Consider the following 144,179-nt stretch of genomic DNA (forward strand, 5'->3'; position numbering starts at 1 on the left):
ATTTATGCTATCATAATCACATTTAATTTCAAGCTCACAATTTCATATACATCATATACTTTCATATATAAAATTCTCCTTGGCCGAATATACATGTATCTATTATCAAAGTGACATTCAATTTCAAAACCATAGTACCATTATATAACTGAATATATACATACTCATAAGTATATACTCTTGAATCAAACTTTAATATCTCATACTTATGCATATCATATGGCCAAATATACTTCACAAATACACATATATTTACACTAGCATAATGTATAATTTGCATCACATATCAAATAACCAACTTACCTTATTTTCGAATAAGTAATCAACTATCTCATACCTGATCACTTTAGCTTGATTTACACATTTGATCACAACTTATCATTGCTCGTTGAACCATTTGAAATTGAATAGGATACTCGGATAATCACACATATCGTACAATGCCAACGTCCCAGATGTGGTCTTACATGCCATCACATATCGATGCAATTGTCCCAGATAGGGCCTTACACGAATCAAATACGATGCCAATGTCCCAGACATGGTCTTACACGTAATCACAAATCGATGCCAACATCCCAGACGTGGTCTTAAACGAGAACACATATTAGAAATCCTATGTCATGACATATTTATCCTAGCTATTCCTAAGGTTCGTACGGGCTTTCGGACGTCGTAACTCGATCAAATCGAACTCGTACACATAGCTTTCAAACATATTCACATTCGGCTACCATATATATATATTTTCACATAAATTATTATAGCATATAAAACTCATATTTATTTAAAACTAACAACATCTATTTGCTTATAAACTTATCTCGGGCAACAATAATCAGAACAGGATGACTAATCGACAACTTTGGTTTTCCCTCGATCCAAATCCGATGTCTTTGGATCTTGATCTAAACATATTCAAATTAAACTCATTCAAACATAATTTCATTCAATTTATTCCAAAAACACATAAATGGGAAAATTACCATTTTACCCTTGACATTTAACACTTTTTACAATTTAGTCCAAATTGCACAAAACACAAAACATGTAAAATTTGCAGACACCATGCTTAGGCTGAATGCTGCCCATGTTCATACAAGTCCATACATTTAATTTATTTCACATTTTAGTCCCTCAATTTATTATTTTTCAATTTAGTCCTAGTTACTCAAAATCATCAAGAATTCCAATACAAAACATATTAATCGAAAACATATCTTTCATAATTCATAAACTAACATCACAAAGCTCAATTATTCATCAATGGCATAACTCAAAATATTCATCAAAATCAGAAATTCAAGCATGGGCTTTGTACATTACACTGCAACGATCTAAAATACATAAAAAAATATCAAAAACCGAGCTAGATACATACCTTAATCAAGCTCAACAATGGCTGAATACAAGCTTTATTTTCTTTCTTTCTTTCTTTCTTTCTTTCTTTCTCAAGTTTCGGCAAAAACAACATAATATGCATGGTTATTTTAATTTTATGTTTTATTATAATACATATTTTACATATTTAACCTTTAAACTAAAATATAAAACTATTATAATATAAGGTCACAATCGTCCATCATATATAATTATGGTTTAATTGCAACTTAAATGCCTCATGCAATAAAAGCAACATCAATTCGGCCCTTTTACAATTGACCATCAAATTTTCATTTTACGTGATTAAGCCCTTTTTATTAAATTGACACTCAAACGGAAAAATTAAAACACGAAAATTTCACAGATATAAATTCATACATAATAAACACAGAAAATAATTTTAAAATATTTTTCTGTCTCGGATTCATGGTCCTGAAACCACCATTCTGAATAGGGTCTAAATCGAGCTGTTACAGAACTGCTCTAAGCACTGCTTGATTCTGTCTTCAAATATCAATTTAAACTTAACAATTTCTTTATAAAAGAATTCTAAAAAGATTTACTTTCTTTAATGAATTAAATTAAAATTAGAGATAAACAATGGCCATTGATGATGAATTCTTATTGTTCTAAAATTTTTCCATCTACAAGATAGTTCAAAGGAAAATGATACATTAAGCCTTATTTCATAAATATATATATAGAAATTGTCTACTCTTGAAACCTTAAAATTCATATTCCTTGATAACTTATAATTATTCATGTTGCAATAAAAAAAATACCAGTGAAGCAACAATTATTTGTAATAAAAACTATATATTGGTCCAAGTTCACAACAATTATTTGTAATAAAAACTATATATTGGTCCAAGTTCACAACAATTATATTATATTATGTTATATTGCATTGCATTATATTATATTATATCATATTGTTTTTTGTTTTCTTTTTCTTTTTCTCATATGTGAGAATAAACTAATAAATCAAAGTTGTTTTCACATCTAGGGGCTTTGGATCCATTGACCGAGCAATAAGGAGAAGGATTAAAGCAATTTTAAGAATTCATGAATGGAAAAGAACATATGATGGCATGGCCTTACAATAAAGCTGAGATTTATATACAGTAAAGTTAAAATTGAAGATCTAGTAAAAAATGTTATACTGATTCATTCAAAGTAGTATTCATAATATCATTTTGAGAATATGCTAATTTTTTTAAAATTATGTAACTGATGCAATCTACCTTGAATTTAATAAAAATAATCACTATCAAAGAATAAAAATATTCTATAAATAAGTTTAGACTGATAATGATATGTTTTTTAAGACTTAATAAAATAATAATTCAAAATAATTATTCTACTAACAAGTGGTTAGCGTAGTAATAAAGTAAATTATATTTTCAAATAAAAAATAAGATTCGAGCTGAAATGATAATCTTAAAAAAAAACTACAAATTTCAAACATAAATAATAAAATAAATAATTAAATGCAAAAAAAAATATCCTCACAATAATAAATTAAGGCAAAATTATTGATTTAAACAGTATAACAACTGTCTGCCAGTTTGCAATAAATTAACGAATTAATTGAATGGAAAGTCTCAATCAGCCCATTTCATTATTTCCTATATATATTTATCTAAGCATTTAAAAACAAGACAATCATGAAAAAGAAAAAGTAACAGCCAAAGTGATACAATATTTGAAGTCACCGATTGGATATTTAACAAATAATTCTGCTTGCCTTTCTTGACTATTACAAATTCAATGAAAATTAATAATTATAGTGGATATAACTCCTATTAAAAATTGAAATAAATTTTGTTCTTAAGCTTAAGCTTCAGTCTATAAATACCATTTTAATTTCACATTTTCCCACACCTCAAAACATTCATTCAATCATCCATTTTTCTTCTTTGCTTCTCTTCCTTTTAAACTTAGAAACAAAACATCTAGTAGCATTAGAATCATGGGTGTTGTGAGTTATGAGTTTGAGGTAACCTCCCCAATTGCTCCAGCCAGGCTTTTCAAGGCTTTTGTTCTTGAGGCTGCCAAGATTTGGCCCACGGCTGCCCCTCATGCAGTCAAGAGTGTTGAGCTCGAAGGTGATGCTAGTCCTGGAAGTATTGTAAAGATCACCTTTGTTGAAGGTTAGTTCTTTAACTTTCACAATCTTTTTTTTTTTTTGAATGTGTTCAACACGAGTATATCGAATAACAAGCATTTTTGCTTAGGCCTTCCATACCAATATATGAAGCACCAGATTGGAGGACATGACGAAAACAATTTTTCATACAGTTACAGTATGATTGAAGGTGGGCCTTTAGGGGACAAGCTTGAGAAAATCAGCTATGAGAACCAGTTTGTGGCAGCTGCAGACGGAGGAAGCATTTGCAAGAGCTCAATAAAATATTACACCGTTGGCGACTATGTAATCACCGAGGATGAAATCAAGACTCTCATTAAAGGGAGTGAGGTAGTTTACAAGGCTATTGAAGCTTATCTTTTGGCTAACCCCGATGCCTGCAACTAAAGATACAGCTTCCTTTGAATTTTCATGCATGCTTTTAAAGGGTGGTGTGGTTTTGATATTTTCTTTTCGTCTTGAACTCTAAACTGTCTTTGGATTATTCCAATAAAAGTGATGGTGATCAGACTTTGGTCATCTTAATTCATTTTTAATATAGGGTTTGAGTTGAAGCATCTTTGGTATAAATAATGAAATAAAATAAGCATATAAACTTGGTTTTAAATGGAATATATTTTGCAAGGATTCTGCAATAGTTTTTTCATATATCGTTTGAGTTAAACAAGGAGTAATAAACTCCAAATCTCTAGTATTTCCAAGACATGAACCTAAAGTAAATTTGACTAAAATTTCCACCTCATAATTTGATATGGGCAGCAAGACCAAGTTCACAACTCTTTGTTTATGTTATTTTTATTAGGGTTGCTAACATTTTATATAAAAGAATTTTAAAATATCTGGTTATGATTCTTTAAATATATAAAATAATTTTAAAATATTAAATGTAGAGGCATTTATAGTCGTGTTAAGTTTTGAATGGACTTGAAATGATATTAAATCATATATGTAAAATTTCAATTTCAGCCTTACTTGAAATATATATCTCAAATTTTAACAACACTTGTACATATTTATAAAAAAAAAGTTAATCAATCCAGTTAAAACTTGTTCATATAATTTTTTAAATTAATAATATGTTATCTTCAATAATTATAGTATTATTATATTTAATTTTTTACATATTATAAATTATATAATATATAAAAAAATTTAACTTTAAAAATGGATAAAACTAAGCTCGAACCTTGCATATTAAAATTCAAGCTCAATTCATATTTTAAAACTAAATTCATTTTTGAACTTAATATTTCTCTTAAAACTCTTTTAAACATGATTTGAATTTTTAGATTTAGACAAATAAGTTAACTCTTGCATAGAGGTTGAAGTACACATGCATTAGATGCATTTTCCGACTTAAATATGCATGTAGTTGATTAATCAAAATAGCTTATTGTTCAGGAGAATATGTCACTACCTTTTTAAAGTCAAAGGTTGAGAAACTTTAATGAACATATATATAAGATAAGGGGAAACTGGAAAGACATTTTTGTTGGTGTTAAAGACTATACATTAATTGGTTATTTATTTGCATTTGAAATTCTTTTAATAAACTATTCCAAATCAAAACAACACGGATTATCTCAAAATGGTAAAATTATCCTAACAATCTATCACATCCCATATTTTTATTGTTATGTTTGCATAATTGTTTCAAATAATGAGTTACTAGTTTGATGGTTAAGAGATAATTAAGAGAGAGAATTTGTCCTTGAGATTTGAATTCAAATTTGTAACAGCCCGATTTAGACCCTATTCGGAATGGTAATTTTGGGACCATGAATCCGAGTCAAAAAAATTTTAAAATTATTTTCTGTATTTATCATATGTGAATTAATATCTGTGAAATTTTTGTGCTTTAATTTTTTCGTTTAAGTGCTCGATTTAATAAAATGGCTTAATCCCGTAAAATAAAAATTTGATGGTTTAATGTGTAAGGGCAGGATTGTGATTGTCTTTATAATTTGAAGTGTTTAAGTTGGAATTTTTCCATGATAGCATGTAATGGACGGTAGTGACCTTATATTATAATGGTTTTATATTTTATTATAAAGATTAAATTTGTAAAATACTAAATAATATATGTTATAATAAGACATAAAATTAAAAGCCATAAGTGTTTATCTTTTTGGTTGACCGAGTATCAAAAATAAAGAAAGAAAAAAAAAGTCTTTAAGGGTTCGGCCAAAGATTAGCTTGATTGAGGTATGTAACTAGCTTGGTTTTTGATAATTTTTACGTTTTTGAGATCATTGCAGTGTAATGTACAAAGCCCATGTTTGAATTTCTGATTTTGATGAATATTTGGAGTTATGTCATTGATGAATAATTGAGCTTTGTGATGTTAGTTGATGAATGATGAAAGATATGCTTTGGATTAATATGTTTTGTATTGGAATTTTTGATGATTTTGAGTTATTAGGGCTAAATTGCAAAAATAATAAATTGAGGGACTAAAATGTAAAATAAATGAAATTTATGGGCTTGTATGAACATGGGTAACATTCAGCCAAAGCATGGTGCGTGCAAATTTTGCATGTTTTGTGTTTTGTGCAATTTGGACTAAATTGTAAAAAGTGTTAAATGTCAGGGGTAAAATGTTAATTTGTCTATTTATGTGTTTTTGGACTAAATTGAATGAAATTATATTTGAATGAGTTTAATTTGAATATGTTTAGATCAAGAACTAAAGAAATCGGATTTGGATCGGGGGAAAACCAAAGTTGTCGAATAGTTGTCCCGTTTCGATTATCGTTGTCCGAGGTAAGTTTATAAGCAAATAGATGTTGTTAATTTTAAATAAATAAGAGTTTTATATGCTGAAATGAACTATGTGAAAGTATATATGCGTTAGCCGAATGTGTATATGCTTGGGAGCTATGTTTACAAATTCGTTTTGACTAAGTTACGATGTCCGAAAGCCCCGTACCAACCTTAGGAATAGCTAGGATACATATGTCATGACATAGGATTTCCAATATGTGTTCTCGTGTAAGACCACACTTGGGACGTTGGCATCAATATGTGATTATGTGTAAGACCATGTCTGGGACATTGGCATCGTATTTGATTCGTGTAAGACCTTGTCTAGAACAGTGGCATTGATATGTAATTGCAAGTAAGATCACGTCTAGGACGTTGGCATTGTATGATATGTGTGATTATCCGAGTATCCTATTCAATTCCAAATGGTTCAATGGGCAATGATAAGTTGTGATCGAATGTGTAAGTTGTGATCGAATGTGTAAATCGAGCTAAAGTGATCAGGTATGTGATATTTGATTATCTATTTGAAAATAAGGTAAGTTGGTTGTTTGATATATGATGCAAATTAAACATGATGCTAATGTAAATTTATGTGTATTAGTGAATTATATTCGGCCACATGTTACGAATAAGTATGTGATATTAAAGTTGGATTCATTAGTATTTGCATACGAGTGTGTTGACATTCGGTTATAAAATGATATTATGGCTTTAAAATTGAATGATACTTTGATAATAGATATATGTATATTCGGCCAAGGTAAAATTTATATATGAAAGTATATGTTGTATATGAAACTTTAAGCTTGAGATTAAATGTGATTATGTTATTATAAATTGGTTTGATTAAAAGAGTTGATTATGTCATTGAGTAATTTATTTGCTTATGACTTACTAAGCTATGATAGCTTGTTGCATGTGTATGTTTGCCTCTGTTTTATAGATTGGGAAAGCTAGTTACGGGCTCGGGGATCGTCAAGGAAGTCCGTCACACTATCGATCGTTATTTCGGTATTTTATAAGTTTGAAACTTTGAACATATGGCATGTATAGGCTTGATATATTAGTTTTGGTTAGTTTTGAGATTGTAAATATATGAGCCATGCGAAAATGACTTGAAATAATGCTTATGTTTATGCATTTTCGGTTGTGTTGTGTTATGAGTTCATGTTGGAAATTATGTTTCATAGTATAAATGTATGATATGCTTGATATATATAAATGTTTTGGCACGAAGTAATTATATATGACTTATGATTAATTCATTTGGAAAGTTTGATATATGTGGTTGTTGAATATGTTTAGGTTATGGATTGTTAATGACTTATCGTTGAGATGCATAACCTAAAATATAGGTGATGGTTATAAGTTATTTGTGATCGGGCAACTGTGTTTAAATCATGTCATTAAGTGTTTACTTATATGTTAATGTTATAATTGTGGTATTGAATATTGTGGACTAAATTAGGCTATGAAAATTTTATTAATGAATGTGGTTTTTGTGTTGGTTTCAAATGGCATGTTTACTTGGATATTTTGGTTTAGAAATGATAAATAATGTGTATATGTATATTTGGCAAAGGTTTCTGATTCATATTGATATGTATGTGATTTGGTATATAGTAAAATTTTATAATTATATTATGTCTTGAATGTTGTCATAAATGACCGAATATGTATTCAATTAATTGGATGGTGGTTGACTAATTAGGTACGAATGGTTAAGACAAATAATGAGTATACTACTTGAATGTTTTGGTCAGTTTATTTGGGTAATTTAATTGGTTAAGTTATTCGGCATATGTTAGGTAGAATATTATATATGTATCCATGTTATGCAATTGTTGTCATTTGGTAAACAAATGTTATAATGATAGGTTAATTAGTTAGTCGAATAAGTAGTGAGATGAAAAGTTAGATATATATGTAAATTGATTTGGTAATTGAATACATTAAGGCTGTGTATGAGTTTAAATATTAGTTGGTGTGAAATGATTTATTTATTTTAGTAAACTTATGTACTGAATAAATAAATGGTACGTTAATATTTGACAGATGAAATAGACATAATGGTACATGTTAGTTATATGAAATGAAATATTGTATGTTTGCAAGTTTTAAAGTATGCGCATATAATTTGTAAAATAATAAGTTATTTTATATTTAGTTTATTCGAATGCCATAAATGATAAGTATACATATATGATTTGAATAGTGAAGTTTTAAAGCATGTGAATTATGACTGTTTTGAAATGTGCTTTGGTCAGTAATGTCTCGTAACCATATTCTGGCGATGGATACGGGTTAGAGGTGTTACAAAATTCTTTCCCTTATGTCATGTTTAATTTTTTGCTATTTTTTCTTTCATCCCCATTTTTGTGCCACCCCTACCTAGATACCCTAGGTATAAATGATAATTTTTTTTCTTTTTTCTGTCAGTTTTTCTCATTTGTTTTTCTCTCAACTCTGTCAATTTTTCTCTCTTTTCTTCAACCTTGTGCCGCCCCATAATCTAGTTTTATCACCATTGATATGTTGCCCCTCTCCTTCTCCATTGGTGGTGCAGTTTTGCTTTGTTTCCTTCTTTCTTTCACCTTTTTTGCTCATTATTTTGCTACTTTTTTTTGCTGCTCATTGCTTCCATTTTTTTCCTCCCATTGCCACACATTTAAGCCCTTTGTTTTTGCCATGTTTTCTTGCATTACCTTCTCTTTATGCCCTTATCTTCTCATATTTTTCTTTAGTTTTGGCTAAATCCCCCTAGGCTATTGTTAGTGTTCTTTTTAATTCTGTGATAACTATTCATCATATATCTAAAACCGGTGAAGCATAAGTGCTAATTTTTAACACAATCCACATCGTTTTCTTCATTTCTTTTTATTCTGTTGTGGTAGAATGTGCTTGTGATTTTGCCGAATTTTACATACTAACTTTCATGTGTTTTAAATGTTGAAGGACTGAATCCAAACGTCTTGAAAACACAATGACATCGGAACTCGTTCGTGTCTTCGTTATTGTCGAAGCCACCCTCCTTTTTTAAAACGATAGACTTTTTATTTTAAGAAAATGAAAAAAATGTGGGAGTCGCCACCAATCCCTTTTTATGAGGTGTGATCGAATCACCTCATAACTTGATCATTTTAATAAAATATTTTGATTTTTTATAACAATGATTTTGGTCTACGAAGTTCGAGAAAAATGGGTTCGGGAGTCGATTACATGCAAGGAAGGATTAGCTCCCTCGTAACTCCCAAAATTGGTACCTAAATTGATTAATTAACATCTTAATGTCGAAAAGATGAAAACCTAAAAATTTTAAATACGATCCCTCATTTTAATGTTAATTTTACTTAAAAACGCTTGAATAAATTGAAACAATTATTAAAGACCCTCTCGTCTCGAGATAACAAAGTGTCATATCTCATAAGTTAGGGCACGACACCTTGAACCTTTGAGAATAAGCTTGTCTTTATTTTTATTTGAAATCTCATGCGTTTTAATTTAGAAGGATATTCAGTTATTTAGATCCAACGAGAAAAATCAAACCCCCATAAGTTAGGGCACAACTTTCTCGAGTTTCTAAACACAGAATATCTCCTTTATTTTTATTTAAAATTCATGTATTTTGAAATTTGAAGGGATATTTGGCTATTTAGGTTTAATGAGAAAATCGAAATCCCGTAAGTTAAGATACAATTTCTCGAATCTCCAAAATGTAAAATATTACCCCTTTTTTGAAAAAAATTTGAATAATGACAGGTGTAGTAATTAAACAAATCTAATTTCTTATTTAAAACGATGATTTGGATAAAATTTTTGTGCTAATAAATAACGATAATATGAATACACTAATAAAAACAATTCACGACGATTACATAACATATGCTACTTAAATACTAATACGAACAATCAAATGAAAAAGGTAACTAACATAGAATAATAACAATAATAACAATAACAACAACAACAACGACAACAACAACAACAACAATAATAATAATAACAAAAAAATCTGAATTTTGAAATACATTAAAAAAATAGTAAGCAATTAAAATAAATAAACACAAAGGTAGAATAAAAGAAAATAAAAAAAATTGTAAAAAATGAAATAAAGGAAATATTAAATGAACAAAATAAATAAACAAGATATTTGATTAACAATTAAGACTAAATAAATAAATAATCAAATAACAAAATAACAACTGAAACAGTTTGTAGATAAAAAGGTTAAATAAACAAGGATGGAATTGAAATCAGAATGAAATTTAGGGGTATAAATTATAAATAAAAAAGTAAATATTGAAAAGGACTAAAATGTGACATGTTAAAAAAGTAATAGGGGCTAAATGTGCAAATAACCCATGCGCTAAAAACACGCGGATCATAGTCAGACCATGGGTCGGCCCAAAACGGCACTGTTTCAGGTGCTTGACCCTTAAAACAGTCCAAGGACCAAATTGGAACAAAAGTGAAATTTTGGGGCAAAATTTAAAAAATAAAAAAAGAAATAGGACTAAATTGAAATGTGCTGGAAAAATGGAGGGACCTATAGTGCAAATAGCCCAAACGTAAAAAAACGCGCAGATCCTCTGGAGTGGGTCAGGTCATCGCGCGGGTCAAGGGGTTAAACGGCGTCGTTTTGGCCTTTACGCACTAGCATGAAAATGACGTCGTTTTATGCGCTCCTAAAAGTTACAAATTTTACAAAAAAATCATTTCAATCTTTAACACCAAAAAAAAATAAATCTAAAAAAACTCTCACACTTTCTCTCAAGGCCCTCTAGTCTAGCCTAGGCTCCGGCGTGGACCACCACCGTTCACGGTGGCCGAAAAAAAAAGGTATTTTTTTGCTTTTTCGACTTTTTGAGCCTAAATGTACCGTTTTTTATCGGAAACGACAAACCTCGGCCACCCACCACGGCGGGTTTCAAAAAATCAGGTTAGTTTTTCAATCCTTCTTCGTATTTTCGCTTTTTTTTAAAAAAAATAGGAGTAAAATCAAACAAGAAAAAATAAAAATAAAAATGAAAATAAAAATAGAATAAAAATGCAACCTTTGGAAATTTCGATTCTATGTTTCGAATACTATTTTTGTATTTTGATTTCTCTGCTTGTGTGTGTGTAAAAAAATTACATTGATGATTCGTGGCTTTTATAGCCGAAAATACATTTTTTTTTGTTATTTGTTTGCCTCTCTACTGTTGTGCTCTCTTTTGTCTTGTTTGTGGGTATGGTGAAGGACAGTCGCTGGCACGCGGTGATGTAGGGAGGCGCTGACGTGGGGGCCCGAGGGGAAGCAATGGAGGTGCGAAGCAAGAGGAAACCCTAGGGTTTCTTAGTTGGCTAAGAATGTTTAAGTTTTGGGGCCATTTGGGCCTTGTAATTTTGGGTCTTAGGGTTTTTGTATTCTGGGCTTGTAAATTGGACTTGATGTTGTAAATAGACTTTGATAATTTGGACTTATTTTATTTGGTTTTATTATTTTTCATTTCTGTATGGGCCCAGGCAAATTGGGCTGATTACAGTTGCCCCTTTTTGCTCGTTGTCGTGTAACGAGAATGGAGCAAAGACTTTTAAGAAGGACCAATTTTGCCCGGTCTTGCCTAATCTTGACTTCTTGGTGCTCATCTTCTTCAAGTAGCCTTGTTCCAACCCACTGTAACTTTAGGGGTATAGGAATTGTTGCTTCAATCTACTCTACTGCAACTTTATGGAGATAAGATCTGTAGCTTTAATCCACTCCACTGCAACTTTAGGGAGATAAGATTCGTGGCTTTAATTCGTTCCACTGTAACTTCAAGGAGATAAGGTTCGTGGCTTTAATATACTCCACTGCAACTTCAGGGAGATAAGATTTGCCATGATAATTTCAATCCGTCCCGTTGCAACTTCAAGGGTATAGGATTCGTAACTTGTATCTTAAATCTGTTCCACTGCAACTTCAGAGAAATAAGATCTGCTATCTTTAGTCTGCTCCACTGTAACTTCAAGGAGATGAGACTTGTAACTTCAACCTGCTCCACTGCAAAGGGAGATAAGGTTTATAACTTTAATCTGTTGTTCTGCAACTTTAGAGAGATAAGATTTTCCATCTTCGATCTACTCCACTGCAACTTCAAGGAGATAAGATCTATAACTTCTATCTACTCCACTGCAACTTCAGGGAGATAAGATTTGCCATGGTAGATTCAATCCGACCTACTGCAACTTAAGAGGTACAAGATTTATGGTTTCTTTGATCCGTTACACCATTTTCTAGAGAACATGACCAGTGGAATCCATTTCATGGGCCTATTTATGCCAAGCAATTAGGATGTCATGATCAAAATGAGTCAAATGCTCCCGTTTGGATGTATACGAATGATATTTGCATGGATGCAGAATGTCATTCTTCGAGAATGATCTCTTTTTAAAGCTTAGGTTGTCATTTCCCGTTGTTCATCAAGATTCTATCACTGATGTTTTACCGCACCTTCTTGTTTAGCCGGTATCTTTGATAGAAGATCTGAAGAAATTGTCTCGATTTGGACTATTCTTTCTCAGATGTTTCCAACTCTTGAATTTAGTTAGTTTTAACTAGTGGTCCTATTTCAGGTCCTTGTACCATTTAGAAACTTTTTAGAGTAATATTCAGAACTTCTTTTATGTGAATATTATCAGCCCTATAATCGTTGTTTCAATGAAAAATGCTTGAAAAATATTATCACAATGGACAAGATGGAATTTTATTAAGAATAACACTCGAAATGGATAAATTAATCAAGATAGAAAATTTTGCTAAGGTACAAAATGAATAAGATGAAAATAGGTGTCCTAGATATCACACCATGAGCTTCTCTATTCAAACTTCTCGAAGACCATTTTGAGTTAGATATGTTTTTAAGAGATCTAAAGTATTTTGTTGATGCCCCAAGATGTAACATTCTTCCTTCTTATTAATTTTGAGAGGACAAGACTATTAAATGCCGCATCTTCGATCAAAATTTGAGTTGCCCTTTTTCGGGTTTTCAACTCAAAACCACTTTGGTCTCAAGACACCCTTTGCGAGTTTTCGCCTTGGCCTCTCCTTTTTTTTAGAAGAGCGCCCTTTGTGGGTTTTCGCATTGGCCTCTCCCCTTTTTAGGTAAAGTACTTCTTGACTGAATCTGAATTTACTAGATTAGGTAAGTTTTTTCCATCCATCTCAGTCAAAATTAGTGCTCCCCCAGAAAAGGGCCTTCTTTACCACATAAGGTCCTTCCCAGTTTGACATTCATTTCCCTTTGAAATCCTTTTGTACGGGAAGGATCTTTTTCAATACCAGGTCCTCCTCATGGAATTTTCTTGGGCAAACCTTTTCATCGTAAGCACACATCATTCGTTTTTGGTACATCTAACCATTACAGATAGCCCTTAGCCTCTTTTCTTCAATCAAGTTCAACTGATCATATCGAGACTGGATCCATTCTGCTTCATCTAACTTTAGCTCTAACAGAACTTGAAGGGAAGGAGTCTCAACTGTAATAGGCAATATCGCCTCCATTTTGTAGACCAAAGAGAAAGGTGTTGCCCCAGTGGAGGTCCTAACATATGTTCAATAAGCATAGAGGGCAAATGATAATTTCTCATACCAATCTTTATAGGTTTTGGTCATTTTCCCCACAATCTTCTTAATGTTCTTATGTGCTGCCTCCACTGCACCATTCATTTTTGGGTAATATGGCAACGAGTTGTGGTGTTTGATCTTGAATTGACTGCAGACCTCCACTATCATGCTATTGTTCAAATTTAGCGTATTGTCAGTTATGAGCCTTTCTGTCATTCCATACTGACATATGATCTTTTTCTTCAAGAATTTACTGACTGCCAACTTTGTGACATTGTCATATGAAGCGTCTTCTACTCACTTGGTAAAGTAATTGATGACCACAAAGATGAATCGATGCCCATTTGAAGCTTTTGCCGATACTAGCCCAATCACATCCATGCCTCACATAGAGAAAGGCCATGGAGAAGTCATAACATGAAGAAGTGAACATGAATTTTGTCTCCATAAAGTTCGCACTTATGACATCTCTTGGCATAATTTATACAATCCTCTTCCATGGAGAACCAATAATACCCGAATCTTATAGTTTGCCTGGTCATTGTAAAACCATTAGCGTGTGTTCCATAAATGCCCTCATGGACTTCTTTCAAGATTTTATTAGCCTCAACAGTGTCCACACACATCTTAATAGCAGTTAATCCTTTCTTTTTTTGTATAGGATCTTTCTATCTAAGACATAGTCACTGGCCAGTCTTCTTAAAATCCTTTTATCATTCTCAGTTGCCTGGTCAGGGTATTCATGACTCTTCACGTATCGCAGTATATCGTGGTTCCAAGGTTGATCATCATTTTCTTCTTCCTCAATGTTGTAACAATGAGCCAGAGCCTCATAAATACTCATCTGGATAGGTTTCACATTCTCTTGTTTGTTTACTTTGATCATGGAAGCTAAAGTAGCCAATACGTCAGCCATCTGGTTTTCATCTCGCGAGAGGTAACTGAAAGATGTCATTAAACTTCTCAATTAACTCCAGAACTATCCTTCGATAATTGATTAATTTGGGGTCTTTTGTCTTCCATTCGCCTTTGAGCTGGTAGATCACTAGTATAGAATCCCCATATACTTTTAGCACTTTGATTTTGCGTTCTATGGCTGCACGGATACCCATAATGCATGCTTCATATTCTGTCATATTATTTGTACAGTCAAGACCAATTTACTAGTAAATGGATAATGATCTCCATTTGGGGATACCAAGACTGGCCTGATTTTGTTACCGACAGCATTTGAGGCTCTGTTAAAATTTAGTTTCCAAGGATAACTTTCTTGAGAGTCTTCTTCGGTGGTTGCAACATACATTAGATTTTTGTTCGAAAAATCAAAGTTCAAAGGCTAATAATCTTCCAGAGCTCTACTGGCTAGAAAATCTGCTATTGCACTCCTTTTAACAGCTTTCTGGTTCACATAGACTATATCAAATTCAGAAAGCAGAATTTGTCATCGGGCCATCCTTTCATTCAAAGCTATCGACTCCATCATGTATTTTAGAGGGTCCAATTTCGAAATGAGCCAAGTGGTGTGATACAACATGTACTGTCTTAGTCTTTGGGTTGTCTAAATTAAGGCACAACACAATTTCTCAATTGGTGAGTACCTTGTTTCATATTCAGTGAACTTTTTACTGAGGTAGTATATTGCTCATTCTTTTCTCACTAATTCATCATGTTGACCGAGTACACATCCCATGGAATTGTCAAATACCGCCAAGGACAGTATCAGTGGCTTATCTGGGTTGGGTGGCATTAGCACTGAGGCATTGGACAAGTAATGTTTGACTTTGTCGAAAGTCTTCTAGTCTTCTTCATCCTATGCACCTAGATTGTGTTTCTTAAGGAGATAGAATATGAGGTCACATTTCTCAATTAGTTGTGAAATGAACCAGACGATGTAATTTAGTCTTCCTAGGAAACCTCAAACTATAATACCCCCAAACCCTGCCTAGACGCTATGGCTGAATCTGGCGGTGTCACATGTGAGTGCTTTTTAGAAAAACCTTAGCATGTTAAAAGTCGTCCAATTTGTTATCTTTACATAAGTCGTGAAATCTTTATTCCAAATATTAAGTGAAAGCATTTCATTAACGTGAAAGCTAAAACATCATTAATTCATAAATCAATAATTTAACAATTTAAAATCCCCAAAATAAACCCAAAATAAATATTTAAATAAAACAGACAAAAAAAAGTATTACCCAAAAATCTGTAAATGTCTACCAGTGGTCACCATCGAGCCCTCTGTCACACCGATCCATCTACTGCTGGATCCTCACAAACAACATGCATACAAATAGATAACAGAATATAGTTATTCGGCCTCAGCCATACAAATATCACATGCATAACAGATTAGATATCAGAAATATCATGCCCACCAACCCTGCACACCGTCTCCGTCCAACCCAACACACCATGTAGGGATAAAATCGACCCACCCATCCCTGCACACAGTAAATGGGGATATAATTGACCCATCCAACCCTACACACCATAAAGTACCGCCTCGCAGCACATATCATAAGTATGCAGCTTAGCTGCCAGATAACAGGCTTATGAAGCCCTTCAGGTACTCCCTTCACTTTGTCAAACCCACCCCGATGCAATGCATCATACAAGCATGGCATGCTATAATGCAGACAAATAGATCATACCTTTATTTACAAAACAGAACAGGTCAGATAATCATGCTCAGTATATCATGCATACCCATACATCACAGAATTAAGAGTCTAGATAAGGCTTACCGACTCTACTACAGGTCACAGTCGACTTGGGCACCCTGTGCAACCTTACAGAACATTTCAGATTAAAGTTGCCTTGCCTGTGTGGGTCACACGACCCAAATTGGCCTTGTCCATGTAGATTACACGGGCTAGGCCAGATTCCTACACGCCTACACACCCGTGTAGCCCATACGGCCCATTTGCCTGAGCCCTGCCTTGCACACGGCCTACAAGCCATCACACGTCTGTGTCTGTTGTACCCGTGTGGCACGCGCATAGTTTGGCTCATTAGTGACACACCCGTGTCTCGCGACGCAGGCTACCACACGGGCAAACCACAGGCTCTTGTAGCATCGGCAGGCCACTTTTCAGCTTTCGCTGGAACTTGTTTTCTGCGTAATCGAGGTACACACCTAGTTTGTTTTCACTGCTAATCCAACCACAAGCACTCCAAAGCCTAAAATCGACAATACCGAGCCCAAAATTAGTCTCTTAAGTCAGATTTTTAAGAATAGGCAAATCCTGAAACGAGAGATCTACTTACCTTCAACGAATAACGGTGATTCCTCGCGGTTAAGAGCTCAATTAATGATCCACATACCCTAGAATATTCCCTAAATAGTAACCAAAATCCCTCTTAAACAATCTCCAAAGAAATCCCTTAACTTTCATTAAAAACTAAACTTACCGAATTGACGAAATCACTGGCAACACGCCACAACTTACCCCTGTGACTGGTAGGGGTTTGAAAGAGAATTTCGACAGCTAGGGTTTGAAAGAGGAAGAATGGTAGAGAAAATATTTTTCCAAAAAGAAGGAAATAAGAAAACCCCTAATTTTTCCTAAAACCCTCAACTTAGAATTTTAATAAAACCCAACACTTTACTGAAACTTACAACAAAAATAATCCCATCGCTACCGCAGAGAATCGAACTCCAGACCCCCAACACACCAACGCACATCTTAACCACTAGACTGGTAGGCCCATTCTGTTAGGCTTTTACCATCAATTCCTTATAAACCCGTTAACCAAAACCTAGGCTTAATTCATATAAAAACCAAAATTTTAGCCCAAGTTAAGGCTCGAACTTAGGGCCTCCTAAACACACCCCAAAGCATATAACCTCTTAAACCACATATATATATATATTCCAAAAAGAATCAAAACAAAAGTTTCAATATTTCCATGCTTAACAACCACTAAAGTCAAAATTACAGAAATTTAGGGCGTCACAACTCTTCCCCCTTAAAAGAAAATTCGTCCTAGAATTTTATCTTATCAGAAAAAGTAAGGATACTGCTATCGCATCGAATCCTCTGGCTTCCAAAAAGCCTCTTCAGTGTTATGATTTCGCCACAGCACCTTCACCAAGGGAATAGGCTTCCTACGTAAGACCTTAACATTGCGATCTAGAATCTGAACAGGCTTTTCCTCGAACTTCAGATCCGGTCTAATCTCAATCTCCTCCTCGGGCATAACGTGCGTAGGATTAGAGCTATAGCGTATCAAAATCGAGACATGGAACACATCATGTATGCGGTCTAACTCTGGATGTAGCTCTAATTGATATGCGACTAGCCCTACTCGCTTTAGAATCCGGTATAGCCCAATAAATCGAGGGCTCAGCTTACCCCTGTCACTGAACCTCGGAACCTTTTTCTATGGTGAGACCCTCAGGAAAACTATGTCCCCCACAGAATACTCGATGTCCTTCCTCTTTAGATCAGCATAGGAATTCTGTCTGTCAGAATCCGCTTTCAGACGTTCTCGAATCAAACAGACTTTATCCTTAGTTTTTGATACCAATTCTGGACCCAAAACACGTCGCTCACCCATTTCAGTCCAGCACAAAGGTGTACAACACTTACGACCATAAAGTGCCTTATACGGTGCCATCTGTATACAAGACTGATAACTGTTACTGTAAGCGAACTCTGCTAGAGGCAAGTGCTTCTCCCAACTACCTCGAAAATCGATAATGCAGCCCCTCAACATGTCCTCTAGTATCTAGATCTCCCTCTTTGACTGACCGTCTGTTTGAGGATGGAAAACAGTACTGAAGTTTAGCCTCGAACCCAAAGCCTCATGAAGCTTTCCCTAGAACTGAGATGTAGAACGAGGATCCCTATCAGAAATGATCAAGACAGGTACCCCATGCAGCCTCACTATCTCAGAAATGTATAGCTTGGCCCACTTCAGTAGAGAGAAGTATGCCCTAACAGGATTGAAATGTGTGGTCTTAGTTAATCGGTCCATAATGACCCAAACAGAATCCTTCTTAGTGGGTGTTAGGGCAACCCACTAACGAAGTCCATCGTTACTTGCTCCCATTTCCACATCGGTATTTTAACTGGCTGTAGCAAACCCGACGGTAACTGATGCTCAGTCTTAACCTGCTGACACATCAAACAGTGAGCAACAAAGTTGGTAACCTCACGTTTCAACCCTGGCCACTAGTACAACTCTCGAAAATCTATATACATCTTGTTTCCACCAGGATGCATAGCATAAGGACTACTATGCGCTTCCTTCAAAATTGACAGCTTCAAATCCTCATTATTAGGTACATAGATCCTACCTCGGAAGCACAATATCCCATCATTATTTAGCCTAAAATTTTTAGTAGTCCCAGTCTCAACCTGACGAAATCGCATCTTAAGAGTCTTATCCTCTAATTGCTTAGCTCTAATCTATTCAATCCATGTCGGCTTCACTTGTAGCTCTGCCAGAAGACTTCCGTCGTCATAAAGACTCAATTGAGAGAACATTGCTCTCAGATCAGTCACAGCCCTACGGCTTAGTGCATCGGCCACCACATTATCCTTTCCAGGGTGATACTCAATACTGCAGTCGCAGTCCTTGAGTAGCTCAACCCATCAACGTTGTCTAGGATTTAACTCCTTTTGAGTGAGGAGATACTTAAGGCTCTTGTGATCAGTGTACATGGTACACTTCTCCCCATACAGATAATGCCTCTAAATCTTTAATGCGAAGACCACTGCACCAACTCCAAATCATGCATTGGATAATTAGCCTCGTGAGTCTTAAGATATCGAGACACATAGGCAACTACCTTATTGCCTTACATCAAGACACAACCTAAACCTACATGTGACACATCACTGTAAACCACAAAGTCCCTACCAGGCTCAGGCTGTATCATAACTGGAGTCTAAGTCAAAATTGTCTTGAGCTTCACGAAGCTCTCCTACTGCGCGTCAGTCCAAACGAAAGGAACTCCTTTTACGCAATAACTTAGTCAACGACGCTGCGATCAACGAGAACCGTTCTACAAAACGTTGGTAATACCCTGCTAGTCCTAGAAAATTGTGAATTTTCGACACACTCTTTGGCTATTTCCAATCCAACACTACCTCAATCTTACGAGGATCCACTCAAATCCCCTCCGCAGAAACTATATGACCCAGAAATGTCACTTTCTGAAGCCAGAACTCATACTTGCTGAACTTCCCATACAACTATTTCTTACGAAGGACAACACACCAAAATGTCATCAATGAACACCACCACAAATTGATCCAAGTAGGGCTGAAACACACGGTTCATCAAGTCCATCAATGTCGCTGGTGCGTTAGTCAACCCAAATGGCATGACTAGAAACTCATAATGCCCATAACAAGTCCTAAATGCCGTCTTATGCACATCGACCTCCTTTACCCTCAACTGTTGATAACCTGACCGCGGATCAATTTTAGAAAACATTGAAGCCCTTCTGAATTGATTGAATAAGTCGTCTATCCTTGGAAGTGGGTACTTATTCTTAATCATCAACTTGTTCAATTGATGGTAGCCGATACACATGCTCATTGTACCGTCCTTCTTCTTTACGAACAGAACAGGTGCTCCTCATGGAGACACACTAGGATGAATAAACCCATGATCCAACAGCTCCTGAATCTGAGCTTTAAGTTTTGTTAGCTTTTTTTGTGCCATTCGGTAAGGGGCGATAGACACTGGAGCTGTACCAAGAATCAACTCAATCACAAATTCTACTTCATGATTCGAAGGTAATCCTAGTAGTTCTTCTGGAAAGACATCTGGAAAGTCCCTCACAGCATGGATGTCCTTAACCGATAAGTCCACAAGATCAGAGACATTGATGTAGGCCAAAAACGCCTCACATCCTTTCCTTAGTAGCTTCTCTGCTACCAACACAGATATCACATTACTCAGATAATTCCGTTGTTCTCCAATCACGACTATCTCATTATCCTCCTCGGTCCTCAAAATAACCCTTTTTTCCAGCACAATGCAGATTTACACGATGCTTTACCAACCAGTCCATACCCAGAATTAAGTCAAACTCCCCAAACAGAAGTTCCATCAGATCAGCTAGAAATATCGTCCCTTGGACTTCCAACGGAACGTCTCTGAACAGTTTACTAACCCTAATAGACTACCCCAATAGACTTACCACTGAAATCTCACTAGAAGCGCTCTCATACGGTATTCCCAAAGTCGTAAACACAGAACATGCAACGTAGGAATGTGTAAAGCCTATGTCCATCAGTGCAACATAAGGTACATTAAGGATTAAGAACGTACCCCTGATGACGTCTGGAGCATCTCCATCCTCATGACGACGTACAACATACACAAGCGCAGGTTGCCTCGCCTCAATTGGCCCAGCACCTCGACCCGGTGCTCTCTGTCCTTGGCCCATACCGTTACCACCCCTAGCCTGACCTCGGCCCCTAGGTGCCTGATGAACTCCCTTCGGTAGCTGTACAGTCTCAGTAGCTGGAGCTTGCATTTAATTAGTCCTTAATGGACAGTCCTTAACACGATGTTCAGATGATCCACATCTAAGACAAACTCCAGTAGACCTCCAACACTCGCACGGATGGCGTCTATTACAAAGCTAACAAATCACCACCCTAGCAGGTGCAATAGTAGGCCCCACTCTCAGGGGCCCATCAGATATAGGCTTTTTCCTAGGCCTCACCCCAGCATTCGAAGACTCTAAGTCCCTCTTAGCCTTCCCTTTGTCATGGTTCTGGCGCTTAACCTCCTTTGCAATCTCGGTCTTCTCGACCAACACGGCAAACTCACGCTCCCTCTGCGAAGCTATCAAAACCCTCAAGTTATCCCTAAGGCCGTACTCAAAACCAACACAGTGCTCATACTCAGTCGGCACCATGCCTCGTGCATAACGGCTCAGCTTTAGAAAGTCGGCAAGTAAGATTTAGGAATTCACGTCGCCTAGCGTTGATGTAACTGGACCCTACATATTTACTCTGGAAAGCCATCTTAAACAAATCCCATGTCAAACTGTCAGGCTGAGTGCCATCCCTAACCGTTAGCCACCATTGATATGCTTCATCGCAAAGCAATGAAATAGCCTCCTTGAGCTTCTGCTCAGTTGTAAAATCCAGATCATCCATAATACGCTCCGTGGCCTCCATCTAGTACTCAGCCACATTAGGGAGCAACTCTAGCGATGCCCCTAAATACCTCAAACCCATTGGACCGAAGTCGTTCTGTAACCGACCCACGGCCTCTAGATCCAGCATTAACCCCAGTGATCCTCTTCAAGGTTTGCAGCATGGCTTGGGACAATGCGTCGTCCCTAGCTGCACGGTCTTAAGACTCAGCACCAGTCTCAGTAACAGGTGACACCGGCATCTCGCTAGTGTCCAGATTAGGGATCGTCTCAAATGCAAAGAACTCAGTTTGAATCCCTCTACGGCCTCTACCTCGGCCTCTAGTACCCCGTCCACGAATACCACATGTGCTCACTGTAATTTTGAATTAGTCTATATTAAAAATTTTATGCAAGTCAGTTTACAGTTTTAATAGTTGTTATTGGGTATTTTATGCAGAAGAGTTATCAAAGTACTCAAAGTCTGTTATCGCAAATCGTAATTTACTACGGTTTTCAATTTACACTACCTAAAGTGTTTCAAAAAGCATACTACCTACAGTAGTTTCACAGGAAACATTAGTATTTTCAAATAGGAATTCAGTATATTCTAAGCATGCTTTCAAACAATTTCATACAAAGTTTCAGAAACTTAGGATCAGCGCCGGAGATTCAGTGAACCACATACTTAATTAGATTATTTGAAAACATTCGAATGTGTTTCTCTAAAACCAATTTTGAAACCCAAAATTCATAGCCGAGTTTTAAACTTGGCTTTGATACCACTAAATATAATACCCCAAACCCGACCTAGATGCTATAGCCAAATCTGGCGGTGTCACATGTGAGTGCTTTTTAGAAAACCTTAGCAAGTTAAAAGTCATCCAATTTGTTATGTTTACTTAAGTCATGAAATCTCTATTCCAAATATTAAGTGAAAACATTTTATTAACGCAGAAGCTAAAACATCATTAATTCATATATCAATAATTTAGCAATTTAAAATCCCTACAATAAATATTTAAATAAAGCTGACAAAATAAAGTGTTACTCAAAAATCCATAAATGTCTACTAGTGGTCACCATTGAACCCTACGCCACACCGATCCATCTACTACTGGGGATTACCTGAACAAATAAATAAATAAAGGGGTGAGTTTTCCAAACTCAGTGTGTATATCCCCACGAACAACATGCATACAAACAGATAATAGAATACAGTTATTCGGCCTCAGCCATACATATATCACATGCATAACAGATCGGATATCAGAAATATCATGCCCACCAACCCTGCACACCATCTCCGTACAACCCAACACACCATGTGGGGATAAAATTGACCCATCCATCCCTGCACACCGTATATGGGGATATAATCAACCTATCCAATCCTACACACCATTGATGTGATGTGAATCGTGATTAGTTTTATAATTTATGAATGTCCGTTCTTAAAAACTAACTATTATCACAACAAAGGCAAACGTACCTTATCAAACAGTAGTATAGCTTATGGCAAGACCAGGATGTCGAACCCAAAGGAACTAAAAGGACTAGTATTAACTTTCTTTTTATTATCTAGCCTAAAAATAAAAGGGGTTTGTTTTATCTAAAGTAATTACTAAGCTAAGAATGCACAGAAAGTAACACGCACGTGCCTCTCACACGGTCTACAAGCCATCACACACCCATGTCCGTTGCGCCTATGTGGCGCACGCACAGCCTGGCTCGTCAGTGACATGCCTGTGTCTCGAGACGCAGGCTACTACACGGGCAGACCAGATGCCTATGTGGCGTCGACAGGCCACTTTTTGGCTTTCACTGAAACTCATTTTCTACGTAATCGAAGTACACACCTAGTTTGTTTTCACTGCTAATTCAACCACGAGCACTCCAAAGCCTAAAATTGATAATACCAAGCCTAAAATCAGTCTCTTAAGTTAGATTATTAAGAATAGGCAAATCCCGAAATGAGAGATCTACTTACCTTCAACAAGTAGCAGTGATTCCTCATTGTTAAGAGCTCGATTAATGATCCACATACCCTAAAATATTCCCTAAACAGCAACCAAAATCCCATTTAAACAATCTCCAAGGAAATCCCTTCACTTTTATTAAAAACCAAACTTACCGAACCAACGAAATCACTAGTAACATGCCAAAACTAATCAAAAAAGAAGAAAATGAAGGATAAGAAAAACGGAGAAGAAGGTAAAAAGAAGAAGAGAAGTTCGGCAGCTAGGGTTTGGAAGAGGAAGAATGGTAGAAAAATATTTTTCCAAAAAGAAGGAAATAAGAAAACCCCTAATTTTTCCTAAAACCCTCAACTTAGAATTTTAATAAAACCCAAAAATTTACAGAAACTTGCAGCAAAAATAATTCCATAGCTACCGTAGGGAATCGAACTCCAGACATCCAACACACCAGCACGCATCTTAACCACTAGACCAGCAGGCTCATTCTGTTAGGTTTTTACCATCAATTCCTTATAAATCCGTTAACCAAAACCCAGGCTTAATTCTTATAAAAACCAAAATTTTAGCCCAAGTTAAGTCTCGAACTTAGGGCCTCCCTAACACAACCCAAAGCACATAACCTGTTAAACCACATATATATATACCAAAAAGAATCAAAAGAAAAGTTTCAATATTTCCATGCTCAACAACCACAAAAGCCAAAATTACAGAAATTTGGGGCGTTACACAAACTTTTTTTGAGTACGTGGCAGAGGCAGCTCTTGTGTGGCCTTGACTTTGTTTGGGTCGATCTCAATCCCTTTTTCACTAGCTACAAATCCTAACAGCTTTTCGGATTTAGCTCCGAAGGTACATTTTGTTGGATTGAGTTTTAGTTGGAACTTTCTCAACCTTAAGAACAATTTCCTCAGGACTTGAACATGCTTCTTCTTTGTTTGGGACTTTGTGATCATATCATCAACATACTTCAATTTCTTTGTGCATCATATCATGGAACAGGGTTACCATGGCTCTTTGGTACATTGCTCCTGCATTTTTCAGCCCAAATGGCACCACCTTATAACAAAATGTTCCTCACACGGTTATGAATGTGGTCTTCCCCATGTCTTCCGGATGCATCTTAATCTGGTTGTATCAGGAGAAACCGTCCATGAAAGAGAGCAGTGAGTAACCTGCTATGTTTTCCACTAAAGTGTCAATATGAGGCAAACGAAAATTGTATTTTGGGCTGGCTTTATTCCAATCCCTGTAGTCTACACACATCCGTACTTTTCCATCTTTTTTAGGGATGGGGATGATATTGGCTACCCATTCTGAGTATTTAACCACTTGTAACAATCCAGCATCAAACCGCTTCTTGACCTCTTCTTTTATTTTCAGCAAAACATCAGGTTTTATCCTTCGAAACTTTTGTTGAACTGGCTTAGACTCTTCTTTTATGGGGAGTTGGTGTAGCACAATATCATTACTTAACCCGGGCAGGTCTTGATATGACCATGCGAAGACATCTTTGAATTCTTGGAGTAACTCAATGAGGTATCACTTTGTCTCTACGGTGATACAAGCTCCGATCTTCACCTCTTTTCCTTTTCCTAAACTCACAATTTCTACTAACTTTTTGTGAGGTAGGATTTATTTCTCATCTTGCCCTACCATCCTCAGCAAATCAGGAGATAGGTCACAATCTCGATCATCTTCAAAATCCTGAGAATCTTCTATAAACATATCTTGCTCAAAAGGAAACTCTGAGTCATTAGCAGCGTCGCTCATATCATTGATATCTGGAGACTTGTTATAGGGATGAAGGAATATCAAAAAGACAAAAGAATCTAAGAATAATTATTTGTATGGTATGATCATGAATGAAGAATAAAATAATATTTGCTCAAAATGATAGCAAGGATGCATTTTATTGAAATAAAGATTTTGGACATAAGCCTATTTCACAAAAGGATTCTTATTACTCCTAGGGTTAGAGCAATAAGTGTGTTTTGAACATTACTCTAAATTATCTCTAAAAATTACAGGAATCTCTTCCTCAGTCTAAGTGTTTATAACACTGCCAGGTACTTAAGGGCTGATGCCCAATAAATTCCCTTATCTAGTTCCTTCTTCGGATATGGCATTGATGTTCAGATTTCCCAACATTTCTTCCGCAATTTCCTTCCTTGACATCCTTCGTTTAGGGTGAATAGTTCCTACTGATACAAAAGTTCTGGATATGTGGGAGAATGTCATTGGTTCCCATTTGATCTCCTCCCCGCTCAAACGTGCTCTACTCCTATCTTGCTTCTTTTCTAACTCCTTCTTTTTTTGTCTCACATCTGGCTTGAATCCTAAGTCAAAGCAGTCACGTTTGTCTTTCACCATTGGTATCTCCCGAGTCCTTTCCTCGGTAAGGCCTTTTTCCCGACTATTATATATACAAAAAATTGAATTCATTTAAACATTATATATATTGTATATCACAACATTCATTCTATTAAGCACCAAACAAACACACTTATCAAAACTTATGGGAATATCATATAAACTTCAAAAAACATATTATATACATTCTCAAAATGCCATTTCAAATTACCAATGCATGATTCAATCCATCTACTGTAACACCCCAAAACCCGAGTTAAAAATTTCAACCAGATTCTGGAGGTCACATTGGCCACCGAAATGGCCCTAATCCAAACATTGGAAACTTGCACAAAATTTACCCAAAAACCACATTTAAATGAAACCATAATTGAACATTGTTTACATTTTGCAAACGTGAAATTTAATTATTGCTTCAAATCAGTTTGAACTCAAGTTCACATTTTATATATTAATTTTGTAACTAAAACAGAGTAGTAATTTGTAAAAACTGAAACATCAAAAAAATTGAAACGTAAAGATCAAACCTTTTACCTTGCTAGAAAACCCATAATTGTTACTTAAAACACATGCATGGCCTCACAAATTTTATTCGAAAACCAAAAACCCAAAGTTTAGCGAAAGTCCAAAATCAAACTTACCCCACAGTTTATAAAACTTCATTAGAATCCAACTGAAATTAATTTATAGAAACTTAGGAATATATTTATTAAACCAAACCAAAATGTCACCCTAAGACCTCCAGTTCACCGAGTCTAACTCCTAATCTTAAGGGTTACATGAAAAGGAGGAAACTAAGAAAGAGAGCTACGAAAGCTCAGTGTGAATCTAAAATGAATGCAAACAGGCGGTGACAGAACAAGGCAACAAAGCAATAACAATTAACCAAACAATCATACAAAGGTAAACTTTTGAATCATACCAAATATTATATCAGAGTAAGCATCAAATCTTTATGTCTCTTACAGATATGCAAGGCGTATTCAAATGAAGTATGGTACATAATCCCACAAAATTTGAATCACATTCAGATATCATAACAGAACAAAGCATCATAGAACTTTTCACTAATAGATGTGCAATAGCATATTCGAATGTAGTATGGTGAACAATCCACCTATCCAACCGCTACACACCATCTCCATAAATCTTACACACACAACAATAAGGGTATACTAGACCCTTTCCAACCTCTACACACCAATATTGGGTTATGGTGGACCCATCCAACCAAATCACACCTTGGAGTGGTTGTATGCCACTTGTATTATTGTGGTTTTACTGCTAATTATAGTATGCAATTTAACTGCCAAATCAGACTTCCTTCTCTTCATAATCATATCCCAACCATAAATGCAATGCAAATAGTTTAAATGCATACAAATATATAAAGTCAATATATTCATTTACAGTTACCAACAACTCTTATACATATTTGTACCAAAATCAATAAATCGCATCATTAATATATATAAATTCAGACTACACTTCCTAACAATCTTACATCGCAAATTATTACGATAAGCCATAATATCTACTTACCAAACAACATAATTATACACATATTTACAAATGTATAAACATGACCAACAAACATACACTCACCATAGTCAACCAATAATCAATATTCATGTTTCAACCACAAGCAAGAAATCACTCGAAAGTTAAAACAAAACAATTTGCGAAATAGAAGAAAATTTCCAAAAATAGGACCATATGGTCGTGTGGCCTGGCCGTGTGACAGGGGTACATGACCTTGTGGTTGAGGGACACGCTTGTGTGGCCAAACTGTGTAACTAAGGCACACGATCGTTTGACTGAGTTACACGTCCATGTGCGATCGGTAAATTTTCCCAATAGGGGTTACACGGCTGTGTGTCTAGCATGTGTGACCCACTCCAGATTGTGTGACAAGAAATTACCCTAACTTTTAAAATGGCATATGACCGTGTAGATTGGCCATGTGGATTGCCCTCATGGTTTTTCGTGTGGTCCAAAAACCATACCAAAATCTATTGCAAACCACAAAATTACAATCAAAATGACCCTAATTACAAATGTTGAAGAAACACACCTGAAAAACGCAACTCCAACACCAAAGAACGATTGAATCACCTCTACAAGACTGATCTGAAACTCAATATCACATGTGTACAAAGCCTATAAGAACTTACACTTTACAATACCAAAAAGGAACCAAGATAAAATTGACATAAAACTCTAGCAAAACCACACTTACCTGATTCACACTTGGTTGAAAAAGGAACGACTTTGAGAAGCAACATCTAACGATAACAATGTTGAAATCAAAAGGAAAAATTTAAGAACAAAAGGAAGAAGTTGTGGACATTGAGAAAAAAATACAGATACCAAAAGAGTCAAAACCAAATTTGCACAACAAAAGAATAAGAGAGAAAATGAGGTGAGTAGAAGTAGGAGACGTGAATAGAAATTTTAGGAGTATTTTTTTCAAAAATTTAAATATAAAATAATAATAAAAAATTTAATAACACACTAACTTATTAAAATTTTCAAAGTTGATTATCAAAAATAAATTCATCTAAGCGCACACAAGGGAATTCAAACATGAGACCTAAGGCAAGCTCTTACCACTGAACTAGTAGGCTCATTCTGTTCCTAAAATGAAAAAACTAACTTAACAGCCCATCTAAAGCACTGACCCAACCAATAGACCTTAATACTTCTAGCCCCAATTTTGGGGTGTTACATCTACTAAATGCACATGTTTTCCACCTAAACATATTTTTGGCTATAATCAGAGCAACAAGAATTTCAAATCATATCATAATACAAGTAAATCAAAATGACTTCTATGCACATGCCACACATATTTGAGCCTTAATATGGTTAAAAGACTACCAAATCAATATCAGGATAGTGTGAGCTTCTCAACAATCCGTCTGACATGTTCCGCAAGTTAGCAATCTACAAGGAAAGGGAAAAACAAATGAGATAAGCGTATATAATGCTTAGTAAATTCACGGGTATTAAACCAAGTAACTTACATCAGATTATAAATATACACTACATGCTACTTAGCTTGGTAAATTTTGTCTATCATAGCAAATCAAATATGAAAAAGGCGAGTTCAACATTTATCATACCATATAGTAACTCAATCATATAACATTTGAATTCACTTAGTTCAACATTTCAACATCTCAAAGTTTAACAAAACTTGCGCACATTTATAAATAAAAAAAGTTAATCGATCCGGTTGAAACTTGTTCATATTTTTTAAAATTAACAATTTATTATTCTTCAATAATTATAGTATTATTATTATATTTAATTTTTTTACATATTATAAATTATATAATATATAAAAATAAAAAAATTAAAATTAAAATTCAAAATTAAATCAAGCTAAGCTCAAGTCTTGTAAATTAAAATTTAAACATGATTCATATTTTAAAATAAAATTTATTTTCGAACTTAATATTTCTATTAAAACTCTGTTAAACATGATATGAATTATTAGATTTAGACAAATAAAGCAACTCTTGCTCAGAGGTTGTAGTACGCATGTAGTTGATTAATATGCATATAGTTGATTAATTAAAATAGCTTATTGTTTAGGAGAACATATCTCGACTTTTTTGAAGTCAAAGGTTGAGAAACTTTCATGAACATATAGGATAAAGGGAAATTGGATAGACATTTTTGTTGGTGTTAAAAGAGTATAAATTAACCAACTATCTTTTTCATCTGAAATTCTTTTAATAAACTATTCTAAAAAAAAAACAAACACAGTTATTATCCCAAGATGATAAAACTGCCCTCCAATCCATACTTCAAATTGTGTTTTAGTCCCTATGTTTAAAAAATGTTTAACTATTTCGGATACTTCAGATAAATAAATAAAATAGATTTTTAAATAAAATTATTATATTAAATATTTATTTTGATATTTTATACATAAGGTGTAATAACAAATGCAGCTCTCAACAAACTTAAAAAATATATATATTAAATATATATTTATGTATTTTGATCTCTACTCTTTTATTCGGAGCAAACTTAAAAAATTTAGAAGAAATATATTGGAAATTAAAAAAAATTAAAATTATAAAAAATATAAAATATTGACAACATTTTCATGGAATGTCAAGCCAATCTTTCCCATGGTTTTTCCGTAGTATTGATTCTCTCGTAGACTCCAGACCTCGAACTAGCAATGCCAACTCCAGGGACAAGTCCACTACCACGCAATGGATGATTGACCTCATCTACACCCAAAGCTCATTCATCATTACAGCCCTTCTCCCTTATCCAACCATCCAAATTAAAGACCAATAAGATCAAGTCAACTCCAACTTGTCCTTCATCTTTGATATGAATTATCGCTAGATCAATCCGCGTGCAATTATCAACATCGATCTGAACCAACCAGCTTTCCCTAAAATCTTAAGAAACTTATCTTTCCATATGTTGGCCGTTCAACCAGAAAATAAAAAAATTATTAATTACAACGATTGCTTCAGCGAGTGAATATAATTGATTGTGAAATCATCGATCATAAAAAATCAACGATCCTAATAAACAAGTATCATAAAATTTTCATTTTATTTGGCAAAAACAAATCACTGCTATGCAAAAACCACATGTAAGCTAACTTTGGAACTCAAACCAAATGTGCGTTATGAGGTGAACACCATGGCCAATAAGCCAACTTTGTTGTTCAGTGTTTTCAAACTTAAGTTCAATTTACTCTTTTTCATCAATATGCAAATGCAGTTGCTCATGGTCTTGCAAGAGCGGATCTTAGCAGCAATTTACTCTTTATCTTGTACGTTTAGAAAAAGCACTTTTGAAGTCATTAGGTAAATGATGTTTTTTTTTCTTATTTATAATCTAACGTATTTTTAAATAAATAAATTTATTTTATATATAATTATTTATTGTTGAAATTTATTTCAAATATATAACATTATATATGAATTTGTAATAATAATAATAGTTGAATATTTAAAAAATAGTTTATATATTTAAATTAAAGCCAATCTAATATCTCAATTTAAATATCATTTATTGAATTTACATAATTATTGTAACATCCCAAACTCGATTTAGATGTTATAGTCGGATTGTGAGGATTACATTATACGTGACAACAATAATGTTTAACTTTTATGAAAAACTCATTTTAACTTGAGGAAAAACAAAATTGATTAACACATTGAAAACACATCTATTCCGAAAAACCCGTAAGTACTTTGATGAAAACCACGTTTAGCTTTATTAAAACCAATCCATTTTACTTAAATTGTTTGTCTGTAATAAAATGTTATAACAACTTAGTCAAAAACTTTGCAGCAGAAAAACAATATACAATTCGGTCTTATACAACTTTAGTTTATCGTTAGTCATGTTGTTTTGATTAAAGTACCGCTTAAAACTAAGATTTTTGCAAATCAAATACCAAAATAAATTTTTAAAGTCGCATACAGAATTAAATGTCCAAAAGCCTGAAAAGCCCATAAAAGGTCCAAAACATACTTAAACACAATGTGCAAACCGAGCTTCAGAGTCATTGTCCAATCCTAATCTTGAGGATCACCCAAAATGGAACAAAACAAACGAGTGAGCTAGAAGCCCAGTGTGTGACTTGGCCCACAAACAAAATTCATTTACGAAATTTCCATGTACAAGTAATCAGATCGAAATATTCATATTTCAAGAACATATATTATTATTCATAATTTTAGATCATATAGCATGACAAAGCATATCCTACATACCATCTCCATCCATCTAATCACACCAATATGTGGCAGTAAGCCACTCATAAATGTGCAGCTAAGCTACTAGACATAATTTGCAATTTAACCACTAGGTTTGCAGCAAAACTGCCATATACGCTTCCTCCAACATATCAAAACCCACCCCAATGCAGATGAATAATTATATTAACATATGAATGTATCACATTTCTTGCATGGAGTACATAACTAAACATATGTCAATAAAGCATACATATCACATAATTTTATACATAGCGAAACACATATAACATGCTTTCTAAGCTTATTCACTTATAATGTACCAAATCTTTTGCTTTTAAAAGCCTACCAAAGTGCCCATGGATCCAATTTTTTAGTTCCTAAATCGGCCCATAACCAGGCCTTCCGAATGGGCCAAAAATCCCCAAACGACTGTGTGGCCTACACGACCTAATAAGCTAGCCCGTGTGGTCGACACGGACTACCTGTTTAGGCCGTGTTGTACACATGGTCTATCACACAACCTACCACATAGCCGTGTGACGCTAGGTAGTTTCGAAAGTAGCCCATGTTATCTAATTTTTCTGAGTTTCAGTCGAGTATTATGGGTTAGTTCATACACTCGATGATAATTTTGATATCCCACATAGACATCGTACTCCAAATCCTACATATGGCACCTAAATGCATTAATTATAATCTCAGTTAAACCCAAAATTTCACTTAAAAATAGTTCCAACATTCAACATACGAGCACTTACCATATAAATAACAGCAACTTACACCATTCACAAGAACTAATTTGCTAGAGGTTCGTCTAACACCACACGTTCTTTTCCAAAGAGCATAAGGCCAAACAAAACCAACATTAATCTCAAGAGGAACTAGCAACGAACTTTTAACTCTTCCTAACGAAACATTCCAACCTCAGAAAACAAAATTTTAAAATAACTTACCGAACCCGACACAAATCCACCACAAAGAAAGGGAAACAAAAGGCGAAGCGGCAAAGTCACAATTGAGATAAAGAAAGCTTTCGTGTAATAAAAGAAGAATCTTGGAGAAGAAGAAAAGAAGAAAGGAAAAACGACAGTAAAAGGAAAAATAGAAAAAACAGAGAAACAACAAAAAAAAGTAAAGAGAGTGGGGGCTTGGACAGTTTATTGGGAGAAAACTTAGGGAAATTGAAACTAGCAACGAACTTTTAACTCTTCCTAACGAAACTTTCCAACCTCAGAAAATTAATCTTCAAAATAACTTATCGAACCTGACACAAATCCACCACGAAGAAAGGGAAACAAAAAGCGAAGCAGAAAAGTCACAATTGAGATAAAGAAAGCTTCAAAAGAAGAATTTTGGAGAAGAAGAAAAGAAGAAAGGAAAAACGACAGTAGAAGGAAAAATAGAAAAAAGCAGAGAAACAACAAAAAAAAGTAAAGAGAGTAGGGGCTTGGACGGTTTGTTGGGAGAAAACTTAGAGAAATTGAAAATTTAATTCAAAAGCAAAATAATATTATGATATTATCCCAATACAACCAAGCAGATTATTTAAAGTTCCAATTTAACACACCTACTAACTACAATTTCCACTTTGCACACACAAAGATTTGAACACAGGACTAAAGGGTAAGTTGACACCTTACCACTAAACCAACAGGCTCATACTTTTATAAATTCCATGGAAATAAGATTTAAGTCAAAAGACTAAGGATAGGAATTGAGCTAAAAATTAACAAAATTTCAAAGGAATGACTCGAACTCAAAACCTCACGCACACAACCACAACACTCAACCAATGAACCAAATTAAAATATTTGTCATAATTTAACATTTCATACAAAAGAAAATTTGGGGCATTACAACTCTCCCTTCTTTCAAGAAATTTTGGCCTCAAAATTTACCTGACTCAATAAGATATGGACACTGCTGACGAATCGAGTCCTCAAGCACCCAAGTGGCCTCCTCTAAACCGTGATTCCACCACAACACCTTAATTAATGGAATGGTCTTCCTCCTCAAGACCTTAACTTCACGATCCAAAATTTGTACCAGCTCCTCCTTAAAAGACAAGTGTAACAACCCGTTGTTAGTGGTGTAGAAAACGGTGGTTTCGGTGCCATAAATCTGGTGAGTAAGCCCGTAAATATTATTATATAATATTCACGTGCTAAATATAGTATTATAATAAATTTTAATTTGATGATTTACGTTATTTGAACGAATAGTTAAGTTCAAGTGGTTTATCCTGAAGTCAGTAGTTTTGAAAATGGGGTTTTGGGACCTTGTTTCTATAAACAGAGCCCGAAATATATATTAAATATTTATGGAGTTACTATATAGGTATATTAAAGTTTGGCCTAAAAATTTTAATGATTTGATTGTTAATTAAGAAAAAAATGGCTAAATCATAAAATTCATAAAAGTCATTCGCTATTGAATTTTATAGTTAAAAAAGTTTAAATAGGAAATGGTTAAGGATTTGAATGGAAATTTATCCAATTTTAATTAGGTTGGACGATCAATGGCTTTTAAATTGTAATATTTTAAATTTATCCAATTATGATTGAAAGTTGGTTAGGTATTGAAAGTTTTCGAGTCTACAGAGGATTTTCCTAAGAAATTGTTGGATCTATTGCCAAAGCGAGAAAATAAGTTTGCCATAAAATTTATGTCAGGAAATTCTCCAATCTCAATTGTTCTATATAGAACGTCTCCAATAGAATAAAAAGAATCAAAAGTTCAGTTGCAAGGATTAATCGACAGAGGTTTTTATTCGACTAAGTGTATCACTTTAGGACATACTTGTACTATATTATGAAAAAGAAAGAAAGGTTGATTAGATTGTATTTAGATCCTAGTAGTTGAATAAAGTCACGACGGAGAATAAACATCGGTTACTTTGTATTAAAGACCTATTGATCAATTGAAAAGTGCTTCAGTGTTGTTGAAGTCAAATTACTGATTTGATTATTATCAGTTGTAAGTTACAAATATAGATATGCTAAAAACAACTTTTGGAATCTGTTATGGATATTATGAATTTTAGCAAAGCTCTTCGAATTAACTAATACTCGTGCAGTGTTTATGAATCTAATTATCTGGGTTTTTCGGTCATGTCTCAACAAATGATTCATTAAGAATTTTTCTTCAATAATTGTATTGCCGATGTTGAAACTATTACAGGAAAATATCCAATTTTTTTAGTTAAGTCAGTTAACTACTTCAACCTAAACCTAGGGAAGAATTCATTGCTTACCGTAATGCTTCACTTAGATGATCTTCAATTATATTGGTTTGAATATTTTGGAGTTGAGGGTTAAACCGTTAGTTCTTTAGAGAATTTGTAAGATGCAAAGAAAATACTTGAATTTGTTAGTTCTTTAGATTCAGAATGATTAGATCACAAGTTTCAGTTTGGATGAAGATAATAGTCTATATTTTAGAAAGCGAATATGTGTGCTGAACAATTCTGAAATTATACAAGACATTTACATAAGGTTCCTAGCAGTATCTATTGTTTTAAATCAAGTAGCGATAAAATGTGAATGACTAGAGTTGGAATTCGTAACAGTTGAAAATAAAACGTGAAATGTCAAAGTTTATACCGAGATACCTAGTATGCCAATAGGTCAAAGTCTAATATCAAGTTTTGTCTGGGTTATTATGACTTATTTTGATTTTTGATTGAATATGAGGATGACTCGTGATGAACTTCGTAACTCGATTATCTTTTACGTTGAGAAAGAAAGACCCTATCTAGATTATTATTGATAGATTGACGAGGTTGGTGCATTTTATTCTGGTGAGAATGGATTACTTGCTTAAAAAGCTAGTTGAGTTGCATGTATCATGTATTTTAGATTTACCTTTAGATTCACAAAATTATGGCACAAATAGACGGACCATCAGATCGGATAATTTAGATTCTAGAAGAGTACAAGGGTAATTTGGGAAATATTCACTGTTGGTTGAATTTGTTTATAATAACAGCTATTAGTCTTGTAGTAAAAATGATAACATTTGAAGCTTTCCATGGACAGAAATGTAGAATCCCATTATATTGATTAGAATGAAGGGAGGACAAGTTAGTTGAGACTGATTTCATTTGGCCAATTGAAGAGTCTTCCAGAACATAGCAACCAAACCATTTTTAGGTCAAATATTTAGAGGACAAAATTTTCTTAAGGGGGAGAGTTATAACAACACGTTTTTCTGTGGTGTTGGAAATGGTGGTTTTGGGGCCACAAATCTGACGAGTGAGTTCATAAAAATTATTATTTAATATTTACTAGTCATATATAGTATTATAATAAATTTTAATTTGATTGTTTGCGTTATTTGAACAAATAGTTAAGTTCAAGTGGTTTGTTTCTAAAGTCAAGTGGTTTTGCAAAATGAGGTTTTGGGATCTCATTTCTACAAATCGAACTCGTAAATATATATAGGTATATTGAAGTTTGGTCTAGAAATTTTAATGATTTGATTGTTAAATAAGTAAAAAAGACTAAATTGTAAAATTTGTAAAAGTCAATCGCTATTGAATTTTATAATTAATAAGGTTTAAATAGGAAATGGTTAAGGATTTGAATGGAAATTTATCCAATTTTAATTAGGTTGGACAATTGACGGCTTTTAAATCGTAATATTTTAAGATATAGTTAATTAATAAGTTATAATAATAAACATAATATAACTTAAAATAAAAAGAGATGAAAAGCATTTTTGTTTCTTATCTTCTTCAACCTTACGAATAGGAGAAGAAAAAAGCGGTTTGAGTTTCCAAATTGTTCAACCTTGCATGATCAAGATATGTAACAACTGGACTTGAATTGTGGAAAAGCTCAAGTCTCAGATTAGTTCTCGATTTAGTTTTTACAACCGTTGCAGTTGAGGTAAGTTAGTATTTCATTTTAGAATATTACAATTAATTGATATCTTTATACGTGTATCTATGTATTGAGATTTAAGATTTTCTTGATTTGAATTGTAAAGGAAAGGACTGTGATTGAAATACATCATGGTATTAAACTCGAAAAGGAAAAGCCCATGGTTGAAAGATGCTATGGCATTACATTCGGTATTTCCAAATCAATGAAGAGGTTGAAAAGGATGTTATCTGAAAAGGATATCAAATGAAGAGGTTGAAAAGGATGTTATCCAAAAAGGGTATCAAATGAAAAGGTTGAAAATGACATTATCCAAAAGAGACAACAAATGAAAAAGGTCAGTATCTCATACTTCAACCATTCACTATTCAGATAACATGTTTTAGGTGAGATATGTATCATAAGTATGAATATGAGATGAATGTTTTAATTAGTATAGCTTGATAATGAGTATTAATACCTTGGTGTAATTATATGTTTCATATGTCTATAAATATGTTATCTAGTTATGTTTGTGGTGTGTTTAGAGAATTAAATTGTTATTTGAGTATTTTCCTGAGTATATGATGATATTCTATTTGATTCAACGGGTAACTAAAGCTGTAAAGTGTATGTGATTACATGAAATGAACTATGATTTTTTGAGTAATGATATAGATATTGATGAAAGGTGTAATTGAAAGGAAAAGATGGTTTAGTGTATGTGTATGAGTGAATTATTAAAGTGAAATGTTAGATATGTTTTATTTCATTCTTTGATTGGATTTATATATGCAATGCTACACCAACTAACCTTGTGACGTGGTGTGTATAGGAAAGGAAAGTTGGCTCATGACATAATGAAATTATGCTTGGTTGTTTAACTTAAAATGTTCGGTAAGATTAAGTTTCCTTTATACGAGCTTACTAGGCATTAGTTGCTTATAAAGTTATTTTTCTTTGTCTTGTAGATCATTGAAAGCTCGATCGGTTGGAATCACATTAGAGTACAATCACACTATCCTTTCATCATATTAGTAGTTTTTCTTGTTTTGGTTAACAGTTATAAATGACATGTAATAGGAGTTTTTATGTTATTTATCAATGCTATGTGGTTTACATTTAATTGCCTATATGCTTTGATGTTGGTTTAAAAATGTAAAAATGTAAGTATATGTTTTGGTCACTTGTGAATGTTTTGATATTTAGATGGCTTTTGGTTCATTCAAGTGTGAATGAAGTGATTAAATGGTTGATGTGTGATGTAAGTTAACGTATGAATTTATGGCATTGGATATGAATTGATTTGGATGTTAAATTGTGGTACCAATGAGGGTATATTGGATAGACATTTAGATAAAATGGTAGGTGTATGTTTGGGCATAAAATAATGCTTGAATGTTGATTTGATAACTTGGTCTGTTTTGAGTTTGTGCCAAGCTTATTTGTGTCTTAATGTCCTTAGTTGATAGTTTGCAGATGAAAGTGTAAATATATGGTATGTGACATTCATGTATACTCATATGAAAGCAGGTAAAATATGGTTGAATGGTGTGCTTAGAAATTGTTATTTGATATGTATGATTTATGCTTAACGAATGAATTTGAAATGTTGAATTGAGTCAAATTAATGTGTTGAATTGTGGTGTCAACTAATAGCATATTAGTTAAGCACTTAAGTTGATTTATTTCAGTGTGTTTTTGGCATGTTTAAAAGTGTTTTGGTCATGTGAAAATGATTGGAATGGTATGGTTAGTTAAGCAAGAAAAGGTTAATGCTTTGGTTTATTTTAGGGTCATTTTGAGAAGCACAAAGCTTGGGACACGGGCTATCATATGGCCAACCCACACGGTCGTGTGTCGTTATTGTTTTAGGTTTAGGTTTCACAAGGTCTGAGACACAGCCCGTGACACAATCGTGTGTCTCAAATTAGTATGTAACACGGTCTAGTACACGACCTACGACACGACTGTGTGACCCAACATCAATGCACTTGCAGTTTGGCACACGGCTTGCGACACGACTATGTGGCCCTATTTTAAATACCCATACGGGCGGACACACGGGCTAGGACACGGCCATGGGTCCAAACTTCGAATTTCCACATGATTTTGGCTAAATCACACGGCCGTGTGACCCTTGTTTCCCAAATTTTCATGTTTTTCCAAAAATTTATGTTTTGTTTCAAATTGATCCCTGATTGTTCTCAAGTTGTTTTTAGGGCCCGAAGGTGTATTTTTTCTATGATTATATTGTGTTGTTAGATGTTGAAATTAAATTGCATATTTTTTTTCTATTTTGAAGTTAAACATTCTGATTTGTACAGTAATGTTCCGTAACCCTAATTCGGTGACAGAGACAAGTTAGAGGTGATACAACAAGTTTGGCCTTAACTCACTTTCGCCCACTAGAACCATATAGGAAGGATTAGCTTGATAATGCCTCAACATGGACACCTGAAAGATGTCATGGATACGATCCAACTCTGGGGGCAACTTCGTCCTGCCAATCACACCAAATACGACCATAAGAGTCCATCCATCCAATCACACCAATATGTGCCGGTATACCACTCATAAATGTACAGCTAAGATGCTAGACAGAATTTGTAGTTTAATCGTTATATTTGCAATAAAACTACTCTATACGCTTCCAATGCCGATGCATAATTATATTAACATATTAACTAAACATATGCCAACCAAGTATACATATCACATAATTTTATACATAGCGAAACACATATAACATGCTTCCTAAGCTTACTACTTATAACTTACTGATTTTTTTCCTTTTACAGGGCTACCAAAGTGCCCATGAATCCAATTTTTTAGTCTCTAAATTGGTCCTTAATCAGGCCTTCAAGATTGGCCAAAAAACCCCACACAGTTCAATAAGCCTGCCCGTGTGGTCGGCAAAACCTACCTATTCAGGCTGTACACGGCCTGCCACAAGATTGTGTGACACTGGGCAATTTCAAAAACAGACCCTGTTTTTGATTTTTTTTTTTGAGTTTCAATTGAGTTTTTCGGGTTAGTTCATGCATCTGATGATAATTCTGATATCATTCACAAAAATCGCACTCTGAATCCTACATATGGAACCTAAACACATCAATTATAATCTCAATTAAACCCAAAATTTCACTTAAAAATAGTTCCAACATTCAATGTACGAGCACTCACCACGAAAATAACAACAACTTACATTGTTCAAAAGAATTAATTTGTTGGAGGTTTGTCCAACACCACACGTTCTTCTCCTAAGAGCACAAAGGCAAAGAAAACCAACATTAATCTCAAAAGAAACTAGCAAGGAACTTCTAACTATTCATAATGAAACTTTCCAACCTTAGAAAATCAATCTTCAATACAACTTACCAAACTCGACTGGATCGACGGAAATGTGCAAGTGTACACAATTGCAACAAGTAATAAAGTGACAAGTTGTCCAGTACAATTTAATATAAAATTAATCAAAATTTATTATAAAATTAATTAAAATTCAACAAGAATTTTACCAAAATAGCATGAATTTGAGCTAAAACTGGCATGAAAAAGTGTGTATATTTTTGTGTTTCCACACCCCTAAACTTAATTCATTGCTCATCCCGAGTAATGCACAAATTGAAAAGAATTTTTTCAAAAACACCTTTAAAAATTTCCTTCAAAATAACGTTCTTCCCAGAATTATGAATTTGGTATACTTATGCTTAAAAACAAGAAGTTTGAGATTTACGCTACTTAAGTATACATATCATTCAACTTAATCTCAATTATTCTTATGATAGAAAAAATAGACTAAATGCTCCCTAATAAAGACATGTTAAATCCCTACCAATTTTATTTTATTCCCTTATTCAAGGTTAAGCTGTAATCATTAATGGCACGTTTGATTCACTTGAATGGAATAGGACTGTAATGGAATAGGGCTATAATGGAATGAAGTTGTAATGGAATAGAGCTATAATAGAATAGGGTTGTAATCAGTAATTCAATTGTTTGGTTGAATTTAATGGAATAGAATTGTAATAGTATTATTGTGTTTGGTTGAATGGAATATATATGTAATAGCATAAAGAAAAAAACTAAAATGACCATAATACCCTTAGCAGAATTTTTTTTAGATATGGGTATCAAATTTTAATAAGATTATTATTAAATATAATTTAATAAAAATAAATATTTTAATGATATTTTAATATAATTATTATTAAATATAATTTAATAACATTCTTAATATAATTATTTTTATATTAAATTATACTAAAATGTTTTTTTTATTTTTATATTTAATTATATTAAAACATTTAAAAATTTTATTTACTGGATTTTAAAATAGTACACAATTATTTGAATGCATTGCTTCTCAATTTATCTCAATTTTATGATTTCAACTAAAATTTCATTTGTTATTTACATAATTTTTATATAAAACTTTTTAGCTGTGTTATAATCTAAAATTAATTAATTGTATTAAACACAAAATTTTTATTAGAAATAAAAGAAAAAGTCACAAAGCATCCAAAAGAAAAGTAGTATCTTTTTATTTTTCCTTTTTCAACTAAAAGAAACAAAAAATGTTTGTTTATCTACATTATAAAATTGGAAAATGTGATGTTAATGAGAAAGTTTTGCATTAATGATTGCCTTAAAGGAAATGATTAAACAAATTATACCAAATGATATAACCTCAAAATACTCAAGATTTGGCAATTTAAGTTTCCCAGGAATTGCCAATTTATCTGCTTAGTTACTTTGTCCACCAAATCCCAATGCTCCATAACAATACTCCCTCAACAGCTTTGCCAACCGGTTCAATATCGAAGAGATAAATTCAATTTATTCTAGTTGTTGAAGAAAATAATACAAAATTCATTCAACTCTACACATCATCAGTAATGGGAAGATTATTATACCACAACAATACCTTTGAAAAACTCAACACCAAGGTTTTCTGCAACAAAATTGAGGTCTCTCAAAACTGTGAACTTGTTCATCTTGTTGAGCCAACACGCTTTTAGTATAAGAACTAAGCTACTCCAGGTAAGCCAAAAGTATCCACAAGGAATATCAATGGGATATTGATAGGCATATAACTTAAGTTTGACACAAAACTAGAATACAAGAAAGTGAAGTTGAAATAAAACTGACACTAGCATAAGGATACTTCTTTACTTTTCCACTCGCTCACCAAAAATGGAAAACCTAAGGCTTTGCTTGCATGCAGAAATCTAAAAGAAAACAATAAACAAGACCATGTTTCCAACAAAGCACATCATTATTTTCATTTGACACTAGTATCCCTTGAATGCAAAAACGAAGATTAACCCATTAAGATAATACGGCACCTAAAAAATGCCAGGCTACCTATTTTTCCTCCAGAATAACTTCCGTGCAATAAAAAAGTGATGACAACCCTCCTTGCTTTGCCAAAACAAAGCCCTGCCATTTGATTCTACCAAATTTGTCAAGCAGGAAAATGTACCTTCAAACAAGTGAAAAAGCATCTTCTCAGACTAACAAAACAGAACTGTATGAATATTAGTTATGTTATTGATTAGGATATAAGAAACTTTTGATTACCCAGTTGGAAGGTCCAGAATCTTAAGTTCCTTTCTGAAGTAATAATGATAACCAAATGAATAACCAATATGCCTCTGAAGAGCATCCTTTGCTCCATCACTAGATTTCCTCACAAATCAAAGAAGCAGTCGTTTAATGGGATTCAAGCATAAGACCCAAGAGTCTATAAAAGATACCTGATAATAGCAAATATATTATAATTTAGCAACACATAATAATTTCCAAACACGATTATTTCAACAAATAAATTATATAAAACATAAAATCAGCTGCCAAGAATTTTCATTCAAATACAGTAAATAAACGGAGAACTGCATTATTAATTATAGGCTGATCTGATGAGCTAGAAGCTCAACTAGGATGGTCATAACTCATAAGTCATACCAGCATGGTTATCTTCTATTCTTGTTTGCTGTTTTATTTGTTTGTTTTTATTATTAACTACAGATGCATGTAACTATAAGTTCTTTCTAGCAACAGAAAACTGAGAATCGTTGATCCACCACACATGCCAAAAAAGAATGAAAAGTTAAATAGAAAAAACATAGAACCTCATATAGCTGCATGCTCTTGGACCCACTAAAGGGCGTCATAAAAAGGCTTGCTTCAAGAATCGACCATAGCCTGACAAGGAAAAGGAGTTAAAATGCATCATCAACAATAATAACCAGAAACAAGAGAAAAGAAAAGTTAGCAACCAACAACATCTTTTGTTTCTCATGTTTTTGTTGTTTTCATGATTGTAATTTAGTGCTAACCCCTCAATTGCCATAGAGTCGCTGATATGCCCCTTATCACAATTTTAAAGCAATGCACTATCTATTCAACATTCTCTTATCATGATAAAAATGGAAGATTTATAACATCATTAAGAAATACATAAATTTAATCCAAAACAAACATAGAAAAAGGAAACCATACCTGAGAGTTTGCTCTAAATGATAGATAAACTAAAGATCCTTCAAGGACATCGAACTTGCTAGCATCAACGCCACTTGCATAAAAAAAATTGGCAACTTTGATTTTCTACCATCAGAATATATAATATCCATGGCAGGAAACTTCCTTGCTGCAATTCTAGGAATTAGAATCTTATTTGCCAGTGCAATTTGCAAGAAAAGAAAAGAAAACTAACAATTAAAATGTTTACAGAAAGTAACATTAATTTTACTCATAAATCAGTTGCAATTTAACAAATTTGAACAGATTTGCAAATGGTATAGCCTATATGTATATAAAAAGAACAAATTAGTTAATACCTTACCACTGTGTTGTTTTAGCTCAGACATATCATCAAAATATCCTTTATTCAATTCATCAGCACTGCCCTAAATCAAATTAAAACAATTATTTATATTAAATTTCATGGAAAAAGGAGCACGTAACAAAATTTCAATAAACAAACAAAGCTTAAACTTACAGTCTTGCTCGTTCTTTCTCCATTTTTTCTTTCTCCATTTTTTCCTTGCTTGTAAGCTGCACATACAAGACAAAAAGTTAAAAAGAACTATAACTTAAAAAATCAAATATTTTAAAGTTAAAAAGGGGGAGATGGAGGAATATCCTTGTAAATATCGAAGAAGCAAATGGATGATTTTGAAGCAAAATGTTGAGGAGGTGAAGGGGAAATCTTTGGGTCATGACTTAGGAGGTATTGACAATTTGAAATCGAAGCTCGTGCCCAATTTATCACTTCGTTTACCGTCAACATTTTTGGTTTTCGATTTCGATTTCAATTTCAATTCCCCCTCTAAGAACCCTTTTTCTCTTTCCAACAATCGATGGAATTTTATAGATGAAGAAAAAGAAATGGAAGAGAGGAAAAAAAATTCTTGTAACATCCCGAAAAAGGGCCTAGTTAGAATAATGGTTTCGGGACCGTAAATCTGACATCAAAATATTTATTTTATGATTATTATGAGGCCTAGAATATGAGTGTATGAATGTGTTAAATTTTCATGAAGAAATTCTTTGAGTAAGGTGTTCAATTGTAAATTAGGGACTAAATTGAATAAATTGCAAAACTTGGATTCTAGAAGCAATTTGTATGAAATTTCCTTAGATTATGAATTAGAAGGTCTTGGAGATTAATTTTCCCAAATTCTAAATTTTTGGACAAAAATAGGCTTGCATGGTTAAAATTTTAAAGAAAGGACATGAGGGCATTTTGGTCATTAGGCATTTTAATGAAATAAAAAGGGAAAAATGGAGCAAAAATATGCTCATCATCTTCCCATAGCTGGCGAAATTTGGAGGACACCATAGCTAGGGTTTCTTCAATTTTCAAGCTCAATAGTAAGTGCTCCCAAGCCCCGTTTTTCATGTTCTTTATATTTTTTAAATCCTCGTAGCTTGCTCTCTCTATTTCTACCCATATTTCATGCTAGGGTTCATGTTAAAAAATTTACCCATGCATGTGTTATTGATATTTTGAAGGATTATGGAGGAATATGAACGATTAATGTGTGTTAAACTCCTTTTCCTAGTTGATTTTCATGAGAAACCCTTATAGGGACTATTTTGCAAAAGATGTAAATGTGTGGTAGAAATGGGGAAAATATTGAAAAATATGGAATTCCATAAGAGAAAAATGTTCGGTTAGGCTTGGGTAAGATAGAAATTGTATGTGTTTCATTATACGAGCTTAGGGACTAAATCATAAAAATGTCAAAGGTTAGGGCCAAAACGGTCATTTGGACCGGGGTAGATATTAAACTTGAAATGTATAATGTGGGGTATTAATGAGTTAATTTTTTTGATATATACGCCGAGGAACAAATTCCGGAGGTTGATCGTGGTAAACGCAAGGTTTCGGAATAACTGAAACATATCTCTGAAACGAATACCAAGTAAGTTCAGATAACTTAAAGTAAACCCCTAATATGCATAATTGTATGAATTATGAATGCATGATATTTGGATTTATCGATGGTATGAAAATGCATGAAATCCACCTTTGGTAATGACTTGATGTCAACTAACTCGGTTGAGGATAAAAAGGGGATTCGATGGATAAACCATGTTTAACATGTGAATTGAGATCCTACATGTGTTGCAGTAAGGATTTAGCCCGGACGGGTATTCCGTGATCTCAGGTATGGAAAGGAATCTAGCCCGGACGGGTGTTCCTTGAATGATCGAGCCTCCTAAAAGAATATATGTGCATTGAGGATTTAGCTCGAACGGGTAATACTATTAAGGTCTAAATTTAGCCTGGACTAGTAATTCAGATCTGAGCTCATTAAGGGTGTTTGTCACTATAAGGGATTTAGCCTGGACTGGTAATCCCGACATCACCTTATGAGTTTATGATATGGGGGATTTAGCCTGGACTGGTAATCCTGCCATATGATGTGAGGTTCGCGGGAGTGCATATATGGAATGATCATTTGTAAGAATTGACAGATAATGGGTATTCCATCGAGATTTCCTAGAAACTCTACGAGATTAACATGGGATATACATATATGGATAAAATGTTGAATGATGAGCTCATCTAGTTAAATTACATGATACATGATTATGTGACTAACTCATTGATTGAGTGCATGTAATAGGAAATCATTTCATAATGGATGATTTCATGAATTAAGTATGGATGTATGCTAATTACTCGGTAAGTTTACTTTTCGGTTATTCGAGCTTACTAAGCATGAAAATGCTTACCCCCTCTCTTTTCCCTGTTTTACAGAGCTCGACGACTCATAAGGACTGGAAGACAATTGGAGAGTCAACACACTATCAACTAAGTAAGCTTTGGTATAAAGACTCTGTTTATTTTGTTCAATGTCATGTATAGTATTTTTGAGTATTTTGTTATATGTGTCATTTGATTTGCCAAGTACATATTCTTTTGCACATCTATTTTCTTTCAAGTACATATGCTCTTTCTTCTTTTCTTTTATTTCACGAGCATTTTGTTGTATGTACTACAATTTTTTGAGCTCTTGATAGTTCTTTTCAACTCCCCCAAACTTATTTTCAAAGAATATTTTGAATAGTACAGAGTCTAGTGTTTTGGAAAATTTAAAGATAATTAAGAGAAAAAGTGCTGGCTAAATAGTGCATGCGTTCAAATAAAATTAGGCCATATGGTCTCAAAGTTAGGTTTCAAAGGATAAAAATTCATCAAGGTTGGCTTGAAAGGCTCAAACAATCCAAACAAAAGTTGCCTAAATGATTTTCAACATTCCATGCTTCCTTGGATTTTGCCTTAAGAAACTACTAAGTCAATTCTAGAGACTTGAACTTTCATGCATGCCTAACTTTCCTAAGGAACCAAAAAATTTTATGGTATGATTTGCATGCTTTAATAAAAATACATTTATTTCATAATTCAGCTAACATAACAATTATTGAAATAATCAAATTTTATTTATACTGAAGTTTAGCATACTAAACAAAATTTCAAATTTTTGAACAAAAAAATATCCTAATCATAATTAAAAGAAAATTTTATTTTAAGAGAAAATAATTTCAATTTTTCAGTCCCCCTACTTAAGATGAACAATGTCCTCATTGTTAAAAGTGAATAGATACTATACACCGAGTAGGATTCTAGAAAAGATGAGGTGAGTCAATTTGACTTCTTAACTACCAAGCTCTCTCTAGATCTAATCCTAGACATGTATATATCTATTGCTACATTTTGTACTTTGCAACTTGTTCATTTTATTTATCTTGTTTTATTATGAAAAAAATAAAAATTCCTAATAAAACTTAATCCTAAAATATTAAATAACCTAAGAATGGAAATAAAATAAAGTCAAGAACCCCATTTTTATTTATTTCTAGATCCCTTTAAATTCGACTCAACTTTTGCTACACTGTCTTTGTTTTTGCATGAATCACTTCGCTCCCTCTTTGATAGTGGACTCCATGGTTCAAATATGAAATCTGGAAACTTTGGCATAAAAATAAATGGGTCATTGAATATTTTCGTAAGAGCGCTTCTCATTGAGTCATCCTGTATTTTTGAATATCTCCAGTAAGCTTGTTATTTGCCACTGTATATGTTGCATTATATCCATCAACTTTGACAGCTCATCTCGAAGATCTGGGCGAGGTGATTGAGTCCTAAACATTGAAGTTTGGTTCTGCCTTATTAGGGATTTTAGCTGGCTGCATTAGTTCAATCTCTGTGGGATCTTCTTCTTCTTCTTCTTCGGGATCCTCACTTTCTTCAACTCGTTGTTGTAGAACAAAGTCTATGGCTATTTGATAGAGGTTCCCAATTTGTGATTGTGCCTGACTATAACCAGTCTTCTTTATGTTTGCAAGAATTTTAACTTTCAAGCACAAAATTGTTATCCTAAAGGGAAAGTAAGCTGGGCCAGAATGTCTAGTGGCACAATTCTGCATTTCTCACAGGATGATTTTGTAACATCCCTAACCCGTATCCGTCACCTAATTAGGGTCATAAGGCATTATAGAATAAAAGCACAATTCTGAACAATTATATATATACACATGAACAAGTCCCTAAAATCAGTCAAAATTTATTTCATAATTAACACAACTCTTAAACTTGAAACATTTCAAATCATACTTATACATATATAGTAATATCAATCATATACAACAATATGAAATATATCATTCAAAATATTAAAGCATATACTGATTTTAACAGAGATAAGAATAAACCTATATGATTATTCAACTATTATTATACATAGCATACATTGATTTTTATATTAACTAATGATATTATCACTCAACTCAAACTCAAACATCATTTAAATATCTAATATTAATTAAATTCATACTTAAAACCACATAACGATACATTATACAAACTAATATCTTTATTAATATTTACAGAGTGATTAATCAAATCACCACGGAATATCAAAATCAAAACAACTACATAAGTCACATAATAATGCCGAACACTTATGTATGCTAATACCATGTAATAGCTCACTTATGAAACTAACTTTTATGACATAAACGAGTGTTTTGTCATGGTAACCGTATACTTACAACCAAACACATATATTTCATACTTACCAACGAACACAGACCACATCCAAATTCTGAATCACCTTATTCCAATCATTTTGTCTTATAACATATAATTTAACCAATACATCAAACCAATTCAATATATGCGTATATTCATAAGTGCCAAATCACAAGTGGCTCATAAATATAATTCATGTCATCCATCTCATAACCAAATGCCATTACCTTAATCACATTCGAACACAGCCATTTATCATTTAACGCCAGTTTATATATTATTACCTATATCAAACACAACAGCCAATTCATATATGTTTCACCTATACAAAACCTTAGCCAAACCGATTAAACATGCTATGAAAATGTATACACACAATGATCATTACATTAACCATTTCCAAATTCACCAACCATTATCAAGATAATACCAAAACATATGACATCTATCACATAAACAATTCATGCTTAGTATATAGCATTATAACCAAAAGTGAGCTCATATCATAATCAAAACATAATCGAATTTAACATGAAAATTAAGCCATTTTCACATGGCTCAAATTATACAAAACCAAATCCAACATTTCAAAACACGTTCCAGCCTATACATGCCATAATTCGAGTTTAACTTATAAAGGTACCAAAATAGTAGATAGTGTGATGAACTTTGCTGACAGTCCTCGAGCTCGTAGCTTGACTCCAAAATTTATAAAACCGAGTAAACATGAACACACAGAATAAGCTATCATAGCTTAGTAAGTTATAACCAAATAAACAATCCAATGGTATAATCTACTCATTTAAAACTAAACCAAATTACATTAACATTACCCTGCTTAGTCTCAAGCATACAAATTTCTTAAATAATACCCTTTCATACATAATTCCAACCTTAGCCAAATGCCCATATAATCAATTTAAGTAATTATCATTCCAGTTTCAAAGCCAATATGTCTTTAGACAACCAAATATACATACACTCTTAGACACAAGCTCAAGTATCATAATATGACATCATGTACACATATTACTTAAATGGTCAAATATACATGGTCACATATATACACATATCCATGAATCAATTCCATAATTTACATACCATTTGTTCAAAAGCCGAATACACTTACCAAATTCATATAATTATATATATCCTTCTTTTACATCGCACATAATTTGTAACAACTATCAAGTACATACTTACCTTATTACTAGTAGCCAACAAGCTAACTCATACCTGGCCATTTCACTCGTTTTACACATCCAATCAAGATTTACCTTTTCCCGATGAACCATTCAGAATTTGATAGGACACTCGAATAATCACACATATATCGTACAATGCCAGCATCCTAGATGTGGTCTTACATGTAATCACATATCGATGCCACTGTCCCAGACAGGGTCTTACTCGCACTTATATATCGGAGTCACATATTGATGCCATGGTCTTACTTGCACATAACATATAGGAATCCTATGTCATGACATATGCATCCTAACTATTCCAAAGGTTCATACGGGGCTTTCGAACGTTGTAACTCGATCGAAACGAAGTCGTAAACATAGTTACCAAGCTTAACAACATTCGGCTATTACATATATAAATTCATATATTTCATTTCAGCATATATACTTTACATTTAATTAAAATTAAGTACATCTATTTGCTTATGAACTTACCTCGAACGGTATAAAATATAATGGGACAGCTAGTCGAAAACTTTCATTTTCCCCCGATCCAAATCCGATTTCTTTGGTTCTTGATCTAAAGATATTCAAATTAAGCTCATTCAAATATATTTTCATTCAATTTAGTCCAAAAACACATAAATGGGCAAATTACTATTTTACCCCTAACATTTACACTTTTTACAATTTAGTCCCTATTGCACAAAACACAAAATATGCAAAATTTCAACACACCCATGTTAGGCCGAATCTTACCCATATTCATACAAGTCCATATATTTCATTTATTTCACATTTTAGTCCCTCAAATTATTATTTTTGCAATTTAGACCTAATTACTCAAAATCATCAAAAACTCCAATACAAAACATGTTAATCTAAAACATATATTTCTTATTTCATCATCAAACAACAAAAATCACAAGCTCTCAACAATGGCATAACTTAAAATATTCCCCAAAATAAAAAATTCAAGCATGGGTTTACTAGTACTCGAAGCAACAATCTAAAAAACGTAAAAATTATTAAAAACTGACTAAGAACGAACCTTGAATCAAGCTTGCAAGGATAGCCAAACCTAGGTTTCTTTTTTCTTTCTTTTGTTTCTTATTTTCAGTGGATGAACATAATAAAATAAAATGAATATGATAACTTTGTTTTAGTTATTATATGTTTATTAACCAAATTACTTATTTAACCTTTATAATATCATTAAATCATTATATTCCTTGGCCATTACCGTCCAGTTATTCATTAAATGGGATAATTGCAACATATTTCCATTTGAAAAGCCAAATGCAATTCCGCCCCTTTTACAAGTAACCACCAAATTTTCATTTTACGCGATTAAGTCCTTTAATTTAATCGGACACCTAAACGACAAAATGAAATCACGAAAATTTCACAGACATAAATTCACACAAAATAAACACAGAACATAATTTTTAAATATTTTTCTGACTCGGATTCGTGGTCTCGAAACCACCGTTCCAACTAGGGTCTAAATCGGGCTATTACAGATTCTTTCCATATAAATTCTTTCCAGTAAATCGAGTATAATAAGACCATTCGCTCTAATGAAATTGTAGTCCCATGTGAAATAGGAATAACGTTGAATCGAATGAAGTAGAACCATACCTTTGTTAGTGGTGTTAAATATTCTTTGCGACAAGTATGAATTCCTTGCTTTGACACAATCCACTTAGAAATTGGAACTGTAAGTTCCTCCAAAATTTCTTGTAGATTTTCAGACTCAATATTTCTCATCAAGGAAGAATATTCTTCATCTTCAAAATCAGGTAATTTAAAGAATTCACTAATAGTGTTTGAGGTTATTTGTACCTTGATTCCTTGAACAAAATCTTCCATGAATTCATTTGAGGTCAAATTTGCATAAAATTCACGAACTAACTCCTCATTTGCACTAGGGCTTTTCTCCCAAAATAACTCCCACTTGAGAGCTTCAGCAATTTGTCGAATACGCCCATGAAATCTATATAGTTGCTTTCTTTCAGCGTGAAGACTTTTTTAGGTGCATCTGTTGATTCTTGAAAATGCCTTTGTATCTCCTTTTGGCTTATTCACAGGGGAATTTGTTTTGTGATTCATCAATTTGGACAGAGGCACGAGTTCTCTTACGAGGCATGATTAACTTGAACATAGGATGGAAACAAATATTTTCTTAAAAATTTAATTAGTATAAAATATTAATAATTTAATAAATTGAAAAATTAAATAATTAAAATTTAAGAGAGGAATTTTTCTTACCACCTTTGAATAAAAATTAAGAACTCAAAGAAAAATAAATATAAATAAAAAAGGTCAATTTCAGGATGGTTGGAGGGTTATCGGCTACGTGTGGGGTGTTGGTGCGAGTACCAAGGCTAGTGTACTGCATGGATACTGCGAAGCTACTGGACGTGAGGGTAGATGTACGAGAGAGTAGCAGGGCCTAGCGTGAGCAGCTGGATGGGCAGCAAGTAGCAACGTTACTGAGCAACAGCGTTGGCGTACATGAGCTGGAGCTAGGAGCGGCACGATGCGCGCAGAGCAGGACGTGTAAGGTAGCAGTAGTGCGTGATGGAGGTAGTTGCGTGCGGGGTGAGCTGCTGGCCGAATAAGGCTGTTGGGCGGTGCTACTACTGGTGGTTTTTGAATGCTAGGATTGGTGGTGGAATGGGTGAATGAAGGTTGGTTTGATGAGTGATGAATGATGGAGAAGGTTGGTGGAATTTATAGGGAAAAGGTAAGAGTTTAATTAGAATTCTTAGAACAATTTGATAGTTAAAATATTCTCAATTCTAATTCTACACAAAGTTAACAACAGTTAATAATTAATATAATGCATAGTAAATTATTATTTGCTATTAATTTATTAAAATAAAAACTATTAAGTTAAATATGATCAAATTTAAACTAACCTTAATTCTATATAAAGTTGATAATAATTAATATATAATATAATAAATATAATTATATACTAGTTATTATCATCTTATTTATTAAATTAATTAAAAACATTTATTCTAAATGCCTTTTGAAAATATTTATAAAAAGAGACATCTAATTTTTAATATTTACTAAAAAGCAACCAAATTTTGAAAATAATTCAATTAAGTACCTAGACTAAAAGAAAATTTGAAATTGAGTTGCAATTAAGACTTGGATCAAAATTTACCCTTTTATTTGAAAAACTAAAAATTTATTTTGCCATTTAAGGAATAATTTCTCAAAAGATTATGTTAAAATCAATTCCTAGGAAAGATTGGATGGGTCACAAGCGGTCCCACTTAAATTACAATCTCCTAAATAGAATTTATTTAAACAGAATAATCCCAAAAATATACCCTAAACCATTTATTTAAAAAGAAAAAAAGGAAAATTAAATATCTAATAAAATGAACGAGATTTGATTCTGTTCCATTTTATCCCCCCAGTAATGTTTTAAGTGTTGAGCATTGACTCGAAAATTACCTCCCTTACTTTGAAGTTCGACAACTCCGTATGGATAAACTTGGTGAATCGTAAATGGATCGGACCAACATGATTTTAACTTGGGAAAAACCTTAATTTGGAATTCAATAAAAAGATTTGCTCTCGAACTCAAATGTGCTTCTGGAACTCGAATGTGCTTGTCATGCCATCTCTTAAATCTTTCCTTGAGTAATTTGTATGACAGGCTTTCCCAAAGACCAACCTATAGGGTGACATCCCTAAAGTTGTTTTGTATGCTGTCCTGTAGGCTCATAAAACATTGTCTAGCCTTTTGGACCAATCTTGTTAGTTCAAGCACACTACCTTCTTGAGTATGCCTTTGATCTCTTTGTTTGCCAGTTCAACTTGCCCATTGTTCTGTGTATGGTAAGCTGCGGCAACCTTGTGCTTTACTCCATTTTTGTTGAGTAACCATTTCAACCATTTGTTCACAAAATGGGACCCTTCATCACTGATGATAGCTCTTTAGGTTCCAAGCCTTGAGAACACATGCTTCTGAAAAAACTTCATCACAACCTTAGCATCATTCGTCAGATATGACTTGGCCTTAACCCGTTTAAACATGTAGTCTATATCTACCAATATGTACTTGTAACCAAAAGATGGAGGGAAAGGATCGAGAAAGTCAATACCCCAAACATTGAATAATTCTACCTCAATGATGTTTTTTCGGGGCATCTCATTTCTGCTGGTGACATTTCCAAACCTTTGACATTGATCACAACTCTTTACGTAAGCATATGTGTCTTTGAATACTGTTGGCCAAAAGAATCCGGCTTGCAATACCTTGGCCACAGTATATGTACCTCTAAAGTTTCCCCCACTTGAAGCTAAGTGGCAATCTTATGTACTTCATCTTCTACCATGCATCTCCTGATCATTTGATCTGCACACTTTTTAAACAAGTATGGTTCTCCCTAGAAATAACACTTCACATCATGAAGAAATTTTTTCTTTTGATAATACGTCTTATCAATCGACATCAAACCATAAGCTAAATAGTTAGCAATATCAGCAAACCAAGGGGTATTATGGACATGATTTACCGTCAGTATGTGTTCATCTGGGAATGTCTCCTGACTAGGTGTAAGTGGAGAATTCCCTTCTTGTGGCTCCAATCTGGACAAGTGGTCTGCTACTTGGTTTTCTATTCCCTTTCGATCTTGAATTTCTAGATTAAACTCTTGAAGTAGAAGTATCTATCGGATCAATATTGGCTTAGCGTCTTTCTTGGCAAGTAAATACTTAATTGTCGAATGGTTCGTATAGATAATCACTTTGGTAGCTACAAGATAAATCAAAACTTATCAAAAGCCAACACAATAACAAGTAACTCTTTCACTGTTACCATATAATTCAACCGAGCTCCTATTAGTGTCCGACTTGCATAGTAGATGGGATGGAAAAATGTGTTCCTTCACTGGCCCATAACAGCTCTTATCGTGAAATCACTTGTGTCACAGAACAATTCAAATGGGAAATCACAATCTAGTGTGACAATTATGGGCGTTGAAACTAATTGACTTTTCAAATAATTGAAAGCTCTTAAGCACTCCTCATCAAATTTGAACATTGTGTCTTTCTCCAATAATTTACATAAAGGTTTAGCAATTTTGGAGAAGTCCTTGATAAATCTTCGATAGAAACCAGCATGGCCCAAAAAGCTCCTAACACACTTTACAGATGTTGAAGGTGGGAGCTTCTTAATAACATCTACCTTTGCTTTATCCACCTCCATGTCTCGTTATCTGATGCCCTAGAACAATACCTTTTCATACCATGAAATGACACTTTTCCCAGTTGAGTACGAGGTTTGTTTCTTCACATTGCCTTAGTACCTTGGTTAGATTGGCTAAGAAATCATCATAAGTGTCTCCAAACAATGAAAAATCATCCATAAAGACTTCTAAGTATTTCTCAACCATGTCAGTAAATATAGACATCATACATCTTTGAAATGTAACAGGTGCATTACACAAACCATTACACAAACCAAATGGTATGTGTCTAAATGCAAATGTATCGTATAGGCATGTGAACATTGTTTTGTGTTGATCTTTTAGTGCTATTATAATCTGATTATACCCCCGAGTATACATCAAGAAAATAGTAATAGTCTTGCCCCACGAGTGTATCCAGCATCTGGTCTAAGAACGGTAAAAGAAAATGATCCTTCCTTGTCGCATTGTTCAGCTTTTAGTAATCAATGCAAATTCTCCATCCCGTAATTGTTATGGTTGGTATTAGCTCATTGTTTTCATTCTCTATGACTGTAATACCTACTTTTTTTGGCATGCACTGGACCAGACTTACCCACAAACTATCTGAGATGGGGTATATTATACGCGCATCTAACCACTTGATGATTTCTTTCTTTACCACCTCCTTCATGATAGGGTTCAATCTTTGTTGTCCATCAATTGTCCCTTTCTCACCATCTTGCAGGATAATCTTGTGCATACATACAAAAGGACTAATGCTGCGAATATCAGCTATGGTCTATCCGATAGCCTTCTTGAATTGTTTTAATAATTGGATGAGTTTCTCTTTTTGCTCTACGGTTAATTTTGCTGAAACAATCACAGGAAAAGTAGAAGCATTACCTAAATAAACATATTTTAAATGTGAGGGAAGTACCTTCAGTTTTAATTTAGGTGGCTCCTCGATTGACACTTTTGGTTAGGCATAATCCCTTTTCTCTAACTCTAAAGATTCAAAGTGGGATTGCAGATTAAATCCCCTTTGATTAGCTTCTAGCAAAGCTAAGTATTCATCCTCCTCTTTATCACTTGAAGGGTCTGATGTCAAAATTTGCTTCAATGGGTCCTCAACATAGTTGAGTTCCTTTTCTATGATTAATTCCTCTAAATCAAACATTGCAGAACAATTATCAATTGTTTCAGGAAATCGCATAGACTTAAAAACATTAAATGTTACCTAGTCGTCCTGGACACGCATAGTAAGCTCGCCCTTCTGCACGTCAATAAAAGTTCTTCCAGTTGCTAGGTAAAGCCTTCCTAGGATGATTGACACCTCTTTATCTACTTCAAATTCTAGAATAATAAAGCCAGTAGGAAAAATAAATTTGTCTACACGTACTTATACATCCTCGATTTTTCCTTCGAGATCTGTTAATGATCGATCTACTAATTGAAGTGTAACCGTAATAGGTCTAACTTCACCTATCCCTAACTTCCTAAATATTAACATGAGTATCAAGTTGATACTCACACCCAAATAACTTAGCGCCTTACCACAATATGTTGCTCCAATATTGCAAGGTATGGTAAAACATCTAGGATCTTTCAATTCCATGGATAGTTTGTCTTGAAGATATGCACCACATTCTTTTGTTAGGGTTACCATCTCAAATTCTCCTAGTCTTCATTTTTTAGACAGGATATCCTTCATGAATTTGACGTAGTTCTACATTTTTTCAAGTGCTTCAATCAATGGGATGTTGATATGAAGTTGCTTGATTTCTTCTAGGAACTTCTTAAACTGGACATCCTATTTCTGCTTCTGAAGTCTTTGAGGGTAAGGTGGTGGAGGATTATTTACTAGAACTGGTTGATTCATCTTCTGTAGCAATTTTGCATCTAAAGAAATTGTTAGTTTATCATAATTAACTAGTTCAGAAGTTACCTTACTGGATTTTGCAGATTCTAGTTCCAGTGAAATTGGAATTTCAATACTTGGTTGAACTTCCATTGAGTCTTGAGCATTAGTTGGCTCCTCTTCAACTTTGATGGTATTGGGCTCTAATGTCTTTCCACTCCTCAATGTTAATTCTTTACAATGCTCCTTCCTTGGATTCCTCGAATTCTTCGTATCACTAAGTAAAACACCTTGTGGATGGTTCTTAAGTTTAGTAGCAAGTTGACCTACCTGATTCTTCAAATTCCTAAGAGTGGCATCTTTTTTTCCTTGCCTTAAATAGGTTCTCTAAGCTATTGGAAGGTTTAGCTTGAGTTGGTTTCTGAACATTTTGGGGGAAAATAGGTGGCTGGGTTGGTCTGGGTTGTGCATAAGTGTTACTAGTTCCAGCCCCTTGGTTACTCCAGGAAAAATTTGGGTGGTTTTGCCACGATGTGTTATAGAAATTGGATTACAATCATTGCCTTCCTTGATTTTGGTTCTGGTAACCCATGTAACACAGATTCTGGGTTTGATGGACATTCTTCGAACATATGTCCTTCCCCATGATAGACATAGTGTAACAAACCGTTTTTAGGGTTAATCAAAACAGTAGTTTCGGGACCACAAATCTAATGTCAAAAAATTTAATTTATTATTATTTTAATATCTTACAGCATGATATTAGGGTTGTGTGAAAATTTCGTGAAGAAATTTTACCATTTGAGTGGTTAATTCGGTAAAAAGGACTAAATTGCTTAAAGCGCAAAAGTTTAGTTCTATTAGCTAAAGGTGTCTAATAGCTATATAATATTAAATTAAAGGTCTTTCTATTGATATTAGACCATTGACATATTGAGTGGACATTAATAGGCATGAAATGGATGTTTAACATGTTTATTAATTAAGGATAATATAGTAATTTAGGAAATTAATAAGTTTAATAATAAAACAAACATTTGTATCATCTTTCTCCTTCAATTCTCCACCAAAAATGAAAAGTTTGAGTAGCCATGGAAGATTGAGTATTCGGCCAAGATTGGAAGTTAATTCGGTGAGTGGTTTTTGCTTGATTTTTAATGATTTTTACGTTTTTGAGATCTTTGCTTCGTAATCTAGCTAGCCCGTACCTCTGATTTCAGAACTGTTAAAGTATTTGACTGTTTCCTGATAAACCATAATTTATACATATTTTTACCCCATGTTTAGCACATTTTATGGATGATTTTCTATTAGAATTGGTGAATTCGATGCTCCTAATGCTTTAATTTCATGTTTTATACTTAGGAAAGCATAAGAGAGCGAAAGGAACGAGAAACGGGCCAAAAACTGAAAAAATGGGCCAAAGTACGAAATCAACACGGGCTTGACCTCCTCACATGGGCAGACCACACGACCGTGTCAATTTGGCAAGCTCGAGCACGGCCTGAAGTAATCGCACATGGGCGTGTCCCTGCCGAGCCCAAGTTGAGTCCAATTCGGAAAAGGCTAATTTTGAGGGCTCTTAGGCATTTCAAAGCCTATAAATACACCCTAGAGGATGAAGAAAGAGAGTGACACAGAATAGAAGTAAGGAATTACTCTAAGGAAGCCAATTGATCCATCTTAGAAGCTGGATTCACCATCAAGACTGAAGATCTCTCATCAATTTCCTCTTCAGGAGTTTTGGGTTTTCTTTATGTTTTGTATTCCTTATTATTCTATGTTTTCTTATTTAGTTATGAACTAAAACCCCTAAATACCAAAGGGGAATGAAACCTAAGATGAATCTTGTTATTATTTTTTGAATTGTATGATAAATATTTAACTTGTTCTTAATTATGTGTTCTTAATTCTTGTTTTGATATCCCTGGATACTGATTCAAGATAAGCTCTTATTCAGAGGAGGAGTAGACCCTGTCTAAGAGTACATTTGTCATAATTAAGCGGAGTTGTTTGCGCGCCTAGACATAGGGTGACAAGATTTTTCCGGATTAGGGTCAAACCTAATAAGGGGATCCATAGATCGAGTTAATGCAACCCTAGGTTGTTAATTAGAGAAAGGTCTCAATTATTCAATCTAGGGATTAGACGTTATTAGTCTTGAATAGGGATAATAACATAACTTAGGGATCTCTATGGAACAAGTTAAATGAATAAATCGTTCGATTCGGAGCCAGAATAACAAGTACAGTCTAGGTGGATTTTTCCTTAGGTATTGTCTTAATTTAATCGATTTTCCCAAAAGCAATTCCCCAATTCTATTCTCTGTGAATTCTTAGTTTAGATAATTAGTTAGTTAAAATAGAAACCGCTTCATTCTTAGGCTAGATAATAAAAAGACAGTCATTACTAGTACTTTTAGTTCCTTTGGGTTTGACAATTTGGCCTTTCTAAAACTATACTACTGCTCGATAGGTACACTTGCCTACATCGCGATAATAGTTAGTTTCAAGAGCGATTAATTATAAATATTTAAAACCTATCACGAAATTACGTTATCAAGTTTTTGGCGCCGTTGCCGGGGAACTAAGATATTAGGAATGCTCAATTTTTATTACTTTAGCCATTTATTTTTCTTGCAATTTAATTTAATTTAATTTTTTATTATTATTACTTATTAATTTACTTTTTCTTGGCAAGTTTTCATAGTTTATGACTAGAAGAATCCCGTCAGGACCACTACTCTTTGATGAAGAAATCGATCGCATAGTTCGTAGAAACTAAAGAGAAATAAGACGAAGCTCAAGATACCCAAAAATGAGCAAGAAGACGATACTCAACCCCCAACCGAAGAGATGGATGAAAACCAAGACAATCAGCTACCTCCTGTAATTGTGGTTAATCAAAATCCTGCTTCACGCACTATGTATGATTATACTAAACCTTTTTTAACAGGAATTGAATTGAGCATTGTTAGACCTGCTGTAGTTGCAAATACTTTTGAACTAAAACCTAACACAATTCAAATGATACAGCAATTTGTTCAGTTTGATGGTTTGCAGGATGAGGATCCCAATGCTCACTTAGCAAACTTGTTAGAACTATGTGATACATTTAAAAAATTAATGGTGTTTCTAATGATGCCATTCATCTTTGGTTATTCCCTTTTTCATTGAGAAATAAAGCTAAACAGTGGTTGGACTCATTAGCACGAGGGTCAATCACTACTTGGGAATAAACGACCGAAAAATTTCTATTAAAATATTTTTCACCGACTAAAACGGCTAAATTACGTAATGATATCTTTTCGTTTGTGCAGATGGACTTAGAAACTCTTTACGATGCATGGGAGAGATACAAAGACTTACTGAGAAGGTGCCCTCACCATGGGTTACCGCTTTGGCTACAGGTTCAAACATTCCATAATGGCCTGAACCTTCGACTCGACAAATGGTTGACACAGCTGCTGGCGGAACCATCAATAATAAAACACCTGAATATGCCTATGAGTTTATAGAGGAGATGTCACTGAATAACTATCAATGGCAAGTCATGAGGACTAAGCCAACTAAAACAGAAAGCCTTTATAACATTGATTCAGTTACTATGCTATCAAATCAGATAGAACTTCTAAATAAAAAGATTGATGGTTTACTTGGTTCTACTCAGGTACATCCAGTAATGTGGTGCGAGATGAATGGAAGAGGAGCATGCACAAAGTATCAACCTTACAACCCTAGCATCGAGTAGGAACAAGTTCAATATATGGGTAACAATTACTCTCGATCCCAAAATAACCCATACAGTAACACTTACAATGCTGGTTAGAGGAACCACCCCAATTTCTCATGGGGCGGTCAAGGAAATCAAAGACCACAACATCCTCCGGGTTTTCAACAACCACCCTATAAACAGGAAAAGAAGCCGAACCTTAAAGAGATACTCTCAAAGTTTATATCAGTGTCAGAAACCCGTTTTCAGAACACTGAGCCAACACTTAAAAATCAACAAGCGTCAATCTAAGGGCTCGAAACTCAGATGGGCCAGCTTTCCAAACTAATCTCCAAACGACCACAAGGTAGCTTGCCAAGTAATACTGAACCCAACCCAAGGGAACAGCCCAACGCAATTAATATTCAAGATGACGAAGGAGTCGTTGAGCCTGAACCAGAACTGAGGCAAGAAACTGTGGTAAGCAAAGGTCAAGGTGAGGTAGGTTATAATAAAAACAAATCAGTGAATGTCGAATATAAACCTCGTGCCCCATACCCCAACACGACAAGGAAAGAACACTTTGATGAACAATTTGGTAAATTCCTTAAACTCATAAAAAAATTACACATTAACTTACCTTTTATTGAAGCTCTGTCGCAGATGCCAAACGCAATGAAATTTTTAAAGGAGCTTTTAGCAAATAAACGGAAGTTGGACGAGGCGTCACATGTGGAGCTAAACGCAGTGTGCTTAACTATTCTGTAAAAAAAGCTACCGAACAAATTAAAAGATCTAGGGAGTTTTACGATTCCTTGCTTAATTGGTAGTTTAGATGTTAATAATGCATTAGCTGATTTAGGGGCTAGTATCAATGTCATGCCTTACAAAATGTTTAAGCAACTAGGTCTCTGGAAACCCAAACAGACTAGGATGAGCATTCAATTAGCAGATAAAATTATAAGATTCCCTAGGGGTATTATTGAAGATGTGCTAGTTAAAATCGATAAATTTATATTTCCCATTGACTTCATTGTTCTAGACATAGAGGAGGATAGTAACACTCCTTTAATTCTAGGAAGGCCCTTTTTAGCAACTACTAAAACAATTATTGATGTTGGTATAGGTGAACTCACACTCCGTGTGGGAGACGAAAGAATCACCCTTCAAGCTCGCAATTCCGGCAACACATTGGAAATTGAAGGCGATCGTCTAAACCATTCTACTAAAACTGACAATATGGTGCAACCTTCTTTGCAGGAAATGAGTCTGAAGGTACTACATGAGCCATTCTCAAGCAAAAGTAGAGAACCTATTCATGAAGATCGAAGGCTACAAATCGAGGAGCTAGATGAATGGCAAACGCATAAACAGAGAACACCCGATAAATCGAATCTATGACAGAACAAGCTCAATACCTTTCCAAATCAACTTAAGTTTGGAGATAGAGTCATATTAGATGCCGTAGATCCCCACATTATCGCTACCACACTGAATGAAGAAATCCCTTTTACGGTACTCAGCATTTTTCCATTCAGTACGGTCGAGGTGAGTCATCCCAGGTTTGGCACTTTTAAAGTAAACAACACCCGTTTAAAACCTTATTTTGATGAGATTGATAGCAGGAATAAGGAATATTGTAACATCCTGATTTTCGGGTTTTTTGCGATTCTCGATATTTTGGTAAGGTTTTTAAAATTTGGTATTTGGTTGTGGAATTCAAAATTTGAGTAGGTAAATGGGCTTATGGAAGGCCCATGTGTTGGAAAAAACCCGGTGGAATTTTTGAATTTTAGTCTTAAGAAGTTAGGGGCCTTGGATAGGTGGTATTATTAAAATTTGTGGGTAAAATGTAACACAAATGAGCCTTTGGTAAAGTGGCTAAGTGACACCACTAGGGAGCTATAAAGGTGGCGTGTAAGTGGTTAGGGGAAGACCTGGGATTGATTCCCTGTAATGGCAATTATGATTCTAATTTTTATGCTTTGTGCATGCAAGAGTTTAAAGCCGAATGGAACTCTATGGGAGAGAGTTTGAAACAGTCAAATGCATGGATTAATGAGGGATAAGGGGAGAGATTTTAGGGATTTGAGAGGGGGATAGAGCTTAGCCGAATTGAGGGGATTGGGAAGGAGATTTTGGCAGAGGGGTTTTAGGGTAGCATTTTCGGCAATAGGAATTAGGATATGTCGTTTTCTCCTTTTTGTTGTAGTCTTTTTCTCTCTTTTATTTTCCAGCCAAATCTACCTTCCTTCCATTCATCTTTTCTTCTTTTTCCTTCTCCAAAACCATCCCACTACTCCCCTTCGTTCACCTATTGTTTTCTTACCACCATTACTGTCGAAATACCGCAAAAGCCGAAATCTGTGAAGTTATATGGTGCTAATTTCTTGTTGACCAGCAAACCTCTTTTTCTTTTCACTTTTTGGTGGCCAATCCCTTTATCTTTTAAGCATAAATGGATTCAAGAAGAGAGACTGTGGTAAGTGCTCGAACTCTAAACGATTCCTATAGTAACTATTGCCAAAAGCCAAAACCCCTATAGTTTAGGAGATGGCCGAATGTGGGTATAAGCTCTATTGGGTTTTCTTTTAATCTTTTTATGGTCTGTTTAGTGGAGGAGCAGTAAGGCGTAGGGTCGACTTGGATTAGTTTGGATCATCGGAGTGGCTAGAGCTAGTCATCAATTTCGGCAAAGGTAAGGTTCCTAAGGCCATTTTGGAGGGTGGCCGAATGTGTAAGTGTTGATATTAGATGGTTCTCGATTTGGTTTAATTATTGTGAGCTGATCTATTAACAGTTGATTATAGGAGAAATCGTGTAGGAGATCTCGTTGAGGAATATCGCAAAACAGGTGTGTAACGAACCCTTCTTCATAGCTTAAAACGATAAATGCCGAAAAGCCGAAATGCCGAAATTCTGGCATTTCGAGGACTTGTGAGCAAGCGAATGCTTATTGGTTAGTTAGATTCACTAATTTGATGATCGGGATCATTGGAACAGGTAAGAGCACGATTTTTGGCATTACGGTAAGTTGGGCCTCGAGGGGCTGAAGTTGGGCCCAATAGGCTTTCGGGCCCATTTGGGAAAAATTGGTAGAAAATGAAAACTTGTTAAATTGCGCATTAAGACTAGTAACAACATTATGGAATATAGGCTAAATGGGCCTAGATGACAAAATCGACTAAGTAGGGCCCATTAGGGGTTTTTGGCCCAATAACTCGTTTTCGCTAAGAATGGGCCAGAGTAGCTGTTTAAAACATGTGAATTGTTTGTAACTAATAATGAACATGGAAAACCCTAATATTTGGCAAAATTACGAGATTACCCTTATAGTATGAAAATGACTGTTTTGCCCCTAGGTAAAAATGACTATTATACCCCTAGGGTTTAATTATAAATTTGATACGTGGGCTATGATATACATGATTGATATGGTATGCACATGATATGTATGAAATGCACATGATGTATTCATAAATGCATTGGGATGGGTTTTTATATGGATGGAGGAAGTGAAAAAGGGCTTATGCCCCAGTTTATTGAAAAGGGCTTATGCCCCAGTTTACCGAAAAGGGCTTATGCCCCAGTTTATTGAAAAGGGCTTATGCCCCAGATTACTGAAAGGGCTTTGCCCCAGTTATTAAAAGAGGCTAGGCCTCCAGTTATATGATAAAGCAGCTATGCTGCCAGTGGTGTGTTGGTTGGGTGGGTTGAGTCATTCCCCACATAGTGTGTTGGTTGGTACGGGTGGAGAGTAGCGGATGGTGGGTTGAGTAGTATCCCTAAATGGGTTTGCATTCATTCTTTCATTAATATTGCTTGTGATATTGAAATGGGCCAATGGGCCATACCATTTACAGTAAAGGCTTCGGCCCAGTGTTATGCAATATGAAATATGAAAAGGCTTTGGCCTAGTATATTTTGAGATTGGTTTTGGGCTTAGGCCCAGTAAGCTGATATTGTTTTGGGCTCTGAAAGGGGCTTGTTGCACACTGAGTTTCCAAACTCAACCCCTTCCCTTAACCTTGCAGGTGAGCCTTGATTTGGGAACTTGGAGCCGGAGGGGATTCAAAGTGGCCACAGGGATTGTTTTTGGGCTTGAAACAAGTGACTGGTTTTCTTTAAGTTATCTTATTTACTATTTTATTTTCTCTGGGATTATTTTATTTTTAATAACTTTAATCTATTTGATAATAAATGGGCTAGACTTAGGATGTGTTTTCAAAATGATAAGTGTTTTCAAAATAACACCACGCCACGATTATCACAGATTTCAACTTAAATAAATTACAACTCGATTTAGCCAAGTGTGGCAATGGTTGTGGGCATGTCTAGGATTGGATCCAACCGCAGAGCTTGGTACTTAATCAGCCTTCATGGCTCACCTCTTCTGTTACGGATTCCTACCCGGTGCCCAGCTTCCATTCACTTGGTGTGCTTAACAAAAGCCAGTATTTAAAGCACTAAAATGAAACATGGCTTTTTATTTCAATGTGGCACGTCAAATTCGGCCATAACGTCTGAGCCGGGTTTGGGGTGTTACAAATATAAACTCCTCAAACCACCATGATCATTCAACGGAGAGGTAAGTCGAGCTTAGACTATAAATAAGTGCTTCCTGGGAGGCAACTCGAGCACTAACTGTATTAACTTCTTAATATCAGTTTATAACACATAACTTACTAACGAAGCTCTTGAAAACAGGTTTTCCACAGAGACACAGTCAAGAACACGGGCGTACTTAGGACCGTGTGGAAACAGGGCAAAAATATTTCCAAAACATGGGCTGCGACAAATCGTCATGGCCGTGCGACATGGCCGTGGCTGAGCCTGCCAAAACAACACGGGCGTGTGACATGCCTGTGCCTTAGGACCGTGGTTGAAATTGAGAAACTAGCACGGGCGTGCGAGACGCCCGTGTCTAACACCTATGGTCGAACCTGTCAAATTAACACGGGCGTGGGGCTTGCATGCACGGGCTTGGGAGAAGCGAATGAAGCTAGACACGGTCGTGTGACACGGCCGTGGGCACCCACACCCCCAAGGTACACGGGCGTGAGACGAATTTTAGACACGCCCAAATAGGAAAAACGTGAAACACACAGGCAAAAATTAGGGAACACGGGCGTGTGCCCTAGCCGTGTGGCCCAAAATCTATAAATACCCTACAATATTCACTTTTTTCCCAATTCAAAAACCCTAACCCTAGCCGTTGGAAGTCCACACGGCCTTCCTGCCACGCCCGTGCGCCGCCTCCAACTCTATTTTTGACGCCCGATTTCTCTCCCTTAGCGTTTGTTTACTCTTTTCACCTCTATTCTACTTACTTTTAATGTTTATTTTTAAAATAATCTTTATTTTTCTCTTACTATTTCCATTTTGTTCATTATCTCTGCATTATTAGATTATTTATCTTACATTTCATGTTAAATCTAGTTGTTAGGAAAGCCTCACTCTTTTGTCATACACATGCCATTACTATGCCCATTCTCATGCCATTACAATGATAATGTGACGAAATTATGCTATCAATTTATGTTGGTTATGTTTGGTTAATATTAGTAGTTGTGGCTGAAATTCTGATTTTTATTTGAAATTTTTCTTCATTTTACTTTGATCATTCATCAAGATGAATTAATGGTTTTGATTGCAGGTACCATGTCGTCTTCACGAGGAAAGAAAACCGTCGTACTTACTTCGAAGAAGTGGAAGGGAGCGTCATCTTTCGCGGGTCCAACCACGAAAATTCTCACCCTCTCCTGTAGTTCCCCCAAGGGCCCCAAGAAGAACTTTTCCAAATACTTCTGGCCTGACCTTTAATTGCGGGCCACTGCATTGACTGGGCTACCATAGAACAAGTTCAGTTGGCTAATTCGATTTGAGACCTCCTAACTACCGACCCTTGGGAGCTATTCTTTGGGATCATCAGGCCAACATACCTCGAGCTCACGATGGAACTATGCTCAATGTTCCATCTTCAAACCGTAATGACGAACTATGATGATCCCGACACGGTCCAATTTTGCCTAGGCAGATTAATCCGTCAGCTAAGCATCCCAGAGTTCGGTGCTGCATTGGGCTTATATACGGAGAAGTTCAAGGAGGAGAATGAACTACATACTCTCACTCGCCACATACACTTCTCTCCCTTGAAGTGCTAGCACACTTTTGCCCCTGGCGCTGCCTCTTACAATCCGAGCCGTTCCAAGGCATCAGTTCTCCCACCATCCCTGTGGTACTTACATGCCATTTTGGCTCACACGATAACGGGGAGGCAAGAGAGCACTGGCATCGTCAATATCCACGACGCCTACTTTTTATGGTGTATGTCGTACGAGCACGTCATTGACCTTGCCTATTTCATCGCCCTCGCGATTCAGCACCAGACGGAGCGGCATAGGAAGGGGTTATCTCCATTGGCCCCTATGTTACTCGGTTGGCTCAACAAGGCATCTCGAGCTGGTTAGCATGAGGATGATCAAAAAGCACCGAGGAACCTACCCTCCTCAATATCGTCTCGCCCAATCTACCGAGGAGGAAGGTACGAGGACATTTCTGATGATGTCCTTCCACAGCATGAGGACCGACCGACTCAAAAACCACCACCCGCTCGTCTAGTTCATGCGGTGGCTTCATATGATGATATCTCTGAGCGCCTCACTCGATTCGAGCAACAATGTTTTCAATGATTTGATAACATTGATACTATTCTACAGTAGATTTGTCAGCACCTCCACATCTCATCGCCAGTCCCACCTCGCTAACCATCCAGCGATGAAGATGTTTAAAAACATTTATTCATTATTTTATGTTTTTTTATTAAAACTACTCTTTATTTTTATTAGATTTTAGAATTTTACCTTATAATTATTAATTTCAGTTATTTCTTTAAGAGTAATTATTCTTATCTATATCCCCTAAAAAAAAGTTTCTGATTCTATTACAATTATATAGAGCTCCTAAGCTCATCATCGCATAGGAAATACAAAATCCACCGGGAAAGGTTCTCCATGACTGCGATGTCCTGCTCGACCACGACCATAGCTACCACTAGATATAATATTCTTTTGGCGTAGGACTTATGGACTAATGAACCTCTACCACCGTCGGAGTATCCTCCTCCACTCTCTCACCGATTACTCTCCAAAACTCCAGTTCGAGGAATTCATCATATAGGAAGTATCACTTCTCTCCCTATCTTATTTTTATATTCTAATATCTATCTTTGTACATTAAGGGCAATGTACATCTTAAGTGTGGGGGGTATTTATTTCATTATCAGAAAAATCCCTGAATGACTGCCTTGTTCTCTTGAAAAGCTCTCATATCGTATTTAGGATAAATTTTGATTGATTTATGACGTTGATTGATATATCTTGAATTAAAACATAGGCATTTATGCATTGATTGTTTAAACCCCAAGACATTAGAGAATCAAGCATGATAAGTTGATTTTTAAGAATTTAAAATCTTAGGTTGTTTCCCCAAAGTTTAGGTATTACTTTGAGTTGGAATTCACAAGTTTTAAACATCAAAAAGCCATAATTTTTGTGAGATTTTTTAGCCTTTTGAGCATCTATTAATTCTTTCATGCTCATTTTTATTATTGCTTTGAGTGCGTCAGTATTGAATTGTTATTCTAAAACTTGCTTGATTATGCATGTCGAGACCACACCATTTGGTTTGATATGTCAAAATGATTAAGGCACTTAGGATTAACCCACTCATGCCATGAAAAGCCTACCTCCACGATTAACCCCTAGTATACCCCCTTGAGCCTAATAAGCCATTTCTTGTATTACCCTTAATATTAACCATTAACCCATTATTGTTGAAATCCCCTAAATTAATCCTTATTTTTGTCGAGATTTTAGTTGAATAATTTGCTTAGCTATGTCTTGTTCTTAATAGTTAGTCTATGTTATTTAACTTGTTCTTTAAAAAAAATGTATACATATTAGTAGTGATCTTCTGTTTGTAAGCTTCAGTATTTAAATTCCAGAGTTTGAGAAAAGCTCTGTTGTACGCAATTGATGACTAGCTATTTTTCTAGTTAAGTAATTTTTCAACTCAATCTCGATTCTAACCCTTTATTTTAGCTTGTGACCACACCCCCTAACCAAGCCTCATTACAACCCTCTAAAGACCTTTTGATTGATGTATCATCTTAAATTATAGTGGTGGAGATATGATTTTCATACAAGCCTATGGTAATGACTTTTCATTATTGACTATTGAGTGTTTCATTTACTATCTTTAAACACTCGAGTGATTTGAGTGAATCTTTAGTGAGGATGTGAAACTCTGTGATATTCTGAATCAAAGGTAATTACTTAGATGAGGGGAGTCAACTATGTTTGCATGATTAAATGCTCAACTTGGAATGTTTGAAACTTTTATGTTCTTTTAGTTGAATTCTTAATGTATGATTACCTATGGATTAGTTTGAGATATTATCGATAGAAATTATAAGTTGAAAAGAATTTATTTTGATTGTGAGTTGAGAATTTTTCTTGAGGACAAGCAAATGCTTAACTGTGGGGGTATTTGATAAACCGTAATTTATACATATTTTTACCCCATGTTTAACGCATTTTATGGATGATTTCCTATTAGAATTGGTGAATTTGATGCTCCTAATGCTTTAATTTCATGTTTTATACTTAGGAGAGTATAGGAGAGCGAAAGGAACGACAAACGGGCCAAAAACGAAGAAAATGGACCAAAATACGAAATCAACACGGCCTCGACCTCCTCACACAGGCAAACCACACGACCGTGTTTGTTTGGCAGGCTCAAGCACAGCCCAAAGTAATCGCACACGGGCATGTTACACGGGCGTGTCCCTGCCGAGCCCAAGTTGAGTCTAATTTGGAAAAGGTTAATTTTGAGGACTCTTAGGCATTTCAAAGCCTATAAATACACCCTAGAGGAGGAAGAAAGAGAGAGACACAGAATACAGAGTAAGGAATTACTCCAAGGAAGCCGATTGACCCATCTCAGAAGCTAGATTCACCATCAAGACTGAAGATCTCTCCTCAATTTCCCCTTCAAGAGTTTTGGGTTTTCTTTATGTTTTGTATTCCTTATTATTCTGAGATGTTTTCTTATTTAGTTATGAACTAAAACCCCTAAATACCTAAGGGAAATGAAACCTAAGACGAATCTTGTTATTATTTTCTTAATTGTATGATAAATATTTAACTTGGTCTTAGTTATATATTCTTAATTATTGTTTTGATATCCCTGGATATTGATTCAAGATAAGCTCTTATTCAGAGGAGGAATAGACCCTGTCTAAGAGTACATTTGTCATAATTAAGTGGAGTTGTTTGCGCGCCTAGACATAGGGTGACAAGATTTTGCCAGATTAGGGTCAAACCTAATAAGGGGATCCATAGATCGAGTTAATGCAACCCTAGGTTGTTAATTAGAGAAAGGTCTCAATTATTCATTCTATGGATTAGACATTATTAGTCGTGAATAGGGATAATAACATAACTTAGGGATCTCTACGGAATAAGTTAAATGAATAAATCATTCGATTCGGAGCCAGAATAACAAGTACAGTCTAGGTAGATTTTTCCTTAGGTATTGTCTTAATTCAATCGATTTTCCCAAAAGCAATTCCCCAATTCTATTCTCTGTAAATTCTTAGTTTAGATAATTAGTTAGTTAAAACAAAAACCTCTTCATTCTTAAGCTAGATAATAAAAAGACAGTCATTACTAGTACTTTTAGTTCTTTTGGGTTCGACAATCCGGTCTTGCTAAATCTATACTACTGTTCGATAGGTACACTTGCATACATCGCGATAATAGATAGTTTCAAGAACGATTAATTATAAATATTTAAAACCTATCCCGAAATCACGCGATCATTGCCTTTGTTGAATGCATGAGTATTTTGATATTTGATGATGGAAAATAAATTCTTGTTGTTGGATATACATGTTTTGTAAAGTGAATTTTGGTAAAAATATCAATTTTGGATTAAATTGTGAATTATTGAAATTATGTGGTTGAAAGTGTGATTATTTGGAAAATATGGGCTGCTATGGCAATAAGAAAAATTCGGCTAAGCATGGGTAGGATGAAATTGCATGGAATTTGTGATTTTATGTGATAAGGACTAGATTGCAAAAATATGAAATAATAGGGGAAAAAGTATAATTTTGACAAAATGTGTAAATTGTGTTAAATTGATTGAATTAATGATTAAATAAGTAAATTTTTTTATTATATAGATTGAGAAAAATGAGATTCAGATCTAGAATGGGGGAAAACAAAGTATCGGATTAGTCAACCTAATTCGTCATTACAACGAACGAGGTAAGTTTGTATGCTAATAAACGTATTTAAATTGTGTTACAAATGCTTATTTATCATTGAATTGAATTGAATTGAATTATATATTTTTCATTATTATTGAATTCCCATGAATGTTGAACGAGCAAATTTGAGCAAGAATTGACGAAGTTATGACATCCGAAAGTCCCATACGAACCTTAGGAATAATATAGGATACAAATGTTATGACATTAGGATTACCGAAATGTGATTATATGTAAGACCGTGTATGGGACATTGGCATTGTATTGTGATTACATGTAAGACCATGTCTGGGACATTGGCATTATTATATGATTTCGTGTAAGAATCTGTCTGAGATAGTGGCATCGATATATGATAACATATAAGACCATATCTAGGATATGGCATTATATAAGCTTTATGTGATTTTCGAGTATCCTTAACGATTTCAAATGGTTCAATGGGCATAGTCAAGATGAGAAGAAAAGTACAATTGAATTAAGTGATACAGGTTCATACAGAACTTATATGAGAATCAAATGAAGGTAATTTGGTAAATTTTTAGTGTATCATGTATATGAAATTAGAAAGATTTATGTATAAGTATGTTCCATGCCAAAATGTGTTTATTTGGCTATAATCAGGTATGAATTGAAAGATATGTGATATATGGGTTATATTTCTTTTAACTAAATATATATATGGCACATAGTGTGCAAAACACTGTTATTTGATGATATTTCACATAATTCAATTGGCTAAGAAAAGGTGATGAATATTGAATTGAATAGAGTTTATATATAATTGCTTGTGCATATAAAAATGTGAATGAATTGATAAGAAGTATTCAAACCATACGTGTTTTGAATGAATAAACTCATGAAAATCTTGATCATCTATGTGCATGAATTCGAGATTGAATGGTGAAATCATATGAATTATATCATGTTTTGAGTAATTTTTTAAAATGCAGTTATTTAATAATATGAGTTTTTTACCATACGAACTTACTAAGTTTTATAGCTTACTTTGTTTTCTTTTCTATGATTATAGTGTTTGGAGGCTCGCTCAGATTGGAAGTCAGCAGAGATCTCATCACACTATCCAGCTATCATTTTGGTACTTAAAAGCTTTGTGATTTTGGTTATGTGGCATGTATAGGCTAGTGTCATTATGGTATATTTTTTGTTATGGAATTATAGCCATATGATTTGGCTAGTATATGGTAAAGTTGTAAGATGTGAATTTTGCTTATAGAATATGTTTATATATGCTATGTGATGTGAATAGTATGCCTTGTGAAATTGGTCAAGTTTTTATAGTTTTTTTGATGGTTGGATAAATAGGTGGAATGGATGAAGTTGGCATATGAAATCAATATGATTGGTGTAGTAAATGTGTATTGAATTGGCTAGTGCTTATATGGTATGAAATGTGCATGAGTTGATGATGTTTTGGATGCCTATAAATGCATTGAAATGGTATAAAATGTCTTGTTGTAGGAAAGCATGAGGAGGGTGACAAATGTGGCTTTAACCAAGCCTATTTTCACTCCACACAGCCAAGCACACTGGAATGTGGCTTGACCGTGTGTGACACATGGCCTTGGTATACGGCCGTATGTCCCCTAGGGTAACCTTTCGAATTAAGTCAGTATACCCTACAGGTTTGGCATAGTCTAGACACAAGGGCGTGTCTACTGGCTTTGTGTGGCACACGGGTTGGCAGATGGGCGTGTGGCCGGCCGTGTGACCCAAGTTAGTAAGCCCTCTAGTTTTCCCATGGCCATGGCACACGGGCTTGTCTCTGGTCGTGTGGTGTAAGTCAGAATGTGTATCCTGTTTTCACACGGCCTGTGACAGGGGTGTGTCTGGTAGCCTTGTGAGGCACACGGCCTGTTCACACGGGCATGTGACCCCTGAATGCTTGAAAATTTTAAGTCATTCCTAAAGTTTGCAAATGTGATCGGTTTAGTCGTGAACCTTCTCTAAAGCATGTTTAAGGTTTTGTAGACATATTTAAGGGACATTGTGTATGTGAATGAATGTTATTAAATAATGAATGTTTATTGAGTTATGAAATCTTAGTTAAATATTGTGTTTGATTGGTAATACCTCTCAACCCTAATCTGACGACGGACACGGGTTAGGGGTGTTACACATAGGCTGTATTTTCAAATTGGTTCAGTGGCTGAGCTGCAAAGTTATTAAACCCATTAGTGGCAAAAATTTTAAGCATTGAGGATATTGAGGATACTTGAGATACAAGTGAAGTGATAGTGTTCACTTCATGTACTCTAGCGACTCATCTTCCTAACGCTGCTCGATTGGTTGGCTATTGATAATTATTACTGGCAATCCTCCCGATGATTTCATAAGCCTTGTAATAAGACTTAGAAAGGAGAGTACAGTTAGTAGAAGTGTCCACTACCATCATCATGTGGGCATTGAGACCGTTATAGAACGTCTCAAGTTGGATGTAATGAGGGTATTTCTGTAATAATTCTTTATACCTTTCCCATGCCTCATACAAGGACTCACCATCCATTTGTTGGAAAACAGTGATCTCGTTCCTCAACTTAGCAGTCTTGCTAGGAGGGAAATACTTCATGAGAAATCTTTCTGCTAACTCTTGCTATGTGGAAATTAAATTTGGTGTAATGAGTTCAATCAGGCTCAAGCTCTGTCCCTTAGCGAATATGGGAACAGCTTTAATCATAGTGCATCTTCAGGTACTCCGACTAACTTGAAAGAATTGCTCACCTCCATAAATAGTCTTAAGTGAATATGAGGATCTTCGGTGGGCATCCCACTAAATTGGCCCACTATCTGAGGAATCTAGAGCATGGCTGGCTTTAGCTCAAACTATTGTGCCTTGATATTGGGTCTCCTGATACCTGGATTAAGATCATGAAACACTGGTACCACACACTATCTTAGAACTTTATCCCTATCATCAGCAATAAAGATAGGATTTTGAGCAAGATTTGCTCTGTTTTCTTGATTTCGATTTTCGAAGTATATCTCTTTGGTCCTTGTCCGACTTGCTTGTCTTCTTCACTATCGAATAGTTCTTTCAATCTCAGGGTTTATAGGGAGTAAATCGATGATTCGATCAACACTCATAAAAACATGCAACAAACACAGAAAAATTAATTAAGTTAAAATTGAACAGAAGAATAAATAAACCAAAATGTAAAATTCACAAATTCACAAATAATGAATTTTTAAAATAGTCCCCAGCAATAGTGCCAAAAAACTTGGAACGACGGAAATGTGCAAGTGTACAGAATCGCAACAAGTAATAAAGTGACACGTAAATGTCGAGTTATCATACCCACAGGGGCCGTGAAAAGAATTATTTATGAATGCAATTTTAAAAACACTTTGGTGAAGAAAATATTTTGATTTGATGAGGTGATTAAAAACTAGGATTTTAACTACATAAAATTAAATAAAAATTCCAATGCATGATTTGAAAAGATGATTTTAATCGAGATGACATAATTGTGCTAGATTAATTACATTTCTTAACTTAGAATTATTAAACACTTGTTTATGTTTTTACGAATAAATTCAAGGAAACTTGGTAATTTGCTAACTTATAAACATACTTACTTACCAAAATCCATTTATCTCTTGACTATATCTCTGTGTCAATTCAACCGATTAAACAAATTTTAATAAGCAAATGTGTTAATGCACATACATAATTATGAAATTAAAATAATCTCTTGTACATATCTCTATGCCAATTCAAACAATTAATTCAATCTCATAAGTACATAAAAGATTACGTGAGGTAACAATGTATTTCTACCTTAAAACAGTTTAATCATAATAATCTTGCAAGTTATGCAAGGCTAATGTATCGTTAGATATCATTACTAATTTAACCCTCAGCTATCTTAGATGATTAAACATGAACTAATTAAGTATCGTGTCAATTAATTATAATTTCAATTCGTTTAAATAATTAATTCATTAGTTACCTTAAAATTGTAATGCAAGAATAACTAAGTCATGGTTTTACTTAATCAAACATCTTACCGAGGCCTATAACAACACACACAATTTTAATAACTCAAGTAGACGAAATGCAATCAACCTAACACGAATTAAATTTAATCCTTATTAATTAAATTAAACATATCAACATCAAAAATATTCAATAGACATGTTCATAATAACAACAATAAAATTAAAAGGGTAAGGAATAAGAATCAAATCCGATGTTTCTTCGAGGCTTGACTAGTTTGCTCCACTCTTCCTTCTCCACTTGTTCTTGTTGAATCGAGGGTTCCACAAACACTTGAATGTTGCTGCAAATGGTGGTTGAAGAACTCTTTTTCAAGAGGTGAAATTGGCAAGGAAATGAGGAGGAAAATAAGAATAATGAAGAGAGAACAGTGGTAGAGAAGTGAAGAATGAATGTTTTTGAGATGTGTTTGAAGTGACCAGCCAAAGGGGTATTCATAGGTTGAAGGTATTTATAGGTTGACAAGGCTGCTAAAAATAGAAAAAATCAGTAGCCATAGATTCCCCCCATGATCGGCTACACATGTGGCAAGTTTGAAGGTTTCAAACTTGCTATTTTAAAGGAAGGACAAATCTAGAAAGGCATAAATAGTGGAGGGAGTTGAATACAAATTGAAGGAGTCTTCAAGGGTATTTTTCAAGCCAAATAATTAGCCAAACAAGCTAATTGGGTTAGCATGTGGGACGATTTTGGACTACCCAATGCTCGGTTGGATCGGTTTTCTCGGTTCAGCTCAATGGGGCCCCTTTTCATAATTATTTAACAATAATTTAAATAATTTATTTAACCCAAATTAAATTGGATTAAAATTAAAATTAATTATATTATGAATTAATATTCATAATTTGGACCGTCTTCAGCTAAAAAATTAATTCGCCTCAATGCTTCAAAATCGCTTCTTGGTTTTGTGCTTCTAGCAGTGTCTGCCGAGCCCTTTTTTTTCCTTTGTGCGAATCCATCAAAAATGATCAAAATTTATTATATAATTAATTAAAATTCAACATGTTAATAATTTAAGTACAATTTAATTATTTTATAATTATTATATATTTTTTGACAAGAATTTTACCGAAATTGAATGAATTTACGTTAAAAAGCGCATAAAAAATTGTGTATTCCACCGACGCAAATCCACCACGAAGAAAGGGAAACAGTAGGCAAAGCGAAAAAGTCACAATTGAGATAAAGAAAGCTTCCATGTAACAAAAGAAGAATTGTGGAGAAGAAAAAATGAAGAAAGAAAAACGACACTAAAGGGGAAAATAGAAAAAGGGGATAAACAACAAAAAAAAACATGAGGAGAGTGGGGGCTTGGACAGTTTGTTGGGAGCAAAATTAGGGAAATTGAAAACTTAGCTCAAAAGAAAATTAATACACCACACGTTCTTATCCTAAGAGCACAAGGGCAAACAAAACCAACATTAATCTCAAGAGAAACTAGCAATGAACTTTTTAGCTCTTCATAATGAAACTCCAACCTCAAAAAATCAATCTTCAAAACAACTTACTGAACTCGACGCAAATCCACCACGAAGAAAGGGAAACAGTAGGCGAAGCAGCAAAGTCACAACTAAGATAAAGAAAGCTTCCGTGTAATAAAAAAAGAATTTTGGAGAAGAAGAAAAGAAGAAAGGAAAAACAATAATAAAAAGAAAAAGAAAAAAAGGGGAGAAACAACGAAAAAACAACATGAGGAGAGTGGGGGTTTGGACGGTTTGTTGAGAGCAAAATTAGGGAAATTAAAAATTTAATTCAAAAGCAAAAATAATATTTTGATATTATTTAGTGTTCCAATTTAACAAAACTACTAACCTATGGCCAAGTAACAAAAACAAAAAAAAGTTCTCACTTTTCACACACAAAGATTCAAACACAAGATTAAAGGGTAAACTAACACTTTACCACTAAACCAATATACTCATTCTATCATAACTTTTATGGAAATAAAATTTAAGTCAAAAGACTAATGATAAGAATTGAGCTACAAATTAATAAAATTTCAAGGAAAAGACTCGAACTCAAAACTTCATACAACCATAACACTTAACCACTAAATCAAAATAAATTATTTCTCATAATTTAACATTTTATACTATAGAAAATTTGGGGCTTTACAATTATTGTATTGAGATAACTTATGCTAATCCAAGTGTAGTGAGGTAAAATATGCTATTGGTTGAATTTACACAACTGATGTTATACGATAGCAGTTGTTAATCCATTTAATGTAATGCGGAAACAATTGTTAATCCAATTTGATCATAATGATTACAATATTTTAAACTAAATTTCTATAAACTAAATGTTATTCGTATTTATAATTGTAGAATTTGATTTAAGAAGTATTCGTTTAACTTGGTGGACTGATGTAATTGAAAAAATAATTTCCAATTTGTTTTTGTTATTCTTGGATTCTAAAAATATTATGATTTTCATTTTTGTATATATAATTCTGTAGTAGATATGTGAGGTTGATTCAATCATAAATAATTCCACTCTTCATCCTTAGTTGTCAATATATATAATAAGATCTATTAATTTATTTAGTACACTTTTAAGTTAAGATCGATCCAAATTAAATATTACTTATATTAATAACTTCTAATAAATTTTTATATAAAATATTTGATATAAATTAAATTGAATTTATTAGTTTATTTTAATCAAATTAAATTTATACTAATCTAAACAATTAATTAAATTCCAATTCACATTTAAAATAAGTATATTTTACTTTATTCTTGCGCCCTGTTAGAATTATGTGACCCAAATTCTAAGAGATTGCTTGCAAGTCAAGTTAAACAAAAATATATTTTCTTTCTAGAAGATTTAGTATTTATTAGTATAATATATTTAGCATTTATTAGTATAGTTTATTTGACTTACTAATTTAGCCTATAAATAGGCTCCTTTACAACCTTAGAATTAAGAGACACCTATTAGATTAGAACTCATAACACATTCAGAGAATTTTGTGTTTACGTTTGAGGGTTCTTTGTTTTTCGGGTTTTCGGGGTTTAGTTTTTATCTCCATCTTTTGTACTCTTCATTCTTTAGCCATTATAGTAAAATTATCATTGCCCGTGGTTTTTATCCTCTTTTGAGGGGTTTTTCCACGTTAAATTTGTGTGTTCATCTTCTCAATTTCTTCTACTATTTTTACTTGTTTGTTGCTTATTCGGGACGATCCTAACAAGTGGTATCAGAGCTAGTTTAACTTTCATAGATCAGCCCGGTCAGAGATGGCAGAAACAAGGTTTGAAATTGAGAAGTTCGATGGTGAGACAAATTTCAATCTGTGGCAAGTTCGGATGATGGCAATTCTAGTTCAAAATGGCTTGAAAAAGGTTGTTACAGGGAAAAAGCCTGAGAATCTAAATCAAACAGAATGGGAAGAGCTTGATGAAAAGGCCTTGTCTGCAATCCAGTTGTGCCTCGTGAATACAGTATTGCAGGAGGTATTGATGGAGAAGACCTCATTCGCCTTGCGGAAAAGGTTAGAAACTCTTTATGCGACTAAGTCTCTGGCTAACCGTTTAGTGTTGAAACAACGTCTATTTACGTTTCGCATGAACGAAGGTGAGCTTCTTAAAGATCACATCAGTCAATTATTACTCTTTTAAATGATTTATGGAACGTTGAGGTTCATATTGACGATGAAGATCAAGCTATGCTATTATTGTGCTCTTTACCCTCTTCATACAAGTCTTTCAGGGAGACCCTGATTTATGGCAGAGACAAACTCTCGTTCGAAGATGTGAAGGGTCATTTGTTGAGTAGAGACAAACTCGAAAATGAGTTTGATTTGAATAGCAAAGCAGATAGACAAGCTTCCGTTTTGGTAGCATCAAAGAAACGAGACAAAAGGTGTCGCTATTGCAAAAAGTTAGGTCACGTCAAAGCAGATTGTTATAAACTGCGAAATAAAAGAGCTGCTGAGAGTAACGAGGAAGATGTAGCTGGTGCTAATTTGGTCGATGAAGGCGGTGATGATTTCTTGTTAGTGTCAACGAGCGATAACTCCAAGCTTACGTCTGAGTGGATCCTAGATTCAGGATGTTCTTTCCACATGTGTCCCAATAGAGAATGGTTCTCCACATACAGTTCAGTTGAAGGTGGAGTTGTGCACATGGGAAATGATTCATCTAGTAAAATAATCGGTATTGGTACTGTTAAAATTAGGATACACGATGGGACGATTAGGACACTCTCAGATGTCAGGTATGTACCTGATTTACGAAAGAATCTCATCTCCTTGAGTATTTTAGACTTGAAAGGATGCAGAATCAACATCGAGTCGAGCGACATTAAAGTATCTCGTGGAGCTCTCGTTTTGTTAAAAGGTAAAAGAACCGACAGTCTTTATATTCTGGAAGGTTCTCCAGTGACCGGTGGAATCGGACGTCCCTCGTCCGTTACGGAGTCAAAGTCAACTCATTTGAAGCGGAGACAACTTGGTCATAGGAGGGAAAAAGGTATGACCGTTTCGTTGAAGAGAGGTTCTCTTTTGGATGCAGGTTTTGAAAAGTTAGGGCACTGTATTCGTAAAAATCAGACCCGGGTTAGTTTTGATTTGGCAGTGCACAAGTCGAAGGCTAGAAGTCTTCCAGCTTCTAAGCATAGATTCGACTCAGTTAATTCCCTGCATAGTTCAAGATAGGCCTGTGGCGGGTTTTGGCAAAGATGGCATTGAAAGAATTCGTGTCAAGGTGGAGATTGTTAGAATTATGTGACCCAAATTCTAAGAGATTGCTTGCAAGTCAAGTTAAACAAAAATATAATTTCTTTCTAGAAGATTTAGTATTTATTAGTATAATATATTTAGCATTTATTAGTATAGTTTATTTGACTTACTAATTTAGCCTATAAATAGGCTCCTTTACAATCTTAGAATTAAGAGACACCCATTAGATTAGAACTCATAACACATTCAGAGAATTTTGTGTTTACGTTTGAGGGTTCTTTGTTTTTCGGGTTTTCGGGGTTTAGTTTTTATCTCCATCTTTTGTACTCTTCATTCTTTTGCCATTATAGTAAAATTATCTTTGCCCGTGGTTTTTTATCCTCTTTTGAGGGGTTTTTCCACGTTAAATTTGTGTGTTCATCTTCTCAATTTCTTCTAATATTTTTACTTGTTCGTTGCTTATTCGGGACGATCCTAACACGCCCCCCATAGTCTCTTTATTGGTAAGCCTAGTATCAATCTTGATGAATCTTTCAAGTTTACTTCTCTTTTAAAAGAAATTTCGATATTAGCGCCTCTCAAAATTTTAAATATGCGTCAGTCTCAAGTTAAAAGTTTTTAAATAAATAAATTTTTATAGCAATTTTTTTAAATAAATATGTTATTTTTTTATAATTTATTGCATGAACATATGAATAAGTTATATTCATATTTATTGTCATAATTATTTTTAAAAATAAGTATATTATAATACTTTTGGTATTTTATAACATGTAATTTTTTTATAATATAGTTTTTTGTCATAATTTTAGATTTTTTAGATTTTAAATAATATAGTTTTTTTTACAACTTTATAAAATACATAAAAATATTTTTTTAATAGAATTTTTTGATATTTATATTATAACTTTAAAAAATTTTCACCATAACCATCTCAAACAACTATACATATTCATGCTTATAATATATTTTTATACCTTAAATTTCTATAAAAATATTAATTTCTTAAAATTAAATCATGTATAAGTGTTTGGAAAATCATAGTGTCACATCCCAAAACTGAGTTAGTAGGAATTGGGTCGGTGAGCTAAGGGTGGTCATGTTTTGTTTTTGGGATAAACATTGTGAAATTATGATAAGAAATTTGATTTGGTGTAGTGGTTAATTGTTTTAGTCATATGTTTGAGGTCCTGTGTTCAAATCTCTTCCCTTAGGTTTTATATGTTTTATCCCTATATATGGTTAGTCGCATTTAGCTTATCTTTAATTTTTGTTAGATTGTTAGCAAAAATGAATCCGCTAGTTCAATGGTAAGACTTTAGCATATTTCATTGTCTCATGTTTCAATCCTGTGGTGTGCAAAAGAAGAGTTCTTTTTACCTCTCCTTACTATGCTGTCCAAGCTGTCAAAATTTCAATTAAAGTCAAACTTGGAGAAAATCTGAGAGGGTAGTTGTTAGTGGGATATAGGTAGTTTTACTTTTTGAAATTTTTTTCCCAAAATCTCTCCACTTATAATACCCTATACCCGGCCTGGTCGCCAAGCCTGAATATCAAGATATCACACCACCATCTCATGTCATACTCATAATAAATTGTCACATTATTAAGAAATCACCTTATTTATCGGTGATCTTATAAATTTTTAGTCAAAGATATATCAATCATCATTAGAACATGTCAAACATACTTTAAATAAACTTATAATAATAATCAAACATGCATTAGGACCACTTTGTAAATTTTTCAAGACAATCATGTAGATATCGTTACTAGAACATGGGTATCGATATTTTCTTTGCAAGGTATCGATACCGAATGGAAAATCGAAACCAATTTAGCATTTTGTTTCTCATCTAAAATCAAAACACAAGAAAATATCAGTACAATTGAAAAAGTATCGATAAAATTACCCCGAGTATCAATACGCGTGATATGGTATCGATACGAATTTACGATTCTGACTTCATGCACATTTTAAAATCATAGAGGTGTCATTTTTACAACATGAATATTGATACCTCTACTTCAGACAAAAAAAAATACAAGATTTTTAAGCATATAAGTTATTTCAACTTATACCAATCCATCATGCTATAATACCATCATCAAATAAACGTCTAATCGACCGTAATAACAGTCTCAAACATCAAAAGTAAGTTTGAGTAATAATCAACATAATACGAAACGAATCTCATAAACTTAGGAACAAATAATCTATAGAGGCATCCAAAACATAATGGCAAATATCAGTAAAAGTCTACCACATTGCCTTATTCGCAAAACATAAATGAATAACCAATAAACACCTACGAAAAGGAAAATAGACTTGCTTGGATCACCCTTTGGAACCACATTGCTTACACCAACACTTAACTACTCTGCAAGAGTTTTAAGAAAGGAGTGGGTGAGCTTAACAAGCTCAGTGAATGCTCAGAATAATCACTATGTACACACAATATCAAAGGTTAAACAAGAGCATACTACAACACGCTCACAACCATATTCTAATCAAGTCAAAATATTATATTCACGTTTCATTAAATCATAAAACTAACATTTACTCCTACATGCAATTACACTCAACTCGCTTATATATAATTCATTTAACAATAATTCATCAACACTAACAACGTACACATGCTTTAGTAGCCCACAAGTCTATTTGATATATTCACATGAATTCATAAGTTAAATGGAAATGATCCAAACCATAATTACATACACAATTTATTATAAAAACATACTAACATTTCCATAAAACTTAAATCGACTCATTTAGCATATTATACACAAGTTTAAATGTCCATCTCATATCATATTACCACAATAAATAACATCACATTTAAACGATAATGTGCATAGCAACAACATACTCATTTAAGCATACATCACATTACACATATATACATTTTAAGATAATTTAACACTTGAGGCTATGAAACATAAAAGTGGGCTCTATCACCACTCATCGGAGATCTCCAATATATACCATCAAACATTGGTGTCACATACATGTAGCATAACTATATCAATCTCAACTTAATTGATACATTTCACTCTTCATGCATATTTGATAGTGCATTTACAAGGTCAACAAAAACACTTACAAGTATACATCATTATAACACACCCAAAATTGGGCCTAAAAGTTTTGAGGGTATTTTAGGAATTTTAGCTTACATGTGCTCGAGATTTTGTAAGGTTGGTAATCAATAATGTTTTCAACAATGGCTATCAGGAAATTAAGTCAAATTCTAAAAATGAGTTTTAAATACCTTTAATTTTGAAAAGGGACTGAGTTATAAATGAGTCAAAATTGAGAGTTTTATGAAGTAGTTTAACCCAATTTTTAAATTGAAACTAAAAACCCCCCATCGACAGGATGTTTCATGTTATTTCTCTCCTCTTTGCTAGTTGTATCGTCCCTTTGATCTCCCATCTCTCCCATCGATTTATACTTCCAAATCCTAATTACTCTTGATTTTCAATATACTTTGAACTATAAATCTCCATTAAAACCAATTGATATTACTAGAAAGAACATATGTTTTCTCCCTACTTATTGGTTATTTTGTCCCCATTTAGTTATCTTTAGCACATATTTTAGCATTTTCAGTTCAGTAAATTGCATTTTATAACTCAATAGATCTTAGCCTATTTATCTTTAAGGTTGTCATGTTTTGGCACTGATTTTGCTAAATAAGTATTTCCAGATTGCGCCCAGAATTGTTGCCACACCTGATAGCTATCCAGATAAGAACAAAAATGTGTGAGTTGTCCAGTCTGGTACAACTAACTTGTACGTCTATTTGGATAAATATTAATATTCACATGAAAAGGAAAAAAGAAGAAAAATGAGGCTTTTTGAAGGATTATCTTCTTTAACCTATCTTTAGAAGCTTTTCGACGATGGTGGCTTAAACCTCCTACGGATAAACCAAAGTGAAAGGGATGCAGATTAGCTCTTGACGAGGAGCCCTAAGTGTGACATAAGAGGGAGTTGAGAGATCAAGATGAGATTTTCTAGGAATAGTACTCTTCACTTGTTTCTTTTATATTTCTTTTCTAAAGGATTGTGATTTCTTTCGATTTCATGTCTGTACGGAAGTATACAAGATTTCTGGGTTAAATGTTATTTTATTCAATATTGCTTCTACTGTTTAATCTTTGGTTTTGAATATTTTTAGCATGGAATTGTTATTGCGGCCACTAACACTAAAAGGTGTAGCGATAGTTCAAGCTAACAAGCATGACAACGAAAGTTGCTTAAGGAATAAAGGAATTTAATCCACTTGTTCTTAATAGTGTTCCATTGCCATCATCAAAAGGTGTGGCTAATATGCATGTTTAAGTCTTAAATTAAATATAGAATTTAAGCTTGGTAAGATATTCATTGCAATTTAATGCATAGACAATCACGTATCCTTTTATACCTTGTGAGCACTTAGTATTCTGTTGAATATCCATGTTGGGGATCCCAGATTATCATTATCATATTTTATCTTCCTATTTTCAAGTTATTGCTTCGACAACTACTCTCACAATTTATCTCATTTCTATCTAATTATTGCATTGAAATTGACAGACAAAAGATAACCATCCTCGTGGGATCGAAATCCAACAAACTCATATCTATCTACTATACTTGCATCGATAGTGTATGCCTGTGATGTTAAATAGCTGATCACTAATAAAAAACTCAAAAATCTTATTAATTCATCATCTTCTTCAATAGTGGGTTTTTCCCAGATTTGTGTCAAAGCTTATTTTTCTTGCATGCAAGGTTACCATTTGTCTTTCTAATAGTTCTAAATGTTATTTAGTTCTTTAAATTGAATTATTAGCCATTAAAATGCATGTTTTAAATAAAACCTAAAAATTTGGTTGTTAATGGTAAATTTCGGGATTGTGGATTAAAATATGGTTTCAAAGTGTTTATCAACTTGTTTTAATATTATTATAAGGTTTCTAAAGCTACTTTGAAGTTTCATTAAGAATTTCTTAAGTTTTAATGAATTTTCGTCAAAATGGCCAAAACTTGTCAAAAATGTTGATACCTTAAAACATATAGTTTTGTGTAGTTTAAAGGTTGGGAATTAGTCGTAGATGAATATGTAGATGAATGAAATTCATTTTGTGTGAAAAAGATTAAGTGTAGGTTGAGATATTTGTATTTAAAGTTTTCTATGTCGAAGGTTTCAATTAATAGTAAACATAGCTTAGGCTATTGTTTTTTATTGTTTAAGGTGAGTTGGTGACTAATTGTTGATTGTATGTTTGTGTGGTTTGTCTTGTTGAAGTGTCGGAGTCAATAGGACCTTCAACGAGTAGAGACAAAAGCAAAGAAAAGCTTGTCTAAGCTTTCTATTTTTCGAAGAAACTATAGTTTTGGTGATTGTTTTGGAATAGCTGCTTGTAGATGATTCATTGTGTAATTGAGAATTTAGAGGTAGCCTAAAACCTTACCCTAAATTTCGAGAGTAAGTTTTCTCACTCTTATGATAAAATGTGATATACATATGCTTATGAAATTGTGAAATTGTGAAATTATGAACATATGTGGGATGCTATGACATATGCTATAAGCTTATGATGACTGATGTGAAAGTGAATATAAGGGTGTTATTCATGCCATGTGACAGTAAATATGTGGATATGTTATTCATGTCATGTGACAATGATTATATTGTGCTACTAATGTGAATATACAGTGAATATGTGCAGAAAATCGGTAAGTAAATATATGATAATAATATGGATAATTTGGCCTTGTGATATTATGAGATCATTGGATATAGTTGGCATGCCACAAGATTGTGAATACTCACATTTGTGTTATGATATATGGGGCGTTGAGGCCCAAGGATAGTTTTCGGAGAGATAAGGAAATATGAGCTAAGCTCCATGCACCGACATATGTGTGTTTGGTGTGTTGGAGAGTGTTAGCTATATGCTTCACTTATGGGAAATGTTTGACTCTTTGAGTCATTTTGGTGTGTTGGAGATCCTTGTATCTGATGTGTAGTGATAGAGTCTACATTATGTTTCATATCCTCAAGAGCCAAACTATCATAAAAAGTGACTAAATGTGACTAATTGTAATTAATATGTGGTGTAATATATGCTTAGATTTTCATGTGATTAATGTGTAAATATTCATGGAAGATGATTAAATGTGTAAAACATGAAATAGGAGTAGAAGATGTTATGATTATGTTGCATGTCTACTTTGTTGATGCATAAAGAATTGTCTGCATAGTGGTTGTTATGAGCATTCACTGAGCTTGTTAAGCTCACCCAATGCTTTCTAGCCATTGTAGATAAGTAGTGTCGGTGTGAGTGGTGTGGTCTCGAAGGTTGATCCAAGCCAGAGTTTTAGTTGCTATTAGTAGGTGGACTTAAACTATGATGTAGATTTTATATCGGTTTTTATATGGTTTTTAGTTGATTGCATGCCCATTAAGCTTAATCATTTGTGGACTTAAACTATGATGTTTATGACTACTACATGGAACATTTTGGTGTTTATTTTATGAGGTAATTGATGCATGTCGTTTACAACTATTTTGATATGATTTATATTTCGATATATGATGTGTTTTTAAGGCCTGAAGCAAAGGTATCGATATTCAGGTTTTAAAAATTGATATTCGGGTTTTAAAAATGATACATTTGAAATTTTTGAAGTGCTGGAATTCAGTTTTGCTAGATGGTATCGATACCTTTTCTAGTACCATATTTTTTGATTGTTGGGTTTTTAAAATGAGAAACAAAAAGATAGTTTGGTATCAATGCCACTTGAGAGATTTATCGAAACCTCTTTTTCAATATTGATACCAACACAAAATCCATTGTAATTCTATCCCATTTCCATTCAGGAATCATCACAGGTTGTAGTAATCCCGATGGTACTTGATGTTCAACATTGACTTGCTAACAAATCAAACATTTAGAAACAAACTCTGAGATATCTCGTTTCATGCCTTGCCACCAGTAAAACTATTTCAAATCGTTATACATTTTTGTACTTCCCAGATGAATAGATAAGTAGCTATGGTGTGCTTCGTGAAAAATCTTCTGAATGAGTTATGAATTTCTCGGTATGAAAATTCTATTTCGGAACCTTAAATAATCATCGATTCCAATCTGAAACTCTAAATCAGGGATATGCTTCTATTGAATTCGTTTAGTTTGCAATTCGCGGTCAACTTTTCGAACTTCATAGATTTGTTGAAGAAATACCAGTTTAGCTTTTAATTCAGCTGAAATTGACCCATCATCACAAATCATCAACTGGGTGTTCCTTGCTTGTAATGCAAACAAAGATTTTTGGCTCAGGGCATTAGCAACAACATTAGCTTTTCCTCGGTGATAATCAATTACAAAGTCATAATCTTTTAATAACTCAAGCCATCTTCGTTGTCGCAAGTTCAAATCTTTCTGTGACATCAGATATTTTAAGCTTTTGTGATCCGTATAAATGTGGCATTTCTCACCATATAAGTAGTGTCACCAAATTTCAATGCAAATACAATTACAGCCAACTCTAGGTCATGTGTCGGATAATTTTTTTCATGCGGCTTCAATTGTCGAGAAGTATAAGCTTTAACCTTTCCTTCTTACATCAAAACACATCCCAAACCATTTAATGATGCGTCGCTATAAATCACAAACTCTTTCCTCGTTTCAGGTTAAACCAAAACTGGTGCTTCAATTAACAGTACTTTCAACTATTCGAAACTCTGCTGACATTTTTTCGACCCTTCAAACTTTACATCTTTTTGAAGTAGTCGAGTCATCGGTGTCACAATCATCGAGAATCCTTTTATGAATCTTCAGTAGTAACCCACTAAGCCCAGAAAATTACGGACTTCAAACACGTTTCTCTGATGTTTCCAATCAACAATAGCAGAAGTTTTATTCGAGTCAACTCTAATACCATCAACTGAAACAATATGCCCCAAAAATCCAACCTCACGGAGCCAAAACTCGCAGTTGTTGAACTTTGCAAATAATTGCTTATCACATAGAGTTTGTAACACAACTCTCAAATGCTCAATATGTTTCGATTCATCTCGTGAATAGATCACAATGTCGTCAATGAATACAACAACAAATCTGTCTAAATACGGTCTGAATATCCATTTCGTCAAATCCATAAAAACTATAGGAGAATTAGTTAATCCAAAAGGCATAACCCGAAATTCATAATGTCTGTACCTTGTTTTGAACGCAGTTTTCAGCACATCTGACTCTTTAACTTGCAACTGCTAATAACCTGATCTCAAATCAATTTTTGAAATTACTATAGCCCCTTTCAACTGGTCAAATAAATCATCAATCTATGGCAGAGGGTATTTGTTCTTTATAGTCACTTTATTCATCTATTTGTAGTCGATACACATTCTCATTGTGTCGTCTTTCTTTTTCATAAACAATACCGGCGGACCCTAAGGAGAATAACTAGGTTACATAAAACCTCTGTCTATTAATTCTTGCAACAGAGCTTTCAACTCTTTTAATTCTGTTGGAGCCATTCTGTACAGAGCTATCGATATCAGTGTTGTTCCCGATACTAATTCAATACCAAATTCAACTTCTCTAATCGGTGATAAACTCAGTAATTCTTCTGGAAATACATCCGAAAACTCACAAATAATAGGTACAAATTTAATCTTTGATTTAGACACCATTGTATCCAATACGTATGCAAGATATGCATCATAGCCCTTTCTCATATATTTTTGAGCTAACATAGACGATATCACAGTAGGTAATTCACTCGAATCATCAGACTCAATCTGAAGAATTTCACCGTTTTGACAGTTCAATTCAATAATCTTTCGTCTACAATTCACAACTGCATCATATATAGTCAACCAATCCATACCAAGAATCACATCAAACTCATCAAACGGTAGAAGCATCAAGTCAGCCCGAAAATAGTAACCCCGGGTCATCAAAGAACAATTCTTACAAATTTTATCAACTAAAACAAACTAAGGGGTTCGATACTTTAATTACAAGCTCTGTGGATTCAAAACGTAAACTCTTTTTAAATACTAAACTCATATAGATATATGAATGGGTTGATCCAGGATTTATCAACGCAACTATATCAGTATCAAAAAAAGAAAAAGTATTGGTAATAACATCTGGAAATGATGTCTCCTCCCGTGCACGGATAGCATAAGCTCTGGCAGGTGCTCGTGCCTCAGATCTCACAGTCAAATCTCTCATAACACCTCGGTTACCACTCATATTTCCAGTATTTCGGGATGGTCTTCTTCTAGTAGTCGTGTTACTTATTTTTGCCGGTTGTTCTCTTTTAGCTGTAAACTTTTCTAGACAGTTTCAGAGATAATGATAAGGAGATCCACATTTGAAGCAAGCTCTGCTCACTAATCTACATTCACCGTAACGTCACTTACTGCACTGTTTACATTCAGGTCCAGCATTTCTATCACTTCCCACACTGGCAACTGATGTCATTTGAGGTTTAGAACTAAAATGTCTCCATCTCTGTCTCTAATTGAAATTCCTGCAGAAGTCATAAAACAAGGATAATATTCTCTAGATTTCTTTGATGCTGACTGATGTGATTTTTCCGCAAATCTCTTTCTAGAATCCCTAGCCTCAGAATCGGCTTTTCTTTTCTCTTTGCAAAGCTCTTCAGCTTTACAAGCTCTGTGAAACAGAACAACAAACTCTTTCAGATCAAGAATTCCAACTAACAATTTGATTTCTTCATTCAATCCATCCTCGAATCTTTTACACATTATAACTTCAGAAGAAACGCATTCACGAGCATATTTGTTGCGTCGTACAAACTCTCCTTCATATTCAGTTACCGACATACGACCCTGTTTTAATTCAAGAAATTCTTTTCTTTTCTGATCAATAAACTTTTGGCTGATGTATTTCTTTCTAAATTCAACTTGAAAGAACTCCCAAGTAACTCTTTCTTATGGAACTATGGATATCAAGGTATTCCACCACTGATATGCAGTGTCTCTTAACAGTGATACAACACACTTTAAGCATTCCTCAGACGCGTATGGCAGTTTATCGAATACCCGAATCGTGTTCTCAAGCCAAAACTCAGCTCTCTCAGGGTCATCATTAACAATGGCTCTGAATTCCCTAGCTCCGTGTTTTCGTATTTTATCCACAAGTGGTTTATTTAATTGGAAAGGATCCAAACCTTGAGGAACTATAGGGATCGGTTGGAGAACAGGTGGGGGTGGAGGTTGTTGAACAGCCGAGTTCATACGAATGTATTGTGTGAACCACTCATTCAATATCTAAAAGAAGGCTTTTTTAGCCTCACCTCTGTGACTACTCGTCACAGGTCTAGATTCAGAATGCGCTATCCCCTGAGCGGGAGCTGGCACATTACTCTCTACGTCATCCGCTACAACTCGTTCAGGATCTATTACTATGTAAAAACACATTTGAAATCATCAAGAGTCATCACACGATCATAATTTCATATATGGCATGTATTGCTAGACTCATATACGTTACGTTAGTCCTAGAATCGACTAAGCCGTAGCTCTAATACTAACAAATGTAACACCCCCTAACCCATATCCATCTTTGAACTAGAGTTACGAGGTATTACTGATCAATACACATCATTTAACACACATAACTCATACATTTATGTATTCATAATCAAATACCATTCAGTACAATCATATTGTCCCTTATAAGGACTTTACGAGTCCTTAAACATGCTTTAAGAATGATTCGAGACTAAACCAATAACATATGAAAATTTTGGATACTTAGAAAAAATTTAGCATTTCAAATGTCACACGCCCATGTGAACAGGCTGTGTAGACACGCACATGTAATAGACCGTGTGGAAACAGGGCATACATACTGACTTGCATCACACGACCGAAGACACACCCGTGTACCAGGCCATGAGAAAACTAGAGAGTATACTGACTTGGGTCACACGACCAACCACACGCTCGTGTGTCTAGCCCGTGTGCCCTTTAGGGGTATACAGATCTGTAACGTCGAAGCATCAAAACATGAAAAACGTTGTGAATCTTTTCGAGATCAGGGGGTAAAATCAATCTATATGCCACTGGACCAACTCGTTCGGATATTTCATACGGCCCTATGAACCTCGGACTCAGTTTGCCCTTACGGCCAAATCTGAGTATCTTTTTCCAAGGTGAAACTTTAAGAAACACTTTGTCTCCCACCTGATACTCAATATCTCTTCGTTTTAAATCCGCGTACGACTTCTGACGATCTGATGCTGCCTTCAGACTTTCACGAATTATCTTTACTTTCTGCTCAGCATCTTTAATCAAATCAACTCCAAAAATTTTACTTTCACCGAGCTCGGTCCAAAACAATGGTGTACGGCATTTACGACCGTACAAAGCCTCGTAAGGTGCCATCTTAAGACTTGATTGAAAACTATTTTTGTAAGCGAATTCAATCAAAGGATGCAACATCTCAACATATCCTCGAGTATCTGAATTATCCGCTCGGATTGACCATCAGTCTGTGGATGAAATGCGGTGCTAAAATGCAACTTGGTACCCAAAGCTTCTTGTAATTTCTTCCAAAATCGCGATGTGAATCTCGGATCTCTATCTGACACAATAGAAATAGGTACTCCATGTAACCTTACAATCTGAGATACATGCATTTCAGCTAGCTTGTCAAGGGAATAATCCGTACGTACAGGAATAAAATGAGCTGACTTTGTCAGTCTATCAACAACAACCCAAATCGCGTCTTTCTTACTTGCCGACAATGGCAACCCAGATAAAAAATCCATCGTGACTCGATCCCATTTCCATTCAGGTATCATGATCGGCTGAAGTAAACCTGTAGGCACTTGATGTTCCGCTTTCACTTGTTGACATATTAAACACTTCGAAACAAAATCAGAAATGTCTCGTTTCATACCATGCCACCAAAACTGACGTCTCAGATCGTTGTACATTTTTGTACTCCCCGGGTGAATCGACATTTGGCTACAATGAGCTTCGTTCAGAATCATCGAAATAAGTTCTGAATTTCTTGGAACACACAAACAACTTCTGAACCTCAAACAATCGTCATCATCAACTTGAAACTCTGATTCCATATTCGAAACACATTCAGCCTGTTTTGCAACCAATTCATCATCGACTTCCTGAGCTTCACGAATTTGATGAATCAACAATGGTTTGGCCTTTAATTCTGTTACTAACACATTGTTGGATAGAACAGACAAGTGTACGTTCATCGCTCGTAAAGCAAATAGTGATTTACGACTTAAAGCATCCGCAACCACATTAGCCTTTCCCGGGTGATAGTCAATGACAAGCTCATAGTCTTTCAACAACTCGAGCCAACGTCTTCGTCGCAAATTCAAATCTCTTTGAGTGATGAAATATTTGAGACTTTTGTGATCCGAAAATACATGGCACTTCTCACCAAATAAGTAATGTCTCCATATTTTTAAAGCGAATACGATGGCAGCTAATTTGAGATCATGGGTTGGATAATTTTTCTCATGTGGCTTCAATTGCCTCGACGCATACACTACAACTCGACCTTCTTGTATCAATACACAACCCAACCTAAATAAGGATGCGTCACTGTAAATGACAAACTCTTTGCCTAATTCAGGCTGCACTAGCACTGGAGCTTCAGTCAAGTAAGTTTTTAGTTGATCGAAACTTTTCTGACATTTTTCTGACCATTCGAACTTAACATCTTTCTGAAGTAGCTTCGTCATTGGTGTGGCTATCATCGAGAAACCCTTTACAAACCGTCTGTAGTAACCGGCAAGTCCCAAAAAGCTCTGAACCTCAGTAATATTTCTCGGGGGCTTCTAGTTAAGTATGGCTGAAATTTTGCCCGGATCAACTCGAATACCCGATGCAGATACCATATGACCCAAGAAGCTCACCTCTCTTAACCAGAACTCACACTTACTGAATTTAGCATATAACTGCTTATCCCGTAAAATCTGCAACACTAACCCCAGGTGTTCAGCATGATCGGTTTCATTTCTCGAATAGACCAAAATATCATCGATAAACACAACTACAAACCGATCCAAAAACGGTCTGAAGATCCGATTCATCAAATCCATAAATACCGCAGGGGCATTAGTGAGCCCAAACGGCATCACTAAGAACTCGTAGTGACCGTATCTCGTTCTAAAAGCAGTTTTGGGTATATCCGAATCCCAAATTCGCAACTGATAATAGCCCGATCTCAAATCTATCTTTGAAAACACTGAGGCTCCCTTTAGTTGATCAAACAAATCATCAATACGCGGTAACGGATATTTATTCTTTATTGTCACTTTATTCAGCTGACGATAGTTGATGCACAACCTCATGGTTTCGTCCTTCTTTTTCACAAACAATACTGGTGCACCCCACGGTGAGAAACTTGGTCGAGCGAAGCCTCTACAACTGAGCTTTCAATTCCTTTAATTCCGTTGGTGCCATACGATACGGAGCTATCGAAATCGGTGTAGTCCCAGGTACAAGTTTGATGCCAAACTCTACCTCCCGAACAGGTGGTAACCCTGGTAATTCTTCAGGAAAAACATCCGGATATTCACAAACCACTGGTACCGACTCAAGTTTCTTTCCTGATTTTTCATTATCAAGTACGTATGCAAGATACGCTTCACACCCCTTTCTCACATATTTTTGAGCTAACATCGAGGATATTATTGTTGGCAATCCATTCAAGACAGTAGACTCAACTCGGATTATCTCATTATTTGCACACCTCAAATCAATAGTCTTGCTTTTGCAATTCACAACCGCATCATGCACGGTCAACCAATCCAAACCGAGAATAACATCAAATTCATCAAACGGTAAAAGCATCAAGTTCACCGGAAAACAGGAACCTTGAATTACTAGGGGACATTTCTTACACACCTTATCAACAAGCACACAATGACCCAAGGGATTCGACACTCTAATAACGAACTCAGTAGACTCAACAGGTAAAGTCTTACTGGATGCTAAAGTCTCACACATATAAGAATGAGTAGAACCAGGGTCAATCAATGCAATCACATTAGTATCAAAGAGAGTGAATGTACCGGTAATAACATCAAGCGAAGAATCATCCTTGCGTGCACGTATAGCATAAGCTCTGGCAGGAGCACGAGCCTCAAATCTGGTGGTAACGTCTCTAGATCCTCTCTGACCGCCACTAGCATTCCCCGCATTTTTAGATGGTCTACCTCGAGCAGTAGTAGCACTCAGTTTCCCACTCTGATTTACATTCTGTTCAGACAATCTCGGGCAATCTTTAATAAAGTGGTCAGCTGATCCACACTTATAACAGGAGCGGTCATGGAATCTACAACTCCCCAAATGTCATTTACCACAATACTGGCACTCTGTCCTGTCCCGACGATCATTTCCAACACTGGCAACCGAAGTGACTCGCGTACTCACAGGAGGTCAATCGCGATCTCGTCTAGAAAAGCCCGAAGTGCCTTTAGACCGGCCTAAATCATCTCTAACTTTCTTCGAAGACTGTTGGAAGGGTTTTCCCGAAGATCTCTTACGAAACTCCTTTGCTCCCATATCAGCTTTTTTTTTCTCCTTACTGAGCTCTTCGGCTTTGCAATCTCGCTCGACAAGTACCACAAATTCTCTGATTTCTAAAATGCCAACATACAGTTTTATATCATCGTTCAGTCCATCTTCGAAACGTTTACACATTACAGCTTCTGAAGAAATGCATTCTCGAGCGTACCGGCTAAGCCTTACAAACTTTCGTTCATTAGCAGTAACCGACATGGAACCTTGTTTAAGTTCAAGAAATTCTTTCCGTTTTTGATCAATGAATCTCTGGCTGATATACTTTTTTCGAAACTCGGTTTGGAAAAACTCCCAAGTTACTTGCTCTCTGGGCACAACTGAAATCAACGTATTCCACCAATAGTAGGCAGAATCACGTAGCAAGGAGATAGTACACTTTAGGCATTCATCGGGTGTGCAAGATAGTTCATCAAGTACCCGAATAGAGTTGTCCAACCAAAATTCAGCTTGCTCGGCATCATCGCTGTCTGTAGCCTTAAATTCAGTAGCCCCGTGTTTTCAGATTCTATCAACTGGGGGCTTATTTAACCTTATCTGGTCAGTTATCGGAGGTATCGTAGGTGCCGGGGTTGTATTGGTCGGGAATGGGGGTTGTGGAACAGTCGTATTAGTTCGAATGTACTGATTGAACCACTCATTCATTACGCTGTAAAAAGCCTATCTAGCATCATCATTCTGATTACTAGCAATAGGTTGAGAGTCCGCCGGCGCTATCCCTTGCGCGGGAGCAGGTGCTACACTCTCAACATCATCAGCTACCGCTCGGTTGGGATCGAGATCCATTACTATAAGTAAACACATTTTAACTGTCAGAAATCACCACACTATCAACAAACACATAATGGCATGTATAGCTAAACCCGAACGTATTACGGTAGTCCTAGAATCGACTAAACTGTGGCTCTAATACCAATAAAATTGTAGCGCCCCATACCCGAGTCCGTTTCCGGAGTCGAACACGAGGTGTTAACGGACTTAATTCATTTACTTACACAGTTCATTTTAAAATTTCCAGACAAGCTGGCTAACTGCATCACAGTTACTTTAAAAATCATATCTCGACTTCCAAAACTCGAAAACCAATTCTATAAATTTTTCCTGAAACTAGGCTCATATTTCCATCTACAAAGTTTTTTCTAGAATTTGTGGTCGAGCCAATTAGTACAGTTTATTAGTTAAAGTGTCCCCTGTTTCAGGGTTCGACTACTCTGACCTTCATGCATTACGACTTAGATATCTCCCTGTACAGAGCTTCAATACTTATGTTGTTTGTTTCTAATGAAACTAGACTCAAAAAGGAATCTATACATATAGAGCATGACTTCTAATTATCTCTGTTTAATTTATGGTAAATTTTCAAAATCAGAACAGGGGATCCAGAAAACGCTCTGGCCCTGTTTCACGAAAACTTAAACATCTCATAAAATACGGCTCATATGGTCGTTTCGTTTCTTTCATATGAAAATAGACTCATCAAGATTCAATTACATAATTTATTCACTATTTAATTCCATTCCTACTATTTTTAGTGATTTTTCCAACTTACATCACTGCTGCTGTTAGCATCTATTTTAAGGTAAATTTTATCTATTTCATAATTTTCCATGAATCAAATAGCAAATTGACATACATTATTATCAAGGGTAATCCCAATTAGCCATGACGTACGTAGCACCAATAGGACCATGATTGGCCATTCCAATGGCTAGTCATTACCAAACATTTCCACACCACTTAATAACCATATCACAAGACCATAATGTTATACTTCGAAATATACGAGCCATTTTCGCATGGCTATACGAATACACATTACCAAATGGTACTTAATTAACAACAAGGGTCAGCCCTATACATGCCATTTTCAAAATTGAACTAAAAGAGTACCAAAAAGTGGCTTAGATAGTGTGGATGACTTCGACTTTGACACTTCCAAGTCCGGTAGCTGACGAACAAAATCTATAAAACAGAGAATCAAAGTAACAGAGTAAGCATTTTAATGCTTAGTAAGTTCAAGTAATGAAATTATTTACGACTAAAGTATAGCGTTCATATGACTAAATGAATAGCTGCATATACGCATATTCCTAAAATCATACTTACTTCACACTTCAACCAGTATACTCATACACAGGGGATCAAACCGAACTAAAGGCCGGAAGTTGTTAATCAATAGAGCGAATACTAGCTAAAAAGGAATTAACTTTTCCGATGCATATACGAAACATACCTTATCGTTTGGATTTTATGAGAGTATTAATTGAAATTATTACAGCAATATCGCTCAATTCCAAACCCAAGTACCTTCGAGATTTAGCCGGATATAGCAACTCGCACAAATGCCTTCGGGTCTTAGCCCGGATATAGTCAATAGCACAAAAGCCTTCAGGACTTAGCCCGGATATAGTCACTAGCACAAATGCCTTCGGGACTTAGCCCGGATATAGTCAATAGCACAAATGCCTTCGGGACTTAGCCCGGATATAGTCACTAGCACAAAAGCCTTCGGGACTTAGCCCGGATATCATTCGAATAATCATGCACATATATCAATAAATCATGACACATCCATATTTCATTTTCATTACTAAAGCTCAAACACAAGACACTTATCAAACCTTACCAATTTCGGCTCAATAGCCACATACAAAGAGCATGATTTTGATTGGCTTTATAACATGATCTCTATACACATTCGGCTACCCGTCACAAGTATAAACTAATCACCTCAATATATAATTCAAGTAGAATCATTATATCACCGTTTATTTGTTATGCTTATATGTCATGACTTAATCAAATCATAAACTAAGTTCCATTACTCAAAGACTTACCTCGGATATTTGGTACAGTTGCGGAGTGGCTACTCGGTTACTTTCTCTTTTCCCTTATCTGAAATTGCCCCCTATGCTCTTGAGCTTAAGTTCAACAAATTTTAACTAGTCATTAATTGACTATTCAAGTATTACTTTCAAAATATAATACATATGGATTCAACTTTCACACATATAGATTATAGTAAGCTTTATAAAAATCAAAAAATAATTCATTAGCAAATTTTCATTAATGTTTACAATATAATTACAATTTCCCTATAAGCTGACTTCCTGATCAACAGTTACTAAAGTTTTTATAACTGGAGCTACGAAACTCCAAATTAATTACCGTAAATTTTTCTTGACAGAAGAATCATTTATCTATTATCCATAAAATTTTCAAAATTTTTAGTTTAGCCCAACAATACCATATTTTTCTTAAATTTCACCTTGTTTCACTGTTTGACTAAACTGACTACTCTTAACTACGAATCAAATTTCTCATTGTAAAGAATTCAAAATATGTTCTCGTTTATTACATTTGAAACTAGACTCATTAAGGAGTCTAACCATATAAATTTTATCTTAGGGCCATTTTTGTACAATTTATACTGATTTTATAAAAACAGAACAGGGAATCTAGTAGTCATTTTGACTCAGCCCCACAATACTTCAAATATCTCAAGATCGGTAACTCTTTTGTTTTTATAGTTTCTTTTCTAAGAAACTAGACTCTTCAAGCTTTAATGACATAATTTATTCAGCTTCTAACTCAACTCCTACAATTTATGGCGATTTTCCAAAATCACCTTACTGCTGCTGTCCCCAAGCAGATTTTTACCAAATCACTCTTTCACACATTCTATGTATACATTTTATTTAAGCATGTATATCTACAATCGAATTCATCATATAAATATCTATAAATTCATTCAAACCATTATTCAAGTTCAAAACTCGGCTAATACACATATATACACTAGCAATCAAATACTAACATTTGCACTTCACCTTAATAGCTAGCTTAGCAAACCTTAATTTAACATATAATTGTTCATAACACAATTAAAGCATCCTCTCCATTCCATCAATTCAAAACACATACATTGCCCAATAATATCCAAAATCATATTCGGCCTTATTACACAACTTGTTAGTCGATTTTTCTCCATCTAGCAACTAATGCACATATGTGCTCATTTGTTAGACTCTACTTCACCTAACTACCAATTTTTTTCATCCAAATAACATGAACAACAACCATTTCTTGAACATTTTCTCTTAACTGATTACTCATGTTACCAACAAGATTCAAAATTTGGACATGGAGTAACTAAGGGACTTAGTATCTAGCTTAATACATTCAACAATTTCAAAAGCTACCATGAATTGCATACCTTATTCAAGACTAGAAGGAGTGGCCGAATGTTTGTTTCCCCTTCCCCTTTCTTCTTAGAATTTTCGACCAAAGATGTTAGAAGATGAACACTTTATTTCTTTTCTTTGTTTTATTCACTTAATTAGTTTAACACCCTTTTTCTTTTTCTTTTTTCATAAATTATGCCATTAATACATTATTTTATTATTATTACCCATTACATATTGCTTATCCTCATTGTCATGGCCGGCCACTACTATCAAAGTGGGGAAATTGACATGCAAGTCCACCCTTTTGATTACATTCATTATTGAACCACTTCTAGGATTACCTATCCCATTTCACATTTGTCTCACATAAGTCCTATTAAAAAGATTCACATTCAAATGAATAAATTAAAGATTGAAATTTTCACACATGCATGTTCATGCACAATAAACATAGAAAATAACGGTTCTTTATTTTTATAACTCAGTTTTGTGGTCCCGAAACCACTTTCCGACTAGGGTCAATTTAGGGATGTCACAGGACAAAAGTTCTATCTTATTAGCTAAAGGTCTCAAATAGCTAGAGAACTAAAATTAAGGGTCTTTAAAGGGAAAATAGGCCTTCATTAATGGCATGGCCGGCCATAGGGAAAAAGAAAATCAAAAAGTCATAATTAGGTGAGATTTGATGACCAATTTGAAAAGAATAAAATAAACTAAGGAAAAGCTATCATCTTTTTTTATTTCTTCTCTTCTCCACCGATTTTCTTCAGGAAAGAGGGTCATGGAAGCTTGAAATTTTCAACAACTTAGACTCTTGCAAGTAAGTGATTTTGATGGCCTTTCTTGATAATTTTTGTACTTTTGGGACCCTTATAACATAATCTAGCCAATAAGGGGACTATTTTGCAAAATGGTTGAGAGTCTAGGGTTTTTCCAAGAGAGTATTCATGTTTTTTGCTGAATTTTTATGGAAGAAAATGAATCTTGATTGTTAAGTAAACAACTTTTGTAAAGTAGTTTTCATGAAAACTATAACTAAGAACCATTTTGCATAAGTTATAAATTATGTGGTAAATGTACGAAATAATTGAAATTGTGAGATGATATAGGCTTAAAGTAGTTTTGGCTAATCTTTCTTAATGAGGGAATTCGATAAAAAATGATTTACGAGCCTTGGGGTAAAATCGTAATTTTGTGAAAATTTTAGGGGCAAAATGGTTATTTTGCCAAAATATGAATTATGAAATGCATTGATTATTATGATGATTAAATTAGTGAATTTTTATCATCTTAGATCAAGAAATACAAAATTCGGGCCTAGACCGGGAGAAAGCCAAGCAAGTAGATTAAATCCAACTAGTCGCCCACTTTTTGTATACCGAGGTAAGCTGTAAGTAAGTAAGGCAACTTTATTGATATTATGTGTTGAATGATCGATTTTGCATAATATGTTTGAATATGATTATGAGTAATGCATGACAAAATTAATGTGGTAAATTCTCGGTTAAGCCTAGGAATAGATTGGATATCCATACCATCACATTTGGGTGATATGTGTGCTAGTGTAAGACCATGTCTGGGACATGGCATCGACCACATTATGAGAGCCAGTTTAAGATCATGTATGAGACATGGCATCGGCGTTGAGACGAGAGCTAGTGTAAGACCATGCTTAGGACATGGCATCCGCCTCGACATGTGAGCCAGTGTAACACCATGTTTCGAACATGGCATCAGCAATTCACCCTCTTGTGTAAATCTTGTCAGATATCCTCTAGTATTCCAAATTTCACGGGTTATTTTAAAGCTTATGAAAATGATATGGAATGATATAATCATGTTGTAAGTGGTACAGGTTCTTATTCAAAACTTATGAGATATGATCTAGTTATGATGTCTTAATGGTAAGAATCAAAGGAGTAAGTTCTATCTATGAAAATAATTTTGAAATCTTTGGTTTATATTTTTGATGTATAAGTATGTGGAGATATCTACCTTTGTGCACTTAAGAATGTTGTGTTGATTTATTATATGCTATGTGTTATAAATATTTGTGGTTGACGTTGTTATTTATTTACATGCAACTTACTAAGCTTTATGCTTACCCCCTTTCCTTTCCATTTTCTTATAGTGCCGCCAAGCTAGTATCGGGGATTAAGGGACATTAGAGGCATCAATCACACTATCACCTGAAGCTTTGGTATAGCTAGTTTAATATTTTGATTGTGGAATTATAGGGACTTGAATCTTTTGTTCAGTGTCTTGTTAGTTTAGCCACAAGTGTTGGCTCATATGATGGATGTGATATTCATTTTGTATAGGTCATTAATGTTGGCTAATATTGATTATTACTAAATGCATTTGATGCAAATTTCTCATGGTTGTGGTTGTTTTGGTTATATCTGTTATGCTTGGATTGATTTTGGTTGATGTTGTGTAGGTTGGTGCAAGTAAGTGTGGAAAAAAGGCTTGGTAAATAGCCTTGTTTTTGTCCACACGGGCAGACACACGGGCGTGTGTCTAGACCATGTGTGACACACAGCTTGCCCCATAGGCGTGTGGTAAGGTCGTGTGTCCCTTGCACCTAATGTTGGAAAAATAGAATGCCTAGTAGTAACCACACGTGCAGAGACACGGCCGTGTGTCCCAACCGTGTAGAGGACACGGCCTAGTACACGGGCATGTACCATGGCCATGTGCCCTTAAGGGGTTGCTGACGTCAAAAACAGAATGTTAAGGTTTTTGCACGCAGGCTGAGACACGGCCGTGTCATGGCCGTGTGGGAGACACAGGTCATAGACATGGGCATGTGCCAAGCCGTGTGAAAACCCCTGTAGGTTCGAATCAAAAAATAAATTTGCTCGGGCTAGGGACACAGGCGTGTCTCGAAAATTTCAGGCTGTGTGAGCCAAACGGGCCTTCAACATGGCCATGTTAAGAAGACACACGGGCGTGTTACCCTCCCACACGAGCGTGTGTCCCTGTCTACTTGAATATTACCAGGTTTTCTAGAGTGCACAGATTTGTCCCAAATCAACTCCAAAGTGTGTCCAGGGCCTCTTAGGCCTATAGTAGGGACATTAGGGTATTGTTAAAAGTTTTAAATTGGAGCGAAATTTCATAACTAGTAAATGTACGTTTATATGTGTTGAAGTCTGGTAACACCTTGTATCTTGTTCTGGTGTTGAACTCAGGTAAGGGGTGTTACAGGTCACACGCCCGTGTATGAGGCTGTGTAGAGCATACTGACTTTAATTTAATTTCAACATCAAGGGACACACAACCGTATAATATGATCGTGTGTCACACATGGCTGAGACACACACCCGTGTCCCTGCCCGTGTGGGCAAAAATAGGCTATTAGCAAAGCCATTTTGCCACCCTATATACACAATATACACAAACATAAATGACAACATTTCATAACCCAATTGGCAACCATTCCATAACATTTCATACATATAATATACCAATTCCATTTAGTACTCAATCATCTAATTAATATCATGCATTACCCATTCATATGCCAACTATATTTCAAAACATCATTTGCATATTTTCATTTCATCTATTTTTGCCAAAACATATATCATAATTGAACACTTACACACAACCAAAACATGATACCAAAATAAGCCAAATGACATGGCTTAACTTATATACAAAAAGTACCAAATCCATATTCTCAAGTAACCATAATTATCACCATTAAAACTAGCCTATACATGCCATATTTACAATTATCCACAAGTTCAAAAATACCAATCGGTAATTGGATAGTGTGATGTGAAACTCCGACTTTTCCGAAACGAGTGAACTATCAAACCTCTATAAAACATAAAAAAAGAAACAGAGTAAGCTTTATAGCTTAGTAAGCCCGTATAATTCAAAATTAAACTTACCATTTATACCAAATCAAGTTAAATAAATAATGTAAACTCATTACAATTTCCAAATGCCTAACACAAGCATTCATCAATAGGTTAGTCATATAAATACATGAAATTATCCATTATCTCAATATATATACATATCATACCAAATTCACATAAGATGGACATCATATTCAACATTTCATTCTCAATCATATAATTAATAATTCATTCAATAACAGTATTCATCAGTATACATAGTATTTATGCCCGTTGAACCAATTAGAACTTCAAAGGTTACTCGGGTGATACACATCATTAATCCATCAATTCATTATCATTTCCGTTCTTTTGAGCCATGATCGGTAAGTCCTCCTGAGCTGATGAACGGTAAGCTCTGTTGAGTTGAAACAGTAAGCTCTGATGAGTTGAACAGTAAACTCATACGAGCTGAGAACAGTAAGCTCATACAAGTTGATATATCGGTAAGCTCAAATGAGCTGTGGTGAGTCTGCAACAAATGTAGGAGCTTGACCAAAATGGTAACCCTAGTGACATGTCACTCGTATTCGAAAAATTCATACGATTCAAACAAGACTTGGTAACAAATACATTATATCGATAAGGCATCCATATTTCAAGTATATCAATTATTCAAATATACACATTCATTACAAATATATACAAGTATTTAAAAGTTCAATTCTAATTATACGAACTTACCTTGTTTCGCTTGGATGAAAATTATCGTCTATTTGCCAACATTTCTTTTTCCCCGATCTAGTTCCGGTATTTTCTTATCTTGATCTATATTATAACAAATTTAACCCATTCAATAATTATTCAATTCAACTAAGCCAATATTTCCTCATTTTGGAAAATTACACATTTGCCCTTATACTTTTCACATTTTTACAATTTAGTCCTTATCACATAAAATTGTAAATTCATGCAATTTAGTACCAACCCAAGCCTAGCTAAATTTCATAAGGACTCCTAACAGCCCATATCTTTCATTATTTCACACTTTTAACCACCACATTTTACATTTTCTCAATTTAATCCCTTTTTAACATTTTTGTCAAAAATTTCTTCACAAAAATTATTAATCTAACATCAAACCTTCCAAAACTATCATTAATCATCTCAACAACCAAGCATTTAACAATGGAATCATTAAAAATCTATAAAAATTTCGAAATCTAAGGTACAGGCTAGCTAGACTATGAAGCAACGATCTCAAAAATGTAAAAATCATTAAAAACCAATCCAAAAAAATATATTAATCTAGCCATCAAAGTAGCCGAAAGTTCAAACTTGTTTAATAGCTTTCCCAAGTTTTAGTTTCGGAGGAAAAGATGAACATTTGCATGCATTTTCATGTTTTGTTTTAGTTAATTAATCATAATAGCCATTTTACCATTATAACCTTTGTAATTAAACATAAAAATCATGCAATTTAAGTCCATTACTGTCCACTCATGTTATTAGTGGGATAATTTGAAACCAAGTACTCATACGTTTTAATTCTATATCTATTTAATACATTTCAACAATAGAACTCAACTTTTACGCATTACGCGATTTAGTCCTTTTTACCGAATTAAGCATTTAAACGGTAAAATTTCTTAACGAAATTTTCACATAATAACCCTATCATGCTATAAACATCAATAAAATAATAAAATAAATATTTTGACCTCGAATTTGTGATCCTAAAATCACTCTTTTGATTTGACTAAAAAACAGGCTGTTACAGTATGGGCCAAAATTTCAAAACATTTCCCTAGGATCGTAGACGTCGTCCCAATTGACTGTGGGCCTTTCGTGGGGTCGATATGTGTTCAAATAAGCTATTAAGCATGAAATATAATAGCCTGATAGTGTAAAACATGATGTAAATTACGTCTAACATGTATGATCTGTTATGTACCATGTTTTGTTTTTGTTATACAAGTATGTATGTTATGTAAATTCGGAAATCTATTATGCACTGTATATGTTTGATTATGGGGTGGGATATATATTATGTGGAGGAATTGTTCTGTGTGAGGTGATATCTCACCATTATACTAGCAGCATTGCTACAATTATTCTGAAAAGTGTCGTATAAACACTAAGCGGTGTGCAGGGCTAGGTAGGTGTTTTATATCCCACATAGTGTGATGAGATGGATGGAGCTAGTGTGTAGAGGATGGGGGTAAGATTCTATATACATATATGTTTCTGTATTACTCTAATCTGATTCAGATTTTGGAATGAAATAAGTCTGTATCTGTAACACCCCTTACCCGTATCCGTCACTGGACTAGGGTTAAGAGGCATTATCGGACATATCAGAACATTTCGTATACATTTAATAATCAACATAGCATCATAGTCAAACATCAACATGAAGTCTCTTTCATAGATCAACAAGACTTTAAACATGCATTAGAAAAAGGTCGGGACTAAACCAAACACATACGAAATTTTCTAAAACTTAAACATTTTTCAAAGTTATAAAGGTCACACGCCCATGTGAGCAGACCGTCTGCCGCACACGGCATTAGACACGCCTGTGTGTCTAGGCCGTGGCAAAATAGGGCATACATACTGACTTGTCCCACACAGCAAAGAGACAAGCCCATGTGCCAGGCTGTGTGAAAATTTGGGAGGCTATTGACATGGGTCACACGGCCGACCACACACCAATGTGCCAGCCCATGTTCCACACGACCGATAGACACGCCTGTGTGTCTAGGCCGTGTCAAAACTGTAGGGTATACTGACTTTAAATCGTAGAGTACACCAGGTGACACACAGTCGTGTAACATAACCGTGTGTCACACATGGCTGAAACACACGCCCGTGTCTCTGCCCGTGTAGACAAAAATAGGCTATTTGCAAAGCCAAATTGCCACCCAATTTGGGTCATCCCTACAAATATAAAACCAAGCACAATTCATACCAATTTCCAACCAATTCATACACCAAAACATACATCATTCATGCCATATCATAAACAACCAAATTCATAATTATAATCATACCTAAATCATGCTAAATCATAAATCAAAGTCATACTAAAACTTATGTTTCATAACCTTAATTTACTTTATTCAATCTCATGCCATAAACTTACCAATTACTCAAATAAGCACATACCAAAACTTACCGAAGTTGACCATTTCATTTGGTCACTCAAGAGTGCATCAAATCATACCATTTTTTAACACAAAGCATATACCAAAATCCATTCATAATCACATCCATAACCAAGCCATATCACATGGCTAGATATACACATTACAAAACATATTCACACCTTCTAGCCTATACATGCCATACTTCAATATATACATTTTCAAAAGGTACCAAAATAGAGTTCGATAATGTGGTTATGATCCTAGTAGCTTCGATATCTATAAAACAGTTGAAAACACACACAAAGTTAGCTTTCAAAAACTTAGTAAGTAATATACAAATAAACTTATCACAAATCATAACTATAAACAAATCATTTGTATGAATCATGACACAACTCAATGTCAAGTTCATATTTCTCATTTAGCTAAATACTCATAACCATTTGCTCATATGTACATCACATTTCCACATAATACAAACATATTTCATATGCTCACACATATATGCATATGTTTACCATTCATTCTCAATCTTAATATACTTTTCAAACGTACCTGAATCGGATACATGTTCACATAGTCATTCATTTTTTTAGAATGCCCGTTGAACCTTTCAGAATCAATAAGAATACTCGGATAGCTCGAAAAGCTCGTACAATGCCAACGTCCCAGACGTGGTCTTAGATGTAATCAAATATCGATGCCACTATCCCAAACAGGGTCTTACACGAAATCAAATACGATGCAAATGTCCCAAACATGGTCTTACACGTAAATCATAAGTCGATGCCAACTTCCCAGACGTGGACTTACACGAAAACACATATCGGATCCTATGTCATGACATGTGCATCCTAACTATTCCTATGGTTCGTAAGGGGCTTTTCGAACGTCGATACTTTGTCGATACATTTTCAGATATTTCATACTCAAATCATATAATCATTCATCATTGTTCAAGAGCATATAGAAAATAATAATTCAATTCAAAGCACATTTATTTATATATTGACTGACCTCGTACGGATTTGAATGAACGGAATCGACTACTCGACGACTTTCAACTTTTCCCGTTCTAATTTTGTTTTCTTTGCTTCTTGATCTAAACATATTCAAATTTAACTCTTTTATTGACCAAATCATTCAATTCAATCGATATATACATATTTAGGGTGTTTTACAAATTAGGCCTCACATTTTCACATTTTAACAATTTAGTCTGTAATTCATAAAATCACTAAATACGCAAAATTTCCTTATACAATTGCCTAGCCGAATTTTACCCTAGCTCATATAAGCCCACACCTTTCATTTATTTCACATTTTAGCCCCTCAATTTCTTATTTTCACAATTTAGCCCAAATTACTCTAATTCATCAAAAATTCAAAGACAAGACATGTTAACCCAACATCAAGCTTCCATATACTATCATCAAACTTCATAAAACTCATAATTTCATCAATGGCTCAACTCAAAATCATCAACAATTTCAAAAATTGAGACATGGGATAGATAGAATACAGGCAACGATCACAAAAACATAGAACTTATCAAAAACCGAGTCAAAACCATACCTTAATAACCAAATCTCTTAACTGAAACCTAAAAGCTTTTATTCCTTCTTATTCTTTGATATATTCGGCCATATGATGAATAATGGACCAAATTTTAAGCTTTTGTTTTATTTTAATTATCATATTAACCAAATACCAATTTATAAAACCATTTAATCAATAAACATAAGGCCATTTATGTCCATCCATTAAGCTAATGGTTTAATAACAATATAAGGACCCCATATTTAATAAAACATAGCAATATGGCATATTAACAAATAGAAGGCCACTTTTACATTTTACGCGATTAGGTCCTTTTATCAAATTAAGCACACAAATGATCCAATTTTCATACGGAACTTTCAAACATGCTTAAACACATACTGTAAACATGGAAAATAATATTAAAATATTTTTCTAACTCGAATTTGTGGTCCCGAAACCACTATTCCTACTAGGGTCTAAACTAGGCTGTTACAACTCTCCCCCTTTAAGGATTTTCGTCCCTGAAAATCTTACCGTTGAACAGATTCGGATATTGCTGTCTCATAGCATCTTCAGGCTCACAATTAGCCTCTTCCATACCATGTCAATGCGAAATTACTTTAACTAACAGAATTTTCTTGTTTCGCAATTCTTTAACCTCATAAGCTAATATACGGATCGGTTCTTCATCGTAGGTCATATCAGACTGAATTTAAAATTCAGATAGAGAAATCACATGTGAGGGATCAAATCTGTATTGTTGAAGCATCGATACATGAAATACATTATGAATCTTTTCTAATTCAAGTGGCAACAACAATCGATAAGCAACCGGCTCGATTCGCTCGATAATTTCATACGGCCCGATGATCCTCAGACTCAATTTGTCGTTTCTGCCAAATCGAAGTACTTTCTTACACAGAGATACTTTTAGAAAGACTTTTTCATCGATCTCAAATTCAATATCTTTATGTTTTAAATCTGCATATGATTTCTGAAGATCAGAAGCTACTTTTAGAATTTCACGAATCACTTTCACCTTCTGTTCCGTTTCTTTTATCAAGTCAACCCCGTGAATCTTATTCTCACTGACCTCAGTCCAATACAATGGTGTACGACATTTCCTACCATATAAGGCTTCGTACGGTGCCATTTTAATGCTTGATTGAAAACTATTATTATAGTCGAATTCAATCAATGGCAAATATTGTTCCCACATACCTTGAAATTCAAGAATGCAACATCTTAACATATCCTCGAGTATCTAAATAATCCGTTCAGATTGACCATCGGTCTGCGGGTGAAAAGAAGTACTGAAATGCAATTTCGTACCTAATGCCTCTTGTAGTTTCTTCCAAAATCGTGAAGTAAATCTCTGATCTCTATCTGACACAATAGATAATGGCACATCGTGCAATCTTACGATATCGAAAATGTATAATTCAACTAACTTATCAATTGAGTAATCAGATCGTACCTAAACAAAATAAGCTGATTTTCTCAATCGTTCTGATAACATCTTTCTTTTGCGAAGATAAGGGCAAACTTGAAACAAAATCTATCGTCATTTTTTCTCATTTCCACTTGGGAATCATAATCAGTTGTAACAAACCAGATGGCACCTGATGTTCAGCTTTAACATGCTGACAGATCAAACATTTCAAAATAAATTCAGAGATATCTCTTTTCATTCTAGACCACTAGTAATGTTGTTTCAGATCATTATTCATATTTGTACTACATGGATGTACAAATAACCATTATGAGCTTCGTTCAAAATCATCTGAATTAACTCTAAATTTCTCGAAACACAAATCCGATCTCAAAATCTCAAACAATCATCATTATCAATTCGATATTTAGAATCAAAATATAGATCATACTGGGCTCATTTTGCTAAAATCTCATTATCAACCTTCTGAGCTTCAATAATCTGCTGTAAGAACAAAGGTCTCGCTTTCAATTCAGCTAAAACTGAACCACCATCAGACAAAGCTAAATGAACATTCATGGCACGTAATGCACACAGTGATTTCTGACTTAAAGCATCAGCAACAACATTTGCTTTTCTCGGATGATAATCGATAACAAGCTTGTAGCCTTTTAGCAATTCTAGCCATCTTCTCTGTCGCAGGTTCAAATCTTTCTGAGTCATAAGATATTTCAAACTCTTATAATTAGAATATACGTGGCATTTCACACCAAACAGGTAGTGGCACAAATATTGAAAGTAAGCACAATAGCTGTCAATTCTAGATCGTGCGTCGGATAGTTCTTTTCATGCAGCTTTAACTGTCTCGAAGCATAGGCTATAACTTTGCCTTCTTGCATCAAAACGTAACCCAGACCGTTCAACAAAGTGTCACTATAAATCACAAATTCTTTACTCGACTCTAGTTGTACTAACACTGGAGCTTCAGTTAATAGAACTTTTAAATGATCAGAACTTTTCTGACACCTTTCAAACCATTCAAATTTCACATCTTTCCGAAGCAATTTCGTCAACGGAGTCGCGATAAAAGAAAATCCTTTCACAAATTGTCGATAGTAACCAGTAAGTCCCAGAAAACTACAGACTTCAGAAACATTTCTCAGAGGCTTTTAATCCAGAATAACTGAAATCTTACTCGGATCAACTCAGATACATGATGCTGACATAATAGGGCCCAGAAAACAAACTTCGTGCAACCAGAATTCACATTTGAGAAACTTCGCATACAACTGCTTATCACGCAAAATCTGTAATATTATTCTCAGATGTTCAGCATGCTCATTTTCATCACGCGAATAAATCAAAATGTCATCAATAAATACAACGACAAATTGATCTAAATACAGTCTAAAAATTTTGTTCATCAAATCCATAAAAATAACAGGTGCATTCGTTAATCCGAAAGGCATAACTAAAAACTCATAGTGTCCATACCTCATTCGAAAAGTAGTTTTCGAAATGTCTGAATCTTTTACTTTCAACTGATAATAGCCCGATCTTAGATCTATCTTTGAAAACACGGTTACTCTTTTCAACTGATCAAACAAATCATCAATTCGGGGTAGGGGATATTTGTTCTTGATAGTTACTTTGTTCAACTGACGATAATCAATGTACATTCTCATAGTACCATGTTTCTTTTTCACAAACAGAACAGGAGCACTCCAAGGTGAGAAACTCGGTCTTGCAAATCCTCTATCAGTCAATTCTTGCAACTGAGACTTTAATTCTTTTAACTCAATCGGAGCCATTCTATACGGAGCTATCAAAATCAGAGTAGTTCCCGGTACTAACATAATGCCAAATTCAACTTCTCGAATCAGAGGTAATCCCTGAAGTTCTTCAGAAAACACATCAGGGAATTCACAGATAACAGGCACTGATTCCACTTTCTTTTCTGTTACTTTCGAATCAATCACATAAGCAAAGTAAGCTTCACACCCTTTTCTCACAATACTCAAAGATCACACCCTTTTCTCATAATACTCAAAGCTTTCATTGACGAAATCGTAGCTGGTAATCCATTCAAATCACTAGATTCAATTCGGACTATTTCATCATTCTTGCATCTCAAATCAATAGTCTCTCGTTTGCAATTCACAATAGCATCATGCAAAGTTAACCAATCCATACTCAGAATTATATAAAATTCATCAAAGGGTAATAACATCAGATCAGCTGGAAAAAAATTGTCTTGAAAAATTAACAGACAATTCTTACACACTTTTTCAACTAAAACACTTTTACCTAGAGGGTTCGATACTCTAATCATGAATTCAGTAGGCTCTACAGGCAAAGTCTTACTGTTCACTAAGTTCATGAATATGTAAGAATACGTTGATCCAGGATCTATCAATGCAATCACAGAAGTATCGTAAAGATTAAATGTACCTATTATAACATCGGGAGACGAAGCTTCCTCACGAGCTCGGATGGCGTAGGCTTTGGCAAGTGCACGAGCTTTAGATCGAAAAGTTGTGTCTTTAGTCGTTCTTTGACTACCACTCACATTGCCTGTATTTCTGAGAGGTCTACCTCTAGCTGAAGTGTTACTCGATCTCAAATTTTGCACAATCTTTTGCTCAAAAGACTCAAGAAAATCACGGATAAAATGATCTAAAGATCCACATTTGAAACAAGCTCGATCATATAGTCTACAATTGTCGGGATGTCTTTTACCACAGTGTTTACACTTAGGTTGATCAGATAGGACATTTCCAACACTTGCAACAGAAGTAGCTAGAGCTCAAAAGCTTGAATGCAATCTAGCACGATCTCTACTCCAATGCCCCACATTAGCCTTTGAATAGTTATAATCGTCTCGAAACTTCTTTAGCACAGACTGAAATGATTTACATGCAAATCTCTTTCTCACATCTCTAGCTTCTGAATCAACTTTTCTTTTCTCTTTCTCGAGCTCTTTAGCTTTACATGCTCGTTCCACAAGCACAAAAAATTCTTTTATTTCTAAAATCCCGACTAAAAAAAAGATATTGTAATATCCCGAATTAGGGCCTAATCGGAATAGTGGTTTGGTGACCACAAATCTGAGATAGAAATAATTATTTTATAATTATTTTGAGGTTTATGATATGAATGCATAATTGTGTGAAGATTTCGTGAAGAAATTTTGGGCATAACGAGTTTAATTTAAAGTTAGGGACTAAATTGAATAAGTTGCAAAATTTGCATTCTAGAAGTTTTTAGTATGAAATTACTTTGAAATATTAATTAGGAGGTCTTAAATAGCAATTTTACCAATTTTAAGTTCATGGACAAAATTAGGACATGGAAGAAATTTTTGGAAAGTTTAGTAGTAAGGGTATTTTGGTCATTTAGTTATTAAAATGAAATGTATGCTTTGTGGTTAATTTCAAATAATATGTAAATTATGTGAACTACTTGTTAAATATAATTGTTACCGAGTATTGATTTCGGCATTCTACAGAAGACGGCAAGGATAAGTGTTTGAGGAAAAAGCCCGTTTGAACCTTAGGAATAGATTAGGATACAAGTGATATGTCACTAGGATGGTTGAGCATCCGAACTCGTTGAGTTGAGTCCGAGTTTGTGAGATGTAACTAGGCATCCGAGCTCGTTGAGTTGAGTCCGAGTTCACTTATGGATGCGAACGCCCGAGCTCGTTGAGTTGAGTCCGAGTTCGCTTATGGGCAGGTTACATGATTGCTTGATTGCATATATGGCACTTATGTGCAAGTTATCCATGTATCCGAATTATATTCCGATGTGTTCAACGGGTAAAGCTCTACTCAAATGGAGGAATATTTGAGATGTAAAGAGACGTATTGGTAAGTGATGTGAAATGGATATTTTGAACAGGTATGTATTTAACCCTCGGGTTGAGTATTGATACAACCACGATAAGGTAATAAGATGATGAAAAATGATTAGAAATGTGACATGTGTTTTAGTGATGCATGCTAATGTTGATTGGTATGACTGTTTGTTATGTTACTTATTATTTGCATATGAACTTACTAAGCATTTATGCTTACTCCCTCCTTCTTACTCATTGTAGTTTTGGCCAAGCCAGCTCAGGAGTCGGGATAGGTCAAAGGCTCAGTCACACTATCCGGAAGACTTTTGGTAAAGGCTTGTAAATTTAAGTATGGCATGTATAGCAATATATCTATTTTGTGTAAATCATCTTATGGTATGGTAATGGAATGGTTGAGGAAATGTTTGATAATGATAAATTATGAAAATGGTTAGTTTAGATTATGTTTGATGATAAGGAAAATTAATAAGATACTTAGTGTATAAAAACTCATCAAAAGGGATGAAATTTGCCATAAACAGGATACTGCAGCAACACTGACGCGAGTTTAAAATTTACTAAAAATCATAGAAATTGAAATTGGTGATGGACTACATATAAAATTGAATCTTATTATGTCTAGTTTCACATGAAATAAATGAAATAAGAAAATAAATTATATGTTAGAAGATATTAGAATTTTAGTGAAACAGGGTCATAGCAGTTTCTGAATCCCCTGTTCCAACTTTATAAATTCACCATAAATTATAAAGATATAATTAGGTAGTGTATTTTATATTATAAGAATCCTTATTGAGTCTAGTTTCAGGAGAAATAAACCTCATATTCATATGAATTTTGTACAGAGATAAATGTGGTTCGTAGTAAACAGAGGTCAGACTAGTCAAGTCCTGAAACAGGGGTAACTTTAACTAATAAACTGTACTAAATGGCCCAACCAAAAATTATAGAAAAAAATTAGTAGATAGGTATATGAGTCTAGATTCAGGAAAAATTTACAGATCTTGATTTTGAGTTTCGTAACTCGAGATATGATTTTTCTTGTGACTGTGATGCAAGTAGCTTAAAAGCTGCGAATGTAGAAATAAATAATCCAAAGTTCTAAATATGTTAAATTAAGCTTAGTAACACCTCCTACTCGACTCCGACGACAGTCTCGGGCGTGGGGGCATTACATTTAGTGGTATCAGAGTAGGTTTAGTCGGTTCTCGGACTACGTGTTGTATGTACGGATTTTGCTATACATGCCATATGTATAAATTGTGATAGTGTGACGACTTCTGACCTTTTTAAATGATTTTTTTATAGTAAATGGATCCCGGTCCAGTTGTGGCAGATGAAGTAGAGAGTAATGCGCCAGCTCCGGCTGAAGGAGCAGCGCCGACTGAAAATCCACCTCCTATTATTGGTCAGGGAGGAGGAGAAAGGGATCGAGATGCCTTTCTCCAAATGATGAGTGCATGGTACACTGAGTTCGTTCGTACGAACCCAAATGTACGACCTCCCCCACCTCCCCCAATTCCTCAACCTGTACCCCCTGATGCCTCAAGGTATGGGTCTGATGAAATTTCACAGAACTCCAGTTGATAGAATTCGCAAGCAAGGGGCCGAAGAATTTAAAGCAAATATTGATGATAATGCCGAGAAAGCAGAGTTCTGGCTTGAGAATTCTATCCGAGTATTTGATGAATTATCTTGTACACCTGAAGAATGTTTAAAATGCGCTATATCTTTGTTGAGGGATTCAGCTTATAATTGGTGGAAGACTTTGATTTCGGTGGTTCCGAAAGAGAAAATAACTTGGGAATTTTTTTAAGAAGAGTTTCGGAAGAAATATATTAGTGAAAGATTTATTGATCAGAAGCGTAAAGAATTTCTTGAGCTGAAGCAAGGTAATATGACGGTTACAGAGTATGAAAGAGAGTTTGTTCGATTAAGTAAGTATGCCAGAGAGTATGTTCCTACAGAGGCCAAGATGTGCGACGATTTAAAGACGGGCACAACGAAGACATCAAGGTATTTGTTGGAATTCTTGAATTAAAAGAAATGGTAGTATTGGTTGATCGAGCTTGTAAGGCCGAAGAATTACTTAAAGAAAAGAAAAAGGTAGAGGCTGAAACTAGAAATTGGAAGAAAAGACCGATGAGTAGTTCATTTTCACAGCAACCTGGAAAGTCAAGGAATATGAATCCTCGTTCCCAAGCTTCAGCTGGGCAATCATATGGGAATTATAAGAAGCAAAATGTGGGTCCTAAATCCCAGACTACTTCGGCAGCCAGTGTAGGGAACTCGAGATTTGTTAAACCTGAGTGCCAGCGGTGTGGTAGAAATCATTTTGGTCCGTGTAGAGCAAATGAATGTTTTCGATGTGGTTCTCCGGATCATTTTATTAGAGACTGCCCAGAGAGAGCTGAAAAAGAAAAATTTCAGAATACAAAAACAAGTGGGATGGATTCGAGAGGAAGATATCCAAGAAAAGCTGGGAGCGAAGCAATCAGTAAGAATGTAGCCAGGGATGCACCGGTTAGACCTGAAGGAAGGGCTCCGGCTAGAACTTATACTATTAAAGCGCGTGAAGATGCTTCCTCACCTGATGTGATTACTGGTACATTTTCTCTCTATAATGTTAATGTTATTGCTTTGATTGATCCCGGTTCTACTCATTCATATGTGTGCATGAAATTGGTGTCTAGTATGAATATACCTGTTGAGAATACAGAATTTATGATTAGAGTGTCGAATCAATTAGGCAAATGTGTGACTGTTGATAAAGTATGTAAGAAATGTCCTTTAATGATTCGGGATCATTACTTTCCGGCCGACTTGATGTTGTTGCCGTTTGATGAGTTTGATGTTATTTTGGGTATGGATTGGTTGACATTACATGATGCTAAAATAAATTGCAAAGAAAAGGTTATAGAATTAAAGTGTGAAAATGGTGAAACTCTGCGGGTTGAATCAGATAAATCAGAGGCATTGCCTAGTGTGATTTCTTCAATGTCGGCTCAAAGATATCTGAGAAAGGGTTATGAAGCTTATTTGGCATATGTAATTAATACAAAAGAAGTTGAAAAGAAAGTTGAATCAGTGCCGGTTGTGTGTGAATTTGCGGACGTATTTCCAGAAGAATTACTGGGTTTGCCTCCAGTCAGGGTGGTATTGATTTGATACCGGGAACAACTTCGATTTCGATTGCTCTGTATAGAATGGCACCAGCAGAGTTGAAGGAATTAAAGTCGCAGTTGCAAGAGTTGACTGATAAAGGTTTTGTGAGACCAAGTTTTTCACCTTGGGGTGCTCCCGTGTTATTTGTGAAAAAGAAGGATGGTTCTATGAGGTTGTATGTTGATTATCGCCAATTAAACAAGGTGACAATCAAAAACAAGTATCCGTTGCCAAGAAATGATGATTTGTTTGATCAGCTAAAAGGAGCGACATGGTTTTCAAAGATTGACTTGAGATCTGGGTATTACCAACTGCGGGTAAAGGAGTCGGATGTACCTAAAACTGCTTTTAGAACAAGGTATGGTCATTATGAATTTTTAGTTATGCCATTCGGGTTGACAAATGCTCCTACTGTGTTTATGGATTTAATGAATCGCATATTTCGGCCATATTTGGACAAATTTGTTGTGGTGTTTATAGATGATATTTTAATTTATTCAAAAGATGATACAGAGCATGCTGAGCATTTGAGGATAGTTTTGCAAACTTTGAGAGATAAACAGCTGTATGCTAAGTTTAGTAAAAGTGAATTTTGGCTACGGGAAGTTGGATTTTTGGGTCATATTGTTTCAGGTGATGGTATACGGGTTGATCCTAGTAAAATTTCAGCTATTGTTGATTGGAAACCACCGAAAAATGTAACTGAAGTTAGAAGTTTCTTGGGGCTAGCTGGGTATTATCGGCGGTTTGTAAATGGATTTTCTATAATTGCGGCTCCTATGACTAGACTACTCCGAAAGGATGTTAAATTTGAATGGACGGAAGAATGTCAACAGAGTTTCGAAGAATTGAAAAAGTTATTAACTGAAGCACCAGTGTTGATACAACCCGAATCAGGTAAAGAATTTGTGGTGTATAGTGATGCTTCTCTAAATGGTTTGGGATGTGTGCTCATGCAAGAAGGAAAAGTGGTGGCATATGCTTCGAGGCAGTTAAAACCCCATGAGAGGAATTATCCTACTCACGATTTGGAATTGGCTGCGGTGGTGTTTGCTTTGAAAATTTGGTGACATTATTTTTATGGTGAAAAGTGCCGGGTATATACCGATCATAAAAGTCTTAAGTACCTGATGTCACAAAAAGACTTGAATTTAAGACAGCGAAGATGGTTGGAGTTATTGAAAGATTACGAGCTTGTTATTGATTATCATCCGGGAAAAGCGAATGTGGTTGCTGAGGCTTTGAGCAGAAAGTTGTTGTTTGCTTTGAGAGTTATGAACACTCAGTTGAAAGTGTCAAATGATGGTTCGATTCTAGCAGAGCTAAGAGTAAAACCGAAGTTTTTACAAGAGATTTCTGAAGCTCAGAAAGATGATCAAGATTTGCAAGCCAAGAGAAAGCAGTGTGAAGTTGATACAGAGTCAGATTTCAAAATTGGTTCTGCTGGGTGTTTAATGTTTAAAAATCGGATTTGTGTACCGAAGAATGAGGAACTGATTCAAAAGATCTTACAGGAAGCACATAGTGGTTATTTCTCGATTCATCCGGGTAGTACGAAAATGTATAATGACTTGAAGAAAATGTATTGGTGGAATGGAATGAAAAGAGATATATCAGAGTTTGTGTCCAAATGCTTAATCTGTCAACAGGTGAAAGCTGAACACCAAGTTCCTTTGGGATTACTTCAGCCTATTATGGTTCCTGAATGGAAATGGGATCGGATTACTATGGATTTTGTTTCAGGATTGCCATTGACTCCGGGAAAGAAAGATGCCATCTGGGTAATAGTTGACAGATTAACTAAGTCGGCTCATTTTATCCCGGTACGTACGAATTATTCTCTTAACAAGTTGGCTGAACTGTATATTAAAGAAATTGTTAGATTACACGGAATACCATTATCGATTATTTCAGATAGAGATCCAAGGTTTACCTCGCGGTTTTGGCAAAAGTTGCAAGACACGTTAGGTACGAAGTTAAACTTCAGTACTGCTTTTCATCCACAAACTGATGGACAATCAGAAAGAATAATTCAGATTCTTGAAGATATGCTTAGATGTTGTGTATTGGAATTTCAAGGAAGTTGGGAAAGATACTTACCGTTGGTGGAATTTGCTTACAATAATAGTTATCAGACGAGCTTGAAAATGGCACCTTATGAAGCATTATATGGTCGTAAGTGTTGAACGCCATTGTATTGGACTGAACTCAAGGAAAATCAGATTTATGGAGTTGATCTAATAAAAGAAACTGAAGAAAAAGTGAAAATAATTCGAGATTGTTTGAAAGCTGCTTCAGATAGACAGAAATCTTATGCAGATCTAAAACGAAAGGACATTGAATTTCAAGTTGGTGATAAAGTATTTTTAAAGGTGTCTCCGTGGAAGAAAGTCCTTAGATTTGGACGGAAGGGCAAATTAAGTCCGCGTTTTGTTGGGCCGTATGAAGTAATTGAAAAAGTTGGACCTGTAGCATATCAGCTAGCATTACCACCTGAATTAGAGAAGATTCATGATGTGTTCCACGTATCTATGTTACGTCGGTATCGTTCGGATCCTTCACATGTAGTTTCACCGACAGAAATTGAACTACAACCAGATATGACCTACAAAGAAGAACCGATTAAGATTTTAGCTCGAGAGGTCAAACAACTAAGGAATAAAAATGTTGCACTTGTGAAGGTGTTGTGGCAAAGGCATGGAGTAGAAGAAGCTACATGGGAATCCGAAGAAACTATGAGAAATCAATACCCACATCTGTTTACCGGTAAGATTTTCGAGGACGAAAATCCTTAAAGGGGGGAGAGTTGTAATATCCCGAATTAGGGCCTAATCAGAATAGTGGTTTCGTGACCACAAATCCAAGATAGAAATAATTATTTTATAATTATTTTGAGGTTTATGATATGAATGCATAATTGTGTGAAGATTTCGTGAAGAAATTTTGGGCATAACGAGTTTAATTTAAAGTTAGGGACTAAATTGAATAAGTTGCAAAATTTGCATTCTAGAAGTTTTTAGTATGAAATTACTTTGAAATATTAATTAGGAGGTCTTAAATAGCAGTTTTACCAATTTTAAGTTCATGGACAAAATTAGGACATGGAAGGAATTTTTGGAAAGTTTAGTAGTAAGGGTATTTTGGTCATTTAGTTATTAAAATGAATTAAAAACAAAATTAAAAGCCAATTTTTGTCCATCTTCTTCATTAGGCCGAAATTTCAAGGGTTCTCCATAGCTAGGGTTTGTTTCAAGCTTCCTAGCTCCATAATCAAGAAAGACGTGGAATCGACCTCAATCGAGAAAAGAAAAGATTGTGGACTAGATTGCAAAATCCTTGTATTTTGGTACCAAGGTAAGTTCATGTGTAAATAATGTAGCATAATGGTTATTTTTAAATTATTGATGTTAATTATATGTTATGCTGAATTTTATTATGAAATGTATGCTTTGTGGTTAATTTCAAATAATATGTAAATTATGTGAACTACTTGTTAAATATAATTGTTACCGAGTATTGATTTCGGCATTCTACAGAAGACGGCAAGGACAAGTGTTCGAGGAAAAAGCCCGTTTGAACCTTAGGAATAGATTAGGATACAAGTGACATGTCACTAGGATGGTTGAGCATCCGAACTCGTTGAGTTGAGTCCGAGTTCACTTATGGATGCGAATGTCCGAACTCGTTGAGTTGAGTCCGAGTTCATGAGATGTAACTAGGCATCCGAGCTCGTTGAGTTGAGTCCGAGTTCACTTATGGATGCGAACGCCCGAGCTCATTGAGTTGAGTCCGAGTTCGCTTATGGGCGGGTTACATGATTGCTTGATTGCATATATGGCACTTATGTGCAAGTTATCCATGTATCCGAATTATATTCCGATGTGTTCAACGGGTAAAGCTCTACTCAAATGGAGGAATATTTGAGATGTAAAGAGACGTATTGGTAAGTGATGTGAAATGGATATTTTGAACAGGTATGTATTTAACCCTCGAGTTGAGTATTGATACAACCACGATAAGGTAATAAGATGATGAAAAATGATTAGAAATGTGACATGTGTTTTAGTGATGCAAGCTAATGTTGATTGGTATGACTGTTTGTTATGTTACTTATTATTTGCATATGAACTTACTAAGCATTTATGCTTACTCCCTTCTTCTTACTCATTGTAGTTTTGGCCAAGCCAGCTCAGGAGTCGGGATAGGTCGAAGGCTCAGTCACACTATCCGGAAGACTTTTGGTAAAGGCTTGTAAATTTAAGTATGGCATGTATAGCAATATATCTATTTTGTGTAAATGATCTTATGGTATGGTAATGGAATGGTTGAGGAAATGTTTGATAATGATAAATTATGAAAATGGTTAGTTTAGATTATGTTTGATGATAAGGAAAATTAATAAGATACTTAGTGTATAAGAACTCATCAAAAGGGATGAAATTTGCCATAAATAGGATACTGCAGCAACACTGATGCGAGTTTGAAAATTTACTAAAAATCATAGAAATTGAATTTGGTGATGGACTACATATCAAATTGAAGCTTATTATGTCTAGTTGCACATGAAATAAATGAAACAAGAAAAGGAATTATATGTTAGAAGATATTAGAATTTTAGTGAAACAGGGTCATAGCAGTTTCTGAATCCCCTGTTCCAACTTTAGAAATTGACCATCAATTTTAAAGATATAATTAGGTAGTTTATTTTATATTATAAGAATCCTTATTGAGTCTAGTTTCAGGAGAAATAAATCTCATATTCATATGAATTTTGTACAGAGAGAAATGTGGTTCGTAGTAAACAGAGGTCAGACCAGTCAAGTCCTGAAACAGGGGTAACTTTAACTAATAAACTGTACTAAATGGCCCAACCAAAAATTATAGAAAAAAATTAGTAGATAGGTATATGAGTCTAGATTCAGGGAAAATTTACGGATCTTGATTTCTAGTTTTGTAACTCGAGATATGATTTTTCTTGTGACTGTGATGCAAGTAGCTTAAAAGCTGCGAATGTAGAAATAAATAATCCAAAGTTCTAAATATGTTAAATTAAGCTTAGTAACACCTCATACTCGACTCCGACGACGGTCTCGGGTGTGGGGGCGTTACAGATATCTTCATTCAAACTGTCCTCGAATCGCTTGCACATAATTGCTTCAGTAGAGACACACTCTCGTTCGTATTGACTCAATCTCACAAATTCTCGCTCGTATTCTGTAACAGACATACAACCTTGTTTCAACTCAAGAAACTCTTTGCGTTTCTGATCGATGAATCTCTGACTGATGTATTTCTTTCAAAATTCAACTTGAAAGAAATCCCATGTGACTCGTTCTCTCGGAACCACAGATATCAGTATATTCCACCAATGATACGTCATATCTCTCAAAAGCGAAACAACACATTTAAGGCATTCATTCAGAGTCAATGATAATTCATCAAACACTCGTATCGTGTTCTCTAACTAAAATTCAGATCTTTCAGCATCATCATTAGTAGTAGCACGGAACTCTTTGGCCCCATTTTTTCTAATTTGATTGACCGAAGGCTTATTCAACTGAATCAGATTAGCTTGGGGCACGACAGGGACTTGTGGAGGATTGACTAAGGGTGAAGGTTGTGGCACAACCGAATTAGTTCGGATATACTGGGTGAACCAATCGTTCATCATTTGATAAAAAGTCTGCGTAGCCTCTCCCTGCTGGCTAATAGTAGCAGGTCTAGAGTCGGATGGCGCTGTCCCTTTAGCGGGAGCAGGCACATTGCTTTCTACATCGTCAGCTATGGATCGTTTGGGATCCATTTACCATATAAAAGCACATTTTCATTGTCAAGATTCATCACACTGTCGTAGTTTGTAAATATGGCATGTATAGCTAGACTTACATACGCTACGTTAGTCCTAGAATCGACTAAACCATAGCTCTGATACCAACCAAATGTAACACCCCTAACTCGTATCCGTCGCTGGACTAGAGTTAAGAGGCATGACTGGACATATCAAAACATTTCGTATACATTTCATAATCAACATAGCATCATAGTCAAACATCAACATGAAGTCCCTTTCTTAGGTCAACAAGACCTTAAAAATGCATTAGAGAAAGGTCGGGACTAAACTGAACACATACGAAATTTTTTGAAACTTAAAAATTTTTCAAAGTTATAAAGGTTACACGCCCGTGTGTCTAGGTCGTGGCAAAACAGAGCATACATACTGACTTGTCCCACACGCTCGTGTGCCAAGCCGTTTGAAAATTAGAGAGGTTACTAACTTGGGTCACACGACCGACCACACGCACATGTGCCAACCCGTGTGCCATACACGACCGATAGACACGCCCGTGTGTCGAGGCCATGTCAAAACTATAGGGTGTATTGACTTTAAATCGTAAAGTACACCAGGCGACACATGGCCGTGTAACATAACCGTGTGTCACACACTGCTAAGACACACACCTGTGCCTCTGCCCATGTGGACAAAAATAGGCTATTTGCAAAGCCAAATTGCCACCCAATTTGGGTCATCCCTACAAATATAAAACCAAGCACAATTCATACCAATTTCCAACCAATTCATACACCAAAACATACATCATTCATGCCATATCATAAACAACCAAATTCATAATTATAATCATACCAAAATCATGCTAAATCATAAATCAAAGTCATACCAAAACTTATGTTTCATAACCTCAATTTACTTCATTCAATCTCATACCATAAACTTACCAATTACTCAAATAAGCACATACCAAAACTTACCAAAGTTGACCATTTCATTTGGTCACTCAAGAGTGCATCAAAACATACCATTTTCGAACACAAAGAATATACCAAAATCCATTCATAATTACATCCATAACCAAGCCATATCACATGGCTAGATATATACATTACAAAACATATTCACTACCTTCTAGCCTATACCTGCCATACTTCAATATATACATTTTCAAAAGGTACCAAAATAGAGTTTGATAGTGTGGTGATGATCCTAGCTGATCCGCAAGCTCCTAGTAGCTTCGATATTTATAAAACAGTTAAAAACACACACAAAGTCAGCTTTCAAAAGCTTAGTTCCTATACAAATAAACTTATCACAAATCATAACTATAAACAAATCTTTTGTATAAATCATGGCACAACTCAATGTCAAATTCATATTTCTCATTTAGCTCAAATACTCATAACCATTTGCTCATATGTACATCACATTTCCACATAATACAAACATATTTCATATGCTCACATATATATACATATGCTTACCTTTCATTCTCAATCTTAATATTATTTTCAAACGTACCTGAGTCGGATACATGTTCACATAGTCATTCATTTTCTCAGAATGCCCGTTGAACATTTCGGATCAATAAGGATACTCGGATAGCTCAAAAAGCTCATACAATGCCAACATCCCAGACGTGGTCTTACATGTAATCAAATATCGATGCCACTATCACAAAGAGGGTCTTGTACGAAATCAAATACGATACTGATGTCCCAGACATGGCCTTAAACATAAATCATAAGTTGATGCCAACATCCCAGACGTGGTCTTACACGAAAACACATATCGGATCCTATGTCATGACATATGTATCCTAACTATTCTTATGCTTCATACGGGGCTTTTCGGTCATCGAAACTTTATCGATACTTTCTAGGATATTTCATACTTAACTCATATAATCATCCATATTGTTCAAAAGCATATAAACAATAATAATTCAATTCAAAACACATTTATTTTTATATTGACTTACCTCGTACGGATTTGAACGAACAGAATCGACTACTCGACGACTTTCGACTTTCCCCGATCAAATTTCGTTTTCTTTGGTTCTTGATCTAAACATATTCAAATTTAACTCTTTTATTCACCAAATCATTCAATTCAATCGATATATAAATATTTAGGGTCTTTTACAAATTAGCCCTCACATTTTCACATTTTAACAATTTAGTCCCTAATTCATAAAATCACTAAATACACAAAATTTCCTTATACAATTGCCTAGCCGAATTTTACCCTAACTCATATAAGCCCACACATTTCATTTATTTCACATTTTAGCCCCCCAATTTCTCATTTTCACAATTTAGCCCGAATTACTCTAATTCATCAAAAATTCAAAGACAAAACATGTTAACCCAACATCAAGCTTCCATGTCTATCATCAAACTTCATAAAACTCATAATTTCATCAATGGCTCCACTCAAAATCATCAACAATTTTAGAAATTGAGACATGGGCTGGATAGAATACAGTGCAACGATCACAAAAACATAGAAATTATCAAAAACCGAGTCAAAACCATACCTTAATCACCAAATCTCTTAGCCAAACCCTAAAAGCTTTTATTCCTTCTTATTCTTTGATATATTTGGCCATATGATGAATAATGAACCAAATTTTAAGCTTTTGTTTTATTTTAATTTCATATTAACCAAATACCAATTTTACCCTTTGTTATAAAACCATTTAATCAATAAACATAAGGCCATTTATGTCCATCCATTAAGCTAATGGTTTAATAACAATATAAAGACCCCACATTTAATAAAACATAGCAATTTGGCACATTAACAAATAGAAGTCCACTTTTACATTTTACGCGATTAGGTCCTTTTATCATATTAAACACACAAATGATCAAATTTTCATACGGAACTTTCACACATGTTTAAACACATACTGTAAACATGAAAAATAATATTAAAATATTTTTCTAACTCAAAATTGTGGTCCCGAAACCACTATTCTGACTAAGGTCTAAACCGGGCTGTTACAGTATCTGACCTGTCATGTATCTAAATTTAAGATTTTTTTATGTGAGTTTCTCACTGAGTTATAAAACTCATTTTCTATTTGTCTGAAATCTCAAGTAACCCTCAAACTTAGGTGGGTTGGTGCGACGGGAGCTTGGTTGTGTCCACATTGCCGTAAAACTCTTAATTTGACTTACTTAAATTTCTGTTTTGAGAGTTCTGTATTATTTGGACTCTTCGAACTTTTGGGACTATTTTTGCTTTCAGATTTTTATTTTTGTTTTCTATCATAGATATTGATAAAACAGTTTTTATGAAAACGATAATTTTTCTGAAAGTAATTGTTTTCAAGGAACAAATCGATTTACCAAAATATAACATTTTAAGAAACTCTACTGCAAACTATTCGGTTTATTCAAAAGAAGTAAACGAACAATGATTTTAAAATAAATAAGCACAACAACACATTTGGGTCTGCTAAGTAACAACGGTTTACAATAATTTCAAAAAGAAGGAAATCAAATTTATAACTTTTTCTTCGTAACATTTCCAAATTCGACCGTAGCATCGAGGCCGGGATTGGGGTGTTACAGACTCATAATGTCAAACATATCCCAAAATTAAAGCATATAGCTAACACTCTCCAACACACCAAACATGTCCCATTAAATGGAGTTTAGCTCACATGCCCTTATCTCTCCAACATGTCCTAAGGCCTCAACGCCCAAATCATAAAACACATTTAGGTGAGTACTCACAATCTTATGGCATGCCAACTATATCTAATGGTCTCAAAAGGTCACAATGCCAAAATATCCACAATTACACAATTTTAATTACTGATTTAATGCACATCTCTATTCATTTTCATCAATTCACATCACCAACTTGTACACAATGCATGCTTATTCGAATTCACATTTAATTGCAGTTAAAGTGCCATAATAATGCTTATTGAGCCATCACATATCCAACCACATATCAGTGCATTAAAATCAGTTTATCACATACATGACCTGTTACATTAGCATTAATCCTATAATTCAACACATATGTACTTACCAGTTTTTGCACACTTTTACTTCACATTTATATTGCTAACACAACATCATCACTATTGTTCATAATTTCACAATTGCACAAGCACACATCTATAAAAAAATAATCATAGGTATGGGATACTTACACCTAGAATTTAGAGTAGGGGTTTAGGCTACCTCTAAATTCCCAATTACAAAATGAATCATGTCCACAAGTAATTATTTCAAACACTCACCAATAAGCTTTCGCTGAAAAGTCGAAAGCTCAACTAGCCTTTCTTTAACTTGTATAAGGTCCTAATGAATCCAAAGCTTCAACATAATAAATCACACAACAATACAATTAACAATCAGCTGAGGACTCAACTCAAGCAATCAAAATCATAAGCCTAAGCTATGTTCTCAAGTAACTGAAACCTTCGACATAGCAAACTTAATATTTAAATATCTCTGTTTATACTTAATCTTTTTGCCTAAAACAAATTCCATTCATCAAATTATTCACCTAAAACTAATTCTCAACCTTTAAACTATACAAAACTACGCAATTCATGGTATAAAAATTTTTGACATGTTCATGGCAATTTTAAAGAAAATTCATTAAAACTCAAGAAATCTTAAGCAAAACTTCAAAGTAAGTGTTGAAATACTCTAATCATGTTTAAACTAATTAAAAAACACTTTAAAACTATGTTTTTACTCAAAATCTCAAAATTTACTATTAACGACCTAATTTTTGGCTTTTATTTAAAACATGCAATTTAATGGCTAAAAATTTCGTTTAAAAGACCATATATCATTTAAAACTATTTAGGAATTAATCATTACCTTAGTTGATGAAAAACCAAAATTTTAATCGAAAATCCAAAAAATCCATAAGCTTAATAATGGAGAAATCAATAGTGATTTTGCGTGTTTTTCTTAGATTTTATAGAGGTATGATTTTGAAAGTGATAGGAATCAAAGGAATTTAGGTTTGATAAAGAAAATTAAATGGGAGGAGGTGAGAAAGCATGGGACAGCAAGAGCAAAAAAAGGGAGAAGTTAACGTGAAAATATAACTAGATGGGGGAAGATATAGGGTGAATTTTAAAATTTGGTTTATTTGCTTCATAAACACACATAATTTTGACCCTTTTACAAATTAGTCCTATTTTCAAAATTAAAGGTATTTAAAACTCATTTTCAAAATTTGATTTAACTATCTAAAACTCATATTAAAAAACATGGCCGATCTACCATGTCACAAAATTCTGAACACTCTAAGTCTAAAATTCTTAAAATACCCCTAAAACTCCTAGACCCAATTTTGGGGTGTTACACCACTCCTTCTCACGTCTCTCTCTTCCACTCAATTGTCATCCATTGTTCTCATTTCCCTAGTTCATCAATTGTTCTCCTCTCCCTAGTTTTTCTTCCTTTTTTTTTAGTTTCCATTTTTCTTTTGAGCCACTTTATTGTTTTCTCAATAATTCTTCGTGAGATTTTAGCCTTTAGTCTTTCTATTGCCATATCTAATTTTTAATTTAATCTTTGGGTGCATTTTTGGGGCTCCTAATTTGTAGTTAAGTATGGTGTTCGATTCATTATTATTGCTTGTAAGGAGGATATTTGTAAGTATGTTGCTGAGAAATTGTTTGGTAGGGATTGAGTATGTTGTGACGCTCTCTTTTGTGTGGAAATCTATTAGGTGAGGTTCGTGAGTCACATGACACCCTTTCAATGAATTAAGAGTTTTCTTTTAGGGTTTGTTGCTATTGTTTTGGGTAAGTAATTGGTTCCCTAAGGTTGATTTTTGCTTGTTGAGGTCTTTGGATGGTGGCGGTGGCCGAATTTCATGGTATAAAATTTAATGTATCATTGCTAAAATTGTCAGTTTTGATCGTTTTAGGTTCTAGGATCCTCGTTGTGGAGTCGGCATCGAAAAATGATCAGGTGTGTAACAAAAAACTCTAAAAATAGCGAACAATGTGATGTCAAAAAGTGGACTGTCGATGTCATACGGCCATGTGCCAAGCCGTGTAGTGGACCATTAAGCCATATAGCCTGTGCCAGGCCGTGTGGACCATATGGTCTGGGTTAATTGGGCCATGTGGGCCACACAGGCATGTGTCAAGTCGTATGCTAGGCCGTGTGGGCCACACGGGTGTATGGGATACTTTTTTAAAATTTTTCCTTAGGGCCATAAACGAAATGCAATTTAAGGTTAACCACTTCGCAGGGTCTGTAATGTGATATGTATGACTTTTAAATGAGAAATCTGATATTTTATCTTTGTATGTACTACTTTTGAAAGCATGATAGCATGATCTGATGTGGAAGTTTGTTGAGTTTTCTGATGGCACGTTTCTGCTCTACTATGTTCATATATGAGCAAGTGAAATCTGATTATTTTATCCTGATTTTTTTTTTGAAACTGCTATATGACTATGCATGTCACATTATGACGAAATTGTTTTCTTTTGTTGATATTTGATACATCTGTTCTGCCAAGCATGAAACTCTATTGGTTCTGATTTCTGCGAATTGTAGAATTTGCATGTATTACATGCTTTTCATTCAGATTTTGTATTTGCATCCAAGTCATATTGCATGGGGATGGGATGATATGGTAAGGAGGAAGTTCTAGCAGTTTAATGATCTGCAATATCTGGTGGTTTAACCACATATCTATTCTAGTAGCTTGGCTGCAAATATTGTGGCTTGACCACATATATTTATTCTGGCAACTAGGTTGCAAATCTAATGTCTTGACCACATATATCTGTTATGGCAGTTTAACTACATCTCTAGTGGCTTTGACCACCATTTTTTTAATGGTGTGATATGGGATGGACGAGTTTTAGGAAACTCTAATTGGTGTGTAACAAAGTTGGGTAGGATATTTTCTAAATAAAAATCTTCATTATGTTTTCCGAAAATATTGCATTGACATTTCATGCATGCTCAATTTTGCTCATTTGGACTTGATAGAATTCTCTGTGTTACTCTAAATTGTTTGATATGTTATCTATGCTTCTGTCTGAGATAAGTTACACACTGAGCTTTATAGCTCACCCATTTTTCTTTAATCTTCTCAGATAATCAGCAAACTTAGGACCGAATAGTGTGTGGGACTCGAATTGGTTCTCAGTTAATTACATATGAGGGTTCACATTTTTTACTATCTTCTTTATCCTTTCACGTCACCACCATAAAAAGAAAGAAAAAGTTTTCTTTCTTTTTACAGTTTGGTTCTCCATAACCATTAGAAGCTAAAAACTACCAAATTTTCATAGAAAACCTTACCTAAATCAAGTTTCCCACGAGCTAGCAAGCATAGATTTCAAGTTAGAAGTGAAGTGTTCATGCTTGAGGAGAGAGAAAATATAAATAGTGTGAGAAATTAAGGCTTCAAGGTAAGAGCTTTGTGATTTAGTTATATTATCTTGTTTATTTCAACTACTGGTGCATTAAAGTGAAATCATATAAGTGTATTAATTATGTGTGTATTGTGACTTATGATATGAAATGAGGAGAAAGACAAGGAAGAAATTGCAAGGAATGTAGACAAGAGGAAACAAATAGATAAAACTTGAAGGAAGTATAATTCAGTTAAAATTTGCGAGTACTTTTGAATTCTTCTTACCATGTAAAGAAATTTAAGTGTAAATTTTATTAACTTGATGGTTAAGTTAATCTTATGAAATTGATAGTTTCATATATAAATATACATTTATGAATTTTGCGAAAGAGATTAAGTGTTTTTTATGTGTATGTGTAGATAATTTAAGCTGATGATATCATAAAGAATTTTGCGAAAAAGATGAAAATGAGTTTTTTATTTTATTTTTATTCTCGAAACGAACATCTATTTATACACATAAAGTATCAATACTCCTTGGTAAGAGGAGTAAAATTAAATGATTTTAAATTTTAAAATTGAAAAATAAATCTAGATGACACAAGTAGAGGTGTGCATGGGCCAGGTCGGGCCCATAAAAAAATTTCTGCCCGTTTTCAAGGCCCAGGCCTAGCCCAGCCCGAAATATGGGCCTGGAAATTTGTCCAAGCCTGGCCCGGGAAAAAATAGTAGGCCCGAGCTCAGCCCGGCCTGGCCTGCCCATATTAATTTTTTTTGCTTTTTTTATTAAATCAAAAAATTTAAAATATAATAAATCAAATACATTTAAAAACATAAAAATAAATATTAAAACAAAAAATAAATAAATAATGAGACTAAAATAATTCTTAAAATAATACATAAATTAAAAATATAATAAAAAGTAATTATATTAAAATTGAAAAATTGAAACAAATTAGAACTAAATTAAGAACCAAATTATATTAATAACAAAAGTTTTACAATATCAAAATAACATTAAAAACAACAAAAAGAGTAAAGTCAAAGTACTAAAGTTACTTAAAATTAAAAATTTAAAAATTTAAAAATAATTTAATATTAAAATCGGGCCGGGTCGGGGCTAAAAAAACTTACCCGGGGCCCGGCCCATTTTCTAATTTTTTGTCCAAGCCCATTTTTCGGACCTATATTTTTACCCAAACCCTCCCATTTTTAGGGCGGACTTTCGGCCCATGGACACCTCTAGTCACAAGATTGGATCAGCCAATTAATATTTGTATAGATTTTTTTCAATAAATATTCTTCATCATATGTGGAAAAAGGAACAAAATGATAAATATAGGAGGTGATGTATTTGACTCATTTGAAGGGTTTGTGGTTCTTGAAGTTACTTGCTTGTCTCGTGATGAATGATATGGAGATGATGAGAGGATATGAGAAATGAGAACGCTATAAATTGAACATGAAAATTGCTCTCTTTTTAGTTTTTTACAAGCCCTTTATTTTTTAGGGATATAGATTAATTTTGGAAATTAGATTAGTTATTGAATAACAAAAAATTTCTTTCTGGAAAGGAATTGGTTATATATTAATAAGAAGTATAAATATATTAATTTATTTTAAGTATTGTAACATAAAAAATGAAAAAAAAATATTATTACAATGTCTTATTGTACTCCTATCATCTTTTTTTTTTTTTAATTATCGTATCATACCTATATGCGTGTGCGTGTACATTTTTCATACGTTGGAAGCTTCTATAACATAGCAATCCATTGGAAACAATGTTAGTAAGTATTACACCATTAGTGACTTTTCAGATAAAGGAAGAAGGAATTGAAGGTGGCAAAGAAAAAATTCCGAATATTTTAAGCGGTTGAGTGAAGTATATTTTTAGGGGAAAAGAGAGCATGGAAACAAAAAGGGTTAAATTTTGATTTAGCCCCCAAGATCGTACCTAATTATCATTTTGGTACTTCAATTTTTTTTCCAATTACCTAAAATTTTAAAACATCAAATATATTCGTTCAGCCTTTAGATCTGTTAAAAAAAGTTAACGTAGCTCGTTAGCAAAGTGCCACGTAGCACAAAATTGTGATTATGTAAAAAAATAATGAATAAAAAATAAAAAATAGAAAAAAAATCCTCAAAAAAATTTTAAAATCCATAAATTTTTCAAAAATCCTAATAATTTACTTTTTCATAAAAATACCTAAAATTCAAAAAATTACAAAAAAAAATATTGCATTAGAGCTTAAGGTAGTGTAATTAGTCTCGCACCGATTTTGGTTATACCAGTTAATGTGCATCATTCCAGTAGTAAATAAGAATAATAAACTTTCTTTTTCACACTATTAAAAATTTTGACCTATATTAATCGTATCAGTTCATTTCGCCTAATTCTAATTACACTAGTCGAAATGTTGTATATTAGTTGGTGCATGAATAGTATTAAAAATATATAAAATTACTAATTTATTGATTGTTTGTAGTAATGGAAGATAACTTTAACTTTAATTTAAGTTTACCAACTTTTAAGTTTTAAACTTTAACTAATGTAAGAAACTTGAAAATGTTAATGATAGTGGTGAAGGATTTCATTGTTTAATGTATTTGATGATTTTTCAGTATGTTTTTGAGGAACCATTGATGCGTATGCTTTTATGAAACATTCATATTTTATGGTTAGTATTAGATAATTTTATGGATTTTTTTGTTCTTTAATATATGAGATGAGTTTTTATTTATTTATTTTAAATTTGGTTTTTTGGTATTATTTTTTGGATTTGTTGAATGGTGGATTTTTATTTTTGAAGTTCATTGATGAGTATTTTATATTTGAAATTTGTTTGATCTCATTAGTTTTATATCTATAAATATTTTTATATATTAAACATTTTTTAAAAATATCGATAAATTTGAAATAATACATCAAAATAGACTAATACCAATGCATACTAGTTCCAATAGAAAAGTAATACACCCACTGGTATAGTACCAACTACCTTAGTTGAAGGAGTGAAAGAAAGAGTGATGGAAGAGAATAAAAGAAAGGCTTAGCTACAAATTTGGCCCATACCATACAATTTTTCTCGCTTAATCATTACTTTTTTTTTTGTCAAAAGTGATACTAAATTATCAATTTTATCTTGTTTTATTCAAAGTGTTTATGTTATCCAGTAAGAGCATGTCACGAGTCATATTTTTCTTGACCAGTATCCTGTTTTGTGGTCAAATAAGATAAAATTAATAATTTAAATACTGCTTTTGATAATAATAAAAACACATTAGATACTTGAGCGAAAAAAGTAGTATAGGTTGAGAGTCAATTCTTCATTTAAGCCTAAAGAAAACACAAAAGAAAAAGAGTAATAGTATTATATTTTATGGTAAACAACTTGAAAATTTTGCTCAAAGAATATAAATTTAATTTTCTTAAATTATAATCTTAATGAAAATTTTAGATAATTAATTTTTATTTTAACTTGATCCAACTTGTCTCAACCGAAGAGCTTAATGAGAAAATTATGACACAGGGCTAGAGCTTTAGTCTAGCAAACCGCACTACCTTAGGCAATTTCTTTGCTTCAAATCCACTTAAGTAAACTTCAGTCTTAATGTAACAGCCCGATTTAGACCCTAATTGGAATAGTAGTTTCGGGACCACGAATCCAAGTTAGAAAAATATTTAACAATTATTTTATCTGTTTATTAGGTGTGAATTTGTGTGTGTGAAATTTTCGTGCTTTAATTTTGTCATTTGAGTGCCCGATTAAATAAAAGGACTTAATTGCGTAAAATAAAAATTTGATGGTTCATTGTAAAAGGGTCAAATTGTTGTTGTCTTTTTAAATGGAGGTATTTATGTTTCAATTTGCCTATGATAACATGCAAGGGACGGTAATGACCCTAATTTAAAATGGTTTTATATTTCATTAAAAAGGTTAAAAATGTAAAATGATTAATAAGTTATAATATCATAAAACATAAAATAAAAATTAAGTGTTCATACTTTGTTCTTGGTGAATGAAACTAAAGAAAAGAAAAAGAAAAAAAAAAGAGTTTAAGGGTTCGGCAATATTGAAGCTTGATTCAAGTTGAGTTTTAGCTCAGTTTTTGATAATTTTTACGTTTTTGATATCGTTGCAGTGTAATGTACAAAGCCCATGCTTGAATTTTCTATTTTGGTGAATATTTTGAGTTATGCCATTGATGAATATTTTAGCTTTGTGAAGTTAGTTTGTGAAATATGAAAGATATGTTTTAGATTAACATGTTTTGTATTGGAATTTTTGATGATTTTGAGTAATTAGGACTAAATTGAAAAAATAATAAATTGAGGGGATAAAATGTGAAATAAATGAAATGTATGGACTTGTATGAACAGAAGGAAGATTCGACCTAAGCATGATATATTGAAATTTTGCTTATTTTGTGTTTTGTGTAATAGGGACTAAATTGTAAAAAGTGTAAAATGTCAGGGGTAAAATGGTAATTTTCCCATTTATATGTTTTTGGACTAAAATGAATGAAAATATGTTTGAATGAGTTTAATTTGAATATTTTTAGATCAAGAACCAAAGAAATCGGATTTGGATCGGGGAAAAACTAAAGTTGTCGACTAGTCGTCCCGTTCCGATTTTCAACGTCCAAGGTAAGTTTATAAGCAAATAAATGTTGTTAATTTTGGATATATATATATATAAGTTTTAAATGCTGAATCGAATTTTCTGATTATATATACATAATGACCGAATGTGTACATGCTTGAGAATTAAAGATTACGATTTGATTCGACTGAGTTACGACGTCCGAAAGCCCCGTATGAACCTTAAGAATAGCTAGGATACATATGTCATGACATAGGATCAGATATGTGTTTTCGTGCAAGACAATGTTTGGGACGTTGGCATTGATATGTGGTTACATGTAAGACCATGTCTGGGACATTGGCATCGTATTTGATTCATGTAAGACCCTGTTTGGGACAGTGGCATCGATATGAGATAGGATGTAAGATCACGTCTGGGACGTTGCCATTGTATGATATATGTGATTATCTGAGTATCTTATTCAATTCCGAATGGTTCAACAGGCAATATCAAGTTAAGATCAAATGTGAAATTGAGCTAAAATGTTAGGTATGTGCTAAATTAGTTGATTTGAAAGATAAGGTAAGTATATATATTTGAGATGAACAAATAAATATGCATTATGAAAGTAAGAATTATATATGTTTATGAACTTATGTGTATTCCACCAAGTTAATATAATTAAACATCGCTCATGTGATGGTATATGAGTTTCAAGCATGAAAAACGTGTATTTGATTAAAGATTATTTGATTTGGTTTAGTTGATTAAATACAAATGATCATTTGATTATTACTTTCTTATGACTTACTAAGCTATGATAGCTTACTGTGTGTGTATAAGTTTTCATTTGTTTTATAGATTTCGAGATCTAGTTATGAGCTCGAGGATCGTCAGCAAAGTCTATCACACTATCGACTGTCTTTGGTATTTTATAAGCTAACTTTTTGAACCTATGGCTTGTATTGGCTAGATTATATGTTGAAATGTTGGATTTTGGTTTATGTAATCATGATCCATGCGAAAATGGCTTATTACTTTGTTAAGTTTGGATTTAATGCTTCGTTTTGATGATGGTCATGTGTTCTGCTATTGCATATATATATGTAAATCTTCGTTGATATGCTTTGATAAGGTTATGTTATGTGACATAATATTAATACTTATATATGTATTCGGTTATGGCATAAGCTTGATATTAAAATATATTTCATGGCATATATATATGTGTGTAGTGTTCGGCTATATAGTTTGGTTTGATTATTAGATTAGTTGATGAATTATTAATTTGACAGAGGATAAATATATTATGGTAAGTATATTCCATGACATGTTTGAATGGTGTTTTGATTATTTGAATTAGTCGAATATTGGTATGTATGACTTATAAATTAATTATGTTGATAAATTTATTATATGACATATATGTGATAGTGTTTAATCATAAAATTCGGCGTTGTGAAATGCTCCATGTGATGTATATATATATATTGGTTTATTAAATGATATTTTGGCTTATTACAATGTATATAAAATTTGTATGAATTTTTGTGGTTAACTTTTCTACTTGAATTGATAAGAAGAAAGTTGGTTTTGTGTTAGATTTTGGTATATGGTATAGTTTGTGTAACTATCATATTTGGATTCGGCATTTGTACATTTAAATTAGGGTGAATTGATTTGATTTCATGAATATATTATATAAATGTTGTATTGGTTATGTGAATAGTTATTAAGTGAACTAAATGTACTATTATGTTCGGGTGGTAATAAATTTAACTAATAGATTTTGTCTATGAAGTCATTGGTTGTGAAATGATTAACTTTGTTTGATTAGAAAATGGTTTATTTAAGCTTGTGGTTGAATGGTATAATTTGTATTATATATATATGATTAACCTTGATAGCCGAATATGTGGGCAAATGAATTGATTATGTATTTGCAATTTTTGTTATGATATTGGCATATACATTTTGGTATATTTGATTTAATAATTACATTTGAAATGGTTCGTAGTTGATTTAATATATGATGATTAACATAATGTTTCGTTTATAAGAAATGTTATATGCATATATAGTAGTAAAGAAGAATGAAAGTTAACATTGAACAATGCATATGTATTTGGCATGTTGTATATATTTTCGGCAATGACCATATGAATAGTAACTTGGTTTTTAATTTATATGTAACCTATAATTTTTTATTTGATTTAGTATATGTTCAAATATGATGAATTAAAATGATTAATTTCTATGTATTGATGAATGTCAAAACGTTTTGTTTCGTTTGGTAATACCTCGCAACCCCTTTCCGGCGACGGATATGGGTTAGGGGTGTTACACTTAAAAGAAGAGAATTCTCATGGAAATTTTCTAAGGCACCAAAAAATATAGTTGAAGCAACTCAAAACAAAAGAGTAAAGAGATAATTGAAAAGCCACAAGAAAGCAATGTACACACGGTGTTTGAATAAATGCTCAGCATATTCTTTAACATAAGAATGAATGAAGTGATTACAAAAGAAGAGAGAGGATTTTATTTATAGTTGAGCTCCCTTAAATCCAACGGTACAAATTACACCAATGGCTAAGATTAGTTCTCATCTAAAATAAGAGAGTCCTAAGAGATTTCAACTCTATACATCTTTATTCTTGAGGATTTATAATAATTATCCTCGTAAAAATATAATTTACTAAAGTGTTTTAATTTAACTTGGATTCAAGTAAATGGGCCTTGGGTCTCTTCTAAGCAAGGGGCCAACCCTGTCGAGCTAAATGACCTCTAATGAACAAGAGGGATCAAAGTGTGCCTTGGTCACAAGCTCCTTTGCACGGCCCATGACATTCTCCCATACATGTTTTTGCAACCCTCTCGTCTCGTCCTCAGAATTGAACTGGTCTATCTTCTCTTGGAACTGTCATAAAGCCTCAGTAGGTTCCAACTAACCTCATCGTCGAGTAGTCCCTTCCAACGAAAAAGGTAATCATGCCTTGGCCTATAGTTCTTCCATCAAATCACTTGGTCTGCAATGATACATTCAACATCTCGATCATACAAGACCTTTACCCCCATAGGCGCTCGTTCAAACTTGCCTCAGTTTGGATCCTCTTGATTCTTATGGAAGGGCTTAAGCATACTAACATGGAACACCAAATGAACCTTGAGTTTTGCTGCAACTCCAGTTTGTATGCCACTTTGCCTACCCTCTTCAAAAATCTGAAAGGTCCCTCGTACCATCCCACAAGCCTCTTGTGCAAGCCAGTGTAGCATAAAAGCAAGTGTAATTTGGCAAGGGCTAAGCCACCAACCTAAAATTGCACATTCATACTATTTTGATCAACCCACTTCTTGTTATGCTTACTTGTCTTGTGTAGGAAAGCTCTGGCTAAGTCATTTTTCTTTTGCCAATCTTTAGCAAATTGATAAGCTACTGGATTTTTTCCGACATAATAGGTCACAAAAACAATATATGTGAGTGGTTGTTGCTCCGTCAGCATATTAAATGGACCCTATTTTGTGGCCCTACTCTACTGCAAGTTATAAGAAAATTGAGTCACATCTAACAATTTTTGCCAATATCTCTATGTCTCACACACATAATTTCGAAAATAACTCTCTAATAAAGCATTTACTCTCTCACTTTGCCTATCAATTTGTGGATGTATACTAGTGGAAAAGTTCAAGTTTGACCCCATCAACTTAAACAACTCTGTCCAAAATTTGCCCGTAAATCGCTCATCTCGATCACTAACAATAGATCGTAGAAATCCACAGTATTTCACCATAAGTATAAGAATTAAACAAGTTGCCTTGTAACACCCCTCACCGTATTTAATGTTGGAATAGGGTACGAAGCATTACCAGACTTATAACACATTCAAACATACATTTCATATAAAAATAATAAAATCACATACATTTCATTCACAGCCAATCGCTTTGTCCATAATACGAGCCTACGAGGCCCTAAACATACATTGGAAGTGGTTCGGGACTAAATTGACAACTTTAGAAACTTTCATGAAACCTTGAAAATTTTCTCAAAATAGGGGACACACACCCGTGTTGCCCAGACACGCGGCCAACAAACACGCCCATATCACAGGCCGTGTGGACATTCGAAATGGGAGCACATGGCTATGTCCCAGCCGGTGTCTGACCCGTGTAACTCTCTGACTTGGGTCACACGGCCAACCCACACGCCCATGTGCCCTAAAATTGGCCATACATGCCCGTGTGTCGGGCTGTGTGCTAGGTAGTGCCAAACCTGTAGGGTATATTGACTTATGCCACACGGCCAAGTCACACGCCCATGTGGAGCACACTGACTTGGTTTCAAATTCAACACTAGGGGACACATGGCCGTGTAACATGACCGTGTGTCACACACAGCTGAGACACACGCCCGTGTCTCTACCTGTGTGAACAAAAATAGGCTATTTACCAAGCCAATTTGCCATCCAAATTTGAATGTACCTACAACACATCAATTTACACCATCCCATGGCATAAATAGGTATTTAAACCAACCAATTCAAACCTAATTCATGCATATTCTATACTATATTTCTCAATACACACAAGTTGTAAAATAGATCAATCCATTCATACCTAAAATCTCATAACTTAAATCATCAATATGGCTACTTAAAACATGCATTCTTTGCCTTGATTCACAATCAAATAACATCATCAAAAATCAACATTCAACTTCCAAAATACCAACTATTAATAAGCATCACCAAACCAACCTCAATTTACATAACATAAACTATAGGTACATATACACAAGCAAATTAACTCAAAATAAGCCAACTCTCATGGCTATTATATACAAACCAAGACATATGCATTTACAAGCCAATTCAAATGGCCAAAATCATTACCAAAACATAACCAACATGATCAAAGTCCCTATACATGCCATATACTCAAAACATAAGCTTAAAGGTACCAAATCGATTGTAGGATAGTGTGACGAAATCTCCGACGATCCCCGAATCTGAGCTAGCTTTGAACTCACTATAAAACATAGAAAAATAATGATGTGAGCTATAAATCTTAGTAAGCTCGTATGAAATAAACTCGATATAATCATAAACACATAATTCAAAAATTTATTATAGATACATGAATTCACATCAACTAACAAACCTTTCAATTACTCATTCACAAAACTATATACTTTCTTCACCATTTCTTCAATTCAAAGCTAATATGGTTTATGCACTACCTATACCATGTCAAACCAGTCTCATTCTCAACCACATCATTCATTTACCCGTTGAACCATTCGGAATAGAAGTCGGATACTCAAGAGTCTTGCACACTAAGTACCTATACAATGGCCCAAAGCTAATCAAGGTAACTTATATCCGAAGTACTGATATCATGGCCCGAAGCCAAATCAGCCGATATTCATTACCTAAAGCCAAATCAGTATAACTCACACCCGAAGTACTAATATCATGGCCCAAAGCCAACTCAATGTATCCCTTAATGACATGTCACTAGTATCCTAAACTATTCCTAAGGTTCAACCGGGATTTCGAATGCCGAATTACCATCGACTCAGTGTCAAACTTATCCAAAGTCTCATATTCACAACTTATACAATATCAAAGCATTTAAAATACACTTATAATGAAATTTATCACATACGAACTTACCTTAGATGTGAAAATGACAAAATAAGTCGATTAGTTGATAACTTTAGTTTTCCCCTGATCTAGATCCGAATTCCATTTTTCCTGATATACTCAAGAAAAACTTGTTAAATGCTCAAACCTAAGATGGTAGTGTTTTCCTGTTTTAAAAATTGGCTAGGTGATGAAGATGGACACAAATTTTGGTTTTTACTTATTTTAATTTTATTTTCTAGTTTACTAAATTAACCTTACTAATTAACCTTTAAATAAATTCCATAAATTTCCACCCAATATAAAAATGGTCTATTAACAACATAAGGACTCTACTTTAAGGTTCCATAGCAAATTACACTTTTAACTACTAGAACAGCACTTTTGCACTTTACGCGATTTAGTCCTTTTATCAAATTGATCAATCAAACGATAAAATTTCTTAATGAAATTTTCACACCAACATAATATCATACTGTAGATACTTAAAATAATATTAAAATAATTTTTTTAACCTCGAATTTGTGGTTTCAAAATCACTGGTCCAATTTAGCTAAAAACGGGCTATTACATGCCTCCTCTGCAAGGCACTTCTTGGTTGTTGGAATAAAGGTTTCATGCTTGGAAAATTTGTCCACCATAACAAAAATACTCACAAATCCATCAGATTTCGGCAAACCAATAAAAAAATCCATGGATACTCTCTCCCATCGACGTTCCAAAATGGACAAAGTTTGCAATAAACCCACCGACATTTTCAACTCTACCTTGTCTTGTTGGCACACTAGACAAGTCTTTACATAAGTCTCAACATCATCATCCATGTGAGGCCAATAATAACCATCCTCCAAAAGAGCCAAAGTGCAATGCTTCAGCCCATCTTGAGTCATGACTCTCTTTCCTGAATTCCTTGCACAATTTCCCATATTGAAGCACATAAAGATGATGCCCATGAGTGTACAACAAATCTCCCTCAAGACACAATCATTTCATTTTCCCTTCTCTGGCAAGTTCAATCAAATTTTTGGCTGTGGGATTATGGGACAATCCCTCTTTAATGAACTCTAATAGAGAGCCATCTGCCTGACTGATTACTACAAACTCTACTTCTTGGCATAATGCATCAACTAGTGCGTTGGCTTTCCCCGACTTATATTCCATGCTGAAATCAAATTCCGCCAACCAAACCTGCCAACGAGCCTACTAAAGAGACAACTTCTTTTGAGTCAGAAAATAACTATTTGAAACATTGTTTGTAAATACCATGAACTTGGAACTTAGTAAATAGTATCTCTATATGCACAAACAATGCTCTACTGCAGTCATTTCTTTTTTTTGAATTATGCACTACTACTCAGCATCGTTAAGCTTCTGACTCTCGAATGCAATAGAATGCCCATCCTATATTAGTACTCCCCCAATGGCATAGTCTAATACATTTGTATGCACCTCATATGATTTAGTATAATTCAGCAAGGTAAGCATAGGCTCTTTGTCATTACCCATTTCACTTGATCAAAGGCTTTCTAACACTGTTCATTCCAATCCTACACCTTACCATTCTTCAATAAATCTATCAAGGGTGTGTTGATTCTAGATTAGCCTTTAATGAAGCATTTGTAATGATTCACCAACCTAAGGAAAATTCATAACTCTATTACCCTGGTTGGTGGCTCTCAATTAGCGATCTCCTAAAATTTTCCACCTCCCTCAATGTGTTCTAAGAATGGTACCTCACATTGAGCGAATGAGGATTTCTCCTACTTGACATAAAGATTATTCTCTTGCAAGGCTTTGAACACTTCCTTCAAATGCTCTACATGCTCCTCAAGTGACTTACTGTACACCACAACATCGTTAAGGTAAACAACTACAAAATTATCTAGAAAAGTTTGAAATACATTATTCATAAGTGTACAAAATGTCGCTGAACCATTAGTTAGTCCAAAAGGCATAACTAGGAACTCAGACGAGCTATAAAGTATCACACGAGCTACCTTTAGCTCGCCCTTTTTAGCTACTCTGACTGGATGGTACCTCGATTGCAAAACCAACTTGGTAAACCACCTTGTGCTAGCGGATCAAATAAATCCATAATGAGTGAAATTTGGTACTTGTTTTTCATAGAGATCTTGTTCAATTCTTGATAATTGATGCATAATCTTAATGACCCATTGTGCTTTCTCTAAAACAAAACACGTGCACCAAATGTGGTTTTAGATTATCTAATAAACTCAGCATCTATAAGCTCCTTTAGTTGTTTTTGCAACTCTTCTAACTCTAGTGAAGACATTCGATACGGGGCCCTAGTCGACGACTCAGTATTAGGCATCAACTCAATCTTATGGTCCACCTCCCACTTAGATGGTATATTTTTGGCCAACTCAACAAGCATCACATCACGAAGAGACTATAATAATTGTACCACCTCCTTCGAAATTTCACCAAAGAGCTTAATAAAATCGTTGATTTTCAAGGTTGAGAAGTAGGAAACTTCATCTCTACGTACCCCTTAGCAAATTGGATTTCCAATAGTACCTCCACACCCTCATCTCATTTAATTAGCACCACATGTTTGTGGCGCAAATCCAAAATACACATGCAAACAACAAAAGGGATAATAAGTGTATTAACCCAGTCAAGGAATTTTAATCCAACCACAAAGTTATAATCATCAAGTGGTATTACCTCGATAGTTTCCTTGTTGGTCCACCTTCCAAGTTAAGTTCAACTTCTTTTGCAACACCCACTGTTGGAACCCTCTTATTATTCCCTGTCTTGATCCACCCCGATTCTTTTTCAACCTTGAGACCGAGATTTTAAGTAGTCTATTTAGACATGAATAAATCTAAATCACTCATGTCAACAAAGGCATTCAGTTTTCTACATGTCATAGTGATGTCTACAAATATCAGCCACTTCTACTTACGACCCTTTCTGACTTCTACACAACTCAAGATCTAACCAAGCTTTATCAGCGCCTTTTCTATCTCACCATTCCCATTGTTGGCAAAAAACATGGATCATTTTAGACATTTTTACACAATACATGAAACTTCACAAATGAAGTATCTCATTAGCCCCATTTCTTTCTTCTTTCCCCACTACTTGTCGAGCTTAGCTCTCTCTGTTTAGGTCTTACCATCTCCATTCTTGATAAGTTTATCTTCATCTCCCCCACCATTTCCCTTTGGTTTGGATTTGGGCTTGGAAGACTCAAACTTTCCTATCGTTTTGCCACTGAATTCCATAAGTGACTTTGTTGTAGTCATGGTTTTGGAAAGTTTTATCCATGAAAGAGAATAAGGCCTCTTTCTCACCCAAATAAAAAAATTTGAAGCATGATTTCATTTAACTATTGCACATACTCCCTGACTGTGACTTGTTGCACAAATCGATGCAATTTCGCTTGAACCTCATCCTCGGCATATTTTGGATGACAGAATCCTTTGAATTCACTCTAGAACTCCTCCTAAGTCACGACAGTGGTACCACCTTGTCTCTCAGTTGCGGACCTATGATGCCACCATAACAAAGCAACATTAGTAAAATACATTGCAGCAGTATTTACCTTGGTAGCATCATTCATGATGCCTTTGGCATGGAAGTATTGTTCCATTCCCCACTGTAAGTTGTCTATATCATTTGCGAACCTCGTCTCATTATACTCTTTCGACTCCGAGATATCTACTTAGGCTTGAGTGTCATAACCAACACCCCATTAAAAAAAGTAACTGTACAGATATTAAGCTCCCTCTTGATCTCATCAATCTACTCCTTCAAGGCTGACACCATAGCTCAAGAGCATCATTCTTCTCATTCAGCTCACACACAATGGTATTAAAGACCTCTTGCATCTAATCCACATTAGCATTAAGGGACTCTACCACATTAGCACTAGTTCTATTGCATGCCCATCAACTTCCTCAAGGGTCTTCTTCAAACCACCCATGGAGCCTTCAAGTTTGGCCATCCTGCCATCTAAAGTTAATGGCATATCTCTCGATCGGCTAACTTTCCTGACCCTCCCACAGATCTCTATTGGCTCAACCTGCTCATCTACTCCTTTCAACATCTCAACCAACACTTTTGAATAATAGCTTTGATATCACGAGGCTAAAACTTTAGTTTGGCAAACTGCACAGCCATAAGTGGTTTCCTTGCTTCAAATATGCCTAAGTCACTCTTAAAAGATAAGAATTCTTATAGAAATTCTCTAAGGCATCAAGAAATTATAGCGGAAGCAACTCAAAAATAAAGACCAATGAGAGAATTTAAAAGCCATAAGAAACTAATGAACACAAGGTGTTTGAGAAAATTATCTCTATATATTCTTTAACTCAAGAATGAATGAAGTAATTACAAATGAAGGCGGCTCTATTTATAGTTAAGCTCCCTCAGATCTAACGGTATAGATCGAATTACATCAATGGCTAATATTAGTTCCCATCTACAATAAGAGAGCCCTAAGAGAATTAAACTCTATACATTTTTATCCTTTAGAATTTACAATAATCATCCTGATAAAAATAAAATTTATTGAAGTATTTCAATTTAACCAAGATTCAAGTAGAGGGGCCCTAAGTTTATTCCAAGCAATGGGTCAATCCTATCAGGCCAAATGATCCCTAATGAACAAGAGAGATCAAAGTGTGCCTTGGACATGGGCTCCTTTGCGCAGCTCATGGCACTTGGGAGATTAAACCATTAAAGAGCTAGGAGTATAAGCCAAACCAATACTTAATATCTCATTGAAATAAACCCTTCTTTTTTTTCTTTTTCATATTTATGCATTTGATCTATAAATTTTAGATTATTGTAGATCAATAAAGAGGACGATGGAAAACTATTGTAGAACCTTTCTTAATTGAATTAAAATTTTTAGCTTTGGGTTTGGGGTTTTTTCTGGAAAATTTCATGCTGTTGATTAGATTTTGGGTGTGGAAATTGTGAAGGGTTGATGCTAACTAGGGGATTTAAGTTTTGCGAAAAATAAAATAAAATAAAATAAAAACACACAGATTTTTACGTGGAAACCCTTTCGGGAAAAAACCATGGGCAGAGGAGAAGAAAATTCACTATGTCGGATTCGAATTAATAATTATAAGAGGAATAGACTATGTCTATTTATAGGCTTGTAAAGCCATATTTTAGTAAGATTGAAACACTTTATTCTAATCAATATCAAATAGATGGAATTTAATAAGGTTTAAAAAACCTTATTCTAAAATAAAAAAAAGAAGTGTAATTCTATATGGATTCTTGTTTTATTTTCTTTTACCACTGTATTTTATTTAAATAAGGATTTGGGTCACTTAATTCTAACAATCTCCACCTTGACACGAATTCTCAATGAACAAGTTCTTCATCGCGAACTCTCAACGAACAAGTTCTCCACCTCTTCCATAAAACCCCTTAAGGGTTTAACTTCAACAATAAACACCAACCAAGTCTAAGCAATGCTCAAACTTGGTTATAGGAAGTGACTTGGTCATCTTATCTAC

At 34.4% G+C, this 144,179-nt stretch overlaps 2 protein-coding genes, 2 non-coding genes and 1 pseudogene across 4 annotated transcripts; 2 read left to right on the top strand and 3 right to left on the bottom strand.

Annotated features, from left to right (window-relative positions):
* The first annotated feature begins 3,207 nt into the window (after positions 1-3,207).
* On the top strand, positions 3,208-4,144 carry LOC107896610 (major pollen allergen Bet v 1-A). The gene is made up of 2 exons (XM_016821811.2): positions 3,208-3,536; positions 3,621-4,144. Exons 1-2 carry the CDS (start codon positions 3,356-3,358, stop codon positions 3,917-3,919), a joined length of 480 nt encoding a protein of 159 aa, XP_016677300.1. The 5' UTR covers positions 3,208-3,355; the 3' UTR covers positions 3,920-4,144.
* A 13,762-nt stretch (positions 4,145-17,906) lies between these two features.
* LOC107895494 (uncharacterized) lies at positions 17,907-18,602 on the bottom strand. Its single transcript, XM_016820762.1, has 2 exons — positions 18,279-18,602; positions 17,907-18,194 (listed from the first exon to the last, which is right to left on the bottom strand). Exons 1-2 carry the CDS (start codon positions 18,600-18,602, stop codon positions 17,907-17,909), a joined length of 612 nt encoding a protein of 203 aa, XP_016676251.1.
* Positions 18,603-41,828: 23,226 nt separating this feature from the next.
* Positions 41,829-89,765, bottom strand: LOC121203504 (uncharacterized; annotated as a pseudogene).
* LOC121208695 (small nucleolar RNA R71) lies at positions 60,029-60,135 on the bottom strand. Its single transcript, XR_005903826.1, has one exon. It is a non-coding gene; the product is annotated as a small nucleolar RNA R71 (small nucleolar RNA).
* Positions 73,246-73,349, top strand: LOC121208885 (small nucleolar RNA R71). Its single transcript, XR_005904008.1, has one exon. It is a non-coding gene; the product is annotated as a small nucleolar RNA R71 (small nucleolar RNA).
* Positions 89,766-144,179: the final 54,414 nt, after the last annotated feature.

The sequence above is a fragment of the Gossypium hirsutum genome, chromosome A10, assembly GCF_007990345.1.
Source record: "Gossypium hirsutum isolate 1008001.06 chromosome A10, Gossypium_hirsutum_v2.1, whole genome shotgun sequence".
NCBI classification, from domain to species: domain Eukaryota; kingdom Viridiplantae; phylum Streptophyta; class Magnoliopsida; order Malvales; family Malvaceae; genus Gossypium; species Gossypium hirsutum.

Excerpts from the sequence above, each read along its gene's own strand:
- LOC107895494 (XM_016820762.1), bottom strand. The coding sequence starts at position 18,602 with ATGTTGAGGGGCTGCATTATCGATTTTCGAGGTAGTTGGGAGAAGCAC. Across the intron at positions 18,195-18,278 it reads GGGACATAGTTTTCCTGAGG|CGAGTAGGGCTAGTCGCATA; the intron begins GTCTCACCATAG and ends CGGATTCTAAAG.
- LOC107896610 (XM_016821811.2), top strand. The coding sequence starts at position 3,356 with ATGGGTGTTGTGAGTTATGAGTTTGAGGTAACCTCCCCAATTGCTCCA. Across the intron at positions 3,537-3,620 it reads AAAGATCACCTTTGTTGAAG|GCCTTCCATACCAATATATG; the intron begins GTTAGTTCTTTA and ends ATTTTTGCTTAG.